Source organism: Cyanistes caeruleus, unplaced genomic scaffold (genome assembly GCF_971803275.1).
Source record: "Cyanistes caeruleus unplaced genomic scaffold, bCyaCae1.hap1.1 HAP1_SCAFFOLD_124, whole genome shotgun sequence".
Lineage (NCBI taxonomy): Eukaryota > Metazoa > Chordata > Aves > Passeriformes > Paridae > Cyanistes > Cyanistes caeruleus.
The window spans coordinates 439,171-567,500 of NW_028255921.1; the positions used below are offsets into that span (position 1 = coordinate 439,171).

Consider the following 128,330-nt stretch of genomic DNA (forward strand, 5'->3'; position numbering starts at 1 on the left):
GATATTGATCTAAAAGACAAGGAGGAAGACATGGTCTTGGGATGAAGACCGATGCCAGCAGCAGAACAGGCAGGTGCTCCCCACAGGCAGAGTGGGGCCCCTGCTGCCAGCCTGGGGCCGGGCTGGGCACTCCCTGCTCAGGGACACGCTAGCCCATGCACTGGATTCTGCTGGCCATCCCTGGCCTGGCCTGGGCTTGCTGTGGGCCACACAAGCCCTGTTCCAGTGCCTGGGCCACAGCCCCCAGCCAGGCTCCCTTCTGGCAGCAGAGTCCCACTGGGCCAGTGTCCCAGCCCGGCAGCACATGGAACACCCTTCCGTGCCTGACTGCACTGACCGTGCTACTTGTTTTTCTTCCAGGACTTAGGGACATCACAGACACAGATGCCACCCTGCTGTACATACGTTTTACAGTTGTTGTGTTCAGGATAGAGGTTTTAGAGTTTGTTTAAGTTGTCTGTAAATACGTTTCATAGAGTTTTGTTAGATCTGTTCTCAGGTAAATAGGTTCTATAGTTTGTTGTTGTTGTTGTTGTTACCAATATTCTTACAGTGTAAATATGTGGTGTAGTTCATTCTTGTTCCTTTTCTTCTACAGATAAACAGTCTTTGATTTTCACACCCCAGTTCTCTTTGCATTTTCTTCGGGCACGTTTGCAAAGCTGTGGCTTGTTTCGGGAACAATGTTTGCAGGACTCTAAAAAGAGTATCAAAACCGCTCTGCCACACTTTCAGCTGCTGCTGCTGCCCCAAAAAGCACTGGCTGTCTTTGCTCACACAATCACAGTTGTGGTGGCATTTCTACCACACCACTGGACAGCGATGTTTTCCCTCTTCTCCTGGAAATACCTACAGCACTTGTGGGTAGCAAGGCAAACATGAGCCTCTTTTAGTGGCCCTTGAAATTGGACATGTGAAATGAGGCACACAAAGCCACAGGCCAGCTGAACCTGGCATCTCTGAATGGGTCTTTACATTCTTCCCAGGAAGATGAATGGCAATCACTATTTTGGCAGGGAGGAAAGTGCATCAGCTAGCAATTTGCTGTAGAAAATGTGCTTTCTGCTCCTCTCACAGCCAAAACTCCTACCCATTTCTTGGAAGTCCTTCTTAGATAAGGACCGTGTTCAACTGAGTGACAGTGAAGCCAAATGGCAATGCCGCAATCAATTGTCCTGTACACAATCTCCTTCATCCACGTGGAAGGTTACTCACGGGCACACAAGAGGACGGAAGAAACCCAAATGCATCATTGGACATAATAAAGTCAGACGTGTTGAGGGATGAAGAAATCTTGCAGAGATATGGAAAGCTGCCCTGAAAACCCAGTTCGGGGAGAGCCTGAGCTCTTTTGTGCTTCTAGGCCTGAAGATGCTCAGCACCTTTCCCAGAGGCTCAGCAGGCAGTAGGATTGTGCCTGAATCTGGCTCTGGAAATGCCAGTGCCTCAACTGAGAGCTGTGGCAGAGTCTTTCAGCAGAGCAAACAGCAGCCTGGAGGGTGGGCAGTGCTGCATCTGGACCACTGCATGCTCATCCTTCACCACAATGCAGAGCTGCCATGGATCACTTTTTCCATTTCTCCTGTTGGATATGTTTTGGAGAAGTTGTTCTAGGTGGCTTTGGATGGTGATCCAAGTAGGAAGCAGCCATTCGCCTGCTGTGATATCCTTACAACTAGTCCTAACTTCTCATTGCCTTTGGTTTGATTGGGGGTGTTTTATCTGTTTGTTTGATTGGTTTCTTTGGGTTGGTTTCTTTGTGTTTTTCTCTCTTTTGCTTGGAGTTTCTTTTCCTTTTTTAGAAATGACTGGTGAAGTTGGCACAAGCAAACTCCAGAAAACGTAAAGCAGGCTTGACTTTCCAGAAATTGCTTTTGGCTGGCTTTAGCTGCATTCCCCAGGATCACGATTGTGATAAATGGGCCAGGAGACCAGCTCCTTTTAAAACAGCCATTATTAAGCAGCACAGCTCTGGGTTGGGGGCCCGGGGGGTTGCGCACACCACCACTGCTTCCACTGGACACCGCAGAAGAGGAGAATCCGTACAGGTCTGTCCGTTGGGCGGAGCTGGGCCTTCCTGCCTCACAGGAGTCCCTGGGAAGACTCCTTCTTTAGGCCTTGTAGTCTAGGCTGTCATCCCTGTCGAGTCTCCTCGAGGGTATGTCAGCCCCTTGAAAGAAGCCAGGGGACTCCTCTGGGTCTTCCTTGTTAGATGGTGCTGGTTCTATTCCTTCCCTTTTGCGTGGCTCGTTGTTTTGGGGTTTTTTCCAGTCTGGGTGCATCCCATAAGTCTCTGGTCTCTCTCGTTTGCATAAAAGTCCGTATGTCATCTTCCTCCTCAGGACGGTACAGCAACTCGGGAAAAGGATACAATGTTGCCATGTGGGAGTCTCGGAGCAGTGGGGGCAGTGCCTGGCTGAACACAGAACAAGAAACACAGGGTACAGCAACTTGGGAGAGGGGGCAGGGCCTGGCTGAACAAGGAATAAAAAAATATGGGGTACAGCAATTTGCGACAGGGGTACAAGGTAAGTGAACCTGGGACAGGGGTACAAGGTAAGTAAGGAGTTTACAAACAGCAACTGTAACATATTATTCTTAACAATATCCCCCCTCTTATATTTTGATCGGGCTCTAGCCCGCATCAACCATTAACTTCTGGCTCTTGGGAATATTTATCTCTTAATTCTCGATATTGCTCATATATTTCCCTGGCAGTTTTGTGCTCTCGATCCTGACTTTGGGTTTCCATTAACATGATCCTGGCCTGCTTCTTGTCTTTTATTTCAGGGATCTGGATGCTTGCTTGTACCTGTGGTAGTCACTGTCTTGATTAGGCAGGGGAGTAAACAGGGTAGGAACAAGAAACTTGCAAATGCACAGACAGCATTGTAGTAATAGATCAAAATGTAAAATTGTGTATGGTGATACGAACAATAAAGGCATCAAGTTGTCATAATAGACTGATGTCTATTAACACTCAGAAGATGGTGTGTAGTGATCAATATATGGTTTTGTTGAAAGATAGTATTATTCCATTATTATGTTACATATACTGTTATTGTCATCATCACTTTGCCCTTGAGCTTGTGATGCTTGAAGGAAGGTTTTGCTGAAGGTCTGCTAACTACGTAATTTTGAAATAGCAAGACTGTGATGTATAGGAACTGCTGTTTCCCACAAAAGAAGTGGGTCTGGGCTATTTCTTTTCACTTAAGACTGTCATTCCTTCTCATCCCCCCATTTTGGGGAGGGATAGCATTTGTGGGGTCCAAGGAATTTCATGAATAGTGTGCTAGCCCATTCTAAGGAATAGGTGACCAGCTGAAGGGACCTAATCTGAATTGGAGTTTCCAGAAAGTATCCTGTGCAGGGCAGTGTGAACTGAAGCCTCTGGCTTGAGAGAAAGCCAAGAATTCACAAAGAGCTGCACTAGAGATAATGTCACTGCAGCTGTTGTGCAGGATCTGTTCCTCAGTAAGAGAGCATTATTTACCTATCTGAAATAGCTTAAAAATGCTCTAATTTTTTTAAAAAAATTCTTCAGTTTATACTATATAAATAATCACCGATTGTGAGATTCAATCTCAAATGTCAAAAAGCTTTCTTACAGTTAGTTAAACTTAATTAATTTTTTCTGGTCCTGGTCTCATCTAGCATACACCTCTCATGTTGTCTTTGAATTTTCTTCAGCATTAGGAACTTAAAAAAGATCAAAAGTATACATAGATTTAGGAACACTGTGTAGCAATATTCTCTTGTGCTGAGCTGAATCTTATTTTTTGTCTGGGCCAGGAGTTCTGTGCAAATTGATTTAAAAGGCCTAGTTGTAGGATGTGGATTGTAGGATGATGCTGAGCTGGCAGTGCTCTTGCTGTGAAAAAGGCAGATGGGATGCCGATGCATCAGGTATTACAAATGCAGATAAAAAAGTATTGATGTCACTGCAAACACTGCTACTCTGAAACAGAGAAAAAGATGTGATTCAAATCTTCTGTATTGAAAAAGATTAATTGAAACTGTACTGGAAGCAGAGACATGTTGCCTCTAAAATGGCAGAAGAGAATGACCGGATGTTTGTCTCAAGTAGCTGTGGAATGGATGATGTGATTCTAATTTCTAGGGAAAAAAATTGATGAAAAAAATTAGATAAGCCTAAATAAAATAGTGGCTTAAGATAAAATGTACACAGGTCATTGATAAAATTTGGTTTAGAGTCTAAAAGGTGTTCCTGAGTGTTACAGCCAGTAGATTCTGGGATAAAAGGAGTGTTCAGTGGAGGAAGGAATCAGACTGGATTTGGTAGCTTTGCGATAGGTCTGTGGTGGAGATTCGGGGCTGTTGGACCCCAAGGAGCTTTCGGAGTGTATTTTTAAGCAGTTAGTGCCCTCTAGTGAGAGTCTTAGGTAATAATCTTGGTCCTGGTTTTGTAGTATGTTAACAACTCTTAACAGTACTTTGGTGTGTTACCGAAATGAAAGAAGCTTTGGTATTAAAAATGCAGGAGGATGAGTGTATGAAGAAAGATCCTATGAATGCAAGTCATCAAGTGGTTTGTATTGGGAGGGATCTTTAAAGGTTTATTATAAGTGTAACCACCTTCTCATGTGGATTGTGTCCTAAAATCTTAGGTACTTCTTTAGACGATCACTCAAGTTTTTGCAGTTCAGTGTAAAGCAGAAGATGTCAGCAAACTTGTGATTTCAGTCTTGACAACTGAAGAAGCACTGCATTACATACCTGTGGAACCAAGTGGCAGGATTAGAAGTAACAAACTCGTGGCAAAGTAGATGTTTCTGTTTTGAAATAAGCACATCATCTAAAAGCATAAATCAAGATAAAAATCGCTGCTTTCTTGGAAGTCAAAAAGTTACAGCTACTATTTTTTAAATATTTTCTTTCTAAAGGTTACAAAACCCCACTGGAAAAAAATCCTGGAGATGATAAAACAGATGAAGAGATGGAGGGGACACATTCAGAGGATGAAATGTTTGCTCAGAGAGGCCTTCGCAGAACTCAGAGTATGAAGTCTGTGAAAACTATTAAAGGCTGTAAAGAAGCAAGTATAATCCTGGTTAATTGAGTTTGTTCTTTCAGTGTATATTGGCATTATTCATAGTGCAGAAATTTATTTTTATTTTTAATATTGGAGAAGTTGTCAACAGTAACTGGGTTCCAGAATGCTAAATGGGGAAGAAAGCATGTGACAACAATATCTAAGTTTGGAGCTTTTGTAGTTTGATGTGTTTAGGGGAAATATATGTATGAAATTAATGAAGCAAGGAGCAAGGGAGAGGAGACGAAACAGACTCTGTATATGAAATGCTAATTTTGGCACCACCAAGCCTAATTTCAAGAAGTGTTCACCTTGAAAAGGGTATGAATAACAATAATATTATCTGTGTGTTGTGCACACTTAAACATCTGCTGTTTAATAGATAAAGAATATTCAGAATTTTTTAGTTGCCGTAGACAAACAGCCTGACTCTTTGTGATCTACAAAGAGAAGATCCTAGTTAGCATCCTAGTGCATGCATTACAAAATTTAAAGATACTCCAGTATAAATCTCTGTGAAGTCTCATTAAAGTTTTTGGGTCATTCCAGGAAAACAATTGATACTTACTCTTCTTGCCCAATTCTGTTGAAACTTTATCTTATTCAGTCATAGGTAGATTCTCTTAGTGAAACCGGGTGTCCAAAGCACATTGGAAGACATTTGCTAAATAGGATTAGTGGGGAGCTGAATTATATTTCCATTTCATGTGACTTAGTACTTCATTATAATTTTGTTTTTCCCCTCAGATACGATACGGATCACTAAAATACAGAGTAAAGAAGAGACCCGTTGTATATTTTAAGTGTACTGCCCAATTCCTGCAAGAGAAACTGCTGTAATATAGTAACTTGAATTCAAGTGTTAAAGATCTGTGTACAATGCCTAGAATGAGTCTGTATGAACAGATATGGTAGGACTTGGTTTTGTGAGCCCAAGTGATCAGATAAAGTATTACTCTGTTTTTCTATAATTGTGTCATGTTTAGATTTAAATCTGGACAAGATACAGCATGGATTTCAGCACTCCTTAAATAGGAGCAAAATGAGTAATAGGAAATACTCCTTTGCCAGATGTATTGAACAGATTGAAATAATTGCAAATCAAATTGAATTAAGAGAAGCTGTAAGTATGTAGAGCTTGTGAAAATTGAACCATCGTGTCCCCAAGTTTACACTGAAAGATAAATATACTTGAAACATTTTTCTGAACTACAATTCCTGAAAAGGCCTTTGTGTAATTTTTAAATGTACAGTTTAAAGGACAGTGGGTGATGGTGGGAAAGGAAAAGGAAAGATGAGGTAGGTAAGATACATCCTTAACTTCATCATTTTGTGTCATATTGCCAAGCTTCGCAAACTGGGGTACATACAGCACTTTATGCAAAACTGTATAGTTTTGCACACTTAATGATTTACAACTGCACGTCATTTTAGTGACTTGCTACATAGGCTAGAGTTACATTTTGAATGCCAGCAATTCTTGTATTTCATGATATTTTTAAAATTCATCTTGATTCCTTAAGTACACTTAGGATGCTGTAGATATCTGCAACTAATGATATTATCAGGTGCCTTTCTATGTATTACTGGGCTGTGTAGGATTTGTGGTTTTGGGGCTTTGTTTTTTTTTTTTTTTGTTTGTGGGTTCTTTTGTTCGTGTCTGTCTTCCTCCATCTAAAGAGATATAACATGATTTAAGACAGATTTTGGTTAAAATTGTGGTCAGTAGAACTTGTAGCAATTCCAGTGATGCACCTCAGGGATCGAAGGAGACTCGCCTCTTGCGCTCACCTTCTCCGAACTGCGGAGTCGCGGCTTCTGCCTTTCTTGCTCTTAATGCAAGGGGAAAGCTTTTGCACTGTGTCTAGTGAGGAGAACGAGTGACAGGACAGCACATGTTTGTGCAGTATACCCCTGCCACTGATATAAGCACGAATTTGCAGCACCCTATGCCACCCATGGTGTGACAGGTTTCTGTGCTGCGCAGGACATTTCTCTGCATCTGGGAGTAAAAGGGAAAGTGTAACTATTGTCGCAGAGAGCAGCAACAGCAGTAGGGAGCAGCAGAAGGAAGTAGTGATCTTACTTCTTCCACACGACAACCAGCTACTAATCAGCAAACGTGCGAGTGGCAGCTGCTTTCCACTTGCAGTCTGAAAGTCTCGCGCACCAGATGCCTTTTAAACACCTTCCTTATTCGCCTGCCTGCAGCGTTCGCGCTTTCCACCGCCCGCGCGCTGACCGGCACTCTCTCTCCGACACACATGGTACGATGGCCGATTGCCAAGAACTCCGGAAAGCAGCTTCTGCCGAAGGAGACTCGCCTCTTGCGGTTACTTTCTCCGAACTGCGGAGTCCCGGCTTCTGCCTTTCTTGCTCTTAATGCAAGAGGAAAGCTTTTGCACTGTGTCTAGCGAGGAGAACGTGTGACAGGACAGCACATGTTTGTGCAGCTTACCCCTGCCACTTACACAAGCACGGATTTGCAACACCCTATGCCACCCATAGTGTGACAGCTCTCTGTGCTGCGCAGGGCATTTCTCTGCATCTGTAAGTAAAACGGAAAGCGAATTTTTGTCGCAGAGAGCAGCAACAGCAGTAGGGAGCAGCAGAAGGAAGTAGTGATCTTACATCTTCCACAAGACAACTAGCGACTAATTAGCAAGCGGGCGACTGGCAGTTACATTCCACTTGCAGTCTGAAAGTTTCGCGCGCCAGATGCCTGTTAAACATGTTTCTTATTCGCTTGCCTGCACCACTCGCGCTTTCCACCGCCCGCGCGCTGACCGGCACCGTCCCACAGACACACATGGTACTTTGGCCGGTTACCAAGAGTCCTGAAAAGCGGCTTCTGCCGAAGGATGCTCGCCTCTTGCGCTCACCTTCTCCGAACTGCTGAGTCGCGGCTTCTGCCTTTCCTGCCCTTAATGCAAGCGGAAAGCTTTTGCACAGCTTCTGGCGAAGAGAACGTGTGATAGGACAGCACATGTTTGTGCAGCTTACCCCTGCCACTGACGCAACACGGATTTGCAGCACCCTATGCCACTCATGGTGTGACAGCTTTCTGTGCTGCGCAGGGCATTTCTCTGCATCTGGGAGTAAAAGGGAAAGTGCAACTATTCTCGCAAAGAGCAGCAACAGCAGTAGGGAGCAGCAGAAGGAAGTCGAGGCTGTACTTCTTCCACACGACAACTTAGCGACTACTCAGCAAGCGTGCAAGTGGCAACTACGTTCCACTTGCAGTCTGAAAGTTTCGTGTGCCAGATGCTTGATAATCACCTTCCTTATTCGCCTGCCGGCAGCGCTCGCGCTTTCCACAGCCCGCGCGCTGACCGGCACTCTCTCTCAGACACACATGGTACGATGGCCGGTTGCCAAGAGCTCCGGAAAGCAGCTTCTGCCGAAGGATGCTCGCCTCTTGCGGTTACCTTCTCCGAACTGCGGAGTCCCGGCTTCTGCCTTTCTTGCTCTTAATGCAAGCGGAAAGCTTTTGCACTGTGTCTAGCGAGGAGAACGTGTGACGGGATAGCACATGTTTGTGCAGTATACCCCTGCCACTTACACAAGCACGGATTTGCAACACCCTATGCCACCCATGGTGTGACAGCTTTCTGTGCTGCGCAGGGCATTTCTCTGCATCTGTAAAAAAAACGGAAAGCGAATTGTTATCGCAGAGAGCAGCAACAGCAGTAGGGAGCGGCAGAAGGAAGTAGTGATCTTACCTCTTCCACAAGACAACTAGCGACTAATTAGGAAGCGGGCGACTGGCAGTTACATTCCACTTGCAGTCTGAAAGTTTCGCGCGCCAGATGCCTGTTAAACATGTTTCTTATTCGCTTGCCTGCACCACTCGCGCTTTCCACCGCCCGCGCGCTGACCGGCACCGTCCCACAGACACACATGGTACTTTGGCCGCTTGCCAACAGTCCTGAAAAGCGACTTCTGCCGAAGGATGCTCGCCTCTTGCGCTCACCTTCTCCGAACTGCAGAGTCGCGGCTTCTGCCTTTCTTGCTCTTAATGCAAGCGGAAAGCTTTTGCACAGCTTCTGGCGAAGAGAACGTGTGACAGGACAGCACATGTTTGTGCAGCTTACCCCTGCCACTGACGCAACACGGATTTGCAGCACCCTATGCCACTCATGGTGTGACAGCTTTCTGTGCTGCGCAGGGCATTTCTCTGCATCTGGGAGTAAAAGGGAAAGTGCAACTATTCTCGCAGAGAGCAGCAACAGCAGTAGGGAGCAGCAGAAGGAAGTCGAGGCAGTACTTCTTCCACACGACAACTTAGCGGCTACTCAGTAAGTGTGCGAGTGGCAACTACGTTCCACTTGCAGTCTGAAAGTTTCGTGTGCCGGATGCCTGATAATCACCTTCCTAATTCGTCGGACGGCAGAGCTCGCGCTTTCCACCGCCTGCGCGCTGACCGGCACTCACCCTCAGACACACATGGTACGTTGGCCGGTTGCCAAGAACTCCGGAAAGCAGCTTCTGCCGAAGGAGACTCGCCTCTTGCGCTCACCTTCTCCGAACTGCGGAGTCCCGGCTTCTGCCTTTCTTGCTCTCCATGCAAGTGGAAAGCTTTTGCACAGGGTTTGTCGAGGAGAACGTGTGACAAGACAGCACATGTTTGTGCAGTATACCCCTGCCACTGATGCAAGCACGAATTTGCAGCACCCTATGCCACCCAGGGTGTGACTGGTTTCTGTGCTGCGCAGGACATTTCTCTGCATCTGGGAGTAAAAATGAAAGTACAACTATTGTCGCAGAGAGCAGCAACAGCAGTAGGGAGCAGCAGAAGGAAGTAATGATCTTACTTCTTCCACACGACAACTAGCTACTAATCAGCAAACGTCCGAGTGGCAGCTGCTTTTCACTTGCAGTCTGAAAGTCTCGCACAGCAGATGCTTTTTAAACACCTTCCTTATTCGCCTGCCCGCAGCGCTCGCGCTTTCCACCGCCCGCGCGCTGACCGGCACTCTCTCTCAGACACACATGGTACTTTGGCCAGTTGCAAAGAACTCCGGAAAGCAGCTTCTGCTGAAGGAGGCTCGCCTCTTGCGGTTATCTTCTGCGATCTGCCGAGTCCCGGCTTCTGCCTTTCTTGCTCTTAATGCAAGGGGAAAGCTTCTGCACTGTTTCTAGCGAGGAGAACGTGTGACAGGACAGCACATATTTGTGTAGCTTACGCCTGCCACTGACGCAACACGGATTTGCATCACCCTATGCCACTCATGGTGTGACAGGTTTCTGTGCTGCGCAGGGCGTTTCTCTGCGTCTGGGAGTAAAAGGAAAAGCGCAATGGTTCTCGTAGAGAGCAGCAACAGCAGTAGGAAGTAGCAGAAGGAAGTCGTGGCCGTACTTCTTCCACACGACAACTTAGCGACTACTCAGCAAGTGTGCGAGTGGCAGCTACGATCCACTTGCAGTTTGAAAGTCTCGCGCGCCAGATGCCTGTTAAATATGTTTCTTATTCGCCTGCCCGCCGCGCTCGCGCTTTCCATAGCCCGCGCCCTGACCGGCACTCTCCCTCAGACACACACGGTACGTTGGCCGGTTGAAAGAGCTTGGCCTGGCCTGGGCTTGCTGTGGGCCACACAAGCCCTGTTCCAGTGCCTGGGCCACAACCCCCAGCCAGGCTCCCTTCTGGCAGCAGAGTCCCACTGGGCCAGTGTCCCAGCCCGGCAGCACATGGAACACCCTTCCGTGCCTGACTGCACTGACCGTGCTACTTGTTTTTCTTCCAGGACTTAGGGACATCACAGACACAGATGCCACCCTGCTGTACATACGTTTTACAGTTGTTGTGTTCAGGATAGAAGTTTTAGAGTTTGTTTAAGTTGCCTGTAAATACGTTTCATAGAGTTTTGTTAGAGCTGTTCTCAGGTATATAGATTCTATAGTTTGTTGTTGTTGTTGTTGTTACCAATATTCTTACAGTGTAAATATGTGGTGTAGTTCATTCTTGTTCCTTTTCTTCTACAGATAAACAGTCTTTGATTTTCACACCCCAGTTCTCTTTGCATTTTCTTCGGGCACATTTGCAAAGCTGTGGCTTGTTTCGGGAACAATGTTTGCAGGACTCTAAAAAGAGTATCACAACCGCTCTGCCACACTCTCAGCTGCTGCTGCTGCCCCAAAAAGCACTGGCTGGCTTTGCTCACACAATCACAGTTGTGGTGGCATTTCTACCACACCACAGGACAGCGATGTTTTCCCTCTTCTCCTGGAAATACCTACAGCACTTGTGGGTAGCAAGGCAAACATGAGCCTCTTTTAGTGGCCCTTGAAATTGGACATGTGAAATGAGGCACACAAAGCCACAGGCCAGCTGAACCTGGCATCTCTGAATGGGTCTTTACATTCTTCCCAGGAAGATGAATGGCAATCACTATTTTGGCAGGGAGGAAAGTGCATCAGCTAGCAATTTGCTGTAGAAAATGTGCTTTCTGCTCCTCTCACAGCCAAAACTCCTACCCATTTCTTGGAAGTCCTTCTTAGATAAGGACCGTGTTCAACTGAGTGACAGTGAAGCCAAATGGCAATGCCACAATCAATTGTCCTGTACACAATCTCCTTCATCCACGTGGAAGGTTACTCACGGGCACACAAGAGGACGGAAGAAACCCAAATGCATCGTTGGACATCATATAGTCAGACGTGTTGAGGGATGAAGAAATCTTGCAGAGATATGGAAAGCTGCCCTGAAAACCCAGTTCGGGGAGAACCTGAGCTCTTTTGTGCTTCTAGGCCTGAAGATGCTCAGCAGCTTTCCCAGATGCTCAGCAGGCAGTAGGATTGTGCCTGAATCTGGCTCTGGAAATGCCAGTGCCTCAACTGAGAGCTGTGGCAATGATTTCCATTGCATGGAGAGGGGCCACAGTCCTGCAAGAGTCTTTCAGCAGAGCAAACAGCAGCCTGGAGGGTGGGCAATCTGGACCACTGCATGCTCATCCTTCACCACAATGCAGAGCTGCCATGGATCACTTTTTCCATTTCTCCTGTTGGATATGTTTTAGAGAAGTTGTTCTAGGTGGCTTTGGATGGTGATCCAAGTAGGAAGCAGCCATTCGCCTGCTGTGATATCCTTACAACTAGTCCTAACGTCTCATTGCCTTTGGTTTGATTGGGGGTGTTTTATCTGTTTGTTTGATTGGTTTCTTTGGGTTGGTTTCTTTGTGTTTTTCTCTCTTTTGCTTGGAGTTTCTTTTCCTTTTTTAGAAATGACTGGTGAAGTTGGCACAAGCAAACTCCAGAAAACGTAAAGCAGGCTTGACTTTCCAGAAATTGCTTTTGGCTGGCTTTAGCTGCATTCCCCAGGATCACGATCAGCAGTAGATATTTGCAGGTTTTGCTCTGCATCCTCAGCCTGCCCAGATGTTGTTCAGTGTTTCAGCAGTGGAGAAGACGATGGATATTTTGCTAAACCTCCTTTCAAACAACAAAACTTGGGTTAGCACGACAGAAAAGAAGAAAAGAAAATCTTCGCCAGTTAGAACAGAGCCAGAGTCCCACCATTTCCCCCTCCACTTCTCTTTCTTTTCTACATTTAGAGGTAAAGCTTCCATCTCCAAAAGCTTCCATCTCTCACTTCCTGATGTAGCCATTTGCTACCCTTTAGCCTTGACTGCCACGCATCGGACTGCTGTCCGTGTGGGGCTGGGGATGCTCAGCCTGGAAAGAGAAGGGGGCTGGCGAGGCCTCCCTGCAGCTCTAGGAAAGATGGGCGCAGACAGGAGAAGCCTTTCAACTGCAGGAGTGAGCTTGAAGTTGGATCTAATGAAGCTGCTCTTTTCCACTCCGGCTGCTGGGCCACTGGCCCAGGCTGTGCACAGAGGCTGGGGATGCTCCATCCTTGGCAACATCCAAGGCCAGCTGGGAGCGGGGCTCTGAGCAACCTATTCTGAGCGAAGATTGCTCCGCTTGGAACAAGATGGTCTTTAGGGTCCCTTCCAAGCCCAAGCACCCAGGGATTCCATCATTCATTCTACGGTCTCCGTTGTCCACTTCAGCCTGGGCCTGAACTCCTGGCGGTGATGTCACAGTGCACGCTCCAGCTAGAACTTCCAGCATCCAGCAACGGCCACAACACAACCCTTGGCTCCTTGTGCCAGCACGCTCTTCATTCACCCTGCTCCAAGCCTACCCCTGTCACCTTGTTGCCACCTGCTCCCTGATTCCCCCAGCAGTCCCCAAAGCTCCCCATCGCTTGGATTTTGCTCTCCATCCCTGCAGGATGTCTGCATTTGTTCCAAAAGAGCTATGGTACTATTCCACGGAGGCGGACACCCCGCAGCTGCCTGGCTGGGTTGGAGCTCTGTGGGACAGGCTGGGAAATTTTGCTACCTCTGCAGGCTGACACAGACCGAGAGGAGGAGACGGACGTCGATACACAGACTGATAGAGAAGAAGCCATGGAAGTGGACGGAGAGGATACTGGAGAGGAAGAGATGGATGTGGATATGTACGAGACAGAGGAAGAGATGGAGGTGGAAACGAAAGATTATGTTGAAGAGATGGATATTGATCTAAAAGACAAGGAGGAAGACATGGTCTTGGGATGAAGACCGATGCCAGCAGCAGAACAGGCAGGTGCTCCCCACAGGCAGAGTGGGGCCCCTGCTGCCAGCCTGGGGCCGGGCTGGGCACTTCCTGCTCAGGGACACGCTAGCCCATGCACTGGATTCTGCTGGCCATCCCTGGCCTGGCCTGGGCTTGCTGTGGGCCACACAAGCCCTGTTCCAGTGCCTGGGCCACAGCCCCCAGCCAGGCTCCCTTCTGGCAGCAGAGTCCCACTGGGCCAGTGTCCCAGCCCGGCAGCACATGGAACACCCTTCCGTGGTGCCTGACTGCACTGACCGTGCTACTTGTTTTTCTTCCAGGACTTAGGGACATCACAGACACAGATGCCACCCTGCTGTACATACGTTTTACAGTTGTTGTGTTCAGGATAGAGGTTTTAGGGTTTGTTTAAGTTGTCTGTAAATACGTTTCATAGAGTTTTGTTAGATCTCTTCTCAGGTAAATAGGTTCTATAGTTTGTTGTTGTTGTTGTGGTTGTTGTTGTTGTTGTTGTTACCAATATTCTTACAGTGTAAATATGTGGTGTAGTTCATTCTTGTTCCTTTTCTTCTACAGATAAACAGTCTTTGATTTTCACACCCCAGTTCTCTTTGCATTTTCTTCGGGCACATTTGCAAAGCTGTGGGTTGTTTCGGGAACAATGTTTGCAGGACTCTAAAAAGAGTATCAAAACCGCTCTGCCACACTCTCAGCTGCTGCTGCTGCCCCAAAAAGCACTGGCTGGCTTTGCTCACACAATCACAGTTGTGGTGGCATTTCTACCACACCACAGGACAGCGATGTTTTCCCTCTTCTCCTGGAAATACCTACAGCACTTGTGGGTAGCAAGGCAAACATGAGCCTCTTTTAGTGGCCCTTGAAATTGGACATGTGAAATGAGGCACACAAAGCCACAGGCCAGCTGAACCTGGCATCTCTGAATGGGTCTTTACATTCTTCCCAGGAAGATGAATGGCAATCACTATTTTGGCAGGGAGGAAAGTGCATCAGCTAGCAATTTGCTGTAGAAAATGTGCTTTCTGCTCCTCTCACAGCCAAAACTCCTAGCCATTTCTTGGAAGTCCTTCTTAGATAAGGACCGTGTTCAACTGAGTGACAGTGAAGCCAAATGGCAATGCCGCAATCAATTGTCCTGTACACAATCTCCTTCATCCACGTGGAAGGTTACTCACGGGCACACAAGAGGACGGAAGAAACCCAAATACATCGTTGGACATCATAAAGTCAGACGTGTTGAGGGATGAAGAAATCTTGCAGAGATATGGAAAGCTGCCCTGAAAACCCAGTTCGGGGAGAGCCTGAGCTCTTTTGTGCTTCTAGGCCTGAAGATGCTCAGCAGCTTTCCCAGATGCTCAGCAGGCAGTAGGATTGTGCCTGAATCTGGCTCTGGAAATGCCAGTGCCTCAACTGAGAGCTGTGGCAATGATTTCCATTGCATGGAGAGGGGCCACAGTCCTGCAAGAGTCTTTCAGCAGAGCAAACAGCAGCCTGGAGGGTGGGCAATCTGGACCACTGCATGCTCATCCTTCACCACAATGCAGAGCTGCCATGGATCACTTTTTCCATTTCTCCTGTTGGATATGTTTTGGAGAAATTGTTCTAGGTGGCTTTGGATGGTGATCCAAGTAGGAAGCAGCCATTCGCCTGCTGTGATATCCTTACAACTAGTCCTAACTTCTCATTGCCTTTGGTTTGATTGGGGGTGTTTTATCTGTTTGTTTGATTGGTTTCTTTGGGTTGGTTTCTTTGTGTTTTTCTCTCTTTTGCTTGGAGTTTCTTTTCCTTTTTTAGAAATGACTGGTGAAGTTGGCACAAGCAAACTCCAGAAAACGTAAAGCAGGCTTGACTTTCCAGAAATTGCTTTTGGCTGGCTTTAGCTGCATTCCCCAGGATCACGATCAGCAGTAGATATTTGCAGGTTTTGCTCTGCATCCTCAGCCTGCCCAGGTGTTGTTCAGTGTTTCAGCAGTGGAGAAGACGATGGATATTTTGCTAAACCTCCTTTCAAACAACAAAACTTGGGTTAGCACGACAGAAAAGAAGAAAAGAAAATCTTCGCCAGTTAGAACAGAGCCAGAGTCCCACCATTTCCCCCTCCACTTTTCTTTCTTTTCTACATTTAGAGGTAAAGCTTCCATCTCCAAAAGCTTCCATCTCTCACTTCCTGATGTAGCCATTTGCTACCCTTTAGCCTTGACTGCCACGCATCGGACTGCTGTCCGTGTGGGGCTGGGGATGCTCAGCCTGGAAAGAGAAGGGGGCTGGCGAGGCCTCCCTGCAGCTCTAGGAAAGATGGGCACAGACAGGAGAAGCTTTTCGAATGCAGGAGTGAGCTTGAAGTTGGATCTAATGAAGCTGCTCTTTTCCACTCAGGCTGCTGGGCCACTGGCCCAGGCTGTGCACAGAGGCTGGGGATGCTCCATCCTTGGCAACATCCAAGGCCAGCTGGGAGCGGGGCTCTGAGCAACCTATTCTAGGGGAAGATCGCTCCGCTTGGAACAAGATGGTCTTTAGGGTCCCTTCCAAGCCCAAGCACCCAGGGATTCCATCATTCATTCGACGGTCTCCGTTGTCCACTTCAGCCTGGGCCTGAACTCCTGGCGGTGATGTCACAGTGCACGCTCCAGCTAGAACTTCCAGCATCCAGCAACGGCCACAACACAACCCTTGGCTCCTTGTGCCAGCACGCTCTTCATTCACCCTGCTCCAAGCCTACCCCTGTCACCTTGTTGCCACCTGCTCCCTGATTCCCCCAGCAGTCCCCAAAGCTCCCCATTGCTTGGATTTTGCTCTCCATCCCTGCAGGATGTCTGCATTTGTTCCAAAAGAGGTATGGTACTATTCCACGGAGGCGGACACCCCGCAGCTGCCTGGCTGGGCTGGAGCTCTGTGGGACAGGGTGGGAAATTTTGCTACCTCTGCAGGCTGGCACAGACGGAGAGGAGGAGACGGACGTCGATACACAGACTGATAGAGAAGAAGCCATGGAAGTGGACGGAGAGGATACTGGAGAGGAAGACATTGATGTGGATATGTACGAGACAGAGGAAGAGATGGAGGTGGAAACGAAAGATTATATTGAAGAGATGGATATTGATCTAAAAGACAAGGAGGAAGACATGGTCTTGGGATGAAGACCGATGCCAGCAGCAGAACAGGCAGGTGCTCCCCACAGGCAGAGTGGGGCCCCTGCTGCCAGCCTGGGGCCGGGCTGGGCACTTCCTGCTCAGGGACACGCTAGCCCATGCACTGCATTCTGCTGGCCATCCCTGGCCTGGCCTGGGCTTGCTGTGGGCCACACAAGCCCTGTTCCAATGCCTGGGCCACAGCCCCCAGCCAGGCTCCCTTCTGGCAGCAGAGTCCCACTGGGCCAGTGTCCCAGCCCGGCAGCACATGGAACACCCTTCCGTGCCTGACTGCACTGACCGTGCTACTTGTTTTTCTTGCAGGACTTAGGGACATCACAGACACAGATGCCACCCTGCTGTACATACGTTTTACAGTTGTTGTGTTCAGGATAGAGGTTTTAGAGTTTGTTTAAGTTGTCTGTAAATACGTTTCATAGAGTTTTGTTAGATCTCTTCTCAGGTAAATAGGTTCTATAGTTTGTTGTTGTTGTTGTGGTTATTGTTGTTGTTGTTGTTACCAATATTCTTACAGTGTAAATATGTGGTGTAGTTCATTCTTGTTCCTTTTCTTCTACAGATAAACAGTCTTTGATTTTCACACCCCAGTTCTCTTTGCATTTTCTTCGGTCACGTTTGCAAAGCTGTGGCTTGTTTCGGGAACAATGTTTGCAGGACTCTAAAAAGAGTATCACAACCGCTCTGCCACACTCTCAGCTGCTGCTGCTGCCCCAAAAAGCACTGGCTGGCTTTGCTCACACAATCACAGTTGTGGTGGCATTTCTACCACACCACAGGACAGCGATGTTTTCCCTCTTCTCCTGGAAATACCTACAGCACTTGTGGGTAGCAAGGCAAACATGAGCCTCTTTTAGTGGCCCTTGAAATTGGACATGTGAAATGAGGCACACAAAGCCACAGGCCAGCTGAACCTGGCAAGACTGAATGGGTCTTTACATTCTTCCCAGGAAGATGAATGGCAATCACTATTTTGGCAGGGAGGAAAGTGCATCAGCTAGCAATTTGCTGTAGAAAATGTGCTTTCTGCTCCTCTCACAGCCAAAACTCCTACCCATTTCTTGGAAGTCCTTCTTAGATAAGGACCGTGTTCAACTGAGTGACAGTGAAGCCAAATGGCAATGCCGCAATCAATTGTCCTGTACACAATCTCCTTCATCCACGTGGAAGGTTACTCACGGGCACACAAGAGGACGGAAGAAACCCAAATGCATCATTGGACATCATAAAGTCAGACGTGTTGAGGGATGAAGAAATCTTGCAGAGTTATGGAAAGCTGCCCTGAAAACCCAGTTCGGGGAGAGCCTGAGCTCTTTTGTGCTTCTAGGCCTGAAGATGCTTAGCACCTTTCCCAGATGCTCAGCAGGCAGTAGGATTGTGCCTGAATCTGGCTCTGGAAATGCCAGTGCCTCAACTGAGAGCTGTGGCAATGATTTCCATTGCATGGAGAGGGGCCACAGTCCTGCAAGAGTCTTTCAGCAGAGCAAACAGCAGCCTGGAGGGTGGGCAATCTGGACCACTGCATGCTCATCCTTCACCACAATGCAGAGCTGCCATGGATCACTTTTTCCATTTGTCCTGTTGGATATGTTTTGGAGAAGTTGTTCTAGGTGGCTTTGGATGGTGATCCAAGTAGGAAGCAGCCATTCGCCTGCTGTGATATCCTTACAACTAGTCCTAACTTCTCATTGCCTTTGGTTTGATTGGGGGTGTTTTATCTGTTTGTTTGATTGGTTTCTTTGGGTTGGTTTCTTTGTGTTTTTCTCTCTTTTGCTTGGAGTTTCTTTTCCTTTTTTAGAAATGACTGGTGAAGTTGGCACATCCAAACTCCAGAAAACGTAAAGCAGGCTTGACTTTCTAGAAATTGCTTTTGGCTGGCTTTAGCTGCATTCCCCAGGATCACGATCAGCAGTAGATATTTGCAGGTTTTGCTCTGCATCCTCAGCCTGCCCAGGTGTTGTTCAGTGTTTCAGCAGTGAAGAAGACGATGGATATTTTGCTAAACCTCCTTTCAAACAACAAAACTTGGGTTAGCACGACAGAAAAGAAGAAAAGAAAATCTTCGCCAGTTAGAACAGAGCCAGAGTCCCACCATTTCCCCCTCCACTTCTCTTTCTTTTCTACATTTAGAGGTAAAGCTTCCATCTCCAAAAGCTTCCATCTCTCACTTCCTGATGTAGCCATTTGCTACCCTTTAGCCTTGACTGCCACGCATTGGACTGCTGTCCGTGTGGGGCTGGGGATGCTCAGCCTGGAAAGAGAAGGGGGCTGGCGAGGCCTCCCTGCAGCTCTAGGAAAGATGGGCACAGAGAGGAGAAGCTTTTCGAATGCAGGAGTGAGCTTGAAGTTGGATCTAATGAAGCTGCTCTTTTCCACTCCGGCTGCTGGGGCACTGGCCCAGGCTGTGCACAAAGGCTGGGGATGCTCCATCCTTGGCAACATCCAAGGCCAGCTAGGAGCGGGGCTATGAGCAACCTATTCTAGGGGAAGATTGCTCCGCTTGGAACAAGATGGTCTTTAGGGTCCCTTCCAAGCCCAAGCACCCAGGGATTCCATCATTCATTCTACGGTCTCCGTTGTCCACTTCAGCCTGGGCCTGAACTCCTGGCGGTGATGTCACAGTGCACGCTCCAGCTAGAACTTCCAGCATCCAGCAACGGCCACAACACAACCCTTGGCTCCTTGTGCCAGCACGCTCTTCATTCACCCTGCTCCAAGCCTACCCCTGTCACCTTGTTGCCACCTGCTCCCTGATTCCCCCAGCAGTCCCCAAAGCTCCCCATCGCTTGGATTTTGCTCTCCATCCCTGCAGGATGTCTGCATTTGTTCCAAAAGAGGTATGGGACTATTCCACGGAGGCGGACACCCCGCAGCTGCCTGGCTGGGCTGGAGCTCTGTGGGACAGGGTGGGAAATTTTGCTACCTCTGCAGGCTGGCACAGACGGAGAGGAGGAGACAGACGTCGATACACAGACTGATAGAGAAGAAGCCATGGAAGTGGACGGAGAGGATAGTGGAGAGGAAGAGATGGATGTGGATATGTACGAGACAGAGGAAGAGATGGAGGTGGAAACGAAAGATTATGTTGAAGAGATGGATATTGATCTAAAAGACAAGGAGGAAGACATGGTCTTGGGATGAAGACCGATGCCAGCAGCAGAACAGGCAGGTGCTCCCCACAGGCAGAGTGGGGCCCCTGCTGCCAGCCTGGGGCCGGGCTGGGCACTTCCTGCTCAGGGACACGCTAGCCCATGCACTGGATTCTGCTGGCCATCCCTGGCCTGGCCTGGGCTTGCTGTGGGCCACACAAGCCCTGTTCCAGTGCCTGGGCCACAGCCCCCAGCCAGGCTCCCTTCTGGCAGCAGAGTCCCACTGGGCCAGTGTCCCAGCCCGGCAGCACATGGAACACCCTTCCGTGCCTGACTGCACTGACCGTGCTACTTGTTTTTCTTCAAGGACTTAGGGACATCACAGACACAGATGCCACCCTGCTGTACATACGTTTTACAGTTGTTGTGTTCAGGATAGAGGTTTTAGAGTTTGTTTAAGTTGTCTGTAAATACGTTTCATAGAGTTTTGTTAGAGCTGTTCTCAGGTAAATAGGTTCTATAGTTTGTTGTTGTTGTTGTTGTTGTTGTTACCAATATTCTTACAGTGTAAATATGTGGTGTAGTTCATTCTTGTTCCTTTTCTTCTACAGATAAACAGTCTTTGATTTTCACACCCCAGTTCTCTTTGCATTTTCTTCGGGCACATTTGCAAAGCTGTGGGTTGTTTCGGGAACAATGTTTGCAGGACTCTAAAAAGAGTATCACAACTGCTCTGCCACACTCTCAGCTGCTGCTGCTGCCCCAAAAAGCACTGGCTGGCTTTGCTCACACAATCACAGTTGTGGTGGCATTTCTACCACACCACAGGACAGCGATGTTTTCCCTCTTCTCCTGGAAATACCTACAGCACTTGTGGGTAGCAAGGCAAACATGAGCCTCTTTTAGTGGCCCTTGAAATTGGACATGTGAAATGAGGCACACAAAGCCACAGGCCAGCTGAACCTGGCATCTCTGAATGGGTCTTTACATTCTTCCCAGGAAGATGAATGGCAATCACTATTTTGGCAGGGAGGAAAGTGCATCAGCTAGCAATTTGCTGTAGAAAATGTGCTTTCTGCTCCTCTCACAGCCAAAACTCCTAGCCATTTCTTGGAAGTCCTTCTTAGATAAGGACCGTGTTCAACTGAGTGACAGTGAAGCCAAATGGCAATGCCGCAATCAATTGTCCTGTACACAATCTCCTTCATCCACGTGGAAGGTTACTCACGGGCACACAAGAGGACGGAAGAAACCCAAATGCATCGTTGGACATCATAAAGTCAGACGTGTTGAGGGATGAAGAAATCTTGCAGAGATATGGAAAGCTGCCCTGAAAACCCAGTTCGGGGAGAGCCTGAGCTCTTTTGTGCTTCTAGGCCTGAAGATGCTCAGCACCTTTCCCAGATGCTCAGCAGGCAGTAGGATTGTGCCTGAATCTGGCTCTGGAAATGCCAGTGCCTCAACTGAGAGCTGTGGCAATGATTTCCATTGCATGGAGAGGGGCCACAGTCCTGCAAGAGTCTTTCAGCAGAGCAAACAGCAGCCTGGAGGGTGGGCAATCTGGACCACTGCATGCTCATCCTTCACCACAATGCAGAGCTGCCATGGATCACTTTTTCCATTTCTCCTGTTGGATATGTTTTGGAGAAGTTGTTCTAGGTGGCTTTGGATGGTGATCCAAGTAGGAAGCAGCCATTCGCCTGCTGTGATATCCTTACAACTAGTCCTAACTTCTCATTGCCTTTGGTTTGATTGGGGGTGTTTTATCTGTTTGTTTGATTGGTTTCTTTGGGTTGGTTTCTTTGTGTTTTTCTCTCTTTTGCTTGGAGTTTCTTTTCCTTTTTTAGAAATGACTGGTGAAGTTGGCACAACCAAACTCCAGAAAACGTAAAGCAGGCTTGACTTTCCAGAAATTGCTTTTGGCTGGCTTTAGCTGCATTCCCCAGGATCACGATCAGCAGTAGATATTTGCAGGTTTTGCTCTGCATCCTCAGCCTGCCCAGGTGTTGTTCAGTGTTTCAGCAGTGGAGAAGACGATGGATATTTTGCTAAACCTCCTTTCAAACAACAAAACTTGGGTTAGCACGACAGAAAAGAAGAAAAGAAAATCTTCGCCAGTTAGAACAGAGCCAGAGTCCCACCATTTCCCCCTCCACTTTTCTTTCTTTTCTACATTTAGAGGTAAAGCTTCCATCTCCAAAAGCTTCCATCTCTCACTTCCTGATGTAGCCATTTGCTACCCTTTAGCCTTGACTGCCACGCATCGGACTGCTGTCCGTGTGGGGCTGGGGATGCTCAGCCTGGAAAGAGAAGGGGGCTGGCGAGGCCTCCCTGCAGCTCTAGGAAAGATGGGCACAGACAGGAGAAGCTTTTCGAATGCAGGAGTGAGCTTGAAGTTGGATCTAATGAAGCTGCTCTTTTCCACTCAGGCTGCTGGGCCACTGGCCCAGGCTGTGCACAGAGGCTGGGGATGCTCCATCCTTGGCAACATCCAAGGCCAGCTGGGAGCGGGGCTCTGAGCAACCTATTCTAGGGGAAGATCGCTCCGCTTGGAACAAGATGGTCTTTAGGGTCCCTTCCAAGCCCAAGCACCCAGGGATTCCATCATTCATTCGACGGTCTCCGTTGTCCACTTCAGCCTGGGCCTGAACTCCTGGCGGTGATGTCACAGTGCACGCTCCAGCTAGAACTTCCAGCATCCAGCAACGGCCACAACACAACCCTTGGCTCCTTGTGCCAGCACGCTCTTCATTCACCCTGCTCCAAGCCTACCCCTGTCACCTTGTTGCCACCTGCTCCCTGATTCCCCCAGCAGTCCCCAAAGCTCCCCATTGCTTGGATTTTGCTCTCCATCCCTGCAGGATGTCTGCATTTGTTCCAAAAGAGCTATGGTACTATTCCACGGAGGCGGACACCCCGCAGCTGCCTGGCTGGGCTGGAGCTCTGTGGGACAGGGTGGGAAATTTTGCTACCTCTGCAGGCTGGCACAGACCGAGAGGAGGAGACGGACGTCGATACACAGACTGATAGAGAAGAAGCCATGGAAGTGGACGGAGAGGATACTGGAGAGGAAGACATTGATGTGGATATGTACGAGACAGAGGAAGAGATGGAGGTGGAAACGAAAGATTATATTGAAGAGATGGATATTGATCTAAAAGACAAGGAGGAAGACATGGTCTTGGGATGAAGACCGATGCCAGCAGCAGAACAGGCAGGTGCTCCCCACAGGCAGAGTGGGGCCCCTGCTGCCAGCCTGGGGCCGGGCTGGGCACTTCCTGCTCAGGGACACGCTAGCCCATGCACTGCATTCTGCTGGCCATCCCTGGCCTGGCCTGGGCTTGCTGTGGGCCACACAAGCCCTGTTCCAATGCCTGGGCCACAGCCCCCAGCCAGGCTCCCTTCTGGCAGCAGAGTCCCACTGGGCCAGTGTCCCAGCCCGGCAGCACATGGAACACCCTTCCGTGCCTGACTGCACTGACCGTGCTACTTGTTTTTCTTCCAGGACTTAGGGACATCACAGACACAGATGCCACCCTGCTGTACATACGTTTTACAGTTGTTGTGTTCAGGATAGAGGTTTTAGAGTTTGTTTAAGTTGTCTGTAAATACGTTTCATAGAGTTTTGTTAGATCTCTTCTCAGGTAAATAGGTTCTATAGTTTGTTGTTGTTGTTGTGGTTATTGTTGTTGTTGTTGTTACCAATATTCTTACAGTGTAAATATGTGGTGTAGTTCATTCTTGTTCCTTTTCTTCTACAGATAAACAGTCTTTGATTTTCACACCCCAGTTCTCTTTGCATTTTCTTCGGGCACGTTTGCAAAGCTGTGGCTTGTTTCGGGAACAATGTTTGCAGGACTCTAAAAAGAGTATCACAACCGCTCTGCCACACTCTCAGCTGCTGCTGCTGCCCCAAAAAGCACTGGCTGGCTTTGCTCACACAATCACAGTTGTGGTGGCATTTCTACCACACCACAGGACAGCGATGTTTTCCCTCTTCTCCTGGAAATACCTACAGCACTTGTGGGTAGCAAGGCAAACATGAGCCTCTTTTAGTGGCCCTTGAAATTGGACATGTGAAATGAGGCACACAAAGCCACAGGCCAGCTGAACCTGGCATCTCTGAATGGGTCTTTACATTCTTCCCAGGAAGATGAATGGCAATCACTATTTTGGCAGGGAGGAAAGTGCATCAGCTAGCAATTTGCTGTAGAAAATGTGCTTTCTGCTCCTCTCACAGCCAAAACTCCTACCCATTTCTTGGAAGTCCTTCTTAGATAAGGACCGTGTTCAACTGAGTGACAGTGAAGCCAAATGGCAATGCCGCAATCAATTGTCCTGTACACAATCTCCTTCATCCACGTGGAAGGTTACTCACGGGCACACAAGAGGACGGAAGAAACCCAAATGCATCATTGGACATCATAAAGTCAGACGTGTTGAGGGATGAAGAAATCTTGCAGAGTTATGGAAAGCTGCCCTGAAAACCCAGTTCGGGGAGAGCCTGAGCTCTTTTGTGCTTCTAGGCCTGAAGATGCTTAGCACCTTTCCCAGATGCTCAGCAGGCAGTAGGATTGTGCCTGAATCTGGCTCTGGAAATGCCAGTGCCTCAACTGAGAGCTGTGGCAATGATTTCCATTGCATGGAGAGGGGCCACAGTCCTGCAAGAGTCTTTCAGCAGAGCAAACAGCAGCCTGGAGGGTGGGCAATCTGGACCACTGCATGCTCATCCTTCACCACAATGCAGAGCTGCCATGGATCACTTTTTCCATTTGTCCTGTTGGATATGTTTTGGAGAAGTTGTTCTAGGTGGCTTTGGATGGTGATCCAAGTAGGAAGCAGCCATTCGCCTGCTGTGATATCCTTACAACTAGTCCTAACTTCTCATTGCCTTTGGTTTGATTGGGGGTGTTTTATCTGTTTGTTTGATTGGTTTCTTTGGGTTGGTTTCTTTGTGTTTTTCTCTCTTTTGCTTGGAGTTTCTTTTCCTTTTTTAGAAATGACTGGTGAAGTTGGCACATCCAAACTCCAGAAAACGTAAAGCAGGCTTGACTTTCTAGAAATTGTTTTTGGCTGGCTTTAGCTGCATTCCCCAGGATCACGATCAGCAGTAGATATTTGCAGGTTTTGCTCTGCATCCTCAGCCTGCCCAGGTGTTGTTCAGTGTTTCAGCAGTGGAGAAGACGATGGATATTTTGCTAAACCTCCTTTCAAACAACAAAACTTGGGTTATCACGACAGAAAAGAAGAAAAGAAAATCTTCGCCAGTTAGAACAGAGCCAGAGTCCCACCATTTCCCCCTCCACTTCTCTTTCTTTTCTACATTTAGAGGTAAAGCTTCCATCTCCAAAAGCTTCCATCTCTCACTTCCTGATGTAGCCATTTGCTACCCTTTAGCCTTGACTGCCACGCATTGGACTGCTGTCCGTGTGGGGCTGGGGATGCTCAGCCTGGAAAGAGAAGGGGGCTGGCGAGGCCTCCCTGCAGCTCTAGGAAAGATGGGCACAGAGAGGAGAAGCTTTTCGAATGCAGGAGTGAGCTTGAAGTTGGATCTAATGAAGCTGCTCTTTTCCACTCCGGCTGCTGGGGCACTGGCCCAGGCTGTGCACAAAGGCTGGGGATGCTCCATCCTTGGCAACATCCAAGGCCAGCTAGGAGCGGGGCTCTGAGCAACCTATTCTAGGGGAAGATTGCTCCGCTTGGAACAAGATGGTCTTTAGGGTCCCTTCCAAGCCCAAGCACCCAGGGATTCCATCATTCATTCTACGGTCTCCGTTGTCCACTTCAGCCTGGGCCTGAACTCCTGGCGGTGATGTCACAGTGCACGCTCCAGCTAGAACTTCCAGCATCCAGCAACGGCCACAACACAACCCTTGGCTCCTTGTGCCAGCACGCTCTTCATTCACCCTGCTCCAAGCCTACCCCTGTCACCTTGTTGCCACCTGCTCCCTGATTCCCCCAGCAGTCCCCAAAGCTCCCCATCGCTTGGATTTTGCTCTCCATCCCTGCAGGATGTCTGCATTTGTTCCAAAAGAGGTATGGGACTATTCCACGGAGGCGGACACCCCGCAGCTGCCTGGCTGGGCTGGAGCTCTGTGGGACAGGCTGGGAAATTTTGCTACCTCTGCAGGCTGGCACAGACGGAGAGGAGGAGACAGACGTCGATACACAGACTGATAGAGAAGAAGCCATGGAAGTGGACGGAGAGGATAGTGGAGAGGAAGAGATGGATGTGGATATGTACGAGACAGAGGAAGAGATGGAGGTGGAAACGAAAGATTATGTTGAAGAGATGGATATTGATCTAAAAGACAAGGAGGAAGACATGGTCTTGGGATGAAGACCGATGCCAGCAGCAGAACAGGCAGGTGCTCCCCACAGGCAGAGTGGGGCCCCTGCTGCCAGCCTGGGGCCGGGCTGGGCACTTCCTGCTCAGGGACACGCTAGCCCATGCACTGGATTCTGCTGGCCATCCCTGGCCTGGCCTGGGCTTGCTGTGGGCCACACAAGCCCTGTTCCAGTGCCTGGGCCACAGCCCCCAGCCAGGCTCCCTTCTGGCAGCAGAGTCCCACTGGGCCAGTGTCCCAGCCCGGCAGCACATGGAACACCCTTCCGTGCCTGACTGCACTGACCGTCCTACTTGTTTTTCTTCAAGGACTTAGGGACATCACAGACACAGATGCCACCCTGCTGTACATACGTTTTACAGTTGTTGTGTTCAGGATAGAGGTTTTAGAGTTTGTTTAAGTTGTCTGTAAATACGTTTCATAGAGTTTTGTTAGAGCTGTTCTCAGGTAAATAGGTTCTATAGTTTGTTGTTGTTGTTGTTGTTGTTACCAATATTCTTACAGTGTAAATATGTGGTGTAGTTCATTCTTGTTCCTTTTCTTCTACAGATAAACAGTCTTTGATTTTCACACCCCAGTTCTCTTTGCATTTTCTTCGGGCACATTTGCAAAGCTGTGGCTTGTTTCGGGAACAATGTTTGCAGGACTCTAAAAAGAGTATCACAACCGCTCTGCCACACTCTCAGCTGCTGCTGCTGCCCCAAAAAGCACTGGCTGGCTTTGCTCACACAATCACAGTTGTGGTGGCATTTCTACCACACCACAGGACAGCGATGTTTTCCCTCTTCTCCTGGAAATACCTACAGCACTTGTGGGTAGCAGGGCAAACATGAGCCTCTTTTAGTGGCCCTTGAAATTGGACATGTGAAATGAGGCACACAAAGCCACAGGCCAGCTGAACCTGGCAAGACTGAATGGGTCTTTACATTCTTCCCAGGAAGATGAATGGCAATCACTATTTTGGCAGGGAGGAAAGTGCATCAGCTAGCAATTTGCTGTAGAAAATGTGCTTTCTGCTCCTCTCACAGCCAAAACTCCTACCCATTTCTTGGAAGTCCTTCTTAGATAAGGACCGTGTTCAACTGAGTGACAGTGAAGCCAAATGGCAATGCCGCAATCAATTGTCCTGTACACAATCTCCTTCATCCATGTGGAAGGTTACTCACGGGCACACAAGAGGACGGAAGAAACCCAAATGCATCGTTGGACATAATAAAGTCAGACGTGTTGAGGGATGAAGAAATCTTGCAGAGATATGGAAAGCTGCCCTGAAAACCCAGTTCGGGGAGAGCCTGAGCTCTTTTGTGCTTCTAGGCCTGAAGATGCTCAGCAGCTTTCCCAGAGGCTCAGCAGGCAGTAGGATTGTGCCTGAATCTGGCTCTGGAAATGCCAGTGCCTCAACTGAGAGCTGTGGCAATGATTTCCATTGCATGGAGAGGGGCCACAGTCCTGCAAGAGTCTTTCAGCAGAGCAAACAGCAGCCTGGAGGGTGGGCAATCTGGACCACTGCATGCTCATCCTTCACCACAATGCAGAGCTGCCATGGATCACTTTTTCCATTTGTCCTGTTGGATATGTTTTGGAGAAGTTGTTCTAGGTGGCTTTGGATGGTGATCCAAGTAGGAAGCAGCCATTCGCCTGCTGTGATATCCTTACAACTAGTCCTAACTTCTCATTGCCTTTGGTTTGATTGGGGGTGTTTTATCTGTTTGTTTGATTGGTTTCTTTGGGTTGGTTTCTTTGTGTTTTTCTCTCTTTTGCTTGGAGTTTCTTTTCCTTTTTTAGAAATGACTGGTGAAGTTGGCACAAGCAAACTCCAGAAAACGTAAAGCAGGCTTGACTTTCCAGAAATTGCTTTTGGCTGGCTTTAGCTGCATTCCCCAGGATCACGATCAGCAGTAGATATTTGCAGGTTTTGCTCTGCATCCTCAGCCTGCCCAGGTGTTGTTCAGTGTTTCAGCAGTGGAGAAGACGATGGATATTTTGCTAAACCTCCTTTCAAACAACAAAACTTGGGTTAGCACGACAGAAAAGAAGAAAAGAAAATCTTCGCCAGTTAGAACAGAGCCAGAGTCCCACCATTTCCCCCTCCACTTCTCTTTCTTTTCTACATTTAGAGGTAAAGCTTCCATCTCCAAAAGCTTCCATCTCTCACTTCCTGATGTAGCCATTTGCTACCCTTTAGCCTTGACTGCCACGCATCGGACTGCTGTCCGTGTGGGGCTGGGGATGCTCAGCCTGGAAAGAGAAGGGGGCTGGCGAGGCCTCCCTGCAGCTCTAGGAAAGATGGGCACAGACAGGAGAAGCCTTTCAACTGCAGGAGTGAGCTTGAAGTTGGATCTAATGAAGCTGCTCTTTTCCACTCAGGCTGCTGGGCCACTGGCCCAGGCTGTGCACAGAGGCTGGGGATGCTCCATCCTTGGCAACATCCAAGGCCAGCTGGGAGCGGGGCTCTGAGCAACCTATTCTAGGGGAAGATCGCTCCGCTTGGAACAAGATGGTCTTTAGGGTCCCTTCCAAGCCCAAGCACCCAGGGATTCCATCATTCATTCGACGGTCTCCGTTGTCCACTTCAGCCTGGGCCTGAACTCCTGGCGGTGATGTCACAGTGCACGCTCCAGCTAGAACTTCCAGCATCCAGCAACGGCCACAACACAACCCTTGGCTCCTTGTGCCAGCACGCTCTTCATTCACCCTGCTCCAAGCCTACCCCTGTCACCTTGTTGCCACCTGCTCCCTGATTCCCCCAGCAGTCCCCAAAGCTCCCCATCGCTTGGATTTTGCTCTCCATCCCTGCAGGATGTCTGCATTTGTTCCAAAAGAGCTATGGTACTATTCCACGGAGGCGGACACCCCGCAGCTGCCTGGCTGGGCTGGAGCTCTGTGGGACAGGCTGGGAAATTTTGCTACCTCTGCAGGCTGGCACAGACGGAGAGGAGGAGACGGACGTCGATACACAGACTGATAGAGAAGAAGCCATGGAAGTGGACGGAGAGGATACTGGAGAGGAAGAGATGGATGTGGATATGTACGAGACAGAGGAAGAGATGGAGGTGGAAACGAAAGATTATATTGAAGAGATGGATATTGATCTAAAAGACAAGGAGGAAGACATGGTCTTGGGATGAAGACCGATGCCAGCAGCAGAACAGGCAGGTGCTCCCCACAGGCAGAGTGGGGCCCCTGCTGCCAGCCTGGGGCCGGGCTGGGCACTTCCTGCTCAGGGACACGCTAGCCCATGCACTGGATTCTGCTGGCCATCCCTGGCCTGGCCTGGGCTTGCTGTGGGCCACACAAGCCCTGTTCCAGTGCCTGGGCCACAGCCCCCAGCCAGGCTCCCTTCTGGCAGCAGAGTCCCACTGGGCCAGTGTCCCAGCCCGGCAGCACATGGAACACCCTTCCGTGCCTGACTGCACTGACCGTGCTACTTGTTTTTCTTCCAGGACTTAGGGACATCACAGACACAGATGCCACCCTGCTGTACATACGTTTTACAGTTGTTGTGTTCAGGATAGAGGTTTTAGAGTTTGTTTAAGTTGTCTGTAAATACGTTTCATAGAGTTTTGTTAGATCTCTTCTCAGGTAAATAGGTTCTATAGTTTGTTGTTGTTGTTGTGGTTGTTGTTGTTACCAATATTCTTACAGTGTAAATATGTGGTGTAGTTCATTCTTGTTCCTTTTCTTCTACAGATAAACAGTCTTTGATTTTCACACCCCAGTTCTCTTTGCATTTTCTTCGGGCACATTTGCAAAGCTGTGGCTTGTTTCGGGAACAATGTTTGCAGGACTCTAAAAAGAGTATCACAACCGCTCTGCCACACTCTCAGCTGCTGCTGCTGCCCCAAAAAGCACTGGCTGGCTTTGCTCACACAATCACAGTTGTGGTGGCATTTCTACCACACCACAGGACAGCGATGTTTTCCCTCTTCTCCTGGAAATACCTACAGCACTTGTGGGTAGCAAGGCAAACATGAGCCTCTTTTAGTGGCCCTTGAAATTGGACATGTGAAATGAGGCACACAAAGCCACAGGCCAGCTGAACCTGGCATCTCTGAATGGGTCTTTACATTCTTCCCAGGAAGATGAATGGCAATCACTATTTTGGCAGGGAGGAAAGTGCATCAGCTAGCAATTTGCTGTAGAAAATGTGCTTTCTGCTCCTCTCACAGCCAAAACTCCTACCCATTTCTTGGAAGTCCTTCTTAGATAAGGACCGTGTTCAACTGAGTGACAGTGAAGCCAAATGGCAATGCCGCAATCAATTGTCCTGTACACAATCTCCTTCATCCACGTGGAAGGTTACCCACGGGCACACAAGAGGACGGAAGAAACCCAAATGCATCGTTAGACATCATAAAGTCAGACGTGTTGAGGGATGAAGAAATCTTGCAGAGATATGGAAAGCTGCCCTGAAAACCCAGTTCGGGGAGAGCCTGAGCTCTTTTGTGCTTCTAGGCCTGAAGATGCTTAGCACCTTTCCCAGATGCTCAGCAGGCAGTAGGATTGTGCCTGAATCTGGCTCTGGAAATGCCAGTGCCTCAACTGAGAGCTGTGGCAAGGATTTCCATTGCATGGAGAGGGGCCACAAGAGTCCTGCAAGAGTCTTTCAGCAGAGCAAACAGCAGCCTGGAGGGTGGGCAATGCTGCATCTGGACCACTGCATGCTCATCCTTCACCACAATGCAGAGCTGCCATGGATCACTTTTTCCATTTGTCCTGTTGGATATGTTTTGGAGAAGTTGTTCTAGGTGGCTTTGGATGGTGATCCAAGTAGGAAGCAGCCATTCGCCTGCTGTGATATCCTTACAACTAGTCCTAACTTCTCATTGCCTTTGGTTTGATTGGGGGTGTTTTATCTGTTTGTTTGATTGGTTTCTTTGGGTTGGTTTCTTTGTGTTTTTCTCTGTTTTGCTTGGAGTTTCTTTTCCTTTTTTAGAAATGACTGGTGAAGTTGGCACAAGCAAACTCCAGAAAACGTAAAGCAGGCTTGACTTTCCAGAAATTGCTTTTGGCTGGCTTTAGCTGCATTCCCCAGGATCACGATCAGCAGTAGATATTTGCAGGTTTTGCTCTGCATCCTCAGCCTGCCCAGGTGTTGTTCAGTGTTTCAGCAGTGGAGAAGACGATGGATATTTTGCTAAACCTCCTTTCAAACAACAAAACTTGGGTTAGCACGACAGAAAAGAAGAAAAGAAAATCTTCGCCAGTTAGAACAGAGCCAGAGTCCCACCATTTCCCCCTCCACTTCTCTTTCTTTTCTACATTTAGAGGTAAAGCTTCCATCTCCAAAAGCTTCCATCTCTCACTTCCTGATGTAGCCATTTGCTACCCTTTAGCCTTGACTGCCACGCATCGGACTGCTGTCCGTGTGGGGCTGGGGATGCTCAGCCTGGAAAGAGAAGGGGGCTGGCGAGGCCTCCCTGCAGCTCTAGGAAAGATGGGCACAGGGAGGAGAAGCCTTTCAACTGCAGGAGTGAGCTTGAAGTTGGATCTAATGAAGCTGCTCTTTTCCACTCCGGCTGCTGGGCCACTGGCCCAGGCTGTGCACAGAGGCTGGGGATGCTCCATCCTTGGCAACATCCAAGGCCAGCTGGGAGCGGGGCTCTGAGCAACCTATTCTAGGGGAAGATCGCTCCGCTTGGAACAAGATGGTCTTTAGGGTCCCTTCCAAGCCCAAGCACCCAGGGATTCCATCATTCATTCGACGGTCTCCGTTGTCCACTTCAGCCTGGGCCTGAACTCCTGGCGGTGATGTCACAGTGCACGCTCCAGCTAGAACTTCCAGCATCCAGCAACGGCCACAACACAACCCTTGGCTCCTTGTGCCAGCACGCTCTTCATTCACCCTGCTCCAAGCCTACCCCTGTCACCTTGTTGCCACCTGCTCCCTGATTCCCCCAGCAGTCCCCAAAGCTCCCCATCGCTTGGATTTTGCTCTCCATCCCTGCAGGATGTCTGCATTTGTTCCAAAAGAGCTATGGTACTATTCCACGGAGGCGGACACCCCGCAGCTGCCTGGCTGGGCTGGAGCTCTGTGGGACAGGCTGGGAAATTTTGCTACCTCTGCAGGCTGACACAGACCGAGAGGAGGAGACGGACGTCGATACACAGACTGATAGAGAAGAAGCCATGGAAGTGGACGGAGAGGATAGTGGAGAGGAAGAGATGGATGTGGATATGTACGAGACAGAGGAAGAGATGGAGGTGGAAACGAAAGATTATGTTGAAGAGATGGATATTGATCTAAAAGACAAGGAGGAAGACATGGTCTTGGGATGAAGACCGATGCCAGCAGCAGAACAGGCAGGTGCTCCCCACAGGCAGAGTGGGGCCCCTGCTGCCAGCCTGGGGCCGGGCTGGGCACTTCCTGCTCAGGGACACGCTAGCCCATGCACTGGATTCTGCTGGCCATCCCTGGCCTGGCCTGGGCTTGCTGTGGGCCACACAAGCCCTGTTCCAGTGCCTGGGCCACAGCCCCCAGCCAGGCTCCCTTCTGGCAGCAGAGTCCCACTGGGCCAGTGTCCCAGCCCGGCAGCACATGGAACACCCTTCCGTGGTGCCTGACTGCACTGACCGTGCTACTTGTTTTTCTTCCAGGACTTAGGGACATCACAGACACAGATGCCACCCTGCTGTACATACGTTTTACAGTTGTTGTGTTCAGGATAGAGGTTTTAGGGTTTGTTTAAGTTGTCTGTAAATACGTTTCATAGAGTTTTGTTAGATCTCTTCTCAGGTAAATAGGTTCTATAGTTTGTTGTTGTTGTTGTGGTTGTTGTTGTTGTTGTTGTTACCAATATTCTTACAGTGTAAATATGTGGTGTAGTTCATTCTTGTTCCTTTTCTTCTACAGATAAACAGTCTTTGATTTTCACACCCCAGTTCTCTTTGCATTTTCTTCGGGCACATTTGCAAAGCTGTGGGTTGTTTCGGGAACAATGTTTGCAGGACTCTAAAAAGAGTATCACAACCGCTCTGCCACACTCTCAGCTGCTGCTGCTGCCCCAAAAAGCACTGGCTGGCTTTGCTCACACAATCACAGTTGTGGTGGCATTTCTACCACACCACAGGACAGCGATGTTTTCCCTCTTCTCCTGGAAATACCTACAGCACTTGTGGGTAGCAAGGCAAACATGAGCCTCTTTTAGTGGCCCTTGAAATTGGACATGTGAAATGAGGCACACAAAGCCACAGGCCAGCTGAACCTGGCATCTCTGAATGGGTCTTTACATTCTTCCCAGGAAGATGAATGGCAATCACTATTTTGGCAGGGAGGAAAGTGCATCAGCTAGCAATTTGCTGTAGAAAATGTGCTTTCTGCTCCTCTCACAGCCAAAACTCCTACCCATTTCTTGGAAGTCCTTCTTAGATAAGGACCGTGTTCAACTGAGTGACAGTGAAGCCAAATGGCAATGCCGCAATCAATTGTCCTGTACACAATCTCCTTCATCCACGTGGAAGGTTACCCACGGGCATACAAGAGGACGGAAGAAACCCAAATGCATCGTTGGACATCATAAAGTCAGACGTGTTGAGGGATGAAGAAATCTTGCAGAGATATGGAAAGCTGCCCTGAAAACCCAGTTCGGGGAGAGCCTGAGCTCTTTTGTGCTTCTAGGCCTGAAGATGCTTAGCACCTTTCCCAGATGCTCAGCAGGCAGTAGGATTGTGCCTGAATCTGGCTCTGGAAATGCCAGTGCCTCAACTGAGAGCTGTGGCAATGATTTCCATTGCATGGAGAGGGGCCACAGTCCTGCAAGAGTCTTTCAGCAGAGCAAACAGCAGCCTGGAGGGTGGGCAATCTGGACCACTGCATGCTCATCCTTCACCACAATGCAGAGCTGCCATGGATCACTTTTTCCATTTGTCCTGTTGGATATGTTTTGGAGAAGTTGTTCTAGGTGGCTTTGGATGGTGATCCAAGTAGGAAGCAGCCATTCGCCTGCTGTGATATCCTTACAACTAGTCCTAACTTCTCATTGCCTTTGGTTTGATTGGGGGTGTTTTATCTGTTTGTTTGATTGGTTTCTTTGGGTTGGTTTCTTTGTGTTTTTCTCTCTTTTGCTTGGAGTTTCTTTTCCTTTTTTAGAAATGACTGGTGAAGTTGGCACAAGCAAACTCCAGAAAACGTAAAGCAGGCTTGACTTTCCAGAAATTGCTTTTGGCTGGCTTTAGCTGCATTCCCCAGGATCACGATCAGCAGTAGATATTTGCAGGTTTTGCTCTGCATCCTCAGCCTGCCCAGGTGTTGTTCAGTGTTTCAGCAGTGGAGAAGACGATGGATATTTTGCTAAACCTCCTTTCAAACAACAAAACTTGGGTTAGCACGACAGAAAAGAAGAAAAGAAAATCTTCGCCAGTTAGAACAGAGCCAGAGTCCCACCATTTCCCCCTCCACTTCTCTTTCTTTTCTACATTTAGAGGTAAAGCTTCCATCTCCAAAAGCTTCCATCTCTCACTTCCTGATGTAGCCATTTGCTACCCTTTAGCCTTGACTGCCACGCATTGGACTGCTGTCCGTGTGGGGCTGGGGATGCTCAGCCTGGAAAGAGAAGGGGGCTGGCGAGGCCTCCCTGCAGCTCTAGGAAAGATGGGCACAGAGAGGAGAAGCTTTTCGAATGCAGGAGTGAGCTTGAAGTTGGATCTAATGAAGCTGCTCTTTTCCACTCAGGCTGCTGGGGCACTGGCCCAGGCTGTGCACAGAGGCTGGGGATGCTCCATCCTTGGCAACATCCAAGGCCAGCTAGGAGCGGGGCTCTGAGCAACCTATTCTAGGGGAAGATTGCTCCGCTTGGAACAAGATGGTCTTTAGGGTCCCTTCCAAGCCCAAGCACCCAGGGATTCCATCATTCATTCTACGGTCTCCGTTGTCCACTTCAGCCTGGGCCTGAACTCCTGGCGGTGATGTCACAGTGCACGCTCCAGCTAGAACTTCCAGCATCCAGCAACGGCCACAACACAACCCTTGGCTCCTTGTGCCAGCACGCTCTTCATTCACCCTGCTCCAAGCCTACCCCTGTCACCTTGTTGCCACCTGCTCCCTGATTCCCCCAGCAGTCCCCAAAGCTCCCCATCGCTTGGATTTTGCTCTCCATCCCTGCAGGATGTCTGCATTTGTTCCAAAAGAGCTATGGTACTATTCCACGGAGGCGGACACCCCGCAGCTGCCTGGCTGGGCTGGAGCTCTGTGGGACAGGCTGGGAAATTTTGCTACCTCTGCAGGCTGACACAGACCGAGAGGAGGAGACGGACGTCGATACACAGACTGATAGAGAAGAAGCCATGGAAGTGGACGGAGAGGATAGTGGAGAGGAAGAGATGGATGTGGATATGTACGAGACAGAGGAAGAGATGGAGGTGGAAACGAAAGATTATGTTGAAGAGATGGATATTGATCTAAAAGACAAGGAGGAAGACATGGTCTTGGGATGAAGACCGATGCCAGCAGCAGAACAGGCAGGTGCTCCCCACAGGCAGAGTGGGGCCCCTGCTGCCAGCCTGGGGCCGGGCTGGGCACTTCCTGCTCAGGGACACGCTAGCCCATGCACTGGATTCTGCTGGCCATCCCTGGCCTGGCCTGGGCTTGCTGTGGGCCACACAAGCCCTGTTCCAGTGCCTGGGCCACAGCCCCCAGCCAGGCTCCCTTCTGGCAGCAGAGTCCCACTGGGCCAGTGTCCCAGCCCGGCAGCACATGGAACACCCTTCCGTGCCTGACTGCACTGACCGTGCTACTTGTTTTTCTTCAAGGACTTAGGGACATCACAGACACAGATGCCACCCTGCTGTACATACGTTTTACAGTTGTTGTGTTCAGGATAGAGGTTTTAGAGTTTGTTTAAGTTGTCTGTAAATACGTTTCATAGAGTTTTGTTAGAGCTGTTCTCAGGTAAATAGGTTCTATAGTTTGTTGTTGTTGTTGTGGTTGTTGTTGTTGTTGTTGTTACCAATATTCTTACAGTGTAAATATGTGGTGTAGTTCATTCTTGTTCCTTTTCTTCTACAGATAAACAGTCTTTGATTTTCACACCCCAGTTCTCTTTGCATTTTCTTCGGGCACATTTGCAAAGCTGTGGGTTGTTTCGGGAACAATGTTTGCAGGACTCTAAAAAGAGTATCACAACCGCTCTGCCACACTCTCAGCTGCTGCTGCTGCCCCAAAAAGCACTGGCTGGCTTTGCTCACACAATCACAGTTGTGGTGGCATTTCTACCACACCACAGGACAGCGATGTTTTCCCTCTTCTCCTGGAAATACCTACAGCACTTGTGGGTAGCAAGGCAAACATGAGCCTCTTTTAGTGGCCCTTGAAATTGGACATGTGAAATGAGGCACACAAAGCCACAGGCCAGCTGAACCTGGCAAGACTGAATGGGTCTTTACATTCTTCCCAGGAAGATGAATGGCAATCACTATTTTGGCAGGGAGGAAAGTGCATCAGCTAGCAATTTGCTGTAGAAAATGTGCTTTCTGCTCCTCTCACAGCCAAAACTCCTACCCATTTCTTGGAAGTCCTTCTTAGATAAGGACCGTGTTCAACTGAGTGACAGTGAAGCCAAATGGCAATGCCGCAATCAATTGTCCTGTACACAATCTCCTTCATCCATGTGGAAGGTTACTCACGGGCACACAAGAGGACGGAAGAAACCCAAATGCATCGTTGGACATAATAAAGTCAGACGTGTTGAGGGATGAAGAAATCTTGCAGAGATATGGAAAGCTGCCCTGAAAACCCAGTTCGGGGAGAGCCTGAGCTCTTTTGTGCTTCTAGGCCTGAAGATGCTCAGCAGCTTTCCCAGAGGCTCAGCAGGCAGTAGGATTGTGCCTGAATCTGGCTCTGGAAATGCCAGTGCCTCAACTGAGAGCTGTGGCAATGATTTCCATTGCATGGAGAGGGGCCACAGTCCTGCAAGAGTCTTTCAGCAGAGCAAACAGCAGCCTGGAGGGTGGGCAATCTGGACCACTGCATGCTCATCCTTCACCACAATGCAGAGCTGCCATGGATCACTTTTTCCATTTGTCCTGTTGGATATGTTTTGGAGAAGTTGTTCTAGGTGGCTTTGGATGGTGATCCAAGTAGGAAGCAGCCATTCGCCTGCTGTGATATCCTTACAACTAGTCCTAACTTCTCATTGCCTTTGGTTTGATTGGGGGTGTTTTATCTGTTTGTTTGATTGGTTTCTTTGGGTTGGTTTCTTTGTGTTTTTCTCTCTTTTGCTTGGAGTTTCTTTTCCTTTTTTAGAAATGACTGGTGAAGTTGGCACAAGCAAACTCCAGAAAACGTAAAGCAGGCTTGACTTTCCAGAAATTGCTTTTGGCTGGCTTTAGCTGCATTCCCCAGGATCACGATCAGCAGTAGATATTTGCAGGTTTTGCTCTGCATCCTCAGCCTGCCCAGGTGTTGTTCAGTGTTTCAGCAGTGGAGAAGACGATGGATATTTTGCTAAACCTCCTTTCAAACAACAAAACTTGGGTTAGCACGACAGAAAAGAAGAAAAGAAAATCTTCGCCAGTTAGAACAGAGCCAGAGTCCCACCATTTCCCCCTCCACTTCTCTTTCTTTTCTACATTTAGAGGTAAAGCTTCCATCTCCAAAAGCTTCCATCTCTCACTTCCTGATGTAGCCATTTGCTACCCTTTAGCCTTGACTGCCACGCATCGGACTGCTGTCCGTGTGGGGCTGGGGATGCTCAGCCTGGAAAGAGAAGGGGGCTGGCGAGGCCTCCCTGCAGCTCTAGGAAAGATGGGCACAGACAGGAGAAGCCTTTCAACTGCAGGAGTGAGCTTGAAGTTGGATCTAATGAAGCTGCTCTTTTCCACTCAGGCTGCTGGGCCACTGGCCCAGGCTGTGCACAGAGGCTGGGGATGCTCCATCCTTGGCAACATCCAAGGCCAGCTGGGAGCGGGGCTCTGAGCAACCTATTCTAGGGGAAGATCGCTCCGCTTGGAACAAGATGGTCTTTAGGGTCCCTTCCAAGCCCAAGCACCCAGGGATTCCATCATTCATTCGACGGTCTCCGTTGTCCACTTCAGCCTGGGCCTGAACTCCTGGCGGTGATGTCACAGTGCACGCTCCAGCTAGAACTTCCAGCATCCAGCAACGGCCACAACACAACCCTTGGCTCCTTGTGCCAGCACGCTCTTCATTCACCCTGCTCCAAGCCTACCCCTGTCACCTTGTTGCCACCTGCTCCCTGATTCCCCCAGCAGTCCCCAAAGCTCCCCATCGCTTGGATTTTGCTCTCCATCCCTGCAGGATGTCTGCATTTGTTCCAAAAGAGCTATGGTACTATTCCACGGAGGCGGACACCCCGCAGCTGCCTGGCTGGGCTGGAGCTCTGTGGGACAGGCTGGGAAATTTTGCTACCTCTGCAGGCTGGCACAGACGGAGAGGAGGAGACGGACGTCGATACACAGACTGATAGAGAAGAAGCCATGGAAGTGGACGGAGAGGATACTGGAGAGGAAGAGATGGATGTGGATATGTACGAGACAGAGGAAGAGATGGAGGTGGAAACGAAAGATTATATTGAAGAGATGGATATTGATCTAAAAGACAAGGAGGAAGACATGGTCTTGGGATGAAGACCGATGCCAGCAGCAGAACAGGCAGGTGCTCCCCACAGGCAGAGTGGGGCCCCTGCTGCCAGCCTGGGGCCGGGCTGGGCACTTCCTGCTCAGGGACACGCTAGCCCATGCACTGGATTCTGCTGGCCATCCCTGGCCTGGCCTGGGCTTGCTGTGGGCCACACAAGCCCTGTTCCAGTGCCTGGGCCACAGCCCCCAGCCAGGCTCCCTTCTGGCAGCAGAGTCCCACTGGGCCAGTGTCCCAGCCCGGCAGCACATGGAACACCCTTCCGTGCCTGACTGCACTGACCGTGCTACTTGTTTTTCTTCCAGGACTTAGGGACATCACAGACACAGATGCCACCCTGCTGTACATACGTTTTACAGTTGTTGTGTTCAGGATAGAGGTTTTAGAGTTTGTTTAAGTTGTCTGTAAATACGTTTCATAGAGTTTTGTTAGATCTCTTCTCAGGTAAATAGGTTCTATAGTTTGTTGTTGTTGTTGTGGTTGTTGTTGTTACCAATATTCTTACAGTGTAAATATGTGGTGTAGTTCATTCTTGTTCCTTTTCTTCTACAGATAAACAGTCTTTGATTTTCACACCCCAGTTCTCTTTGCATTTTCTTCGGGCACATTTGCAAAGCTGTGGCTTGTTTCGGGAACAATGTTTGCAGGACTCTAAAAAGAGTATCACAACCGCTCTGCCACACTCTCAGCTGCTGCTGCTGCCCCAAAAAGCACTGGCTGGCTTTGCTCACACAATCACAGTTGTGGTGGCATTTCTACCACACCACAGGACAGCGATGTTTTCCCTCTTCTCCTGGAAATACCTACAGCACTTGTGGGTAGCAAGGCAAACATGAGCCTCTTTTAGTGGCCCTTGAAATTGGACATGTGAAATGAGGCACACAAAGCCACAGGCCAGCTGAACCTGGCATCTCTGAATGGGTCTTTACATTCTTCCCAGGAAGATGAATGGCAATCACTATTTTGGCAGGGAGGAAAGTGCATCAGCTAGCAATTTGCTGTAGAAAATGTGCTTTCTGCTCCTCTCACAGCCAAAACTCCTACCCATTTCTTGGAAGTCCTTCTTAGATAAGGACCGTGTTCAACTGAGTGACAGTGAAGCCAAATGGCAATGCCGCAATCAATTGTCCTGTACACAATCTCCTTCATCCACGTGGAAGGTTACCCACGGGCACACAAGAGGACGGAAGAAACCCAAATGCATCGTTAGACATCATAAAGTCAGACGTGTTGAGGGATGAAGAAATCTTGCAGAGATATGGAAAGCTGCCCTGAAAACCCAGTTCGGGGAGAGCCTGAGCTCTTTTGTGCTTCTAGGCCTGAAGATGCTTAGCACCTTTCCCAGATGCTCAGCAGGCAGTAGGATTGTGCCTGAATCTGGCTCTGGAAATGCCAGTGCCTCAACTGAGAGCTGTGGCAAGGATTTCCATTGCATGGAGAGGGGCCACAAGAGTCCTGCAAGAGTCTTTCAGCAGAGCAAACAGCAGCCTGGAGGGTGGGCAATGCTGCATCTGGACCACTGCATGCTCATCCTTCACCACAATGCAGAGCTGCCATGGATCACTTTTTCCATTTGTCCTGTTGGATATGTTTTGGAGAAGTTGTTCTAGGTGGCTTTGGATGGTGATCCAAGTAGGAAGCAGCCATTCGCCTGCTGTGATATCCTTACAACTAGTCCTAACTTCTCATTGCCTTTGGTTTGATTGGGGGTGTTTTATCTGTTTGTTTGATTGGTTTCTTTGGGTTGGTTTCTTTGTGTTTTTCTCTGTTTTGCTTGGAGTTTCTTTTCCTTTTTTAGAAATGACTGGTGAAGTTGGCACAAGCAAACTCCAGAAAACGTAAAGCAGGCTTGACTTTCCAGAAATTGCTTTTGGCTGGCTTTAGCTGCATTCCCCAGGATCACGATCAGCAGTAGATATTTGCAGGTTTTGCTCTGCATCCTCAGCCTGCCCAGGTGTTGTTCAGTGTTTCAGCAGTGGAGAAGACGATGGATATTTTGCTAAACCTCCTTTCAAACAACAAAACTTGGGTTAGCACGACAGAAAAGAAGAAAAGAAAATCTTCGCCAGTTAGAACAGAGCCAGAGTCCCACCATTTCCCCCTCCACTTCTCTTTCTTTTCTACATTTAGAGGTAAAGCTTCCATCTCCAAAAGCTTCCATCTCTCACTTCCTGATGTAGCCATTTGCTACCCTTTAGCCTTGACTGCCACGCATCGGACTGCTGTCCGTGTGGGGCTGGGGATGCTCAGCCTGGAAAGAGAAGGGGGCTGGCGAGGCCTCCCTGCAGCTCTAGGAAAGATGGGCACAGGGAGGAGAAGCCTTTCAACTGCAGGAGTGAGCTTGAAGTTGGATCTAATGAAGCTGCTCTTTTCCACTCCGGCTGCTGGGCCACTGGCCCAGGCTGTGCACAGAGGCTGGGGATGCTCCATCCTTGGCAACATCCAAGGCCAGCTGGGAGCGGGGCTCTGAGCAACCTATTCTAGGGGAAGATCGCTCCGCTTGGAACAAGATGGTCTTTAGGGTCCCTTCCAAGCCCAAGCACCCAGGGATTCCATCATTCATTCGACGGTCTCCGTTGTCCACTTCAGCCTGGGCCTGAACTCCTGGCGGTGATGTCACAGTGCACGCTCCAGCTAGAACTTCCAGCATCCAGCAACGGCCACAACACAACCCTTGGCTCCTTGTGCCAGCACGCTCTTCATTCACCCTGCTCCAAGCCTACCCCTGTCACCTTGTTGCCACCTGCTCCCTGATTCCCCCAGCAGTCCCCAAAGCTCCCCATCGCTTGGATTTTGCTCTCCATCCCTGCAGGATGTCTGCATTTGTTCCAAAAGAGCTATGGTACTATTCCACGGAGGCGGACACCCCGCAGCTGCCTGGCTGGGCTGGAGCTCTGTGGGACAGGCTGGGAAATTTTGCTACCTCTGCAGGCTGACACAGACCGAGAGGAGGAGACGGACGTCGATACACAGACTGATAGAGAAGAAGCCATGGAAGTGGACGGAGAGGATAGTGGAGAGGAAGAGATGGATGTGGATATGTACGAGACAGAGGAAGAGATGGAGGTGGAAACGAAAGATTATGTTGAAGAGATGGATATTGATCTAAAAGACAAGGAGGAAGACATGGTCTTGGGATGAAGACCGATGCCAGCAGCAGAACAGGCAGGTGCTCCCCACAGGCAGAGTGGGGCCCCTGCTGCCAGCCTGGGGCCGGGCTGGGCACTTCCTGCTCAGGGACACGCTAGCCCATGCACTGGATTCTGCTGGCCATCCCTGGCCTGGCCTGGGCTTGCTGTGGGCCACACAAGCCCTGTTCCAGTGCCTGGGCCACAGCCCCCAGCCAGGCTCCCTTCTGGCAGCAGAGTCCCACTGGGCCAGTGTCCCAGCCCGGCAGCACATGGAACACCCTTCCGTGGTGCCTGACTGCACTGACCGTGCTACTTGTTTTTCTTCCAGGACTTAGGGACATCACAGACACAGATGCCACCCTGCTGTACATACGTTTTACAGTTGTTGTGTTCAGGATAGAGGTTTTAGGGTTTGTTTAAGTTGTCTGTAAATACGTTTCATAGAGTTTTGTTAGATCTCTTCTCAGGTAAATAGGTTCTATAGTTTGTTGTTGTTGTTGTGGTTGTTGTTGTTGTTGTTGTTACCAATATTCTTACAGTGTAAATATGTGGTGTAGTTCATTCTTGTTCCTTTTCTTCTACAGATAAACAGTCTTTGATTTTCACACCCCAGTTCTCTTTGCATTTTCTTCGGGCACATTTGCAAAGCTGTGGGTTGTTTCGGGAACAATGTTTGCAGGACTCTAAAAAGAGTATCACAACCGCTCTGCCACACTCTCAGCTGCTGCTGCTGCCCCAAAAAGCACTGGCTGGCTTTGCTCACACAATCACAGTTGTGGTGGCATTTCTACCACACCACAGGACAGCGATGTTTTCCCTCTTCTCCTGGAAATACCTACAGCACTTGTGGGTAGCAAGGCAAACATGAGCCTCTTTTAGTGGCCCTTGAAATTGGACATGTGAAATGAGGCACACAAAGCCACAGGCCAGCTGAACCTGGCATCTCTGAATGGGTCTTTACATTCTTCCCAGGAAGATGAATGGCAATCACTATTTTGGCAGGGAGGAAAGTGCATCAGCTAGCAATTTGCTGTAGAAAATGTGCTTTCTGCTCCTCTCACAGCCAAAACTCCTACCCATTTCTTGGAAGTCCTTCTTAGATAAGGACCGTGTTCAACTGAGTGACAGTGAAGCCAAATGGCAATGCCGCAATCAATTGTCCTGTACACAATCTCCTTCATCCACGTGGAAGGTTACCCACGGGCATACAAGAGGACGGAAGAAACCCAAATGCATCGTTGGACATCATAAAGTCAGACGTGTTGAGGGATGAAGAAATCTTGCAGAGATATGGAAAGCTGCCCTGAAAACCCAGTTCGGGGAGAGCCTGAGCTCTTTTGTGCTTCTAGGCCTGAAGATGCTTAGCACCTTTCCCAGATGCTCAGCAGGCAGTAGGATTGTGCCTGAATCTGGCTCTGGAAATGCCAGTGCCTCAACTGAGAGCTGTGGCAATGATTTCCATTGCATGGAGAGGGGCCACAGTCCTGCAAGAGTCTTTCAGCAGAGCAAACAGCAGCCTGGAGGGTGGGCAATCTGGACCACTGCATGCTCATCCTTCACCACAATGCAGAGCTGCCATGGATCACTTTTTCCATTTGTCCTGTTGGATATGTTTTGGAGAAGTTGTTCTAGGTGGCTTTGGATGGTGATCCAAGTAGGAAGCAGCCATTCGCCTGCTGTGATATCCTTACAACTAGTCCTAACTTCTCATTGCCTTTGGTTTGATTGGGGGTGTTTTATCTGTTTGTTTGATTGGTTTCTTTGGGTTGGTTTCTTTGTGTTTTTCTCTCTTTTGCTTGGAGTTTCTTTTCCTTTTTTAGAAATGACTGGTGAAGTTGGCACAAGCAAACTCCAGAAAACGTAAAGCAGGCTTGACTTTCCAGAAATTGCTTTTGGCTGGCTTTAGCTGCATTCCCCAGGATCACGATCAGCAGTAGATATTTGCAGGTTTTGCTCTGCATCCTCAGCCTGCCCAGGTGTTGTTCAGTGTTTCAGCAGTGGAGAAGACGATGGATATTTTGCTAAACCTCCTTTCAAACAACAAAACTTGGGTTAGCACGACAGAAAAGAAGAAAAGAAAATCTTCGCCAGTTAGAACAGAGCCAGAGTCCCACCATTTCCCCCTCCACTTCTCTTTCTTTTCTACATTTAGAGGTAAAGCTTCCATCTCCAAAAGCTTCCATCTCTCACTTCCTGATGTAGCCATTTGCTACCCTTTAGCCTTGACTGCCACGCATCGGACTGCTGTCCGTGTGGGGCTGGGGATGCTCAGCCTGGAAAGAGAAGGGGGCTGGCGAGGCCTCCCTGCAGCTCTAGGAAAGATGGGCACAGGGAGGAGAAGCCTTTCAACTGCAGGAGTGAGCTTGAAGTTGGATCTAATGAAGCTGCTCTTTTCCACTCCGGCTGCTGGGCCACTGGCCCAGGCTGTGCACAGAGGCTGGGGATGCTCCATCCTTGGCAACATCCAAGGCCAGCTGGGAGCGGGGCTCTGAGCAACCTATTCTAGGGGAAGATCGCTCCGCTTGGAACAAGATGGTCTTTAGGGTCCCTTCCAAGCCCAAGCACCCAGGGATTCCATCATTCATTCGACGGTCTCCGTTGTCCACTTCAGCCTGGGCCTGAACTCCTGGCGGTGATGTCACAGTGCACGCTCCAGCTAGAACTTCCAGCATCCAGCAACGGCCACAACACAACCCTTGGCTCCTTGTGCCAGCACGCTCTTCATTCACCCTGCTCCAAGCCTACCCCTGTCACCTTGTTGCCACCTGCTCCCTGATTCCCCCAGCAGTCCCCAAAGCTCCCCATCGCTTGGATTTTGCTCTCCATCCCTGCAGGATGTCTGCATTTGTTCCAAAAGAGCTATGGTACTATTCCACGGAGGCGGACACCCCGCAGCTGCCTGGCTGGGCTGGAGCTCTGTGGGACAGGCTGGGAAATTTTGCTACCTCTGCAGGCTGACACAGACCGAGAGGAGGAGACGGACGTCGATACACAGACTGATAGAGAAGAAGCCATGGAAGTGGACGGAGAGGATAGTGGAGAGGAAGAGATGGATGTGGATATGTACGAGACAGAGGAAGAGATGGAGGTGGAAACGAAAGATTATGTTGAAGAGATGGATATTGATCTAAAAGACAAGGAGGAAGACATGGTCTTGGGATGAAGACCGATGCCAGCAGCAGAACAGGCAGGTGCTCCCCACAGGCAGAGTGGGGCCCCTGCTGCCAGCCTGGGGCCGGGCTGGGCACTTCCTGCTCAGGGACACGCTAGCCCATGCACTGGATTCTGCTGGCCATCCCTGGCCTGGCCTGGGCTTGCTGTGGGCCACACAAGCCCTGTTCCAGTGCCTGGGCCACAGCCCCCAGCCAGGCTCCCTTCTGGCAGCAGAGTCCCACTGGGCCAGTGTCCCAGCCCGGCAGCACATGGAACACCCTTCCGTGCCTGACTGCACTGACCGTGCTACTTGTTTTTCTTCAAGGACTTAGGGACATCACAGACACAGATGCCACCCTGCTGTACATACGTTTTACAGTTGTTGTGTTCAGGATAGAGGTTTTAGAGTTTGTTTAAGTTGTCTGTAAATACGTTTCATAGAGTTTTGTTAGAGCTGTTCTCAGGTAAATAGGTTCTATAGTTTGTTGTTGTTGTTGTGGTTGTTGTTGTTGTTGTTGTTACCAATATTCTTACAGTGTAAATATGTGGTGTAGTTCATTCTTGTTCCTTTTCTTCTACAGATAAACAGTCTTTGATTTTCACACCCCAGTTCTCTTTGCATTTTCTTCGGGCACATTTGCAAAGCTGTGGGTTGTTTCGGGAACAATGTTTGCAGGACTCTAAAAAGAGTATCACAACCGCTCTGCCACACTCTCAGCTGCTGCTGCTGCCCCAAAAAGCACTGGCTGGCTTTGCTCACACAATCACAGTTGTGGTGGCATTTCTACCACACCACAGGACAGCGATGTTTTCCCTCTTCTCCTGGAAATACCTACAGCACTTGTGGGTAGCAAGGCAAACATGAGCCTCTTTTAGTGGCCCTTGAAATTGGACATGTGAAATGAGGCACACAAAGCCACAGGCCAGCTGAACCTGGCATCTCTGAATGGGTCTTTACATTCTTCCCAGGAAGATGAATGGCAATCACTATTTTGGCAGGGAGGAAAGTGCATCAGCTAGCAATTTGCTGTAGAAAATGTGCTTTCTGCTCCTCTCACAGCCAAAACTCCTACCCATTTCTTGGAAGTCCTTCTTAGATAAGGACCGTGTTCAACTGAGTGACAGTGAAGCCAAATGGCAATGCCGCAATCAATTGTCCTGTACACAATCTCCTTCATCCACGTGGAAGGTTACCCACGGGCATACAAGAGGACGGAAGAAACCCAAATGCATCGTTGGACATCATAAAGTCAGACGTGTTGAGGGATGAAGAAATCTTGCAGAGATATGGAAAGCTGCCCTGAAAACCCAGTTCGGGGAGAGCCTGAGCTCTTTTGTGCTTCTAGGCCTGAAGATGCTTAGCACCTTTCCCAGATGCTCAGCAGGCAGTAGGATTGTGCCTGAATCTGGCTCTGGAAATGCCAGTGCCTCAACTGAGAGCTGTGGCAATGATTTCCATTGCATGGAGAGGGGCCACAGTCCTGCAAGAGTCTTTCAGCAGAGCAAACAGCAGCCTGGAGGGTGGGCAATCTGGACCACTGCATGCTCATCCTTCACCACAATGCAGAGCTGCCATGGATCACTTTTTCCATTTGTCCTGTTGGATATGTTTTGGAGAAGTTGTTCTAGGTGGCTTTGGATGGTGATCCAAGTAGGAAGCAGCCATTCGCCTGCTGTGATATCCTTACAACTAGTCCTAACTTCTCATTGCCTTTGGTTTGATTGGGGGTGTTTTATCTGTTTGTTTGATTGGTTTCTTTGGGTTGGTTTCTTTGTGTTTTTCTCTCTTTTGCTTGGAGTTTCTTTTCCTTTTTTAGAAATGACTGGTGAAGTTGGCACAAGCAAACTCCAGAAAACGTAAAGCAGGCTTGACTTTCCAGAAATTGCTTTTGGCTGGCTTTAGCTGCATTCCCCAGGATCACGATCAGCAGTAGATATTTGCAGGTTTTGCTCTGCATCCTCAGCCTGCCCAGGTGTTGTTCAGTGTTTCAGCAGTGGAGAAGACGATGGATATTTTGCTAAACCTCCTTTCAAACAACAAAACTTGGGTTAGCACGACAGAAAAGAAGAAAAGAAAATCTTCGCCAGTTAGAACAGAGCCAGAGTCCCACCATTTCCCCCTCCACTTCTCTTTCTTTTCTACATTTAGAGGTAAAGCTTCCATCTCCAAAAGCTTCCATCTCTCACTTCCTGATGTAGCCATTTGCTACCCTTTAGCCTTGACTGCCACGCATTGGACTGCTGTCCGTGTGGGGCTGGGGATGCTCAGCCTGGAAAGAGAAGGGGGCTGGCGAGGCCTCCCTGCAGCTCTAGGAAAGATGGGCACAGAGAGGAGAAGCTTTTCGAATGCAGGAGTGAGCTTGAAGTTGGATCTAATGAAGCTGCTCTTTTCCACTCAGGCTGCTGGGGCACTGGCCCAGGCTGTGCACAGAGGCTGGGGATGCTCCATCCTTGGCAACATCCAAGGCCAGCTGGGAGCGGGGCTCTGAGCAACCTATTCTAGGGGAAGATTGCTCCGCTTGGAACAAGATGGTCTTTAGGGTCCCTTCCAAGCCCAAGCACCCAGGGATTCCATCATTCATTCTACGGTCTCCGTTGTCCACTTCAGCCTGGGCCTGAACTCCTGGCGGTGATGTCACAGTGCACGCTCCAGCTAGAACTTCCAGCATCCAGCAACGGCCACAACACAACCCTTGGCTCCTTGTGCCAGCACGCTCTTCATTCACCCTGCTCCAAGCCTACCCCTGTCACCTTGTTGCCACCTGCTCCCTGATTCCCCCAGCAGTCCCCAAAGCTCCCCATCGCTTGGATTTTGCTCTCCATCCCTGCAGGATGTCTGCATTTGTTCCAAAAGAGCTATGGTACTATTCCACGGAGGCGGACACCCCGCAGCTGCCTGGCTGGGCTGGAGCTCTGTGGGACAGGCTGGGAAATTTCGCTACCTCTGCAGGCTGGCACAGATGGAGAGGAGGAGACGGACGTCGATACACAGACTGATAGAGAAGAAGCCATGGAAGTGGACGGAGAGGATAGTGGAGAGGAAGAGATGGATGTGGATATGTACGAGACAGAGGAAGAGATGGAGGTGGAAACGAAAGATTATGTTGAAGAGATGGATATTGATCTAAAAGACAAGGAGGAAGACATGGTCTTGGGATGAAGACCGATGCCAGCAGCAGAACAGGCAGGTGCTCCCCACAGGCAGAGTGGGGCCCCTGCTGCCAGCCTGGGGCCGGGCTGGGCACTTCCTGCTCAGGGACACGCTAGCCCATGCACTGGATTCTGCTGGCCATCCCTGGCCTGGCCTGGGCTTGCTGTGGGCCACACAAGCCCTGTTCCAGTGCCTGGGCCACAGCCCCCAGCCAGGCTCCCTTCTGGCAGCAGAGTCCCACTGGGCCAGTGTCCCAGCCCGGCAGCACATGGAACACCCTTCCGTGCCTGACTGCACTGACCGTGCTACTTGTTTTTCTTCAAGGACTTAGGGACATCACAGACACAGATGCCACCCTGCTGTACATACGTTTTACAGTTGTTGTGTTCAGGATAGAGGTTTTAGAGTTTGTTTAAGTTGTCTGTAAATACGTTTCATAGAGTTTTGTTAGAGCTGTTCTCAGGTAAATAGGTTCTATAGTTTGTTGTTGTTGTTGTGGTTGTTGTTGTTGTTGTTGTTACCAATATTCTTACAGTGTAAATATGTGGTGTAGTTCATTCTTGTTCCTTTTCTTCTACAGATAAACAGTCTTTGATTTTCACACCCCAGTTCTCTTTGCATTTTCTTCGGGCACATTTGCAAAGCTGTGGCTTGTTTCGGGAACAATGTTTGCAGGACTCTAAAAAGAGTATCACAACCGCTCTGCCACACTCTCAGCTGCTGCTGCTGCCCCAAAAAGCACTGGCTGGCTTTGCTCACACAATCACAGTTGTGGTGGCATTTCTACCACACCACAGGACAGCGATGTTTTCCCTCTTCTCCTGGAAATACCTACAGCACTTGTGGGTAGCAAGGCAAACATGAGCCTCTTTTAGTGGCCCTTGAAATTGGACATGTGAAATGAGGTACACAAAGCCACAGGCCAGCTGAACCTGGCATCTCTGAATGGGTCTTTACATTCTTCCCAGGAAGATGAATGGCAATCACTATTTTGGCAGGGAGGAAAGTGCATCAGCTAGCAATTTGCTGTAGAAAATGTGCTTTCTGCTCCTCTCACAGCCAAAACTCCTACCCATTTCTTGGAAGTCCTTCTTAGATAAGGACCGTGTTCAACTGAGTGACAGTGAAGCCAAATGGCAATGCCGCAATCAATTGTCCTGTACACAATCTCCTTCATCCACGTGGAAGGTTACTCACAGGCACACAAGAGGACGGAAGAAACCCAAATGCATCATTGGACATCATAAAGTCAGACGTGTTGAGGGATGAAGAAATCTTGCAGAGTTATGGAAAGCTGCCCTGAAAACCCAGTTCGGGGAGAGCCTGAGCTCTTTTGTGCTTCTAGGCCTGAAGATGCTTAGCACCTTTCCCAGATGCTCAGCAGGCAGTAGGATTGTGCCTGAATCTGGCTCTGGAAATGCCAGTGCCTCAACTGAGAGCTGTGGCAATGATTTCCATTGCATGGAGAGGGGCCACAGTCCTGCAAGAGTCTTTCAGCAGAGCAAACAGCAGCCTGGAGGGTGGGCAATCTGGACCACTGCATGCTCATCCTTCACCACAATGCAGAGCTGCCATGGATCACTTTTTCCATTTGTCCTGTTGGATATGTTTTGGAGAAGTTGTTCTAGGTGGCTTTGGATGGTGATCCAAGTAGGAAGCAGCCATTCGCCTGCTGTGATATCCTTACAACTAGTCCTAACTTCTCATTGCCTTTGGTTTGATTGGGGGTGTTTTATCTGTTTGTTTGATTGGTTTCTTTGGGTTGGTTTCTTTGTGTTTTTCTCTCTTTTGCTTGGAGTTTCTTTTCCTTTTTTAGAAATGACTGGTGAAGTTGGCACAAGCAAACTCCAGAAAACGTAAAGCAGGCTTGACTTTCCAGAAATTGCTTTTGGCTGGCTTTAGCTGCATTCCCCAGGATCACGATCAGCAGTAGATATTTGCAGGTTTTGCTCTGAATCCTCAGCCTGCCCAGGTGTTGTTCAGTGTTTCAGCAGTGGAGAAGACGATGGATATTTTGCTAAACCTCCTTTCAAACAACAAAACTTGGGTTAGCACGACAGAAAAGAAGAAAAGAAAATCTTCGCCAGTTAGAACAGAGCCAGAGTCCCACCATTTCCCCCTCCACTTTTCTTTCTTTTCTACATTTAGAGGTAAAGCTTCCATCTCCAAAAGCTTCCATCTCTCACTTCCTGATGTAGCCATTTGCTACCCTTTAGCCTTGACTGCCACGCATTGGACTGCTGTCCGTGTGGGGCTGGGGATGCTCAGCCTGGAAAGAGAAGGGGGCTGGCGAGGCCTCCCTGCAGCTCTAGGAAAGATGGGCACAGAGAGGAGAAGCTTTTCGAATGCAGGAGTGAGCTTGAAGTTGGATCTAATGAAGCTGCTCTTTTCCACTCAGGCTGCTGGGGCACTGGCCCAGGCTGTGCACAGAGGCTGGGGATGCTCCATCCTTGGCAACATCCAAGGCCAGCTGGGAGCGGGGCTCTGAGCAACCTATTCTAGGGGAAGATTGCTCCGCTTGGAACAAGATGGTCTTTAGGGTCCCTTCCAAGCCCAAGCACCCAGGGATTCCATCATTCATTCTACGGTCTCCGTTGTCCACTTCAGCCTGGGCCTGAACTCCTGGCGGTGATGTCACAGTGCACGCTCCAGCTAGAACTTCCAGCATCCAGCAACGGCCACAACACAACCCTTGGCTCCTTGTGCCAGCACGCTCTTCATTCACCCTGCTCCAAGCCTACCCCTGTCACCTTGTTGCCACCTGCTCCCTGATTCCCCCAGCAGTCCCCAAAGCTCCCCATCGCTTGGATTTTGCTCTCCATCCCTGCAGGATGTCTGCATTTGTTCCAAAAGAGCTATGGTACTATTCCACGGAGGCGGACACCCCGCAGCTGCCTGGCTGGGCTGGAGCTCTGTGGGACAGGCTGGGAAATTTCGCTACCTCTGCAGGCTGGCACAGATGGAGAGGAGGAGACGGACGTCGATACACAGACTGATAGAGAAGAAGCCATGGAAGTGGACGGAGAGGATAGTGGAGAGGAAGAGATGGATGTGGATATGTACGAGACAGAGGAAGAGATGGAGGTGGAAACGAAAGATTATATTGAAGAGATGGATATTGATCTAAAAGACAAGGAGGAAGACATGGTCTTGGGATGAAGACCGATACCAGCAGCAGAACAGGCAGGTGCTCCCCACAGGCAGAGTGGGGCCCCTGCTGCCAGCCTGGGGCCGGGCTGGGCACTTCCTGCTCAGGGACACGCTAGCCCATGCACTGGATTCTGCTGGCCATCCCTGGCCTGGCCTGGGCTTGCTGTGGGCCACACAAGCCCTGTTCCAGTGCCTGGGCCACAGCCCCCAGCCAGGCTCCCTTCTGGCAGCAGAGTCCCACTGGGCCAGTGTCCCAGCCCGGCAGCACTTGGAACACCCTTCCGTGCCTGACTGCACTGACCGTGCTACTTGTTTTTCTTCCAGGACTTAGGGACATCACAGACACAGATGCCACCCTGCTGTACATACGTTTTACAGTTGTTGTGTTCAGGATAGAGGTTTTAGAGTTTGTTTAAGTTGTCTGTAAATACGTTTCATAGAGTTTTGTTAGATCTCTTCTCAGGTAAATAGGTTCTATAGTTTGTTGTTGTTGTTGTTACCAATATTCTTACAGTGTAAATATGTGGTGTAGTTCATTCTTGTTCCTTTTCTTCTACAGATAAACAGTCTTTGATTTTCACACCCCAGTTCTCTTTGCATTTTCTTCGGGCATGTTTGCAAAGCTGTGGCTTGTTTCGGGAACAATGTTTGCAGGACTCTAAAAAGAGTATCAAAACCGCTCTGCCACACTTTCAGCTGCTGCTGCTGCCCCAAAAAGCACTGGCTGGCTTTGCTCACACAATCACAGTTGTGGTGGCATTTCTACCACACCACAGGACAGCGATGTTTTCCCTCTTCTCCTGGAAATACCTACAGCACTTGTGGGTAGCAGGGCAAACATGAGCCTCTTTTAGTGGCCCTTGAAATTGGACATGTGAAATGAGGCACACAAAGCCACAGGCCAGCTGAACCTGGCATCTCTGAATGGGTCTTTACATTCTTCCCAGGAAGATGAATGGCAATCACTATTTTGGCAGGGAGGAAAGTGCATCAGCTAGCAATTTGCTGTAGAAAATGTGCTTTCTGCTCCTCTCACAGCCAAAACTCCTACCCATTTCTTGGAAGTCCTTCTTAGATAAGGACCGTGTTCAACTGAGTGACAGTGAAGCCAAATGGCAATGCCGCAATCAATTGTCCTGTACACAATCTCCTTCATCGACGTGGAAGGTTACTCACGGGCACACAAGAGGACGGAAGAAACCCAAATGCATCGTTGGACATAATAAAGTCAGACGTGTTGAGGGATGAAGAAATCTTGCAGAGATATGGAAAGCTGCCCTGAAAACCCAGTTCGGGGAGAGCCTGAGCTCTTTTGTGCTTCTAGGCCTGAAGATGCTCAGCACCTTTCCCAGAGGCTCAGCAGGCAGTAGGATTGTGCCTGAATCTGGCTCTGGAAATGCCAGTGCCTCAACTGAGAGCTGTGGCAATGATTTCCATTGCATGGAGAGGGGCCACAGTCCTGCAAGAGTCTTTCAGCAGAGCAAACAGCAGCCTGGAGGGTGGGCAATCTGGACCACTGCATGCTCATCCTTCACCACAATGCAGAGCTGCCATGGATCACTTTTTCCATTTGTCCTGTTGGATATGTTTTGGAGAAGTTGTTCTAGGTGGCTTTGGATGGTGATCCAAGTAGGAAGCAGCCATTCGCCTGCTGTGATATCCTTACAACTAGTCCTAACTTCTCATTGCCTTTGGTTTGATTGGGGGTGTTTTATCTGTTTGTTTGATTGGTTTCTTTGGGTTGGTTTCTTTGTGTTTTTCTCTCTTTTGCTTGGAGTTTCTTTTCCTTTTTTAGAAATGACTGGTGAAGTTGGCACAAGCAAACTCCAGAAAACGTAAAGCAGGCTTGACTTTCCAGAAATTGCTTTTGGCTGGCTTTAGCTGCATTCCCCAGGATCACGATCAGCAGTAGATATTTGCAGGTTTTGCTCTGCATCCTCAGCCTGCCCAGGTGTTGTTCAGTGTTTCAGCAGTGGAGAAGACGATGGATATTTTGCTAAACCTCCTTTCAAACAACAAAACTTGGGTTAGCACGACAGAAAAGAAGAAAAGAAAATCTTCGCCAGTTAGAACAGAGCCAGAGTCCCACCATTTCCTCCTCCACTTCTCTTTCTTTTCTACATTTAGAGGTAAAGCTTCCATCTCCAAAAGCTTCCATCTCTCACTTCCTGATGTAGCCATTTGCTACCCTTTAGCCTTGACTGCCACGCATCGGACTGCTGTCCGTGTGGGGCTGGGGATGCTCAGCCTGGAAAGAGAAGGGGGCTGGCGAGGCCTCCCTGCAGCTCTAGGAAAGATGGGCACAGGGAGGAGAAGCCTTTCAACTGCAGGAGTGAGCTTGAAGTTGGATCTAATGAAGCTGCTCTTTTCCACTCCGGCTGCTGGGCCACTGGCCCAGGCTGTGCACAGAGGCTGGGGATGCTCCATCCTTGGCAACATCCAAGGCCAGCTGGGAGCGGGGCTCTGAGCAACCTATTCTAGGGGAAGATCGCTCCGCTTGGAACAAGATGGTCTTTAGGGTCCCTTCCAAGCCCAAGCACCCAGGGATTCCATCATTCATTCGACGGTCTCCGTTGTCCACTTCAGCCTGGGCCTGAACTCCTGGCGGTGATGTCACAGTGCACGCTCCAGCTAGAACTTCCAGCATCCAGCAACGGCCACAACACAACCCTTGGCTCCTTGTGCCAGCACGCTCTTCATTCACCCTGCTCCAAGCCTACCCCTGTCACCTTGTTGCCACCTGCTCCCTGATTCCCCCAGCAGTCCCCAAAGCTCCCCATCGCTTGGATTTTGCTCTCCATCCCTGCAGGATGTCTGCATTTGTTCCAAAAGAGCTATGGTACTATTCCACGGAGGCGGACACCCCGCAGCTGCCTGGCTGGGCTGGAGCTCTGTGGGACAGGCTGGGAAATTTTGCTACCTCTGCAGGCTGGCACAGACGGAGAGGAGGAGACGGACGTCGATACACAGACTGATAGAGAAGAAGCCATGGAAGTGGACGGAGAGGATACTGGAGAGGAAGAGATGGATGTGGATATGTACGAGACAGAGGAAGAGATGGAGGTGGAAACGAAAGATTATATTGAAGAGATGGATATTGATCTAAAAGACAAGGAGGAAGACATGGTCTTGGGATGAAGACCGATGCCAGCAGCAGAACAGGCAGGTGCTCCCCACAGGCAGAGTGGGGCCCCTGCTGCCAGCCTGGGGCCGGGCTGGGCACTTCCTGCTCAGGGACACGCTAGCCCATGCACTGGATTCTGCTGGCCATCCCTGGCCTGGCCTGGGCTTGCTGTGGGCCACACAAGCCCTGTTCCAGTGCCTGGGCCACAGCCCCCAGCCAGGCTCCCTTCTGGCAGCAGAGTCCCACTGGGCCAGTGTCCCAGCCCGGCAGCACATGGAACACCCTTCCGTGCCTGACTGCACTGACCGTGCTACTTGTTTTTCTTCCAGGACTTAGGGACATCACAGACACAGATGCCACCCTGCTGTACATACGTTTTACAGTTGTTGTGTTCAGGATAGAGGTTTTAGAGTTTGTTTAAGTTGTCTGTAAATACGTTTCATAGAGTTTTGTTAGATCTCTTCTCAGGTAAATAGGTTCTATAGTTTGTTGTTGTTGTTGTGGTTGTTGTTGTTACCAATATTCTTACAGTGTAAATATGTGGTGTAGTTCATTCTTGTTCCTTTTCTTCTACAGATAAACAGTCTTTGATTTTCACACCCCAGTTCTCTTTGCATTTTCTTCGGGCACATTTGCAAAGCTGTGGCTTGTTTCGGGAACAATGTTTGCAGGACTCTAAAAAGAGTATCACAACTGCTCTGCCACACTCTCAGCTGCTGCTGCTGCCCCAAAAAGCACTGGCTGGCTTTGCTCACACAATCACAGTTGTGGTGGCATTTCTACCACACCACAGGACAGCGATGTTTTCCCTCTTCTCCTGGAAATACCTACAGCACTTGTGGGTAGCAAAGCAAACATGAGCCTCTTTTAGTGGCCCTTGAAATTGGACATGTGAAATGAGGCACACAAAGCCACAGGCCAGCTGAACCTGGCATCTCTGAATGGGTCTTTACATTCTTCCCAGGAAGATGAATGGCAATCACTATTTTGGCAGGGAGGAAAGTGCATCAGCTAGCAATTTGCTGTAGAAAATGTGCTTTCTGCTCCTCTCACAGCCAAAACTCCTACCCATTTCTTGGAAGTCCTTCTTAGATAAGGACCGTGTTCAACTGAGTGACAGTGAAGCCAAATGGCAATGCCGCAATCAATTGTCCTGTACACAATCTCCTTCATCCACGTGGAAGGTTACCCACGGGCACACAAGAGGACGGAAGAAACCCAAATGCATCGTTAGACATCATAAAGTCAGACGTGTTGAGGGATGAAGAAATCTTGCAGAGATATGGAAAGCTGCCCTGAAAACCCAGTTCGGGGAGAGCCTGAGCTCTTTTGTGCTTCTAGGCCTGAAGATGCTCAGCACCTTTCCCAGATGCTCAGCAGGCAGTAGGATTGTGCCTGAATCTGGCTCTGGAAATGCCAGTGCCTCAACTGAGAGCTGTGGCAAGGATTTCCATTGCATGGAGAGGGGCCACAAGAGTCCTGCAAGAGTCTTTCAGCAGAGCAAACAGCAGCCTGGAGGGTGGGCAATGCTGCATCTGGACCACTGCATGCTCATCCTTCACCACAATGCAGAGCTGCCATGGATCACTTTTTCCATTTGTCCTGTTGGATATGTTTTGGAGAAGTTGTTCTAGGTGGCTTTGGATGGTGATCCAAGTAGGAAGCAGCCATTCGCCTGCTGTGATATCCTTACAACTAGTCCTAACTTCTCATTGCCTTTGGTTTGATTGGGGGTGTTTTATCTGTTTGTTTGATTGGTTTCTTTGGGTTGGTTTCTTTGTGTTTTTCTCTCTTTTGCTTGGAGTTTCTTTTCCTTTTTTAGAAATGACTGGTGAAGTTGGCACAAGCAAACTCCAGAAAACGTAAAGCAGGCTTGACTTTCCAGAAATTGCTTTTGGCTGGCTTTAGCTGCATTCCCCAGGATCACGATCAGCAGTAGATATTTGCAGGTTTTGCTCTGCATCCTCAGCCTGCCCAGGTGTTGTTCAGTGTTTCAGCAGTGGAGAAGACGATGGATATTTTGCTAAACCTCCTTTCAAACAACAAAACTTGGGTTAGCACGACAGAAAAGAAGAAAAGAAAATCTTCGCCAGTTAGAACAGAGCCAGAGTCCCACCATTTCCCCCTCCACTTCTCTTTCTTTTCTACATTTAGAGGTAAAGCTTCCATCTCCAAAAGCTTCCATCTCTCACTTCCTGATGTAGCCATTTGCTACCCTTTAGCCTTGACTGCCACGCATCGGACTGCTGTCCGTGTGGGGCTGGGGATGCTCAGCCTGGAAAGAGAAGGGGGCTGGCGAGGCCTCCCTGCAGCTCTAGGAAAGATGGGCACAGGGAGGAGAAGCCTTTCAACTGCAGGAGTGAGCTTGAAGTTGGATCTAATGAAGCTGCTCTTTTCCACTCCGGCTGCTGGGCCACTGGCCCAGGCTGTGCACAGAGGCTGGGGATGCTCCATCCTTGGCAACATCCAAGGCCAGCTGGGAGCGGGGCTCTGAGCAACCTATTCTAGGGGAAGATCGCTCCGCTTGGAACAAGATGGTCTTTAGGGTCCCTTCCAAGCCCAAGCACCCAGGGATTCCATCATTCATTCTACGGTCTCCGTTGTCCACTTCAGCCTGGGCCTGAACTCCTGGCGGTGATGTCACAGTGCACGCTCCAGCTAGAACTTCCAGCATCCAGCAACGGCCACAACACAACCCTTGGCTCCTTGTGCCAGCACGCTCTTCATTCACCCTGCTCCAAGCCTACCCCTGTCACCTTGTTGCCACCTGCTCCCTGATTCCCCCAGCAGTCCCCAAAGCTCCCCATCGCTTGGATTTTGCTCTCCATCCCTGCAGGATGTCTGCATTTGTTCCAAAAGAGCTATGGTACTATTCCACGGAGGCGGACACCCCGCAGCTGCCTGGCTGGGCTGCAGCTCTGTGGGACAGGCTGGGAAATTTTGCTACCTCTGCAGGCTGGCACAGACGGAGAGGAGGAGACGGACGTCGATACACAGACTGATAGAGAAGAAGCCATGGAAGTGGACGGAGAGGATACTGGAGAGGAAGAGATGGATGTGGATATGTACGAGACAGAGGAAGAGATGGAGGTGGAAACGAAAGATTATGTTGAAGAGATGGATATTGATCTAAAAGACAAGGAGGAAGACATGGTCTTGGGATGAAGACCGATGCCAGCAGCAGAACAGGCAGGTGCTCCCCACAGGCAGAGTGGGGCCCCTGCTGCCAGCCTGGGGCCGGGCTGGGCACTTCCTGCTCAGGGACACGCTAGCCCATGCACTGGATTCTGCTGGCCATCCCTGGCCTGGCCTGGGCTTGCTGTGGGCCACACAAGCCCTGTTCCAGTGCCTGGGCCACAGCCCCCAGCCAGGCTCCCTTCTGGCAGCAGAGTCCCACTGGGCCAGTGTCCCAGCCCGGCAGCACATGGAACACCCTTCCGTGCCTGACTGCACTGACCGTGCTACTTGTTTTTCTTCCAGGACTTAGGGACATCACAGACACAGATGCCACCCTGCTGTACATACGTTTTACAGTTGTTGTGTTCAGGATAGAGGTTTTAGAGTTTGTTTAAGTTGTCTGTAAATACGTTTCATAGAGTTTTGTTAGATCTCTTCTCAGGTAAATAGGTTCTATAGTTTGTTGTTGTTGTTGTGGTTGTTGTTGTTGTTGTTGTTACCAATATTCTTACAGTGTAAATATGTGGTGTAGTTCATTCTTGTTCCTTTTCTTCTACAGATAAACAGTCTTTGATTTTCACACTCCAGTTCTCTTTGCATTTTCTTCGGGCACATTTGCAAAGCTGTGGGTTGTTTCGGGAACAATGTTTGCAGGACTCTAAAAAGAGTATCACAACCGCTCTGCCACACTCTCAGCTGCTGCTGCTGCCCCAAAAAGCACTGGCTGGCTTTGCTCACACAATCACAGTTGTGGTGGCATTTCTACCACACCACAGGACAGCGATGTTTTCCCTCTTCTCCTGGAAATACCTACAGCACTTGTGGGTAGCAAGGCAAACATGAGCCTCTTTTAGTGGCCCTTGAAATTGGACATGTGAAATGAGGCACACAAAGCCACAGGCCAGCTGAACCTGGCATCTCTGAATGGGTCTTTACATTCTTCCCAGGAAGATGAATGGCAATCACTATTTTGGCAGGGAGGAAAGTGCATCAGCTAGCAATTTGCTGTAGAAAATGTGCTTTCTGCTCCTCTCACAGCCAAAACTCCTACCCATTTCTTGGAAGTCCTTCTTAGATAAGGACCGTGTTCAACTGAGTGACAGTGAAGCCAAATGGCAATGCCGCAATCAATTGTCCTGTACACAATCTCCTTCATCCACGTGGAAGGTTACCCACGGGCACACAAGAGGACGGAAGAAACCCAAATGCATCGTTGGACATAATAAAGTCAGACGTGTTGAGGGATGAAGAAATCTTGCAGAGATATGGAAAGCTGCCCTGAAAACCCAGTTCGGGGAGAGCCTGAGCTCTTTTGTGCTTCTAGGCCTGAAGATGCTCAGCACCTTTCCCAGATGCTCAGCAGGCAGTAGGATTGTGCCTGAATCTGGCTCTGGAAATGCCAGTGCCTCAACTGAGAGCTGTGGCAATGATTTCCATTGCATGGAGAGGGGCCACAGTCCTGCAAGAGTCTTTCAGCAGAGCAAACAGCAGCCTGGAGGGTGGGCAATCTGGACCACTGCATGCTCATCCTTCACCACAATGCAGAGCTGCCATGGATCACTTTTTCCATTTGTCCTGTTGGATATGTTTTGGAGAAGTTGTTCTAGGTGGCTTTGGATGGTGATCCAAGTAGGAAGCAGCCATTCGCCTGCTGTGATATCCTTACAACTAGTCCTAACTTCTCATTGCCTTTGGTTTGATTGGGGGTGTTTTATCTGTTTGTTTGATTGGTTTCTTTGGGTTGGTTTCTTTGTGTTTTTCTCTCTTTTGCTTGGAGTTTCTTTTCCTTTTTTAGAAATGACTGGTGAAGTTGGCACAAGCAAACTCCAGAAAACGTAAAGCAGGCTTGACTTTCCAGAAATTGCTTTTGGCTGGCTTTAGCTGCATTCCCCAGGATCACGATCAGCAGTAGATATTTGCAGGTTTTGCTCTGCATCCTCAGCCTGCCCAGGTGTTGTTCAGTGTTTCAGCAGTGGAGAAGACGATGGATATTTTGCTAAACCTCCTTTCAAACAACAAAACTTGGGTTAGCACGACAGAAAAGAAGAAAAGAAAATCTTCGCCAGTTAGAACAGAGCCAGAGTCCCACCATTTCCCCCTCCACTTCTCTTTCTTTTCTACATTTAGAGGTAAAGCTTCCATCTCCAAAAGCTTCCATCTCTCACTTCCTGATGTAGCCATTTGCTACCCTTTAGCCTTGACTGCCACGCATCGGACTGCTGTCCGTGTGGGGCTGGGGATGCTCAGCCTGGAAAGAGAAGGGGGCTGGCGAGGCCTCCCTGCAGCTCTAGGAAAGATGGGCACAGGGAGGAGAAGCCTTTCAACTGCAGGAGTGAGCTTGAAGTTGGATCTAATGAAGCTGCTCTTTTCCACTCCGGCTGCTGGGCCACTGGCCCAGGCTGTGCACAGAGGCTGGGGATGCTCCATCCTTGGCAACATCCAAGGCCAGCTGGGAGCGGGGCTCTGAGCAACCTATTCTAGGGGAAGATCGCTCCGCTTGGAACAAGATGGTCTTTAGGGTCCCTTCCAAGCCCAAGCACCCAGGGATTCCATCATTCATTCGACGGTCTCCGTTGTCCACTTCAGCCTGGGCCTGAACTCCTGGCGGTGATGTCACAGTGCACGCTCCAGCTAGAACTTCCAGCATCCAGCAACGGCCACAACACAACCCTTGGCTCCTTGTGCCAGCACGCTCTTCATTCACCCTGCTCCAAGCCTACCCCTGTCACCTTGTTGCCACCTGCTCCCTGATTCCCCCAGCAGTCCCCAAAGCTCCCCATCGCTTGGATTTTGCTCTCCATCCCTGCAGGATGTCTGCATTTGTTCCAAAAGAGCTATGGTACTATTCCACGGAGGCGGACACCCCGCAGCTGCCTGGCTGGGCTGGAGCTCTGTGGGACAGGCTGGGAAATTTTGCTACCTCTGCAGGCTGGCACAGACGGAGAGGAGGAGACGGACGTCGATACACAGACTGATAGAGAAGAAGCCATGGAAGTGGACGGAGAGGATACTGGAGAGGAAGAGATGGATGTGGATATGTACGAGACAGAGGAAGAGATGGAGGTGGAAACGAAAGATTATATTGAAGAGATGGATATTGATCTAAAAGACAAGGAGGAAGACATGGTCTTGGGATGAAGACCGATGCCAGCAGCAGAACAGGCAGGTGCTCCCCACAGGCAGAGTGGGGCCCCTGCTGCCAGCCTGGGGCCGGGCTGGGCACTTCCTGCTCAGGGACACGCTAGCCCATGCACTGGATTCTGCTGGCCATCCCTGGCCTGGCCTGGGCTTGCTGTGGGCCACACAAGCCCTGTTCCAGTGCCTGGGCCACAGCCCCCAGCCAGGCTCCCTTCTGGCAGCAGAGTCCCACTGGGCCAGTGTCCCAGCCCGGCAGCACATGGAACACCCTTCCGTGCCTGACTGCACTGACCGTGCTACTTGTTTTTCTTCCAGGACTTAGGGACATCACAGACACAGATGCCACCCTGCTGTACATACGTTTTACAGTTGTTGTGTTCAGGATAGAGGTTTTAGAGTTTGTTTAAGTTGTCTGTAAATACGTTTCATAGAGTTTTGTTAGATCTCTTCTCAGGTAAATAGGTTCTATAGTTTGTTGTTGTTGTTGTGGTTGTTGTTGTTACCAATATTCTTACAGTGTAAATATGTGGTGTAGTTCATTCTTGTTCCTTTTCTTCTACAGATAAACAGTCTTTGATTTTCACACCCCAGTTCTCTTTGCATTTTCTTCGGGCACATTTGCAAAGCTGTGGCTTGTTTCGGGAACAATGTTTGCAGGACTCTAAAAAGAGTATCACAACTGCTCTGCCACACTCTCAGCTGCTGCTGCTGCCCCAAAAAGCACTGGCTGGCTTTGCTCACACAATCACAGTTGTGGTGGCATTTCTACCACACCACAGGACAGCGATGTTTTCCCTCTTCTCCTGGAAATACCTACAGCACTTGTGGGTAGCAAGGCAAACATGAGCCTCTTTTAGTGGCCCTTGAAATTGGACATGTGAAATGAGGCACACAAAGCCACAGGCCAGCTGAACCTGGCATCTCTGAATGGGTCTTTACATTCTTCCCAGGAAGATGAATGGCAATCACTATTTTGGCAGGGAGGAAAGTGCATCAGCTAGCAATTTGCTGTAGAAAATGTGCTTTCTGCTCCTCTCACAGCCAAAACTCCTACCCATTTCTTGGAAGTCCTTCTTAGATAAGGACCGTGTTCAACTGAGTGACAGTGAAGCCAAATGGCAATGCCGCAATCAATTGTCCTGTACACAATCTCCTTCATCCACGTGGAAGGTTACCCACGGGCACACAAGAGGACGGAAGAAACCCAAATGCATCGTTAGACATCATAAAGTCAGACGTGTTGAGGGATGAAGAAATCTTGCAGAGATATGGAAAGCTGCCCTGAAAACCCAGTTCGGGGAGAGCCTGAGCTCTTTTGTGCTTCTAGGCCTGAAGATGCTCAGCACCTTTCCCAGATGCTCAGCAGGCAGTAGGATTGTGCCTGAATCTGGCTCTGGAAATGCCAGTGCCTCAACTGAGAGCTGTGGCAAGGATTTCCATTGCATGGAGAGGGGCCACAAGAGTCCTGCAAGAGTCTTTCAGCAGAGCAAACAGCAGCCTGGAGGGTGGGCAATGCTGCATCTGGACCACTGCATGCTCATCCTTCACCACAATGCAGAGCTGCCATGGATCACTTTTTCCATTTGTCCTGTTGGATATGTTTTGGAGAAGTTGTTCTAGGTGGCTTTGGATGGTGATCCAAGTAGGAAGCAGCCATTCGCCTGCTGTGATATCCTTACAACTAGTCCTAACTTCTCATTGCCTTTGGTTTGATTGGGGGTGTTTTATCTGTTTGTTTGATTGGTTTCTTTGGGTTGGTTTCTTTGTGTTTTTCTCTGTTTTGCTTGGAGTTTCTTTTCCTTTTTTAGAAATGACTGGTGAAGTTGGCACAAGCAAACTCCAGAAAACGTAAAGCAGGCTTGACTTTCCAGAAATTGCTTTTGGCTGGCTTTAGCTGCATTCCCCAGGATCACGATCAGCAGTAGATATTTGCAGGTTTTGCTCTGCATCCTCAGCCTGCCCAGGTGTTGTTCAGTGTTTCAGCAGTGGAGAAGACGATGGATATTTTGCTAAACCTCCTTTCAAACAACAAAACTTGGGTTAGCACGACAGAAAAGAAGAAAAGAAAATCTTCGCCAGTTAGAACAGAGCCAGAGTCCCACCATTTCCCCCTCCACTTCTCTTTCTTTTCTACATTTAGAGGTAAAGCTTCCATCTCCAAAAGCTTCCATCTCTCACTTCCTGATGTAGCCATTTGCTACCCTTTAGCCTTGACTGCCACGCATCGGACTGCTGTCCGTGTGGGGCTGGGGATGCTCAGCCTGGAAAGAGAAGGGGGCTGGCGAGGCCTCCCTGCAGCTCTAGGAAAGATGGGCACAGGGAGGAGAAGCCTTTCAACTGCAGGAGTGAGCTTGAAGTTGGATCTAATGAAGCTGCTCTTTTCCACTCCGGCTGCTGGGCCACTGGCCCAGGCTGTGCACAGAGGCTGGGGATGCTCCATCCTTGGCAACATCCAAGGCCAGCTGGGAGCGGGGCTCTGAGCAACCTATTCTAGGGGAAGATCGCTCCGCTTGGAACAAGATGGTCTTTAGGGTCCCTTCCAAGCCCAAGCACCCAGGGATTCCATCATTCATTCGACGGTCTCCGTTGTCCACTTCAGCCTGGGCCTGAACTCCTGGCGGTGATGTCACAGTGCACGCTCCAGCTAGAACTTCCAGCATCCAGCAACGGCCACAACACAACCCTTGGCTCCTTGTGCCAGCACGCTCTTCATTCACCCTGCTCCAAGCCTACCCCTGTCACCTTGTTGCCACCTGCTCCCTGATTCCCCCAGCAGTCCCCAAAGCTCCCCATCGCTTGGATTTTGCTCTCCATCCCTGCAGGATGTCTGCATTTGTTCCAAAAGAGCTATGGTACTATTCCACGGAGGCGGACACCCCGCAGCTGCCTGGCTGGGCTGGAGCTCTGTGGGACAGGCTGGGAAATTTTGCTACCTCTGCAGGCTGGCACAGACGGAGAGGAGGAGACGGACGTCGATACACAGACTGATAGAGAAGAAGCCATGGAAGTGGACGGAGAGGATACTGGAGAGGAAGAGATGGATGTGGATATGTACGAGACAGAGGAAGAGATGGAGGTGGAAACGAAAGATTATATTGAAGAGATGGATATTGATCTAAAAGACAAGGAGGAAGACATGGTCTTGGGATGAAGACCGATGCCAGCAGCAGAACAGGCAGGTGCTCCCCACAGGCAGAGTGGGGCCCCTGCTGCCAGCCTGGGGCCGGGCTGGGCACTTCCTGCTCAGGGACACGCTAGCCCATGCACTGGATTCTGCTGGCCATCCCTGGCCTGGCCTGGGCTTGCTGTGGGCCACACAAGCCCTGTTCCAGTGCCTGGGCCACAGCCCCCAGCCAGGCTCCCTTCTGGCAGCAGAGTCCCACTGGGCCAGTGTCCCAGCCCGGCAGCACATGGAACACCCTTCCGTGCCTGACTGCACTGACCGTGCTACTTGTTTTTCTTCCAGGACTTAGGGACATCACAGACACAGATGCCACCCTGCTGTACATACGTTTTACAGTTGTTGTGTTCAGGATAGAGGTTTTAGAGTTTGTTTAAGTTGTCTGTAAATACGTTTCATAGAGTTTTGTTAGATCTCTTCTCAGGTAAATAGGTTCTATAGTTTGTTGTTGTTGTTGTGGTTGTTGTTGTTACCAATATTCTTACAGTGTAAATATGTGGTGTAGTTCATTCTTGTTCCTTTTCTTCTACAGATAAACAGTCTTTGATTTTCACACCCCAGTTCTCTTTGCATTTTCTTCGGGCACATTTGCAAAGCTGTGGCTTGTTTCGGGAACAATGTTTGCAGGACTCTAAAAAGAGTATCACAACTGCTCTGCCACACTCTCAGCTGCTGCTGCTGCCCCAAAAAGCACTGGCTGGCTTTGCTCACACAATCACAGTTGTGGTGGCATTTCTACCACACCACAGGACAGCGATGTTTTCCCTCTTCTCCTGGAAATACCTACAGCACTTGTGGGTAGCAAGGCAAACATGAGCCTCTTTTAGTGGCCCTTGAAATTGGACATGTGAAATGAGGCACACAAAGCCACAGGCCAGCTGAACCTGGCATCTCTGAATGGGTCTTTACATTCTTCCCAGGAAGATGAATGGCAATCACTATTTTGGCAGGGAGGAAAGTGCATCAGCTAGCAATTTGCTGTAGAAAATGTGCTTTCTGCTCCTCTCACAGCCAAAACTCCTACCCATTTCTTGGAAGTCCTTCTTAGATAAGGACCGTGTTCAACTGAGTGACAGTGAAGCCAAATGGCAATGCCGCAATCAATTGTCCTGTACACAATCTCCTTCATCCACGTGGAAGGTTACCCACGGGCACACAAGAGGACGGAAGAAACCCAAATGCATCGTTAGACATCATAAAGTCAGACGTGTTGAGGGATGAAGAAATCTTGCAGAGATATGGAAAGCTGCCCTGAAAACCCAGTTCGGGGAGAGCCTGAGCTCTTTTGTGCTTCTAGGCCTGAAGATGCTCAGCACCTTTCCCAGATGCTCAGCAGGCAGTAGGATTGTGCCTGAATCTGGCTCTGGAAATGCCAGTGCCTCAACTGAGAGCTGTGGCAAGGATTTCCATTGCATGGAGAGGGGCCACAAGAGTCCTGCAAGAGTCTTTCAGCAGAGCAAACAGCAGCCTGGAGGGTGGGCAATGCTGCATCTGGACCACTGCATGCTCATCCTTCACCACAATGCAGAGCTGCCATGGATCACTTTTTCCATTTGTCCTGTTGGATATGTTTTGGAGAAGTTGTTCTAGGTGGCTTTGGATGGTGATCCAAGTAGGAAGCAGCCATTCGCCTGCTGTGATATCCTTACAACTAGTCCTAACTTCTCATTGCCTTTGGTTTGATTGGGGGTGTTTTATCTGTTTGTTTGATTGGTTTCTTTGGGTTGGTTTCTTTGTGTTTTTCTCTGTTTTGCTTGGAGTTTCTTTTCCTTTTTTAGAAATGACTGGTGAAGTTGGCACAAGCAAACTCCAGAAAACGTAAAGCAGGCTTGACTTTCCAGAAATTGCTTTTGGCTGGCTTTAGCTGCATTCCCCAGGATCACGATCAGCAGTAGATATTTGCAGGTTTTGCTCTGCATCCTCAGCCTGCCCAGGTGTTGTTCAGTGTTTCAGCAGTGGAGAAGACGATGGATATTTTGCTAAACCTCCTTTCAAACAACAAAACTTGGGTTAGCACGACAGAAAAGAAGAAAAGAAAATCTTCGCCAGTTAGAACAGAGCCAGAGTCCCACCATTTCCCCCTCCACTTCTCTTTCTTTTCTACATTTAGAGGTAAAGCTTCCATCTCCAAAAGCTTCCATCTCTCACTTCCTGATGTAGCCATTTGCTACCCTTTAGCCTTGACTGCCACGCATCGGACTGCTGTCCGTGTGGGGCTGGGGATGCTCAGCCTGGAAAGAGAAGGGGGCTGGCGAGGCCTCCCTGCAGCTCTAGGAAAGATGGACACAGGGAGGAGAAGCCTTTCAACTGCAGGAGTGAGCTTGAAGTTGGATCTAATGAAGCTGCTCTTTTCCACTCCGGCTGCTGGGCCACTGGCCCAGGCTGTGCACAGAGGCTGGGGATGCTCCATCCTTGGCAACATCCAAGGCCAGCTGGGAGCGGGGCTCTGAGCAACCTATTCTAGGGGAAGATCGCTCCGTTTGGAACAAGATGGTCTTTAGGGTCCCTTCCAAGCCCAAGCACCCAGGGATTCCATCATTCATTCTACGGTCTCCGTTGTCCACTTCAGCCTGGGCCTGAACTCCTGGCGGTGATGTCACAGTGCACGCTCCAGCTAGAACTTCCAGCATCCAGCAACGGCCACAACACAACCCTTGGCTCCTTGTGCCAGCACGCTCTTCATTCACCCTGCTCCAAGCCTACCCCTGTCACCTTGTTGCCACCTGCTCCCTGATTCCCCCAGCAGTCCCCAAAGCTCCCCATCGCTTGGATTTTGCTCTCCATCCCTGCAGGATGTCTGCATTTGTTCCAAAAGAGCTATGGTACTATTCCACGGAGGCGGACACCCCGCAGCTGCCTGGCTGGGCTGCAGCTCTGTGGGACAGGCTGGGAAATTTTGCTACCTCTGCAGGCTGGCACAGACGGAGAGGAGGAGACGGACGTCGATACACAGACTGATAGAGAAGAAGCCATGGAAGTGGACGGAGAGGATAGTGGAGAGGAAGAGATGGATGTGGATATGTACGAGACAGAGGAAGAGATGGAGGTGGAAACGAAAGATTATGTTGAAGAGATGGATATTGATCTAAAAGACAAGGAGGAAGACATGGTCTTGGGATGAAGACCGATGCCAGCAGCAGAACAGGCAGGTGCTCCCCACAGGCAGAGTGGGGCCCCTGCTGCCAGCCTGGGGCCGGGCTGGGCACTTCCTGCTCAGGGACACGCTAGCCCATGCACTGGATTCTGCTGGCCATCCCTGGCCTGGCCTGGGCTTGCTGTGGGCCACACAAGCCCTGTTCCAGTGCCTGGGCCACAGCCCCCAGCCAGGCTCCCTTCTGGTAGCAGAGTCCCACTGGGCCAGTGTCCCAGCCCGGCAGCACATGGAACACCCTTCCGTGCCTGACTGCACTGACCCTGCTACTTGTTTTTCTTCCAGGACTTAGGGACATCACAGACACAGATGCCACCCTGCTGTACATACGTTTTACAGTTGTTGTGTTCAGGATAGAGGTTTTAGAGTTTGTTTAAGTTGTCTGTAAATACGTTTCATAGAGTTTTGTTAGATCTCTTCTCAGGTAAATAGGTTCTATAGTTTGTTGTTGTTGTTGTGGTTGTTGTTGTTGTTGTTGTTACCAATATTCTTACAGTGTAAATATGTGGTGTAGTTCATTCTTGTTCCTTTTCTTCTACAGATAAACAGTCTTTGATTTTCACACTCCAGTTCTCTTTGCATTTTCTTCGGGCACATTTGCAAAGCTGTGGGTTGTTTCGGGAACAATGTTTGCAGGACTCTAAAAAGAGTATCACAACCGCTCTGCCACACTCTCAGCTGCTGCTGCTGCCCCAAAAAGCACTGGCTGGCTTTGCTCACACAATCACAGTTGTGGTGGCATTTCTACCACACCACAGGACAGCGATGTTTTCCCTCTTCTCCTGGAAATACCTACAGCACTTGTGGGTAGCAAGGCAAACATGAGCCTCTTTTAGTGGCCCTTGAAATTGGACATGTGAAATGAGGCACACAAAGCCACAGGCCAGCTGAACCTGGCATCTCTGAATGGGTCTTTACATTCTTCCCAGGAAGATGAATGGCAATCACTATTTTGGCAGGGAGGAAAGTGCATCAGCTAGCAATTTGCTGTAGAAAATGTGCTTTCTGCTCCTCTCACAGCCAAAACTCCTACCCATTTCTTGGAAGTCCTTCTTAGATAAGGACCGTGTTCAACTGAGTGACAGTGAAGCCAAATGGCAATGCCGCAATCAATTGTCCTGTACACAATCTCCTTCATCCACGTGGAAGGTTACCCACGGGCACACAAGAGGACGGAAGAAACCCAAATGCATCGTTGGACATAATAAAGTCAGACGTGTTGAGGGATGAAGAAATCTTGCAGAGATATGGAAAGCTGCCCTGAAAACCCAGTTCGGGGAGAGCCTGAGCTCTTTTGTGCTTCTAGGCCTGAAGATGCTCAGCAGCTTTCCCAGATGCTCAGCAGGCAGTAGGATTGTGCCTGAATCTGGCTCTGGAAATGCCAGTGCCTCAACTGAGAGCTGTGGCAAGGATTTCCATTGCATGGAGAGGGGCCACAAGAGTCCTGCAAGAGTCTTTCAGCAGAGCAAACAGCAGCCTGGAGGGTGGGCAATGCTGCATCTGGACCACTGCATGCTCATCCTTCACCACAATGCAGAGCTGCCATGGATCACTTTTTCCATTTCTCCTGTTGGATATGTTTTGGAGAAGTTGTTCTAGGTGGCTTTGGATGGTGATCCAAGTAGGAAGCAGCCATTCGCCTGCTGTGATATCCTTACAACTAGTCCTAACTTCTCATTGCCTTTGGTTTGATTGGGGGTGTTTTATCTGTTTGTTTGATTGGTTTCTTTGGGTTGGTTTCTTTGTGTTTTTCTCTCTTTTGCTTGGAGTTTCTTTTCCTTTTTTAGAAATGACTGGTGAAGTTGGCACAAGCAAACTCCAGAAAACGTAAAGCAGGCTTGACTTTCCAGAAATTGCTTTTGGCTGGCTTTAGCTGCATTCCCCAGGATCACGATCAGCAGTAGATATTTGCAGGTTTTGCTCTGCATCCTCAGCCTGCCCAGGTGTTGTTCAGTGTTTCAGCAGTGGAGAAGACGATGGATATTTTGCTAAACCTCCTTTCAAACAACAAAACTTGGGTTAGCACGACAGAAAAGAAGAAAAGAAAATCTTCGCCAGTTAGAACAGAGCCAGAGTCCCACCATTTCCCCCTCCACTTCTCTTTCTTTTCTACATTTAGAGGTAAAGCTTCCATCTCCAAAAGCTTCCATCTCTCACTTCCTGATGTAGCCATTTGCTACCCTTTAGCCTTGACTGCCACGCATCGGACTGCTGTCCGTGTGGGGCTGGGGATGCTCAGCCTGGAAAGAGAAGGGGGCTGGCGAGGCCTCCCTGCAGCTCTAGGAAAGATGGGCACAGGGAGGAGAAGCCTTTCAACTGCAGGAGTGAGCTTGAAGTTGGATCTAATGAAGCTGCTCTTTTCCACTCCGGCTGCTGGGCCACTGGCCCAGGCTGTGCACAGAGGCTGGGGATGCTCCATCCTTGGCAACATCCAAGGCCAGCTGGGAGCGGGGCTCTGAGCAACCTATTCTAGGGGAAGATCGCTCCGCTTGGAACAAGATGGTCTTTAGGGTCCCTTCCAAGCCCAAGCACCCAGGGATTCCATCATTCATTCTACGGTCTCCGTTGTCCACTTCAGCCTGGGCCTGAACTCCTGGCGGTGATGTCACAGTGCACGCTCCAGCTAGAACTTCCAGCATCCAGCAACGGCCACAACACAACCCTTGGCTCCTTGTGCCAGCACGCTCTTCATTCACCCTGCTCCAAGCCTACCCCTGTCACCTTGTTGCCACCTGCTCCCTGATTCCCCCAGCAGTCCCCAAAGCTCCCCATCGCTTGGATTTTGCTCTCCATCCCTGCAGGATGTCTGCATTTGTTCCAAAAGAGCTATGGTACTATTCCACGGAGGCGGACACCCCGCAGCTGCCTGGCTGGGCTGGAGCTCTGTGGGACAGGCTGGGAAATTTTGCTACCTCTGCAGGCTGACACAGACCGAGAGGAGGAGACGGACGTCGATACACAGACTGATAGAGAAGAAGCCATGGAAGTGGACGGAGAGGATAGTGGAGAGGAAGAGATGGATGTGGATATGTACGAGACAGAGGAAGAGATGGAGGTGGAAACGAAAGATTATGTTGAAGAGATGGATATTGATCTAAAAGACAAGGAGGAAGACATGGTCTTGGGATGAAGACCGATGCCAGCAGCAGAACAGGCAGGTGCTCCCCACAGGCAGAGTGGGGCCCCTGCTGCCAGCCTGGGGCCGGGCTGGGCACTTCCTGCTCAGGGACACGCTAGCCCATGCACTGCATTCTGCTGGCCATCCCTGGCCTGGCCTGGGCTTGCTGTGGGCCACACAAGCCCTGTTCCAGTGCCTGGGCCACAGCCCCCAGCCAGGCTCCCTTCTGGCAGCAGAGTCCCACTGGGCCAGTGTCCCAGCCCGGCAGCACATGGAACACCCTTCCATGCCTGACTGCACTGACCGTGCTACTTGTTTTTCTTCCAGGACTTAGGGACATCACAGACACAGATGCCACCCTGCTGTACATACGTTTTACAGTTGTTGTGTTCAGGATAGAGGTTTTAGGGTTTGTTTAAGTTGTCTGTAAATACGTTTCATAGAGTTTTGTTAGATCTCTTCTCAGGTAAATAGGTTCTATAGTTTGTTGTTGTTGTTGTGGTTGTTGTTGTTGTTGTTGTTACCAATATTCTTACAGTGTAAATATGTGGTGTAGTTCATTCTTGTTCCTTTTCTTCTACAGATAAACAGTCTTTGATTTTCACACCCCAGTTCTCTTTGCATTTTCTTCGGGCACATTTGCAAAGCTGTGGGTTGTTTCGGGAACAATGTTTGCAGGACTCTAAAAAGAGTATCACAACCGCTCTGCCACACTCTCAGCTGCTGCTGCTGCCCCAAAAAGCACTGGCTGGCTTTGCTCACACAATCACAGTTGTGGTGGCATTTCTACCACACCACAGGACAGCGATGTTTTCCCTCTTCTCCTGGAAATACCTACAGCACTTGTGGGTAGCAAGGCAAACATGAGCCTCTTTTAGTGGCCCTTGAAATTGGACATGTGAAATGAGGCACACAAAGCCACAGGCCAGCTGAACCTGGCATCTCTGAATGGGTCTTTACATTCTTCCCAGGAAGATGAATGGCAATCACTATTTTGGCAGGGAGGAAAGTGCATCAGCTAGCAATTTGCTGTAGAAAATGTGCTTTCTGCTCCTCTCACAGCCAAAACTCCTACCCATTTCTTGGAAGTCCTTCTTAGATAAGGACCGTGTTCAACTGAGTGACAGTGAAGCCAAATGGCAATGCCGCAATCAATTGTCCTGTACACAATCTCCTTCATCCACGTGGAAGGTTACCCACGGGCATACAAGAGGACGGAAGAAACCCAAATGCATCGTTGGACATCATAAAGTCAGACGTGTTGAGGGATGAAGAAATCTTGCAGAGATATGGAAAGCTGCCCTGAAAACCCAGTTCGGGGAGAGCCTGAGCTCTTTTGTGCTTCTAGGCCTGAAGATGCTCAGCACCTTTCCCAGATGCTCAGCAGGCAGTAGGATTCTGCCTGAATCTGGCTCTGGAAATGCCAGTGCCTCAACTGAGAGCTGTGGCAAGGATTTCCATTGCATGGAGAGGGGCCACAAGAGTCCTGCAAGAGTCTTTCAGCAGAGCAAACAGCAGCCTGGAGGGTGGGCAATGCTGCATCTGGACCACTGCATGCTCATCCTTCACCACAATGCAGAGCTGCCATGGATCACTTTTTCCATTTGTCCTGTTGGATATGTTTTGGAGAAGTTGTTCTAGGTGGCTTTGGATGGTGATCCAAGTAGGAAGCAGCCATTCGCCTGCTGTGATATCCTTACAACTAGTCCTAACTTCTCATTGCCTTTGGTTTGATTGGGGGTGTTTTATCTGTTTGTTTGATTGGTTTCTTTGGGTTGGTTTCTTTGTGTTTTTCTCTGTTTTGCTTGGAGTTTCTTTTCCTTTTTTAGAAATGACTGGTGAAGTTGGCACAAGCAAACTCCAGAAAACGTAAAGCAGGCTTGACTTTCCAGAAATTGCTTTTGGCTGGCTTTAGCTGCATTCCCCAGGATCACGATCAGCAGTAGATATTTGCAGGTTTTGCTCTGCATCCTCAGCCTGCCCAGGTGTTGTTCAGTGTTTCAGCAGTGGAGAAGACGATGGATATTTTGCTAAACCTCCTTTCAAACAACAAAACTTGGGTTAGCACGACAGAAAAGAAGAAAAGAAAATCTTCGCCAGTTAGAACAGAGCCAGAGTCCCACCATTTCCCCCTCCACTTCTCTTTCTTTTCTACATTTAGAGGTAAAGCTTCCATCTCCAAAAGCTTCCATCTCTCACTTCCTGATGTAGCCATTTGCTACCCTTTAGCCTTGACTGCCACGCATCGGACTGCTGTCCGTGTGGGGCTGGGGATGCTCAGCCTGGAAAGAGAAGGGGGCTGGCGAGGCCTCCCTGCAGCTCTAGGAAAGATGGGCACAGGGAGGAGAAGCCTTTCAACTGCAGGAGTGAGCTTGAAGTTGGATCTAATGAAGCTGCTCTTTTCCACTCCGGCTGCTGGGCCACTGGCCCAGGCTGTGCACAGAGGCTGGGAATGCTCCATCCTTGGCAACATCCAAGGCCAGCTGGGAGCGGGGCTCTGAGCAACCTATTCTAGGGGAAGATCGCTCCGCTTGGAACAAGATGGTCTTTAGGGTCCCTTCCAAGCCCAAGCACCCAGGGATTCCATCATTCATTCTACGGTCTCCGTTGTCCACTTCAGCCTGGGCCTGAACTCCTGGCGGTGATGTCACAGTGCACGCTCCAGCTAGAACTTCCAGCATCCAGCAACGGCCACAACACAACCCTTGGCTCCTTGTGCCAGCACGCTCTTCATTCACCCTGCTCCAAGCCTACCCCTGTCACCTTGTTGCCACCTGCTCCCTGATTCCCCCAGCAGTCCCCAAAGCTCCCCATCGCTTGGATTTTGCTCTCCATCCCTGCAGGATGTCTGCATTTGTTCCAAAAGAGCTATGGTACTATTCCACGGAGGCGGACACCCCGCAGCTGCCTGGCTGGGCTGGAGCTCTGTGGGACAGGCTGGGAAATTTTGCTACCTCTGCAGGCTGACACAGACCGAGAGGAGGAGACGGACGTCGATACACAGACTGATAGAGAAGAAGCCATGGAAGTGGACGGAGAGGATAGTGGAGAGGAAGAGATGGATGTGGATATGTACGAGACAGAGGAAGAGATGGAGGTGGAAACGAAAGATTATGTTGAAGAGATGGATATTGATCTAAAAGACAAGGAGGAAGACATGGTCTTGGGATGAAGACCGATGCCAGCAGCAGAACAGGCAGGTGCTCCCCACAGGCAGAGTGGGGCCCCTGCTGCCAGCCTGGGGCCGGGCTGGGCACTTCCTGCTCAGGGACACGCTAGCCCATGCACTGCATTCTGCTGGCCATCCCTGGCCTGGCCTGGGCTTGCTGTGGGCCACACAAGCCCTGTTCCAGTGCCTGGGCCACAGCCCCCAGCCAGGCTCCCTTCTGGCAGCAGAGTCCCACTGGGCCAGTGTCCCAGCCCGGCAGCACATGGAACACCCTTCCGTGCCTGACTGCACTGACCGTGCTACTTGTTTTTCTTCAAGGACTTAGGGACATCACAGACACAGATGCCACCCTGCTGTACATACGTTTTACAGTTGTTGTGTTCAGGATAGAGGTTTTAGAGTTTGTTTAAGTTGTCTGTAAATACGTTTCATAGAGTTTTGTTAGAGCTGTTCTCAGGTAAATAGGTTCTATAGTTTGTTGTTGTTGTTGTTGTTGTTGTTGTTACCAATATTCTTACAGTGTAAATATGTGGTGTAGTTCATTCTTGTTCCTTTTCTTCTACAGATAAACAGTCTTTGATTTTCACACCCCAGTTCTCTTTGCATTTTCTTCGGGCACATTTGCAAAGCTGTGGCTTGTTTCGGGAACAATGTTTGCAGGACTCTAAAAAGAGTATCACAACCGCTCTACCACACTCTCAGCTGCTGCTGCTGCCCCAAAAAGCACTGGCTGGCTTTGCTCACACAATCACAGTTGTGGTGGCATTTCTACCACACCACAGGACAGCGATGTTTTCCCTCTTCTCCTGGAAATACCTACAGCACTTGTGGGTAGCAAGGCAAACATGAGCCTCTTTTAGTGGCCCTTGAAATTGGACATGTGAAATGAGGCACACAAAGCCACAGGCCAGCTGAACCTGGCATCTCTGAATGGGTCTTTACATTCTTCCCAGGAAGATGAATGGCAATCACTATTTTGGCAGGGAGGAAAGTGCATCAGCTAGCAATTTGCTGTAGAAAATGTGCTTTCTGCTCCTCTCACAGCCAAAACTCCTACCCATTTCTTGGAAGTCCTTCTTAGATAAGGACCGTGTTCAACTGAGTGACAGTGAAGCCAAATGGCAATGCCGCAATCAATTGTCCTGTACACAATCTCCTTCATCCACGTGGAAGGTTACCCACGGGCACACAAGAGGACGGAAGAAACCCAAATGCATCGTTGGACATAATAAAGTCAGACGTGTTGAGGGCTGAAGAAATCTTGCAGAGATATGGAAAGCTGCCCTGAAAACCCAGTTCGGGGAGAGCCTGAGCTCTTTTGTGCTTCTAGGCCTGAAGATGCTCAGCACCTTTCCCAGATGCTCAGCAGGCAGTAGGATTGTGCCTGAATCTGGCTCTGGAAATGCCAGTGCCTCAACTGAGAGCTGTGGCAAGGATTTCCATTGCATGGAGAGGGGCCACAAGAGTCCTGCAAGAGTCTTTCAGCAGAGCAAACAGCAGCCTGGAGGGTGGGCAATGCTGCATCTGGACCACTGCATGCTCATCCTTCACCACAATGCAGAGCTGCCATGGATCACTTTTTCCATTTCTCCTGTTGGATATGTTTTGGAGAAGTTGTTCTAGGTGGCTTTGGATGGTGATCCAAGTAGGAAGCAGCCATTCGCCTGCTGTGATATCCTTACAACTAGTCCTAACTTCTCATTGCCTTTGGTTTGATTGGGGGTGTTTTATCTGTTTGTTTGATTGGTTTCTTTGGGTTGGTTTCTTTGTGTTTTTCTCTCTTTTGCTTGGAGTTTCTTTTCCTTTTTTAGAAATGACTGGTGAAGTTGGCACAAGCAAACTCCAGAAAACGTAAAGCAGGCTTGACTTTCCAGAAATTGCTTTTGGCTGGCTTTAGCTGCATTCCCCAGGATCACGATCAGCAGTAGATATTTGCAGGTTTTGCTCTGCATCCTCAGCCTGCCCAGGTGTTGTTCAGTGTTTCAGCAGTGGAGAAGACGATGGATATTTTGCTAAACCTCCTTTCAAACAACAAAACTTGGGTTAGCACGACAGAAAAGAAGAAAAGAAAATCTTCGCCAGTTAGAACAGAGCCAGAGTCCCACCATTTCCCCCTCCACTTCTCTTTCTTTTCTACATTTAGAGGTAAAGCTTCCATCTCCAAAAGCTTCCATCTCTCACTTCCTGATGTAGCCATTTGCTACCCTTTAGCCTTGACTGCCACGCATCGGACTGCTGTCCGTGTGGGGCTGGGGATGCTCAGCCTGGAAAGAGAAGGGGGCTGGCGAGGCCTCCCTGCAGCTCTAGGAAAGATGGGCACAGGGAGGAGAAGCCTTTCAACTGCAGGAGTGAGCTTGAAGTTGGATCTAATGAAGCTGCTCTTTTCCACTCCGGCTGCTGGGCCACTGGCCCAGGCTGTGCACAGAGGCTGGGAATGCTCCATCCTTGGCAACATCCAAGGCCAGCTGGGAGCGGGGCTCTGAGCAACCTATTCTAGGGGAAGATCGCTCCGCTTGGAACAAGATGGTCTTTAGGGTCCCTTCCAAGCCCAAGCACCCAGGGATTCCATCATTCATTCTACGGTCTCCGTTGTCCACTTCAGCCTGGGCCTGAACTCCTGGCGGTGATGTCACAGTGCACGCTCCAGCTAGAACTTCCAGCATCCAGCAACGGCCACAACACAACCCTTGGCTCCTTGTGCCAGCACGCTCTTCATTCACCCTGCTCCAAGCCTACCCCTGTCACCTTGTTGCCACCTGCTCCCTGATTCCCCCAGCAGTCCCCAAAGCTCCCCATCGCTTGGATTTTGCTCTCCATCCCTGCAGGATGTCTGCATTTGTTCCAAAAGAGCTATGGTACTATTCCACGGAGGCGGACACCCCGCAGCTGCCTGGCTGGGCTGGAGCTCTGTGGGACAGGCTGGGAAATTTTGCTACCTCTGCAGGCTGACACAGACCGAGAGGAGGAGACGGACGTCGATACACAGACTGATAGAGAAGAAGCCATGGAAGTGGACGGAGAGGATAGTGGAGAGGAAGAGATGGATGTGGATATGTACGAGACAGAGGAAGAGATGGAGGTGGAAACGAAAGATTATGTTGAAGAGATGGATATTGATCTAAAAGACAAGGAGGAAGACATGGTCTTGGGATGAAGACCGATGCCAGCAGCAGAACAGGCAGGTGCTCCCCACAGGCAGAGTGGGGCCCCTGCTGCCAGCCTGGGGCCGGGCTGGGCACTTCCTGCTCAGGGACACGCTAGCCCATGCACTGGATTCTGCTGGCCATCCCTGGCCTGGCCTGGGCTTGCTGTAGGCCACACAAGCCCTGTTCCAGTGCCTGGGCCACAGCCCCCAGCCAGGCTCCCTTCTGGCAGCAGAGTCCCACTGGGCCAGTGTCCCAGCCCGGCAGCACATGGAACACCCTTCCGTGGTGCCTGACTGCACTGACCGTGCTACTTGTTTTTCTTCCAGGACTTAGGGACATCACAGACACAGATGCCACCCTGCTGTACATACGTTTTACAGTTGTTGTGTTCAGGATAGAGGTTTTAGAGTTTGTTTAAGTTGTCTGTAAATACGTTTCATAGAGTTTTGTTAGATCTCTTCTCAGGTAAATAGGTTCTATAGTTTGTTGTTGTTGTTGTTGTTGTTGTTGTTACCAATATTCTTACAGTGTAAATATGTGGTGTAGTTCATTCTTGTTCCTTTTCTTCTACAGATAAACAGTCTTTGATTTTCACACCCCAGTTCTCTTTGCATTTTCTTCGGGCACATTTGCAAAGCTGTGGGTTGTTTCGGGAACAATGTTTGCAGGACTCTAAAAAGAGTATCACAACCGCTCTGCCACACTCTCAGCTGCTGCTGCTGCCCCAAAAAGCACTGGCTGGCTTTGCTCACACAATCACAGTTGTGGTGGCATTTCTACCACACCACAGGACAGCGATGTTTTCCCTCTTCTCCTGGAAATACCTACAGCACTTGTGGGTAGCAAGGCAAACATGAGCCTCTTTTAGTGGCCCTTGAAATTGGACATGTGAAATGAGGCACACAAAGCCACAGGCCAGCTGAACCTGGCATCTCTGAATGGGTCTTTACATTCTTCCCAGGAAGATGAATGGCAATCACTATTTTGGCAGGGAGGAAAGTGCATCAGCTAGCAATTTGCTGTAGAAAATGTGCTTTCTGCTCCTCTCACAGCCAAAACTCCTACCCATTTCTTGGAAGTCCTTCTTAGATAAGGACCGTGTTCAACTGAGTGACAGTGAAGCCAAATGGCAATGCCGCAATCAATTGTCCTGTACACAATCTCCTTCATCCACGTGGAAGGTTACCCACGGGCACACAAGAGGACGGAAGAAACCCAAATGCATCGTTGGACATAATAAAGTCAGACGTGTTGAGGGATGAAGAAATCTTGCAGAGATATGGAAAGCTGCCCTGAAAACCCAGTTCGGGGAGAGCCTGAGCTCTTTTGTGCTTCTAGGCCTGAAGATGCTCAGCACCTTTCCCAGATGCTCAGCAGGCAGTAGGATTGTGCCTGAATCTGGCTCTGGAAATGCCAGTGCCTCAACTGAGAGCTGTGGCAAGGATTTCCATTGCATGGAGAGGGGCCACAAGAGTCCTGCAAGAGTCTTTCAGCAGAGCAAACAGCAGCCTGGAGGGTGGGCAATGCTGCATCTGGACCACTGCATGCTCATCCTTCACCACAATGCAGAGCTGCCATGGATCACTTTTTCCATTTGTCCTGTTGGATATGTTTTGGAGAAGTTGTTCTAGGTGGCTTTGGATGGTGATCCAAGTAGGAAGCAGCCATTCGCCTGCTGTGATATCCTTACAACTAGTCCTAACTTCTCATTGCCTTTGGTTTGATTGGGGGTGTTTTATCTGTTTGTTTGATTGGTTTCTTTGGGTTGGTTTCTTTGTGTTTTTCTCTCTTTTGCTTGGAGTTTCTTTTCCTTTTTTAGAAATGACTGGTGAAGTTGGCACAAGCAAACTCCAGAAAACGTAAAGCAGGCTTGACTTTCCAGAAATTGCTTTTGGCTGGCTTTAGCTGCATTCCCCAGGATCACGATCAGCAGTAGATATTTGCAGGTTTTGCTCTGCATCCTCAGCCTGCCCAGGTGTTGTTCAGTGTTTCAGCAGTGGAGAAGACGATGGATATTTTGCTAAACCTCCTTTCAAACAACAAAACTTGGGTTAGCACGACAGAAAAGAAGAAAAGAAAATCTTCGCCAGTTAGAACAGAGCCAGAGTCCCACCATTTCCCCCTCCACTTCTCTTTCTTTTCTACATTTAGAGGTAAAGCTTCCATCTCCAAAAGCTTCCATCTCTCACTTCCTGATGTAGCCATTTGCTACCCTTTAGCCTTGACTGCCACGCATCGGACTGCTGTCCGTGTGGGGCTGGGGATGCTCAGCCTGGAAAGAGAAGGGGGCTGGCGAGGCCTCCCTGCAGCTCTAGGAAAGATGGGCACAGGGAGGAGAAGCCTTTCAACTGCAGGAGTGAGCTTGAAGTTGGATCTAATGAAGCTGCTCTTTTCCACTCAGGCTGCTGGGCCACTGGCCCAGGCTGTGCACAGAGGCTGGGAATGCTCCATCCTTGGCAACATCCAAGGCCAGCTGGGAGCGGGGCTCTGAGCAACCTATTCTAGGGGAAGATCGCTCCGCTTGGAACAAGATGGTCTTTAGGGTCCCTTCCAAGCCCAAGCACCCAGGGATTCCATCATTCATTCTACGGTCTCCGTTGTCCACTTCAGCCTGGGCCTGAACTCCTGGCGGTGATGTCACAGTGCACGCTCCAGCTAGAACTTCCAGCATCCAGCAACGGCCACAACACAACCCTTGGCTCCTTGTGCCAGCACGCTCTTCATTCACCCTGCTCCAAGCCTACCCCTGTCACCTTGTTGCCACCTGCTCCCTGATTCCCCCAGCAGTCCCCAAAGCTCCCCATCGCTTGGATTTTGCTCTCCATCCCTGCAGGATGTCTGCATTTGTTCCAAAAGAGCTATGGTACTATTCCACGGAGGCGGACACCCCGCAGCTGCCTGGCTGGGCTGGAGCTCTGTGGGACAGGCTGGGAAATTTTGCTACCTCTGCAGGCTGGCACAGACGGAGAGGAGGAGACGGACGTCGATACACAGACTGATAGAGAAGAAGCCATGGAAGTGGACGGAGAGGATAGTGGAGAGGAAGAGATGGATGTGGATATGTACGAGACAGAGGAAGAGATGGAGGTGGAAACGAAAGATTATGTTGAAGAGATGGATATTGATCTAAAAGACAAGGAGGAAGACATGGTCTTGGGATGAAGACCGATGCCAGCAGCAGAACAGGCAGGTGCTCCCCACAGGCAGAGTGGGGCCCCTGCTGCCAGCCTGGGGCCGGGCTGGGCACTTCCTGCTCAGGGACACGCTAGCCCATGCACTGGATTCTGCTGGCCATCCCTGGCCTGGCCTGGGCTTGCTGTGGGCCACACAAGCCCTGTTCCAGTGCCTGGGCCACAGCCCCCAGCCAGGCTCCCTTCTGGCAGCAGAGTCCCACTGGGCCAGTGTCCCAGCCCGGCAGCACTTGGAACACCCTTCCGTGCCTGACTGCACTGACCGTGCTACTTGTTTTTCTTCCAGGACTTAGGGACATCACAGACACAGATGCCACTCTGCTGTACATACGTTTTACAGTTGTTGTGTTCAGGATAGAGGTTTTAGAGTTTGTTTAAGTTGTCTGTAAATACGTTTCATAGAGTTTTGTTAGATCTCTTCTCAGGTAAATAGGTTCTATAGTTTGTTGTTGTTGTTGTGGTTGTTGTTGTTGTTGTTACCAATATTCTTACAGTGTAAATATGTGGTGTAGTTCATTCTTGTTCCTTTTCTTCTACAGATAAACAGTCTTTGATTTTCACACCCCAGTTCTCTTTGCATTTTCTTCGGGCACATTTGCAAAGCTGTGGGTTGTTTCGGGAACAATGTTTGCAGGACTCTAAAAAGAGTATCACAACCGCTCTGCCACACTCTCAGCTGCTGCTGCTGCCCCAAAAAGCACTGGCTGGCTTTGCTCACACAATCACAGTTGTGGTGGCATTTCTACCACACCACAGGACAGCGATGTTTTCCCTCTTCTCCTGGAAATACCTACAGCACTTGTGGGTAGCAAGGCAAACATGAGCCTCTTTTAGTGGCCCTTGAAATTGGACATGTGAAATGAGGCACACAAAGCCACAGGCCAGCTGAACCTGGCATCTCTGAATGGGTCTTTACATTCTTCCCAGGAAGATGAATGGCAATCACTATTTTGGCAGGGAGGAAAGTGCATCAGCTAGCAATTTGCTGTAGAAAATGTGCTTTCTGCTCCTCTCACAGCCAAAACTCCTACCCATTTCTTGGAAGTCCTTCTTAGATAAGGACCGTGTTCAACTGAGTGACAGTGAAGCCAAATGGCAATGCCGCAATCAATTGTCCTGTACACAATCTCCTTCATCCACGTGGAAGGTTACTCACGGGCACACAAGAGGACGGAAGAAACCCAAATGCATCGTTGGACATCATAAAGTCAGACGTGTTGAGGGATGAAGAAATCTTGCAGAGATATGGAAAGCTGCCCTGAAAACCCAGTTCGGGGAGAGCCTGAGCTCTTTTGTGCTTCTAGGCCTGAAGATGCTCAGCACCTTTCCCAGATGCTCAGCAGGCAGTAGGATTGTGCCTGAATCTGGCTCTGGAAATGCCAGTGCCTCAACTGAGAGCTGTGGCAAGGATTTCCATTGCATGGAGAGGGGCCACAAGAGTCCTGCAAGAGTCTTTCAGCAGAGCAAACAGCAGCCTGGAGGGTGGGCAATGCTGCATCTGGACCACTGCATGCTCATCCTTCACCACAATGCAGAGCTGCCATGGATCACTTTTTCCATTTCTCCTGTTGGATATGTTTTGGAGAAGTTGTTCTAGGTGGCTTTGGATGGTGATCCAAGTAGGAAGCAGCCATTCGCCTGCTGTGATATCCTTACAACTAGTCCTAACTTCTCATTGCCTTTGGTTTGATTGGGGGTGTTTTATCTGTTTGTTTGATTGGTTTCTTTGGGTTGGTTTCTTTGTGTTTTTCTCTCTTTTGCTTGGAGTTTCTTTTCCTTTTTTAGAAATGACTGGTGAAGTTGGCACAAGCAAACTCCAGAAAACGTAAAGCAGGCTTGACTTTCCAGAAATTGCTTTTGGCTGGCTTTAGCTGCATTCCCCAGGATCACGATCAGCAGTAGATATTTGCAGGTTTTGCTCTGCATCCTCAGCCTGCCCAGGTGTTGTTCAGTGTTTCAGCAGTGGAGAAGACGATGGATATTTTGCTAAACCTCCTTTCAAACAACAAAACTTGGGTTAGCACGACAGAAAAGAAGAAAAGAAAATCTTCGCCAGTTAGAACAGAGCCAGAGTCCCACCATTTCCCCCTCCACTTCTCTTTCTTTTCTACATTTAGAGGTAAAGCTTCCATCTCCAAAAGCTTCCATCTCTCACTTCCTGATGTAGCCATTTGCTACCCTTTAGCCTTGACTGCCACGCATCGGACTGCTGTCCGTGTGGGGCTGGGGATGCTCAGCCTGGAAAGAGAAGGGGGCTGGCGAGGCCTCCCTGCAGCTCTAGGAAAGATGGGCACAGGGAGGAGAAGCCTTTCAACTGCAGGAGTGAGCTTGAAGTTGGATCTAATGAAGCTGCTCTTTTCCACTCCGGCTGCTGGGCCACTGGCCCAGGCTGTGCACAGAGGCTGGGAATGCTCCATCCTTGGCAACATCCAAGGCCAGCTGGGAGCGGGGCTCTGAGCAACCTATTCTAGGGGAAGATCGCTCCGCTTGGAACAAGATGGTCTTTAGGGTCCCTTCCAAGCCCAAGCACCCAGGGATTCCATCATTCATTCTACGGTCTCCGTTGTCCACTTCAGCCTGGGCCTGAACTCCTGGCGGTGATGTCACAGTGCACGCTCCAGCTAGAACTTCCAGCATCCAGCAACGGCCACAACACAACCCTTGGCTCCTTGTGCCAGCACGCTCTTCATTCACCCTGCTCCAAGCCTACCCCTGTCACCTTGTTGCCACCTGCTCCCTGATTCCCCCAGCAGTCCCCAAAGCTCCCCATCGCTTGGATTTTGCTCTCCATCCCTGCAGGATGTCTGCATTTGTTCCAAAAGAGCTATGGTACTATTCCACGGAGGCGGACACCCCGCAGCTGCCTGGCTGGGCTGGAGCTCTGTGGGACAGGCTGGGAAATTTTGCTACCTCTGCAGGCTGACACAGACCGAGAGGAGGAGACGGACGTCGATACACAGACTGATAGAGAAGAAGCCATGGAAGTGGACGGAGAGGATAGTGGAGAGGAAGAGATGGATGTGGATATGTACGAGACAGAGGAAGAGATGGAGGTGGAAACGAAAGATTATGTTGAAGAGATGGATATTGATCTAAAAGACAAGGAGGAAGACATGGTCTTGGGATGAAGACCGATGCCAGCAGCAGAACAGGCAGGTGCTCCCCACAGGCAGAGTGGGGCCCCTGCTGCCAGCCTGGGGCCGGGCTGGGCACTTCCTGCTCAGGGACACGCTAGCCCATGCACTGGATTCTGCTGGCCATCCCTGGCCTGGCCTGGGCTTGCTGTGGGCCACACAAGCCCTGTTCCAGTGCCTGGGCCACAGCCCCCAGCCAGGCTCCCTTCTGGCAGCAGAGTCCCACTGGGCCAGTGTCCCAGCCCGGCAGCACATGGAACACCCTTCCGTGGTGCCTGACTGCACTGACCGTGCTACTTGTTTTTCTTCCAGGACTTAGGGACATCACAGACACAGATGCCACCCTGCTGTACATACGTTTTACAGTTGTTGTGTTCAGGATAGAGGTTTTAGAGTTTGTTTAAGTTGTCTGTAAATACGTTTCATAGAGTTTTGTTAGATCTCTTCTCAGGTAAATAGGTTCTATAGTTTGTTGTTGTTGTTGTGGTTGTTGTTGTTGTTGTTGTTACCAATATTCTTACAGTGTAAATATGTGGTGTAGTTCATTCTTGTTCCTTTTCTTCTACAGATAAACAGTCTTTGATTTTCACACCCCAGTTCTCTTTGCATTTTCTTCGGGCACATTTGCAAAGCTGTGGGTTGTTTCGGGAACAATGTTTGCAGGACTCTAAAAAGAGTATCACAACCGCTCTGCCACACTCTCAGCTGCTGCTGCTGCCCCAAAAAGCACTGGCTGGCTTTGCTCACACAATCACAGTTGTGGTGGCATTTCTACCACACCACAGGACAGCGATGTTTTCCCTCTTCTCCTGGAAATACCTACAGCACTTGTGGGTAGCAAGGCAAACATGAGCCTCTTTTAGTGGCCCTTGAAATTGGACATGTGAAATGAGGCACACAAAGCCACAGGCCAGCTGAACCTGGCATCTCTGAATGGGTCTTTACATTCTTCCCAGGAAGATGAATGGCAATCACTATTTTGGCAGGGAGGAAAGTGCATCAGCTAGCAATTTGCTGTAGAAAATGTGCTTTCTGCTCCTCTCACAGCCAAAACTCCTACCCATTTCTTGGAAGTCCTTCTTAGATAAGGACCGTGTTCAACTGAGTGACAGTGAAGCCAAATGGCAATGCCGCAATCAATTGTCCTGTACACAATCTCCTTCATCCACGTGGAAGGTTACCCACGGGCACACAAGAGGACGGAAGAAACCCAAATGCATCGTTGGACATAATAAAGTCAGACGTGTTGAGGGATGAAGAAATCTTGCAGAGATATGGAAAGCTGCCCTGAAAACCCAGTTCGGGGAGAGCCTGAGCTCTTTTGTGCTTCTAGGCCTGAAGATGCTCAGCACCTTTCCCAGATGCTCAGCAGGCAGTAGGATTGTGCCTGAATCTGGCTCTGGAAATGCCAGTGCCTCAACTGAGAGCTGTGGCAAGGATTTCCATTGCATGGAGAGGGGCCACAAGAGTCCTGCAAGAGTCTTTCAGCAGAGCAAACAGCAGCCTGGAGGGTGGGCAATGCTGCATCTGGACCACTGCATGCTCATCCTTCACCACAATGCAGAGCTGCCATGGATCACTTTTTCCATTTCTCCTGTTGGATATGTTTTGGAGAAGTTGTTCTAGGTGGCTTTGGATGGTGATCCAAGTAGGAAGCAGCCATTCGCCTGCTGTGATATCCTTACAACTAGTCCTAACTTCTCATTGCCTTTGGTTTGATTGGGGGTGTTTTATCTGTTTGTTTGATTGGTTTCTTTGGGTTGGTTTCTTTGTGTTTTTCTCTCTTTTGCTTGGAGTTTCTTTTCCTTTTTTAGAAATGACTGGTGAAGTTGGCACAAGCAAACTCCAGAAAACGTAAAGCAGGCTTGACTTTCCAGAAATTGCTTTTGGCTGGCTTTAGCTGCATTCCCCAGGATCACGATCAGCAGTAGATATTTGCAGGTTTTGCTCTGCATCCTCAGCCTGCCCAGGTGTTGTTCAGTGTTTCAGCAGTGGAGAAGACGATGGATATTTTGCTAAACCTCCTTTCAAACAACAAAACTTGGGTTAGCACGACAGAAAAGAAGAAAAGAAAATCTTCGCCAGTTAGAACAGAGCCAGAGTCCCACCATTTCCCCCTCCACTTCTCTTTCTTTTCTACATTTAGAGGTAAAGCTTCCATCTCCAAAAGCTTCCATCTCTCACTTCCTGATGTAGCCATTTGCTACCCTTTAGCCTTGACTGCCACGCATCGGACTGCTGTCCGTGTGGGGCTGGGGATGCTCAGCCTGGAAAGAGAAGGGGGCTGGCGAGGCCTCCCTGCAGCTCTAGGAAAGATGGGCACAGGGAGGAGAAGCCTTTCAACTGCAGGAGTGAGCTTGAAGTTGGATCTAATGAAGCTGCTCTTTTCCACTCCGGCTGCTGGGCCACTGGCCCAGGCTGTGCACAGAGGCTGGGGATGCTCCATCCTTGGCAACATCCAAGGCCAGCTGGGAGCGGGGCTCTGAGCAACCTATTCTAGGGGAAGATCGCTCCGCTTGGAACAAGATGGTCTTTAGGGTCCCTTCCAAGCCCAAGCACCCAGGGATTCCATCATTCATTCTACGGTCTCCGTTGTCCACTTCAGCCTGGGCCTGAACTCCTGGCGGTGATGTCACAGTGCACGCTCCAGCTAGAACTTCCAGCATCCAGCAACGGCCACAACACAACCCTTGGCTCCTTGTGCCAGCACGCTCTTCATTCACCCTGCTCCAAGCCTACCCCTGTCACCTTGTTGCCACCTGCTCCCTGATTCCCCCAGCAGTCCCCAAAGCTCCCCATCGCTTGGATTTTGCTCTCCATCCCTGCAGGATGTCTGCATTTGTTCCAAAAGAGCTATGGTACTATTCCACGGAGGCGGACACCCCGCAGCTGCCTGGCTGGGCTGGAGCTCTGTGGGACAGGCTGGGAAATTTTGCTACCTCTGCAGGCTGACACAGACCGAGAGGAGGAGACGGACGTCGATACACAGACTGATAGAGAAGAAGCCATGGAAGTGGACGGAGAGGATAGTGGAGAGGAAGAGATGGATGTGGATATGTACGAGACAGAGGAAGAGATGGAGGTGGAAACGAAAGATTATGTTGAAGAGATGGATATTGATCTAAAAGACAAGGAGGAAGACATGGTCTTGGGATGAAGACCGATGCCAGCAGCAGAACAGGCAGGTGCTCCCCACAGGCAGAGTGGGGCCCCTGCTGCCAGCCTGGGGCCGGGCTGGGCACTTCCTGCTCAGGGACACGCTAGCCCATGCACTGGATTCTGCTGGCCATCCCTGGCCTGGCCTGGGCTTGCTGTGGGCCACACAAGCCCTGTTCCAGTGCCTGGGCCACAGCCCCCAGCCAGGCTCCCTTCTGGCAGCAGAGTCCCACTGGGCCAGTGTCCCAGCCCGGCAGCACTTGGAACACCCTTCCGTGCCTGACTGCACTGACCGTGCTACTTGTTTTTCTTCCAGGACTTAGGGACATCACAGACACAGATGCCACTCTGCTGTACATACGTTTTACAGTTGTTGTGTTCAGGATAGAGGTTTTAGAGTTTGTTTAAGTTGTCTGTAAATACGTTTCATAGAGTTTTGTTAGATCTCTTCTCAGGTAAATAGGTTCTATAGTTTGTTGTTATTGTTGTGGTTGTTGTTGTTGTTGTTACCAATATTCTTACAGTGTAAATATGTGGTGTAGTTCATTCTTGTTCCTTTTCTTCTACAGATAAACAGTCTTTGATTTTCACACCCCAGTTCTCTTTGCATTTTCTTCGGGCACATTTGCAAAGCTGTGGGTTGTTTCGGGAACAATGTTTGCAGGACTCTAAAAAGAGTATCACAACCGCTCTGCCACACTCTCAGCTGCTGCTGCTGCCCCAAAAAGCACTGGCTGGCTTTGCTCACACAATCACAGTTGTGGTGGCATTTCTACCACACCACAGGACAGCGATGTTTTCCCTCTTCTCCTGGAAATACCTACAGCACTTGTGGGTAGCAAGGCAAACATGAGCCTCTTTTAGTGGCCCTTGAAATTGGACATGTGAAATGAGGCACACAAAGCCACAGGCCAGCTGAACCTGGCATCTCTGAATGGGTCTTTACATTCTTCCCAGGAAGATGAATGGCAATCACTATTTTGGCAGGGAGGAAAGTGCATCAGCTAGCAATTTGCTGTAGAAAATGTGCTTTCTGCTCCTCTCACAGCCAAAACTCCTACCCATTTCTTGGAAGTCCTTCTTAGATAAGGACCGTGTTCAACTGAGTGACAGTGAAGCCAAATGGCAATGCCGCAATCAATTGTCCTGTACACAATCTCCTTCATCCACGTGGAAGGTTACTCACGGGCACACAAGAGGACGGAAGAAACCCAAATGCATCGTTGGACATCATAAAGTCAGACGTGTTGAGGGATGAAGAAATCTTGCAGAGATATGGAAAGCTGCCCTGAAAACCCAGTTCGGGGAGAGCCTGAGCTCTTTTGTGCTTCTAGGCCTGAAGATGCTCAGCACCTTTCCCAGATGCTCAGCAGGCAGTAGGATTGTGCCTGAATCTGGCTCTGGAAATGCCAGTGCCTCAACTGAGAGCTGTGGCAAGGATTTCCATTGCATGGAGAGGGGCCACAAGAGTCCTGCAAGAGTCTTTCAGCAGAGCAAACAGCAGCCTGGAGGGTGGGCAATGCTGCATCTGGACCACTGCATGCTCATCCTTCACCACAATGCAGAGCTGCCATGGATCACTTTTTCCATTTGTCCTGTTGGATATGTTTTGGAGAAGTTGTTCTAGGTGGCTTTGGATGGTGATCCAAGTAGGAAGCAGCCATTCGCCTGCTGTGATATCCTTACAACTAGTCCTAACTTCTCATTGCCTTTGGTTTGATTGGGGGTGTTTTATCTGTTTGTTTGATTGGTTTCTTTGGGTTGGTTTCTTTGTGTTTTTCTCTCTTTTGCTTGGAGTTTCTTTTCCTTTTTTAGAAATGACTGGTGAAGTTGGCACAAGCAAACTCCAGAAAACGTAAAGCAGGCTTGACTTTCCAGAAATTGCTTTTGGCTGGCTTTAGCTGCATTCCCCAGGATCACGATCAGCAGTAGATATTTGCAGGTTTTGCTCTGCATCCTCAGCCTGCCCAGGTGTTGTTCAGTGTTTCAGCAGTGGAGAAGACGATGGATATTTTGCTAAACCTCCTTTCAAACAACAAAACTTGGGTTAGCACGACAGAAAAGAAGAAAAGAAAATCTTCGCCAGTTAGAACAGAGCCAGAGTCCCACCATTTCCCCCTCCACTTCTCTTTCTTTTCTACATTTAGAGGTAAAGCTTCCATCTCCAAAAGCTTCCATCTCTCACTTCCTGATGTAGCCATTTGCTACCCTTTAGCCTTGACTGCCACGCATCGGACTGCTGTCCGTGTGGGGCTGGGGATGCTCAGCCTGGAAAGAGAAGGGGGCTGGCGAGGCCTCCCTGCAGCTCTAGGAAAGATGGGCACAGGGAGGAGAAGCCTTTCAACTGCAGGAGTGAGCTTGAAGTTGGATCTAATGAAGCTGCTCTTTTCCACTCCGGCTGCTGGGCCACTGGCCCAGGCTGTGCACAGAGGCTGGGGATGCTCCATCCTTGGCAACATCCAAGGCCAGCTGGGAGCGGGGCTCTGAGCAACCTATTCTAGGGGAAGATCGCTCCGCTTGGAACAAGATGGTCTTTAGGGTCCCTTCCAAGCCCAAGCACCCAGGGATTCCATCATTCATTCTACGGTCTCCGTTGTCCACTTCAGCCTGGGCCTGAACTCCTGGCGGTGATGTCACAGTGCACGCTCCAGCTAGAACTTCCAGCATCCAGCAACGGCCACAACACAACCCTTGGCTCCTTGTGCCAGCACGCTCTTCATTCACCCTGCTCCAAGCCTACCCCTGTCACCTTGTTGCCACCTGCTCCCTGATTCCCCCAGCAGTCCCCAAAGCTCCCCATCGCTTGGATTTTGCTCTCCATCCCTGCAGGATGTCTGCATTTGTTCCAAAAGAGCTATGGTACTATTCCACGGAGGCGGACACCCCGCAGCTGCCTGGCTGGGCTGGAGCTCTGTGGGACAGGCTGGGAAATTTTGCTACCTCTGCAGGCTGGCACAGACGGAGAGGAGGAGACGGACGTCGATACACAGACTGATAGAGAAGAAGCCATGGAAGTGGACGGAGAGGATAGTGGAGAGGAAGAGATGGATGTGGATATGTACGAGACAGAGGAAGAGATGGAGGTGGAAACGAAAGATTATGTTGAAGAGATGGATATTGATCTAAAAGACAAGGAGGAAGACATGGTCTTGGGATGAAGACCGATGCCAGCAGCAGAACAGGCAGGTGCTCCCCACAGGCAGAGTGGGGCCCCTGCTGCCAGCCTGGGGCCGGGCTGGGCACTTCCTGCTCAGGGACACGCTAGCCCATGCACTGCATTCTGCTGGCCATCCCTGGCCTGGCCTGGGCTTGCTGTGGGCCACACAAGCCCTGTTCCAGTGCCTGGGCCACAGCCCCCAGCCAGGCTCCCTTCTGGCAGCAGAGTCCCACTGGGCCAGTGTCCCAGCCCGGCAGCACATGGAACACCCTTCCGTGGTGCCTGACTGCACTGACCGTGCTACTTGTTTTTCTTCCAGGACTTAGGGACATCACAGACACAGATGCCACCCTGCTGTACATACGTTTTACAGTTGTTGTGTTCAGGATAGAGGTTTTAGGGTTTGTTTAAGTTGTCTGTAAATACGTTTCATAGAGTTTTGTTAGATCTCTTCTCAGGTAAATAGGTTCTATAGTTTGTTGTTGTTGTTGTGGTTGTTGTTGTTGTTGTTGTTACCAATATTCTTACAGTGTAAATATGTGGTGTAGTTCATTCTTGTTCCTTTTCTTCTACAGATAAACAGTCTTTGATTTTCACACCCCAGTTCTCTTTGCATTTTCTTCGGGCACATTTGCAAAGCTGTGGGTTGTTTCGGGAACAATGTTTGCAGGACTCTAAAAAGAGTATCACAACCGCTCTGCCACACTCTCAGCTGCTGCTGCTGCCCCAAAAAGCACTGGCTGGCTTTGCTCACACAATCACAGTTGTGGTGGCATTTCTACCACACCACAGGACAGCGATGTTTTCCCTCTTCTCCTGGAAATACCTACAGCACTTGTGGGTAGCAAGGCAAACATGAGCCTCTTTTAGTGGCCCTTGAAATTGGACATGTGAAATGAGGCACACAAAGCCACAGGCCAGCTGAACCTGGCATCTCTGAATGGGTCTTTACATTCTTCCCAGGAAGATGAATGGCAATCACTATTTTGGCAGGGAGGAAAGTGCATCAGCTAGCAATTTGCTGTAGAAAATGTGCTTTCTGCTCCTCTCACAGCCAAAACTCCTACCCATTTCTTGGAAGTCCTTCTTAGATAAGGACCGTGTTCAACTGAGTGACAGTGAAGCCAAATGGCAATGCCGCAATCAATTGTCCTGTACACAATCTCCTTCATCCACGTGGAAGGTTACCCACGGGCACACAAGAGGACGGAAGAAACCCAAATGCATCGTTGGACATAATAAAGTCAGACGTGTTGAGGGATGAAGAAATCTTGCAGAGATATGGAAAGCTGCCCTGAAAACCCAGTTCGGGGAGAGCCTGAGCTCTTTTGTGCTTCTAGGCCTGAAGATGCTCAGCACCTTTCCCAGATGCTCAGCAGGCAGTAGGATTGTGCCTGAATCTGGCTCTGGAAATGCCAGTGCCTCAACTGAGAGCTGTGGCAAGGATTTCCATTGCATGGAGAGGGGCCACAAGAGTCCTGCAAGAGTCTTTCAGCAGAGCAAACAGCAGCCTGGAGGGTGGGCAATGCTGCATCTGGACCACTGCATGCTCATCCTTCACCACAATGCAGAGCTGCCATGGATCACTTTTTCCATTTCTCCTGTTGGATATGTTTTGGAGAAGTTGTTCTAGGTGGCTTTGGATGGTGATCCAAGTAGGAAGCAGCCATTCGCCTGCTGTGATATCCTTACAACTAGTCCTAACTTCTCATTGCCTTTGGTTTGATTGGGGGTGTTTTATCTGTTTGTTTGATTGGTTTCTTTGGGTTGGTTTCTTTGTGTTTTTCTCTCTTTTGCTTGGAGTTTCTTTTCCTTTTTTAGAAATGACTGGTGAAGTTGGCACAAGCAAACTCCAGAAAACGTAAAGCAGGCTTGACTTTCCAGAAATTGCTTTTGGCTGGCTTTAGCTGCATTCCCCAGGATCACGATCAGCAGTAGATATTTGCAGGTTTTGCTCTGCATCCTCAGCCTGCCCAGGTGTTGTTCAGTGTTTCAGCAGTGGAGAAGACGATGGATATTTTGCTAAACCTCCTTTCAAACAACAAAACTTGGGTTAGCACGACAGAAAAGAAGAAAAGAAAATCTTCGCCAGTTAGAACAGAGCCAGAGTCCCACCATTTCCCCCTCCACTTCTCTTTCTTTTCTACATTTAGAGGTAAAGCTTCCATCTCCAAAAGCTTCCATCTCTCACTTCCTGATGTAGCCATTTGCTACCCTTTAGCCTTGACTGCCACGCATCGGACTGCTGTCCGTGTGGGGCTGGGGATGCTCAGCCTGGAAAGAGAAGGGGGCTGGCGAGGCCTCCCTGCAGCTCTAGGAAAGATGGGCACAGGGAGGAGAAGCCTTTCAACTGCAGGAGTGAGCTTGAAGTTGGATCTAATGAAGCTGCTCTTTTCCACTCCGGCTGCTGGGCCACTGGCCCAGGCTGTGCACAGAGGCTGGGGATGCTCCATCCTTGGCAACATCCAAGGCCAGCTGGGAGCGGGGCTCTGAGCAACCTATTCTAGGGGAAGATCGCTCCGCTTGGAACAAGATGGTCTTTAGGGTCCCTTCCAAGCCCAAGCACCCAGGGATTCCATCATTCATTCGACGGTCTCCGTTGTCCACTTCAGCCTGGGCCTGAACTCCTGATGTCACAGTGCACGCTCCAGCTAGAACTTCCAGCATCCAGCAACGGCCACAACACAACCCTTGGCTCCTTGTGCCAGCACGCTCTTCATTCACCCTGCTCCAAGCCTACCCCTGTCACCTTGTTGCCACCTGCTCCCTGATTCCCCCAGCAGTCCCCAAAGCTCCCCATCGCTTGGATTTTGCTCTCCATCCCTGCAGGATGTCTGCATTTGTTCCAAAAGAGCTATGGTACTATTCCACGGAGGCGGACACCCCGCAGCTGCCTGGCTGGGCTGGAGCTCTGTGGGACAGGCTGGGAAATTTTGCTACCTCTGCAGGCTGGCACAGACGGAGAGGCGGAGACGGACGTCGATACACAGACTGATAGAGAAGAAGCCATGGAAGTGGACGGAGAGGATAGTGGAGAGGAAGAGATGGATGTGGATATGTACGAGACAGAGGAAGAGATGGAGGTGGAAACGAAAGATTATGTTGAAGAGATGGATATTGATCTAAAAGACAAGGAGGAAGACATGGTCTTGGGATGAAGACCGATGCCAGCAGCAGAACAGGCAGGTGCTCCCCACAGGCAGAGTGGGGCCCCTGCTGCCAGCCTGGGGCCGGGCTGGGCACTTCCTGCTCAGGGACACGCTAGCCCATGCACTGGATTCTGCTGGCCATCCCTGGCCTGGCCTGGGCTTGCTGTGGGCCACACAAGCCCTGTTCCAGTGCCTGGGCCACAGCCCCCAGCCAGGCTCCCTTCTGGCAGCAGAGTCCCACTGGGCCAGTGTCCCAGCCCGGCAGCACATGGAACACCCTTCCGTGCCTGACTGCACTGACCGTGCTACTTGTTTTTCTTCCAGGACTTAGGGACATCACAGACACAGATGCCACTCTGCTGTACATACGTTTTACAGTTGTTGTGTTCAGGATAGAGGTTTTAGAGTTTGTTTAAGTTGTCTGTAAATACGTTTCATAGAGTTTTGTTAGATCTCTTCTCAGGTAAATAGGTTCTATAGTTTGTTGTTGTTGTTGTGGTTGTTGTTGTTGTTGTTACCAATATTCTTACAGTGTAAATATGTGGTGTAGTTCATTCTTGTTCCTTTTCTTCTACAGATAAACAGTCTTTGATTTTCACACCCCAGTTCTCTTTGCATTTTCTTCGGGCACATTTGCAAAGCTGTGGGTTGTTTCGGGAACAATGTTTGCAGGACTCTAAAAAGAGTATCACAACCGCTCTGCCACACTCTCAGCTGCTGCTGCTGCCCCAAAAAGCACTGGCTGGCTTTGCTCACACAATCACAGTTGTGGTGGCATTTCTACCACACCACAGGACAGCGATGTTTTCCCTCTTCTCCTGGAAATACCTACAGCACTTGTGGGTAGCAAGGCAAACATGAGCCTCTTTTAGTGGCCCTTGAAATTGGACATGTGAAATGAGGCACACAAAGCCACAGGCCAGCTGAACCTGGCATCTCTGAATGGGTCTTTACATTCTTCCCAGGAAGATGAATGGCAATCACTATTTTGGCAGGGAGGAAAGTGCATCAGCTAGCAATTTGCTGTAGAAAATGTGCTTTCTGCTCCTCTCACAGCCAAAACTCCTACCCATTTCTTGGAAGTCCTTCTTAGATAAGGACCGTGTTCAACTGAGTGACAGTGAAGCCAAATGGCAATGCCACAATCAATTGTCCTGTACACAATCTCCTTCATCCACGTGGAAGGTTACCCACGGGCACACAAGAGGACGGAAGAAACCCAAATGCATCGTTGGACATCATAAAGTCAGACGTGTTGAGGGATGAAGAAATCTTGCAGAGATATGGAAAGCTGCCCTGAAAACCCAGTTCGGGGAGAGCCTGAGCTCTTTTGTGCTTCTAGGCCTGAAGATGCTCAGCACCTTTCCCAGATGCTCAGCAGGCAGTAGGATTGTGCCTGAATCTGGCTCTGGAAATGCCAGTGCCTCAACTGAGAGCTGTGGCAAGGATTTCCATTGCATGGAGAGGGGCCACAAGAGTCCTGCAAGAGTCTTTCAGCAGAGCAAACAGCAGCCTGGAGGGTGGGCAATGCTGCATCTGGACCACTGCATGCTCATCCTTCACCACAATGCAGAGCTGCCATGGATCACTTTTTCCATTTCTCCTGTTGGATATGTTTTGGAGAAGTTGTTCTAGGTGGCTTTGGATGGTGATCCAAGTAGGAAGCAGCCATTCGCCTGCTGTGATATCCTTACAACTAGTCCTAACTTCTCATTGCCTTTGGTTTGATTGGGGGTGTTTTATCTGTTTGTTTGATTGGTTTCTTTGGGTTGGTTTCTTTGTGTTTTTCTCTCTTTTGCTTGGAGTTTCTTTTCCTTTTTTAGAAATGACTGGTGAAGTTGGCACAAGCAAACTCCAGAAAACGTAAAGCAGGCTTGACTTTCCAGAAATTGCTTTTGGCTGGCTTTAGCTGCATTCCCCAGGATCACGATCAGCAGTAGATATTTGCAGGTTTTGCTCTGCATCCTCAGCCTGCCCAGGTGTTGTTCAGTGTTTCAGCAGTGGAGAAGACGATGGATATTTTGCTAAACCTCCTTTCAAACAACAAAACTTGGGTTAGCACGACAGAAAAGAAGAAAAGAAAATCTTCGCCAGTTAGAACAGAGCCAGAGTCCCACCATTTCCCCCTCCACTTCTCTTTCTTTTCTACATTTAGAGGTAAAGCTTCCATCTCCAAAAGCTTCCATCTCTCACTTCCTGATGTAGCCATTTGCTACCCTTTAGCCTTGACTGCCACGCATCGGACTGCTGTCCGTGTGGGGCTGGGGATGCTCAGCCTGGAAAGAGAAGGGGGCTGGCGAGGCCTCCCTGCAGCTCTAGGAAAGATGGGCACAGGGAGGAGAAGCCTTTCAACTGCAGGAGTGAGCTTGAAGTTGGATCTAATGAAGCTGCTCTTTTCCACTCCGGCTGCTGGGCCACTGGCCCAGGCTGTGCACAGAGGCTGGGGATGCTCCATCCTTGGCAACATCCAAGGCCAGCTGGGAGCGGGGCTCTGAGCAACCTATTCTAGGGGAAGATCGCTCCGCTTGGAACAAGATGGTCTTTAGGGTCCCTTCCAAGCCCAAGCACCCAGGGATTCCATCATTCATTCTACGGTCTCCGTTGTCCACTTCAGCCTGGGCCTGAACTCCTGGCGGTGATGTCACAGTGCACGCTCCAGCTAGAACTTCCAGCATCCAGCAACGGCCACAACACAACCCTTGGCTCCTTGTGCCAGCACGCTCTTCATTCACCCTGCTCCAAGCCTACCCCTGTCACCTTGTTGCCACCTGCTCCCTGATTCCCCCAGCAGTCCCCAAAGCTCCCCATCGCTTGGATTTTGCTCTCCATCCCTGCAGGATGTCTGCATTTGTTCCAAAAGAGCTATGGTACTATTCCACGGAGGCGGACACCCCGCAGCTGCCTGGCTGGGCTGGAGCTCTGTGGGACAGGCTGGGAAATTTTGCTACCTCTGCAGGCTGGCACAGACCGAGAGGAGGAGACGGACGTCGATACACAGACTGATAGAGAAGAAGCCATGGAAGTGGACGGAGAGGATAGTGGAGAGGAAGAGATGGATGTGGATATGTACGAGACAGAGGAAGAGATGGAGGTGGAAACGAAAGATTATGTTGAAGAGATGGATATTGATCTAAAAGACAAGGAGGAAGACATGGTCTTGGGATGAAGACCGATGCCAGCAGCAGAACAGGCAGGTGCTCCCCACAGGCAGAGTGGGGCCCCTGCTGCCAGCCTGGGGCCGGGCTGGGCACTTCCTGCTCAGGGACACGCTAGCCCATGCACTGGATTCTGCTGGCCATCCCTGGCCTGGCCTGGGCTTGCTGTGGGCCACACAAGCCCTGTTCCAGTGCCTGGGCCACAGCCCCCAGCCAGGCTCCCTTCTGGCAGCAGAGTCCCACTGGGCCAGTGTCCCAGCCCGGCAGCACATGGAACACCCTTCCGTGGTGCCTGACTGCACTGACCGTGCTACTTGTTTTTCTTCCAGGACTTAGGGACATCACAGACACAGATGCCACCCTGCTGTACATACGTTTTACAGTTGTTGTGTTCAGGATAGAGGTTTTAGAGTTTGTTTAAGTTGTCTGTAAATACGTTTCATAGAGTTTTGTTAGATCTCTTCTCAGGTAAATAGGTTCTATAGTTTGTTGTTGTTGTTGTGGTTGTTGTTGTTGTTGTTGTTACCAATATTCTTACAGTGTAAATATGTGGTGTAGTTCATTCTTGTTCCTTTTCTTCTACAGATAAACAGTCTTTGATTTTCACACCCCAGTTCTCTTTGCATTTTCTTCGGGCACATTTGCAAAGCTGTGGGTTGTTTCGGGAACAATGTTTGCAGGACTCTAAAAAGAGTATCACAACCGCTCTGCCACACTCTCAGCTGCTGCTGCTGCCCCAAAAAGCACTGGCTGGCTTTGCTCACACAATCACAGTTGTGGTGGCATTTCTACCACACCACAGGACAGCGATGTTTTCCCTCTTCTCCTGGAAATACCTACAGCACTTGTGGGTAGCAAGGCAAACATGAGCCTCTTTTAGTGGCCCTTGAAATTGGACATGTGAAATGAGGCACACAAAGCCACAGGCCAGCTGAACCTGGCATCTCTGAATGGGTCTTTACATTCTTCCCAGGAAGATGAATGGCAATCACTATTTTGGCAGGGAGGAAAGTGCATCAGCTAGCAATTTGCTGTAGAAAATGTGCTTTCTGCTCCTCTCACAGCCAAAACTCCTACCCATTTCTTGGAAGTCCTTCTTAGATAAGGACCGTGTTCAACTGAGTGACAGTGAAGCCAAATGGCAATGCCGCAATCAATTGTCCTGTACACAATCTCCTTCATCCACGTGGAAGGTTACCCACGGGCACACAAGAGGACGGAAGAAACCCAAATGCATCGTTGGACATAATAAAGTCAGACGTGTTGAGGGATGAAGAAATCTTGCAGAGATATGGAAAGCTGCCCTGAAAACCCAGTTCGGGGAGAGCCTGAGCTCTTTTGTGCTTCTAGGCCTGAAGATGCTCAGCACCTTTCCCAGATGCTCAGCAGGCAGTAGGATTGTGCCTGAATCTGGCTCTGGAAATGCCAGTGCCTCAACTGAGAGCTGTGGCAAGGATTTCCATTGCATGGAGAGGGGCCACAAGAGTCCTGCAAGAGTCTTTCAGCAGAGCAAACAGCAGCCTGGAGGGTGGGCAATGCTGCATCTGGACCACTGCATGCTCATCCTTCACCACAATGCAGAGCTGCCATGGATCACTTTTTCCATTTCTCCTGTTGGATATGTTTTGGAGAAGTTGTTCTAGGTGGCTTTGGATGGTGATCCAAGTAGGAAGCAGCCATTCGCCTGCTGTGATATCCTTACAACTAGTCCTAACTTCTCATTGCCTTTGGTTTGATTGGGGGTGTTTTATCTGTTTGTTTGATTGGTTTCTTTGGGTTGGTTTCTTTGTGTTTTTCTCTCTTTTGCTTGGAGTTTCTTTTCCTTTTTTAGAAATGACTGGTGAAGTTGGCACAACCAAACTCCAGAAAACGTAAAGCAGGCTTGACTTTCCAGAAATTGCTTTTGGCTGGCTTTAGCTGCATTCCCCAGGATCACGATCAGCAGTAGATATTTGCAGGTTTTGCTCTGCATCCTCAGCCTGCCCAGGTGTTGTTCAGTGTTTCAGCAGTGGAGAAGACGATGGATATTTTGCTAAACCTCCTTTCAAACAACAAAACTTGGGTTAGCACGACAGAAAAGAAGAAAAGAAAATCTTCGCCAGTTAGAACAGAGCCAGAGTCCCACCATTTCCCCCTCCACTTCTCTTTCTTTTCTACATTTAGAGGTAAAGCTTCCATCTCCAAAAGCTTCCATCTCTCACTTCCTGATGTAGCCATTTGCTACCCTTTAGCCTTGACTGCCACGCATCGGACTGCTGTCCGTGTGGGGCTGGGGATGCTCAGCCTGGAAAGAGAAGGGGGCTGGCGAGGCCTCCCTGCAGCTCTAGGAAAGATGGGCACAGGGAGGAGAAGCCTTTCAACTGCAGGAGTGAGCTTGAAGTTGGATCTAATGAAGCTGCTCTTTTCCACTCCGGCTGCTGGGCCACTGGCCCAGGCTGTGCACAGAGGCTGGGGATGCTCCATCCTTGGCAACATCCAAGGCCAGCTGGGAGCGGGGCTCTGAGCAACCTATTCTAGGGGAAGATCGCTCCGCTTGGAACAAGATGGTCTTTAGGGTCCCTTCCAAGCCCAAGCACCCAGGGATTCCATCATTCATTCGACGGTCTCCGTTGTCCACTTCAGCCTGGGCCTGAACTCCTGATGTCACAGTGCACGCTCCAGCTAGAACTTCCAGCATCCAGCAACGGCCACAACACAACCCTTGGCTCCTTGTGCCAGCACGCTCTTCATTCACCCTGCTCCAAGCCTACCCCTGTCACCTTGTTGCCACCTGCTCCCTGATTCCCCCAGCAGTCCCCAAAGCTCCCCATCGCTTGGATTTTGCTCTCCATCCCTGCAGGATGTCTGCATTTGTTCCAAAAGAGCTATGGTACTATTCCACGGAGGCGGACACCCCGCAGCTGCCTGGCTGGGCTGGAGCTCTGTGGGACAGGCTGGGAAATTTTGCTACCTCTGCAGGCTGGCACAGACGGAGAGGCGGAGACGGACGTCGATACACAGACTGATAGAGAAGAAGCCATGGAAGTGGACGGAGAGGATAGTGGAGAGGAAGAGATGGATGTGGATATGTACGAGACAGAGGAAGAGATGGAGGTGGAAACGAAAGATTATGTTGAAGAGATGGATATTGATCTAAAAGACAAGGAGGAAGACATGGTCTTGGGATGAAGACCGATGCCAGCAGCAGAACAGGCAGGTGCTCCCCACAGGCAGAGTGGGGCCCCTGCTGCCAGCCTGGGGCCGGGCTGGGCACTTCCTGCTCAGGGACACGCTAGCCCATGCACTGGATTCTGCTGGCCATCCCTGGCCTGGCCTGGGCTTGCTGTGGGCCACACAAGCCCTGTTCCAGTGCCTGGGCCACAGCCCCCAGCCAGGCTCCCTTCTGGCAGCAGAGTCCCACTGGGCCAGTGTCCCAGCCCGGCAGCACATGGAACACCCTTCCGTGCCTGACTGCACTGACCGTGCTACTTGTTTTTCTTCCAGGACTTAGGGACATCACAGACACAGATGCCACCCTGCTGTACATACGTTTTACAGTTGTTGTGTTCAGGATAGAGGTTTTAGAGTTTGTTTAAGTTGTCTGTAAATACGTTTCATAGAGTTTTGTTAGATCTCTTCTCAGGTAAATAGGTTCTATAGTTTGTTGTTGTTGTTGTGGTTGTTGTTGTTGTTGTTACCAATATTCTTACAGTGTAAATATGTGGTGTAGTTCATTCTTGTTCCTTTTCTTCTACAGATAAACAGTCTTTGATTTTCACACCCCAGTTCTCTTTGCATTTTCTTCGGGCACATTTGCAAAGCTGTGGGTTGTTTCGGGAACAATGTTTGCAGGACTCTAAAAAGAGTATCACAACCGCTCTGCCACACTCTCAGCTGCTGCTGCTGCCCCAAAAAGCACTGGCTGGCTTTGCTCACACAATCACAGTTGTGGTGGCATTTCTACCACACCACAGGACAGCGATGTTTTCCCTCTTCTCCTGGAAATACCTACAGCACTTGTGGGTAGCAAGGCAAACATGAGCCTCTTTTAGTGGCCCTTGAAATTGGACATGTGAAATGAGGCACACAAAGCCACAGGCCAGCTGAACCTGGCATCTCTGAATGGGTCTTTACATTCTTCCCAGGAAGATGAATGGCAATCACTATTTTGGCAGGGAGGAAAGTGCATCAGCTAGCAATTTGCTGTAGAAAATGTGCTTTCTGCTCCTCTCACAGCCAAAACTCCTACCCATTTCTTGGAAGTCCTTCTTAGATAAGGACCGTGTTCAACTGAGTGACAGTGAAGCCAAATGGCAATGCCACAATCAATTGTCCTGTACACAATCTCCTTCATCCACGTGGAAGGTTACCCACGGGCACACAAGAGGACGGAAGAAACCCAAATGCATCGTTGGACATCATAAAGTCAGACGTGTTGAGGGATGAAGAAATCTTGCAGAGATATGGAAAGCTGCCCTGAAAACCCAGTTCGGGGAGAGCCTGAGCTCTTTTGTGCTTCTAGGCCTGAAGATGCTCAGCACCTTTCCCAGATGCTCAGCAGGCAGTAGGATTGTGCCTGAATCTGGCTCTGGAAATGCCAGTGCCTCAACTGAGAGCTGTGGCAAGGATTTCCATTGCATGGAGAGGGGCCACAAGAGTCCTGCAAGAGTCTTTCAGCAGAGCAAACAGCAGCCTGGAGGGTGGGCAATGCTGCATCTGGACCACTGCATGCTCATCCTTCACCACAATGCAGAGCTGCCATGGATCACTTTTTCCATTTCTCCTGTTGGATATGTTTTGGAGAAGTTGTTCTAGGTGGCTTTGGATGGTGATCCAAGTAGGAAGCAGCCATTCGCCTGCTGTGATATCCTTACAACTAGTCCTAACTTCTCATTGCCTTTGGTTTGATTGGGGGTGTTTTATCTGTTTGTTTGATTGGTTTCTTTGGGTTGGTTTCTTTGTGTTTTTCTCTCTTTTGCTTGGAGTTTCTTTTCCTTTTTTAGAAATGACTGGTGAAGTTGGCACAAGCAAACTCCAGAAAACGTAAAGCAGGCTTGACTTTCCAGAAATTGCTTTTGGCTGGCTTTAGCTGCATTCCCCAGGATCACGATCAGCAGTAGATATTTGCAGGTTTTGCTCTGCATCCTCAGCCTGCCCAGGTGTTGTTCAGTGTTTCAGCAGTGGAGAAGACGATGGATATTTTGCTAAACCTCCTTTCAAACAACAAAACTTGGGTTAGCACGACAGAAAAGAAGAAAAGAAAATCTTCGCCAGTTAGAACAGAGCCAGAGTCCCACCATTTCCCCCTCCACTTCTCTTTCTTTTCTACATTTAGAGGTAAAGCTTCCATCTCCAAAAGCTTCCATCTCTCACTTCCTGATGTAGCCATTTGCTACCCTTTAGCCTTGACTGCCACGCATCGGACTGCTGTCCGTGTGGGGCTGGGGATGCTCAGCCTGGAAAGAGAAGGGGGCTGGCGAGGCCTCCCTGCAGCTCTAGGAAAGATGGGCACAGGGAGGAGAAGCCTTTCAACTGCAGGAGTGAGCTTGAAGTTGGATCTAATGAAGCTGCTCTTTTCCACTCCGGCTGCTGGGCCACTGGCCCAGGCTGTGCACAGAGGCTGGGGATGCTCCATCCTTGGCAACATCCAAGGCCAGCTGGGAGCGGGGCTCTGAGCAACCTATTCTAGGGGAAGATCGCTCCGCTTGGAACAAGATGGTCTTTAGGGTCCCTTCCAAGCCCAAGCACCCAGGGATTCCATCATTCATTCTACGGTCTCCGTTGTCCACTTCAGCCTGGGCCTGAACTCCTGGCGGTGATGTCACAGTGCACGCTCCAGCTAGAACTTCCAGCATCCAGCAACGGCCACAACACAACCCTTGGCTCCTTGTGCCAGCACGCTCTTCATTCACCCTGCTCCAAGCCTACCCCTGTCACCTTGTTGCCACCTGCTCCCTGATTCCCCCAGCAGTCCCCAAAGCTCCCCATCGCTTGGATTTTGCTCTCCATCCCTGCAGGATGTCTGCATTTGTTCCAAAAGAGCTATGGTACTATTCCACGGAGGCGGACACCCCGCAGCTGCCTGGCTGGGCTGGAGCTCTGTGGGACAGGCTGGGAAATTTTGCTACCTCTGCAGGCTGGCACAGACGGAGAGGAGACGGACGTCGATACACAGACTGATAGAGAAGAAGCCATGGAAGTGGACGGAGAGGATAGTGGAGAGGAAGAGATGGATGTGGATATGTACGAGACAGAGGAAGAGATGGAGGTGGAAACGAAAGATTATGTTGAAGAGATGGATATTGATCTAAAAGACAAGGAGGAAGACATGGTCTTGGGATGAAGACCGATGCCAGCAGCAGAACAGGCAGGTGCTCCCCACAGGCAGAGTGGGGCCCCTGCTGCCAGCCTGGGGCCGGGCTGGGCACTTCCTGCTCAGGGACACGCTAGCCCATGCACTGGATTCTGCTGGCCATCCCTGGCCTGGCCTGGGCTTGCTGTGGGCCACACAAGCCCTGTTCCAGTGCCTGGGCCACAGCCCCCAGCCAGGCTCCCTTCTGGCAGCAGAGTCCCACTGGGCCAGTGTCCCAGCCCGGCAGCACATGGAACACCCTTCCGTGGTGCCTGACTGCACTGACCGTGCTACTTGTTTTTCTTCCAGGACTTAGGGACATCACAGACACAGATGCCACCCTGCTGTACATACGTTTTACAGTTGTTGTGTTCAGGATAGAGGTTTTAGAGTTTGTTTAAGTTGTCTGTAAATACGTTTCATAGAGTTTTGTTAGATCTCTTCTCAGGTAAATAGGTTCTATAGTTTGTTGTTGTTGTTGTGGTTGTTGTTGTTGTTGTTACCAATATTCTTACAGTGTAAATATGTGGTGTAGTTCATTCTTGTTCCTTTTCTTCTACAGATAAACAGTCTTTGATTTTCACACCCCAGTTCTCTTTGCATTTTCTTCGGGCACATTTGCAAAGCTGTGGGTTGTTTCGGGAACAATGTTTGCAGGACTCTAAAAAGAGTATCACAACCGCTCTGCCACACTCTCAGCTGCTGCTGCTGCCCCAAAAAGCACTGGCTGGCTTTGCTCACACAATCACAGTTGTGGTGGCATTTCTACCACACCACAGGACAGCGATGTTTTCCCTCTTCTCCTGGAAATACCTACAGCACTTGTGGGTAGCAAGGCAAACATGAGCCTCTTTTAGTGGCCCTTGAAATTGGACATGTGAAATGAGGCACACAAAGCCACAGGCCAGCTGAACCTGGCATCTCTGAATGGGTCTTTACATTCTTCCCAGGAAGATGAATGGCAATCACTATTTTGGCAGGGAGGAAAGTGCATCAGCTAGCAATTTGCTGTAGAAAATGTGCTTTCTGCTCCTCTCACAGCCAAAACTCCTACCCATTTCTTGGAAGTCCTTCTTAGATAAGGACCGTGTTCAACTGAGTGACAGTGAAGCCAAATGGCAATGCCGCAATCAATTGTCCTGTACACAATCTCCTTCATCCACGTGGAAGGTTACTCACGGGCACACAAGAGGACGGAAGAAACCCAAATGCATCGTTGGACATCATAAAGTCAGACGTGTTGAGGGATGAAGAAATCTTGCAGAGATATGGAAAGCTGCCCTGAAAACCCAGTTCGGGGAGAGCCTGAGCTCTTTTGTGCTTCTAGGCCTGAAGATGCTCAGCACCTTTCCCAGAGGCTCAGCAGGCAGTAGGATTGTGCCTGAATCTGGCTCTGGAAATGCCAGTGCCTCAACTGAGAGCTGTGGCAAGGATTTCCATTGCATGGAGAGGGGCCACAAGAGTCCTGCAAGAGTCTTTCAGCAGAGCAAACAGCAGCCTGGAGGGTGGGCAATGCTGCATCTGGACCACTGCATGCTCATCCTTCACCACAATGCAGAGCTGCCATGGATCACTTTTTCCATTTCTCCTGTTGGATATGTTTTGGAGAAGTTGTTCTAGGTGGCTTTGGATGGTGATCCAAGTAGGAAGCAGCCATTCGCCTGCTGTGATATCCTTACAACTAGTCCTAACTTCTCATTGCCTTTGGTTTGATTGGGGGTGTTTTATCTGTTTGTTTGATTGGTTTCTTTGGGTTGGTTTCTTTGTGTTTTTCTCTCTTTTGCTTGGAGTTTCTTTTCCTTTTTTAGAAATGACTGGTGAAGTTGGCACAAGCAAACTCCAGAAAACGTAAAGCAGGCTTGACTTTCCAGAAATTGCTTTTGGCTGGCTTTAGCTGCATTCCCCAGGATCACGATCAGCAGTAGATATTTGCAGGTTTTGCTCTGCATCCTCAGCCTGCCCAGGTGTTGTTCAGTGTTTCAGCAGTGGAGAAGACGATGGATATTTTGCTAAACCTCCTTTCAAACAACAAAACTTGGGTTAGCACGACAGAAAAGAAGAAAAGAAAATCTTCGCCAGTTAGAACAGAGCCAGAGTCCCACCATTTCCCCCTCCACTTCTCTTTCTTTTCTACATTTAGAGGTAAAGCTTCCATCTCCAAAAGCTTCCATCTCTCACTTCCTGATGTAGCCATTTGCTACCCTTTAGCCTTGACTGCCACGCATCGGACTGCTGTCCGTGTGGGGCTGGGGATGCTCAGCCTGGAAAGAGAAGGGGGCTGGCGAGGCCTCCCTGCAGCTCTAGGAAAGATGGGCACAGGGAGGAGAAGCCTTTCAACTGCAGGAGTGAGCTTGAAGTTGGATCTAATGAAGCTGCTCTTTTCCACTCCGGCTGCTGGGCCACTGGCCCAGGCTGTGCACAGAGGCTGGGGATGCTCCATCCTTGGCAACATCCAAGGCCAGCTGGGAGCGGGGCTCTGAGCAACCTATTCTAGGGGAAGATCGCTCCGCTTGGAACAAGATGGTCTTTAGGGTCCCTTCCAAGCCCAAGCACCCAGGGATTCCATCATTCATTCTACGGTCTCCGTTGTCCACTTCAGCCTGGGCCTGAACTCCTGGCGGTGATGTCACAGTGCACGCTCCAGCTAGAACTTCCAGCATCCAGCAACGGCCACAACACAACCCTTGGCTCCTTGTGCCAGCACGCTCTTCATTCACCCTGCTCCAAGCCTACCCCTGTCACCTTGTTGCCACCTGCTCCCTGATTCCCCCAGCAGTCCCCAAAGCTCCCCATCGCTTGGATTTTGCTCTCCATCCCTGCAGGATGTCTGCATTTGTTCCAAAAGAGCTATGGTACTATTCCACGGAGGCGGACACCCCGCAGCTGCCTGGCTGGGCTGGAGCTCTGTGGGACAGGGTGGGAAATTTTGCTACCTCTGCAGGCTGACACAGACCGAGAGGAGGAGACGGACGTCGATACACAGACTGATAGAGAAGAAGCCATGGAAGTGGACGGAGAGGATAGTGGAGAGGAAGAGATGGATGTGGATATGTACGAGACAGAGGAAGAGATGGAGGTGGAAACGAAAGATTATGTTGAAGAGATGGATATTGATCTAAAAGACAAGGAGGAAGACATGGTCTTGGGATGAAGACCGATGCCAGCAGCAGAACAGGCAGGTGCTCCCCACAGGCAGAGTGGGGCCCCTGCTGCCAGCCTGGGGCCGGGCTGGGCACTTCCTGCTCAGGGACACGCTAGCCCATGCACTGCATTCTGCTGGCCATCCCTGGCCTGGCCTGGGCTTGCTGTGGGCCACACAAGCCCTGTTCCAGTGCCTGGGCCACAGCCCCCAGCCAGGCTCCCTTCTGGCAGCAGAGTCCCACTGGGCCAGTGTCCCAGCCCGGCAGCACATGGAACACCCTTCCGTGGTGCCTGACTGCACTGACCATGCTACTTGTTTTTCTTCCAGGACTTAGGGACATCACAGACACAGATGCCACCCTGCTGTACATACGTTTTACAGTTGTTGTGTTCAGGATAGAGGTTTTAGAGTTTGTTTAAGTTGTCTGTAAATACGTTTCATAGAGTTTTGTTAGATCTCTTCTCAGGTAAATAGGTTCTATAGTTTGTTGTTGTTGTTGTTGTTGTTGTTGTTGTTGTTGTTACCAATATTCTTACAGTGTAAATATGTGGTGTAGTTCATTCTTGTTCCTTTTCTTCTACAGATAAACAGTCTTTGATTTTCACACCCCAGTTCTCTTTGCATTTTCTTCGGGCACATTTGCAAAGCTGTGGGTTGTTTCGGGAACAATGTTTGCAGGACTCTAAAAAGAGTATCACAACCGCTCTGCCACACTCTCAGCTGCTGCTGCTGCCCCAAAAAGCACTGGCTGGCTTTGCTCACACAATCACAGTTGTGGTGGCATTTCTACCACACCACAGGACAGCGATGTTTTCCCTCTTCTCCTGGAAATACCTACAGCACTTGTGGGTAGCAAGGCAAACATGAGCCTCTTTTAGTGGCCCTTGAAATTGGACATGTGAAATGAGGCACACAAAGCCACAGGCCAGCTGAACCTGGCATCTCTGAATGGGTCTTTACATTCTTCCCAGGAAGATGAATGGCAATCACTATTTTGGCAGGGAGGAAAGTGCATCAGCTAGCAATTTGCTGTAGAAAATGTGCTTTCTGCTCCTCTCACAGCCAAAACTCCTACCCATTTCTTGGAAGTCCTTCTTAGATAAGGACCGTGTTCAACTGAGTGACAGTGAAGCCAAATGGCAATGCCGCAATCAATTGTCCTGTACACAATCTCCTTCATCCACGTGGAAGGTTACTCACGGGCACACAAGAGGACGGAAGAAACCCAAATGCATCGTTGGACATCATAAAGTCAGACGTGTTGAGGGATGAAGAAATCTTGCAGAGATATGGAAAGCTGCCCTGAAAACCCAGTTCGGGGAGAGCCTGAGCTCTTTTGTGCTTCTAGGCCTGAAGATGCTCAGCACCTTTCCCAGATGCTCAGCAGGCAGTAGGATTGTGCCTGAATCTGGCTCTGGAAATGCCAGTGCCTCAACTGAGAGCTGTGGCAAGGATTTCCATTGCATGGAGAGGGGCCACAAGAGTCCTGCAAGAGTCTTTCAGCAGAGCAAACAGCAGCCTGGAGGGTGGGCAATGCTGCATCTGGACCACTGCATGCTCATCCTTCACCACAATGCAGAGCTGCCATGGATCACTTTTTCCATTTCTCCTGTTGGATATGTTTTGGAGAAGTTGTTCTAGGTGGCTTTGGATGGTGATCCAAGTAGGAAGCAGCCATTCGCCTGCTGTGATATCCTTACAACTAGTCCTAACTTCTCATTGCCTTTGGTTTGATTGGGGGTGTTTTATCTGTTTGTTTGATTGGTTTCTTTGGGTTGGTTTCTTTGTGTTTTTCTCTCTTTTGCTTGGAGTTTCTTTTCCTTTTTTAGAAATGACTGGTGAAGTTGGCACAACCAAACTCCAGAAAACGTAAAGCAGGCTTGACTTTCCAGAAATTGCTTTTGGCTGGCTTTAGCTGCATTCCCCAGGATCACGATCAGCAGTAGATATTTGCAGGTTTTGCTCTGCATCCTCAGCCTGCCCAGGTGTTGTTCAGTGTTTCAGCAGTGGAGAAGACGATGGATATTTTGCTAAACCTCCTTTCAAACAACAAAACTTGGGTTAGCACGACAGAAAAGAAGAAAAGAAAATCTTCGCCAGTTAGAACAGAGCCAGAGTCCCACCATTTCCCCCTCCACTTCTCTTTCTTTTCTACATTTAGAGGTAAAGCTTCCATCTCCAAAAGCTTCCATCTCTCACTTCCTGATGTAGCCATTTGCTACCCTTTAGCCTTGACTGCCACGCATCGGACTGCTGTCCGTGTGGGGCTGGGGATGCTCAGCCTGGAAAGAGAAGGGGGCTGGCGAGGCCTCCCTGCAGCTCTAGGAAAGATGGGCACAGGGAGGAGAAGCCTTTCAACTGCAGGAGTGAGCTTGAAGTTGGATCTAATGAAGCTGCTCTTTTCCACTCCGGCTGCTGGGCCACTGGCCCAGGCTGTGCACAGAGGCTGGGGATGCTCCATCCTTGGCAACATCCAAGGCCAGCTGGGAGCGGGGCTCTGAGCAACCTATTCTAGGGGAAGATCGCTCCGCTTGGAACAAGATGGTCTTTAGGGTCCCTTCCAAGCCCAAGCACCCAGGGATTCCATCATTCATTCTACGGTCTCCGTTGTCCACTTCAGCCTGGGCCTGAACTCCTGGCGGTGATGTCACAGTGCACGCTCCAGCTAGAACTTCCAGCATCCAGCAACGGCCACAACACAACCCTTGGCTCCTTGTGCCAGCACGCTCTTCATTCACCCTGCTCCAAGCCTACCCCTGTCACCTTGTTGCCACCTGCTCCCTGATTCCCCCAGCAGTCCCCAAAGCTCCCCATCGCTTGGATTTTGCTCTCCATCCCTGCAGGATGTCTGCATTTGTTCCAAAAGAGCTATGGTACTATTCCACGGAGGCGGACACCCCGCAGCTGCCTGGCTGGGCTGGAGCTCTGTGGGACAGGCTGGGAAATTTTGCTACCTCTGCAGGCTGACACAGACCGAGAGGAGGAGACGGACGTCGATACACAGACTGATAGAGAAGAAGCCATGGAAGTGGACGGAGAGGATAGTGGAGAGGAAGAGATTGATGTGGATATGTACGAGACAGAGGAAGAGATGGAGGTGGAAACGAAAGATTATGTTGAAGAGATGGATATTGATCTAAAAGACAAGGAGGAAGACATGGTCTTGGGATGAAGACCGATGCCAGCAGCAGAACAGGCAGGTGCTCCCCACAGGCAGAGTGGGGCCCCTGCTGCCAGCCTGGGGCCGGGCTGGGCACTTCCTGCTCAGGGACACGCTAGCCCATGCACTGCATTCTGCTGGCCATCCCTGGCCTGGCCTGGGCTTGCTGTGGGCCACACAAGCCCTGTTCCAGTGCCTGGGCCACAGCCCCCAGCCAGGCTCCCTTCTGGCAGCAGAGTCCCACTGGGCCAGTGTCCCAGCCCGGCAGCACATGGAACACCCTTCCGTGGTGCCTGACTGCACTGACCGTGCTACTTGTTTTTCTTCCAGGACTTAGGGACATCACAGACACAGATGCCACCCTGCTGTACATACGTTTTACAGTTGTTGTGTTCAGGATAGAGGTTTTAGAGTTTGTTTAAGTTGTCTGTAAATACGTTTCATAGAGTTTTGTTAGATCTCTTCTCAGGTAAATAGGTTCTATAGTTTGTTGTTGTTGTTGTGGTTGTTGTTGTTGTTGTTGTTACCAATATTCTTACAGTGTAAATATGTGGTGTAGTTCATTCTTGTTCCTTTTCTTCTACAGATAAACAGTCTTTGATTTTCACACCCCAGTTCTCTTTGCATTTTCTTCGGGCACATTTGCAAAGCTGTGGGTTGTTTCGGGAACAATGTTTGCAGGACTCTAAAAAGAGTATCACAACCGCTCTGCCACACTCTCAGCTGCTGCTGCTGCCCCAAAAAGCACTGGCTGGCTTTGCTCACACAATCACAGTTGTGGTGGCATTTCTACCACACCACAGGACAGCGATGTTTTCCCTCTTCTCCTGGAAATACCTACAGCACTTGTGGGTAGCAAGGCAAACATGAGCCTCTTTTAGTGGCCCTTGAAATTGGACATGTGAAATGAGGCACACAAAGCCACAGGCCAGCTGAACCTGGCATCTCTGAATGGGTCTTTACATTCTTCCCAGGAAGATGAATGGCAATCACTATTTTGGCAGGGAGGAAAGTGCATCAGCTAGCAATTTGCTGTAGAAAATGTGCTTTCTGCTCCTCTCACAGCCAAAACTCCTAGCCATTTCTTGGAAGTCCTTCTTAGATAAGGACCGTGTTCAACTGAGTGACAGTGAAGCCAAATGGCAATGCCGCAATCAATTGTCCTGTACACAATCTCCTTCATCCACGTGGAAGGTTACCCACGGGCACACAAGAGGACGGAAGAAACCCAAATGCATCGTTGGACATCATAAAGTCAGACGTGTTGAGGGATGAAGAAATCTTGCAGAGATATGGAAAGCTGCCCTGAAAACCCAGTTCGGGGAGAGCCTGAGCTCTTTTGTGCTTCTAGGCCTGAAGATGCTCAGCAGCTTTCCCAGATGCTCAGCAGGCAGTAGGATTGTGCCTGAATCTGGCTCTGGAAATGCCAGTGCCTCAACTGAGAGCTGTGGCAAGGATTTCCATTGCATGGAGAGGGGCCACAAGAGTCCTGCAAGAGTCTTTCAGCAGAGCAAACAGCAGCCTGGAGGGTGGGCAATGCTGCATCTGGACCACTGCATGCTCATCCTTCACCACAATGCAGAGCTGCCATGGATCACTTTTTCCATTTCTCCTGTTGGATATGTTTTGGAGAAGTTGTTCTAGGTGGCTTTGGATGGTGATCCAAGTAGGAAGCAGCCATTCGCCTGCTGTGATATCCTTACAACTAGTCCTAACTTCTCATTGCCTTTGGTTTGATTGGGGGTGTTTTATCTGTTTGTTTGATTGGTTTCTTTGGGTTGGTTTCTTTGTGTTTTTCTCTCTTTTGCTTGGAGTTTCTTTTCCTTTTTTAGAAATGACTGGTGAAGTTGGCACAAGCAAACTCCAGAAAACGTAAAGCAGGCTTGACTTTCCAGAAATTGCTTTTGGCTGGCTTTAGCTGCATTCCCCAGGATCACGATCAGCAGTAGATATTTGCAGGTTTTGCTCTGCATCCTCAGCCTGCCCAGGTGTTGTTCAGTGTTTCAGCAGTGGAGAAGACGATGGATATTTTGCTAAACCTCCTTTCAAACAACAAAACTTGGGTTAGCACGACAGAAAAGAAGAAAAGAAAATCTTCGCCAGTTAGAACAGAGCCAGAGTCCCACCATTTCCCCCTCCACTTCTCTTTCTTTTCTACATTTAGAGGTAAAGCTTCCATCTCCAAAAGCTTCCATCTCTCACTTCCTGATGTAGCCATTTGCTACCCTTTAGCCTTGACTGCCACGCATCGGACTGCTGTCCGTGTGGGGCTGGGGATGCTCAGCCTGGAAAGAGAAGGGGGCTGGCGAGGCCTCCCTGCAGCTCTAGGAAAGATGGGCACAGGGAGGAGAAGCCTTTCAACTGCAGGAGTGAGCTTGAAGTTGGATCTAATGAAGCTGCTCTTTTCCACTCCGGCTGCTGGGCCACTGGCCCAGGCTGTGCACAGAGGCTGGGGATGCTCCATCCTTGGCAACATCCAAGGCCAGCTGGGAGCGGGGCTCTGAGCAACCTATTCTAGGGGAAGATCGCTCCGCTTGGAACAAGATGGTCTTTAGGGTCCCTTCCAAGCCCAAGCACCCAGGGATTCCATCATTCATTCTACGGTCTCCGTTGTCCACTTCAGCCTGGGCCTGAACTCCTGGCGGTGATGTCACAGTGCACGCTCCAGCTAGAACTTCCAGCATCCAGCAACGGCCACAACACAACCCTTGGCTCCTTGTGCCAGCACGCTCTTCATTCACCCTGCTCCAAGCCTACCCCTGTCACCTTGTTGCCACCTGCTCCCTGATTCCTCCAGCAGTCCCCAAAGCTCCCCATCGCTTGGATTTTGCTCTCCATCCCTGCAGGATGTCTGCATTTGTTCCAAAAGAGCTATGGTACTATTCCACGGAGGCGGACACCCCGCAGCTGCCTGGCTGGGCTGGAGCTCTGTGGGACAGGCTGGGAAATTTTGCTACCTCTGCAGGCTGGCACAGACGGAGAGGAGGAGACGGACGTCGATACACAGACTGATAGAGAAGAAGCCATGGAAGTGGACGGAGAGGATAGTGGAGAGGAAGAGATGGATGTGGATATGTACGAGACAGAGGAAGAGATGGAGGTGGAAACGAAAGATTATATTGAAGAGATGGATATTGATCTAAAAGACAAGGAGGAAGACATGGTCTTGGGATGAAGACCGATGCCAGCAGCAGAACAGGCAGGTGCTCCCCACAGGCAGAGTGGGGCCCCTGCTGCCAGCCTGGGGCCGGGCTGGGCACTTCCTGCTCAGGGACACGCTAGCCCATGCACTGGATTCTGCTGGCCATCCCTGGCCTGGCCTGGGCTTGCTGTGGGCCACACAAGCCCTGTTCCAGTGCCTGGGCCACAGCCCCCAGCCAGGCTCCCTTCTGGCAGCAGAGTCCCACTGGGCCAGTGTCCCAGCCCGGCAGCACATGGAACACCCTTCCGTGGTGCCTGACTGCACTGACCGTGCTACTTGTTTTTCTTCCAGGACTTAGGGACATCACAGACACAGATGCCACCCTGCTGTACATACGTTTTACAGTTGTTGTGTTCAGGATAGAGGTTTTAGAGTTTGTTTAAGTTGTCTGTAAATACGTTTCATAGAGTTTTGTTAGATCTCTTCTCAGGTAAATAGGTTCTATAGTTTGTTGTTGTTGTTGTGGTTGTTGTTGTTGTTGTTGTTACCAATATTCTTACAGTGTAAATATGTGGTGTAGTTCATTCTTGTTCCTTTTCTTCTACAGATAAACAGTCTTTGATTTTCACACCCCAGTTCTCTTTGCATTTTCTTCGGGCACATTTGCAAAGCTGTGGGTTGTTTCGGGAACAATGTTTGCAGGACTCTAAAAAGAGTATCACAACCGCTCTGCCACACTCTCAGCTGCTGCTGCTGCCCCAAAAAGCACTGGCTGGCTTTGCTCACACAATCACAGTTGTGGTGGCATTTCTACCACACCACAGGACAGCGATGTTTTCCCTCTTCTCCTGGAAATACCTACAGCACTTGTGGGTAGCAAGGCAAACATGAGCCTCTTTTAGTGGCCCTTGAAATTGGACATGTGAAATGAGGCACACAAAGCCACAGGCCAGCTGAACCTGGCATCTCTGAATGGGTCTTTACATTCTTCCCAGGAAGATGAATGGCAATCACTATTTTGGCAGGGAGGAAAGTGCATCAGCTAGCAATTTGCTGTAGAAAATGTGCTTTCTGCTCCTCTCACAGCCAAAACTCCTAGCCATTTCTTGGAAGTCCTTCTTAGATAAGGACCGTGTTCAACTGAGTGACAGTGAAGCCAAATGGCAATGCCGCAATCAATTGTCCTGTACACAATCTCCTTCATCCACGTGGAAGGTTACCCACGGGCACACAAGAGGACGGAAGAAACCCAAATGCATCGTTGGACATCATAAAGTCAGACGTGTTGAGGGATGAAGAAATCTTGCAGAGATATGGAAAGCTGCCCTGAAAACCCAGTTCGGGGAGAGCCTGAGCTCTTTTGTGCTTCTAGGCCTGAAGATGCTCAGCACCTTTCCCAGATGCTCAGCAGGCAGTAGGATTGTGCCTGAATCTGGCTCTGGAAATGCCAGTGCCTCAACTGAGAGCTGTGGCAAGGATTTCCATTGCATGGAGAGGGGCCACAAGAGTCCTGCAAGAGTCTTTCAGCAGAGCAAACAGCAGCCTGGAGGGTGGGCAATGCTGCATCTGGACCACTGCATGCTCATCCTTCACCACAATGCAGAGCTGCCATGGATCACTTTTTCCATTTCTGCTGTTGGATATGTTTTGGAGAAGTTGTTCTAGGTGGCTTTGGATGGTGATCCAAGTAGGAAGCAGCCATTCGCCTGCTGTGATATCCTTACAACTAGTCCTAACTTCTCATTGCCTTTGGTTTGATTGGGGGTGTTTTATCTGTTTGTTTGATTGGTTTCTTTGGGTTGGTTTCTTTGTGTTTTTCTCTCTTTTGCTTGGAGTTTCTTTTCCTTTTTTAGAAATGACTGGTGAAGTTGGCACAAGCAAACTCCAGAAAACGTAAAGCAGGCTTGACTTTCCAGAAATTGCTTTTGGCTGGCTTTAGCTGCATTCCCCAGGATCACGATCAGCAGTAGATATTTGCAGGTTTTGCTCTGCATCCTCAGCCTGCCCAGGTGTTGTTCAGTGTTTCAGCAGTGGAGAAGACGATGGATATTTTGCTAAACCTCCTTTCAAACAACAAAACTTGGGTTAGCACGACAGAAAAGAAGAAAAGAAAATCTTCGCCAGTTAGAACAGAGCCAGAGTCCCACCATTTCCCCCTCCACTTCTCTTTCTTTTCTACATTTAGAGGTAAAGCTTCCATCTCCAAAAGCTTCCATCTCTCACTTCCTGATGTAGCCATTTGCTACCCTTTAGCCTTGACTGCCACGCATCGGACTGCTGTCCGTGTGGGGCTGGGGATGCTCAGCCTGGAAAGAGAAGGGGGCTGGCGAGGCCTCCCTGCAGCTCTAGGAAAGATGGGCACAGGGAGGAGAAGCCTTTCAACTGCAGGAGTGAGCTTGAAGTTGGATCTAATGAAGCTGCTCTTTTCCACTCAGGCTGCTGGGCCACTGGCCCAGGCTGTGCACAGAGGCTGGGGATGCTCCATCCTTGGCAACATCCAAGGCCAGCTGGGAGCGGGGCTCTGAGCAACCTATTCTAGGGGAAGATCGCTCCGCTTGGAACAAGATGGTCTTTAGGGTCCCTTCCAAGCCCAAGCACCCAGGGATTCCATCATTCATTCTACGGTCTCCGTTGTCCACTTCAGCCTGGGCCTGAACTCCTGGCGGTGATGTCACAGTGCACGCTCCAGCTAGAACTTCCAGCATCCAGCAACGGCCACAACACAACCCTTGGCTCCTTGTGCCAGCACGCTCTTCATTCACCCTGCTCCAAGCCTACCCCTGTCACCTTGTTGCCACCTGCTCCCTGATTCCCCCAGCAGTCCCCAAAGCTCCCCATCGCTTGGATTTTGCTCTCCATCCCTGCAGGATGTCTGCATTTGTTCCAAAAGAGCTATGGTACTATTCCACGGAGGCGGACACCCCGCAGCTGCCTGGCTGGGCTGGAGCTCTGTGGGACAGGCTGGGAAATTTTGCTACCTCTGCAGGCTGGCACAGACGGAGAGGAGGAGACGGACGTCGATACACAGACTGATAGAGAAGAAGCCATGGAAGTGGACGGAGAGGATAGTGGAGAGGAAGAGATGGATGTGGATATGTACGAGACAGAGGAAGAGATGGAGGTGGAAACGAAAGATTATGTTGAAGAGATGGATATTGATCTAAAAGACAAGGAGGAAGACATGGTCTTGGGATGAAGACCGATGCCAGCAGCAGAACAGGCAGGTGCTCCCCACAGGCAGAGTGGGGCCCCTGCTGCCAGCCTGGGGCCGGGCTGGGCACTTCCTGCTCAGGGACATGCTAGCCCATGCACTGGATTCTGCTGGCCATCCCTGGCCTGGCCTGGGCTTGCTGTGGGCCACACAAGCCCTGTTCCAGTGCCTGGGCCACAGCCCCCAGCCAGGCTCCCTTCTGGCAGCAGAGTCCCACTGGGCCATTGTCCCAGCCCGGCAGCACATGGAACACCCTTCCGTGCCTGACTGCACTGACCGTGCTACTTGTTTTTCTTCCAGGACTTAGGGACATCACAGACACAGATGCCACCCTGCTGTACATACGTTTTACAGTTGTTGTGTTCAGGATAGAGGTTTTAGAGTTTGTTTAAGTTGTCTGTAAATACGTTTCATAGAGTTTTGTTAGAGCTGTTCTCAGGTAAATAGGTTCTATAGTTTGTTGTTGTTGTTGTTGTTGTTGTTACCAATATTCTTACAGTGTAAATATGTGGTGTAGTTCATTCTTGTTCCTTTTCTTCTACAGGTAAACAGTGTTTGATTTTCACACCCCAGTTCTCTTTGCATTTTCTTCGGGCACATTTGCAAAGCTGTGGGTTGTTTCGGGAACAATGTTTGCAGGACTCTAAAAAGAGTATCAAAACCGCTCTGCCACACTCTCAGCTGCTGCTGCTGCCCCAAAAAGCACTGGCTGGCTTTGCTCACACAATCACAGTTGTGGTGGCATTTCTACCACACCACTGGACAGCGATGTTTTCCCTCTTCTCCTGGAAATACCTACAGCACTTGTGGGTAGCAAGGCAAACATGAGCCTCTTTTAGTGGCCCTTGAAATTGGACATGTGAAATGAGGCACACAAAGCCACAGGCCAGCTGAACCTGGCATCTCTGAATGGGTCTTTACATTCTTCCCAGGAAGATGAATGGCAATCACTATTTTGGCAGGGAGGAAAGTGCATCAGCTAGCAATTTGCTGTAGAAAATGTGCTTTCTGCTCCTCTCACAGCCAAAACTCCTACCCATTTCTTGGAAGTCCTTCTTAGATAAGGACCGTGTTCAACTGAGTGACAGTGAAGCCAAATGGCAATGCCGCAATCAATTGTCCTGTACACAATCTCCTTCATCCACGTGGAAGGTTACCCACGGGCACACAAGAGGACGGAAGAAACCCAAATGCATCGTTGGACATCATAAAGTCAGACGTGTTGAGGGATGAAGAAATCTTGCAGAGATATGGAAAGCTGCCCTGAAAACCCAGTTCGGGGAGAGCCTGAGCTCTTTTGTGCTTCTAGGCCTGAAGATGCTCAGCACCTTTCCCAGATGCTCAGCAGGCAGTAGGATTGTGCCTGAATCTGGCTCTGGAAATGCCAGTGCCTCAACTGAGAGCTGTGGCAAGGATTTCCATTGCATGGAGAGGGGCCACAAGAGTCCTGCAAGAGTCTTTCAGCAGAGCAAACAGCAGCCTGGAGGGTGGGCAATGCTGCATCTGGACCACTGCATGCTCATCCTTCACCACAATGCAGAGCTGCCATGGATCACTTTTTCCATTTCTCCTGTTGGATATGTTTTGGAGAAGTTGTTCTAGGTGGCTTTGGATGGTGATCCAAGTAGGAAGCAGCCATTCGCCTGCTGTGATATCCTTACAACTAGTCCTAACTTCTCATTGCCTTTGGTTTGATTGGGGGTGTTTTATCTGTTTGATTGGTTTCTTTGGGTTGGTTTCTTTGTGTTTTTCTCTCTTTTGCTTGGAGTTTCTTTTCTTTTTTTAGATATGACTGGTGAAGTTGGCACAACCAAACTCCAGAAAACGTAAAGCAGGCTTGACTTTCCAGAAATTGCTTTTGGCTGGCTTTAGCTGCATTCCCCAGGATCACGATTGTGATAAATGGGCCAGGAGGCCATCTCCTTTTAAAAAGGCCATTATTAAGCAGCACAGCTCTGGGGTGGGGGCCCGAGGGGTTGCGCACACCGCCACTGCTTCCACTGGATTCTCCTCCGCAGAAGAGGAGAATCCGTACAGCTCTGTCAGTGGGGCAGAGCTGGGCCTTCCTCCCTCACGGGAGTCCCCGGGAAGACTCCTTCTTTAGGCCTTGTAGTCTAGGCTGTCATCCCTGTCGAGTCTCCTCGAGGGTCTGTCAGCCCCTTGAAAGAAGCCAGGGGACTCCTCTGGGTCTTCCTTGTTAGATGGTGCTGGTTCTATTCCTTCCCTTTTGCGTGGCTCGTTGTTTTGGGGTTTTTTCCAGTCTGGGTGCATCCCATAAGTCTCTGGTCTCTCTCGTTTGCATAAAAGTCCGTATGTCATCTTCCTCCTCAGGACGGTACAGCAACTTGGGAAAAGGATACAATGTTGCCATGTGGGAGTCTCGGAGCAGTGGGGGCAGTGCCTGGCTGAACACAGAACAAGAAACACAGGGTACAGCAACTTGGGAGAGGGAGCAGGGCCTGGCTGAACAAGGAATAAAAAAATATGGGGTACAGCAATTTGCGACAGGGGTACAAGGTAAGTAAACCTGGGACAGGGGTACAAGGTAAGTAAGGAGTTTACAAACAGCAACTGTAACATATTATTCTTAACAATATCCCCCCTCTTATATTTTGATCGGGCTCTAGCCCGCATCAACCATTAACTTCTGGCTCTTGGGAATATTTATCTCTTAATTCTCGATATTGCTCATATATTTCCCTGGCAGTTTTGTGCTCTCGATCTTGACTTTGGGTTTCCATTAACATGATCCTGGCCTGCTTCTTGTCTTTTATTTCAGGGATCTGGATGCTTGCTTGTACTGTGGTAGACACTGTCTTGATTAGGTAGGGGAGTAAACAGGGTAGGAACAAGAAACTTGCAAATGCACAGACAGCATTGTAGTAATAGATCAAAATGTAAAATTGTGTATGGTGATACGAATAATAAAGGCATCAAGTTGTCATAATAGACTTATGTCTATTAATGCTCAGAAGATGGTGTGTGGTGATCAATATATGGTTTTGTTGAAAGATAGTATTATTTCATTATTATGTTACATATACTGTTATTGTCATCATCACTTTGCCCTTGAGCTTGTGATGCTTGAAGGAAGGTTTTGCTGAAGGTCTGCTAACTACGTAATTTTGAAATAGCAAGACTGTGATGTATAGGAACTGCTGTTTCCTACAAAAGAAGTGGGTCTGGGCTATTTATTTTCACTTAAGACTGTCATTCCTTCTCATCCCCCCATTTTGGGGAGGGATAGCATTTGTGGGGTCCAAGGAATTTCATGAATAGTGTGCTAGCCCATTCTAAGGAATAGGTGACCAGCTGAAGGGACCTAATCTGAATTGGAGTTTCCAGAAAGTATCCTGTGCAGGGCAGTGTGAACTGAAGCCTCTGGCTGGAGAGAAAGCCAAGAATTCACAAAGAGCTGCACTAGAGATAATGTCACTGCAGCTGTTGTGCAGGATCTGTTCCTCAGTAAGAGAGCATTATTTACCTATCTGAAATAGCTTTAAAATGCTCTAATTTTTTTAAAAAAATTCTTCAGTTTATACTATATAAATAATCACCGATTGTGAGATTCAATCTCAAATGTCAAAAAGCTTTCTTACAGTTAGTTAAACTTAATTTATTTTTTCTGGTCCTGGTCTCATCTAGCATACACCTCTCATGTTTTCTTTGAATTTTCTTCAGCATTAGGAACTTAAAAAAGATCAAAAGTATACATAGATTTAGGAACACTGTGTAGCAATATTCTCTTGTGATGAGCTGGATCTTATTTTTTGTCTGGGCCAGGAGTTCTGTGCAAATTGATTTAAAAGGCCTAGTTGTAGGATGTGGATTGTAGGATGATGCTGAGCTGGCAGTGCTCTTGCTCTGAAAAAGGCAGATGGGATGCCGATGCATCAGGCATTACAAATGCAGATAAAAAAGTATTGGTGTCACTGCAAACACTGCTACTCTGAAACAGAGTAAGAGATGTGATTCAAATCTTCTGTATTGAAAAAGATTAATTGAAACTGTACTGGAAGCAGAGACATGTTGCCTCTAAAATGGCAGAAGAGAATGACCGGATGTTTGTCTCAAGTAGCTGTGGAATGGATGATGTGATTCTAATTTCTAGGGAAAAAAATTGATGAAAAAAATTAGATAAGCCTAAATAAAATAGTGGCTTAAGATAAAATGTACACAGGTCATTGATAAAATTTGGTTTAGAGTCTAAAAGGTGTTCCTGAGTGTTACAGCCAGTAGATTCTGGGATAAAAGGAGTGTTCAGTGGAGGAAGGAATCAGACTGGATTTGGTAGCTTTGCGATAGGTCTGTGGTGGAGATTCGGGGCTGTTGGACCCCAAGGAGCTTTCGGAGTGTATTTTTAAGCAGTTAGTGCCCTCTAGTGAGAGTCTTAGGTAATAATCTTGGTCCTGGTTTTGTAGTATGTTAACAACTCTTAACAGTACTTTGGTGTGTTACCGAAATGAAAGTAGCTTTGGTATTAAAAATGCAGGAGGATGAGTGTATGAAGAAAGATCCTATGAATGCAAGTCATCAAGTGGTTTGTATTGGGAGGGATCTTTAAAGGTTTATTATAAGTGTAACCACCTTCTCATGTGGATTGTGTCCTAAAATCTTAGGTACTGCTTTAGACGATCACTCAAGTTTTTGCAGTTCAGTGTAAAGCAGAAGATGTCAGCAAACTTGTGATTTCAGTCTTGACAACTGAAGAAGCACTGCATTACATACCTGTGGAACCAAGTGGCAGGATTAGAAGTACCAAACTCGTGGCAAAGGAGATGTTTCTGTTTTAAAATAAGCACATCATCTAAAAGCATAAATCAAGATAAAAATCGCTGCTTTCTTAGAAGTCAAAAAGTTACAGCTACTATTTTTTAAATATTTTTTTTCTAAAGGTTACAAAACCCCACTGGAAAAAAATCCTGGAGATGATAAAACAGATGAAGAGATGGAGGGGACACATTCAAAGGATGAAATGTTTGCTCAGAGAGGCCTTCGCAGAACTCAGAGTATGAAGTCTGTGAAAACTATTAAAGGCCGTAAAGAAGCAAGTATAATCCTGGTTAATTGAGTTTGTTCTTTCAGTGTATATTGGCATTATTCATAGTGCAGAAATTTATTTTTATTTTTAATATTGGAGAATTTGTCAACAGTAACTGGGTTCCAGAATGCTAAATGGGAAAGAAAGCATGTGACAACAATATCTAAGTTTGGAGCTTTTGTAGTTTGATGTGTTTAGGGGAAATATATGTATGAAATTAATGAAGCAAGGAGCAAGGGAGAGGAGACGAAACAGACTCTGTATTTGAAATGCTAATTTTGGCACCACCAAGCCTAATTTCAGGAAGTGTTCGCCTTGAAAAGGGTATGAATAACAATAATAGTATCTGTGTGTTGTGCACACTTAAACATCTGCTGCTTAATACATAAAGAATATTCAGAATTTTTTAGTTGCCATAGACAAACAGCCTGACTCTTTGTGATCTACAAAGAGAAGATCCTAGTTAGCATCCTAGTGCATGCATCACAAAATTTAAAGATGCTCTAGTATAAATCTCTGTGAAGTCTCATAAAAGTTTTTGGGTCATTCCAGGAAAACAATTGATACTTACTCTTCTTGCCCAATTCTGTTGAAACTTTATTTTATTCAGTCATAGGTAGATTCTCTTAGTGAAACCGGGTGTCCAAAGCACATTGGAAAGCATTTGCTAAATAGGATTAGTGGGGAGCTGAATTATATTTCCATTTCATGTGACTTAGTACTTCATTATAATTTTGTTTTTCCCCTCAGATACGATACGGATCACTAAAATACAGAGTAAAGAAGAGACCCGTTGTATACTTTTAAGTGTACTGCACAATTCCTGCAAGAGAAACTGCTGTACTATAGTAACTTGAATTCAAGTGTTAAAGATCTGTGTACAATGCCTAGAATGAGTCTGTATGAACAGATATGGTAGGACTTGGTTTTGTGAGCCCAAGTGATCAGATAAAGTATTACTCTGTTTTTCTATAATTGTGTCATGTTTAGATTTAAATCTGGACAAGTTACAGCATGGATTGCAGCACTCCTTAAATAGGAGTAAAATGAGTAATAGGAAATACTCCTTTGCCAGAAGTATTGAACAGATTGAAATAATTGCAAATCAAATTGAATCAAGAGAAGCTGTAAGTATGTAGAGCTTGTGAAAATTGAACCATAGTATCCCTAAGTTTACACTGAAAGATAAATATACTTGAAACATTTTTCTGAACTACAATTCCTGAAAAGGTCTTTGTGTAATTTTTAAATGTACAGTTTAAAGGACAGTGGGTGATGGAGGGAAAGGAAAAGGATAGATGAGGTAGGTAAGATACATCCTTAACTTCATCATTTTGTGTCATATTGTCAAGCTTAGCAAACTGGGGTACATACAGCACTTTATGCAAAACTGTATAGTTTTGCACACTTAATGATTTACAACTGCACGTCATTTTAGTGACTTGCTACATAGGCTAGAGTTACATTTTGAATGCCAGCAATTCTTGTATTTCATGATATTTTTAAAATTCATCTTGATTCCTTAAGTACACTTAGGATGCTGTAGATATCAGCTACTAATGATATTATCAGGTGCCTTTCTATGTATTACTGGGCTGTGTAGGATTTGTGGTTTTGGGGGTTTGTTTTTTTTTTGTTTGTGGGTTGTTTTGTTCGTGTCTCCATCTAAAGAGATATAACATGATTTAAGACAGATTTTTGTTAAAATTGTGGTCAGTAAAACTTGTAGCAATTCCAGTGATGCACCTCAGGGATCGAAGGAGACTCGCCTCTTGCGGTTACTTTCTCCGAACTGCGGAGTCCCGGCTTCTGCCTTTCTTGCTCTCAATGCAAGCGGAAAGCTTTTGCACTGTGTCTAGCGAGGAGAACGAGTGACAGGACAGCACATGTTTGTGCAGTATACCCCTGCCACTGATGTAAGCCCGAATTTGCAGCACCCTATGCCACCCATGGTGTGACAGGCTTCTGTGCTGCTCAGGACATTTCTCTGCAGCTTGGAGTAAAAGGGAATGTTCAACTATTGTCGCAGAGAGCAGCAACAGCAGTAGGGAGCAGCAGAAGGAAGTAGTGATCTTACTTCTTCCACACGACAACTAGCTACTAATCAGCAAGCGTGTGAGTGGCAGACGCTTTACACTTGCAGTCTGAAAGTCTTGCGCACCAGATGCCTTTTAAACACCTTCCTTATTCGCATGCCCACAGAGCTCTCGCTTTCCACCGCCCGCGCGCTGACCGGCACTCTCTCTCAGACACACATGGTATTTCGACCGGTTGCCAAGAACTCCGGAAAGCAGCTTCTGCCGAAGTAGGCTCGCCTCTTGCGGTTACCCTCTCCGAACTCCGGAATCGAGGCTTCTGCCTTTCTTGCTCTTAGAGCAAGCGGAAAGCTTCTGCACTGTGTCTAGCGAGGAGAACGTGTGACAGGACAGAACATGTTTGTGCAGTATACCCCTGCCACTGATGTAAGCCCGAATTTGCAACACCCTATGCCACTCATGGTGTGACAGGTTTCTGTGCTGGGCAGGGCATTTCTCTGCATCTGGAAGTAAAGGGAAAGAGCAATTGTTGTCGCAGAGAGCAGCAACAGCAGTAGGGAGCAGCAGAAGGAAGTAGTGATCTTACTTCTTCCACACGACAACTAGCTACTAATCAGCAAGCGTGCGAGTGGCAGACGCTTTCCACTTGCAGTCTGAAAGTCTCGCGCACCAGATGCCTTTTAAACACCTTCCTAATTCGCCTTCCCGCAGCGCTCTCGCTTTCCACCGCCCGCGCGCTGACCGGCACTCTCTCTCAGACACACATGGTATTTCGGCCGGTTGTCAAGAACTCCGGAAAGCAGCTTCTGCCGAAGGAGGCTCGCCTCTTGCGGTTACCCTCTCCGAACTCCGGAATCGAGGCTTCTGCCTTTCTTGCACTTAATGCAAGCGGAAAGCTTCTCCACTGTGTCTAGAGAGGAGAACGTGTGACAGGACAGCACATGTTTGTGCAGTATACCCCTGCCACTGATGTAAGCCCGAATTTGCAACACCCTATGCCACTCATGGTGTGACAAGTTTCTGTGCTGCGCAGGGCATTTCTCTGCACCTGGAAGTAAAGGGAAAGAGCAATTGTTGTCGCAGAGAGCAGCAACAGCAGTAGGGAGCAGCAGAAGGAAGTAGTGATCTTACTTCTTCCACACGACAACTAGCTACTAATCAGCAAGCGTGCAAGTGGCAGACGCTTTACACTTGCAGTCTGAAAGTCTCGCGCACCAGATGCCTTTTAAACACCTTCCTTATTCGCCTGTCCGCAGCGCTCTCGCTTTCCACCGCCCGCGCGCTGACCGGCACTCTCTCTCAGACACACATGGTATTTCGGCCGGTTGCCAAGAACTCCGGAAAGCAGCTTCTGCCGAAGGAGGCTCGCCTCTTGCGGTTACCCTCTCCGAACTCCGGAATCGAGGCTTCTGCCTTTCTTGCTCTTAGAGCAAGCGGAAAGCTTCTGCACTGTGTCTAGCGAGGAGAACGTGTGACAGGACAGCACATGTTTGTGCAGTATACCCCTGCCACTGATGTAAGCCCGAATTTGCAACACCCTATTCCACTCATGGTGTGACAGGTTTCTGTGCTGCGCAGGGCATTTCTCTGCATCTGGAAGTAAAGGGAAATAGCAATTGTTGTCGCAGAGAGCAGCAACAGCAGTAGGGAGCAGCAGAAGGAAGTAGTGATCTTACTTCTTCCACACGACAACTAGCTACTAATCAGCAAGCGTGCGAGTGGCAGACGCTTTCCACTTGCAGTCTGAAAGTCTCGCGCACCAGATGCCTTTTAAACACCTTCCTTATTCGCCTGTCCGCAGCGCTCTCGCTTTCCACCGCCCGCGCGCTGACCGGCACTCTCTCTCAGACACACATGGTATTTCGGCCGGTTGCGAGGAACTCCGGAAAGCAGCTTCTGCCGAAGTAGGCTCGCCTCTTGCGGTTACCCTCTCCGAACTCCGGAATCGAGGCTTCTGCCTTTCTTGCTCTTAATGCAAGCGGAAAGATTCTGCACTGTGTCTAGCGAGGAGAACGTGTGACAGGACAGAACATGTTTGTGCAGTATACCCCTGCCACTGATGTAAGCCCGAATTGGCAACACCCTATGCCACTCATGGTGTGACAGGTTTCTGTGCTGCGCAGGGCATGTCTCTGCATCTGGAAGTAAAGGGAAAGAGCAATTGTTGTCGCAGAGAGCAGCAACAGCAGTAGGGAGCAGCAGAAGGAAGTAGTGATCTTACTTCTTCCACACGACAACTAGCTACTAATCAGCAAGCGTGCGAGTGGAAGACGCTTTCCACTTGCAGTCTGAAAGTCTCGCGCACCAGATGCCTTTTAAACACCTTCCTTATTCGCCTGCCCGCAGCGCTCTCGCTTTCCACCGCCCGCGCGCTGACCGGCACTCTCTCTCAGACACACATGGTATTTCGGCCGGTTGTCAAGAACTCCGGAAAGCAGCTTCTGCCGAAGGAGGCTCGCCTCTTGCGGTTACCCTCTCCGAACTCCGGAATCGAGGCTTCTGCCTTTCTTGCTCTTAATGCAAGCGGAAAGCTTCTGCACTGTGTCTAGCGAGGAGAACGTGTGACAGGACAGCACATGTTTGTGCAGTATACCCCTGCCACTGATGTAAGCCCGAATTGGCAACACCCTATGCCACTCATGGTGTGACAGGTTTCTGTGCTGGGCAGGGCATTTCTCTGCATCTGGAAGTAAAGGGAAAGAGCAATTGTTGTCGCAGAGAGCAGCAACAGCAGTAGGGAGCAGCAGAAGGAAGTAGTGATCTTACTTCTTCCACACGACAACTAGCTACTAATCAGCAAGCGTGCGAGTGGAAGACGCTTTCCACTTGCAGTCTGAAAGTCTCGCGCACCAGATGCCTTTTAAACACCTTCCTTATTCGCCTGCCCGCAGCGCTCTCGCTTTCCACCGCCCGCGCGCTGACCGGCACTCTCTCTCAGACACACATGGTATTTCGGCCGGTTGCCAAGAACTCCGGAAAGCAGCTTCTGCCGAAGGAGGCTCGCCTCTTGCGGTTACCCTCTCCGAACTCCGGAATCGAGGCTTCTGCCTTTCTTGCACTTAATGCAAGCGGAAAGCTTCTGCACTGTGTCTAGCGAGGAGAACGTGTGACAGGACAGCACATGTTTGTGCAGTATACCCCTGCCACTGATGTAAGCCCGAATTTGCAACACCCTATTCCACTCATGGTGTGACAGGTTTCTGTGCTGCGCAGGGCATTTCTCTGCATCTGGAAGTAAAGGGAAATAGCAATTGTTGTCGCAGAGAGCAGCAACAGCAGTAGGGAGCAGCAGAAGGAAGTAGTGATCTTACTTCTTCCACACGACAACTAGCTACTAATCAGCAAGCGTGCGAGTGGAAGACGCTTTCCACTTGCAGTCTGAAAGTCTCGCGCACCAAATGCCTTTTAAACACCTTCCTTATTCGCCTGTCCGCAGCGCTCTCGCTTTCCACCGCCCGCGCGCTGACCGGCACTCTCTCTCAGACACACATGGTATTTCGGCCGGTTGCCAAGAACTCCGGAAAGCAGCTTCTGCCGAAGCAGGCTCGCCTCTTGCGGTTACCCTCTCCGAACTCCGGAATCGAGGCTTCTGCCTTTCTTGCTCTTAATGCAAGCGGAAAGCTTCTGCACTGTGTCTAGCGAGGAGAACGTGTGACAGTACAGCACATGTTTGTGCAGTATACCCCTGCCACTGATGTAAGCCCGAATTTGCAACACCCTATGCCACTCATGGTGTGACAGGTTTCTGTGCTGCGCAGGGCATGTCTCTGCATCTGGAAGTAAAGGGAAAGAGCAATTGTTGTCGCAGAGAGCAGCAACAGCAGTAGGGAGCAGCAGAAGGAAGTAGTGATCTTACTTCTTCCACACGACAACTAGCTACTAATCAGCAAGCGTGCGAGTGGAAGACGCTTTCCACTTGCAGTCTGAAAGTCTCGCGCACCAAATGCCTTTTAAACACCTTCCTTATTCGCCTGCCCGCAGCGCTCTCGCTTTCCACCGCCCGCGCGCTGACCGGCACTCTCTCTCAGACACACATGGTATTTCGGCCGGTTGCCAAGAACTCCGGAAAGCAGCTTCTGCCGAAGGAGGCTCGCCTCTTGCGGTTACCCTCTCCGAACTCCGGAATCGAGGCTTCTGCCTTTCTTGCACTTAATGCAAGCGGAAAGCTTCTGCACTGTGTCTAGCGAGGAGAACGTGTGACAGGACAGCACATGTTTGTGCAGTATACCCCTGCCACTGATGTAAGCCCGAATTTGCAACACCCTATGCCACTCATGGTGTGACAGGTTTCTGTGCTGCGCAGGGCATGTCTCTGCATCTGGAAGTAAAGGGAAAGAGCAATTGTTGTCGCAGAGAGCAGCAACAGCAGTAGGGAGCAGCAGAAGGAAGTAGTGATCTTACTTCTTCCACACGACAACTAGCTACTAATCAGCAAGCGTGCGAGTGGCAGACGCTTTCCACTTGCAGTCTGAAAGTCTCGCGCACCAGATGCCTTTTAAACACCTTCCTTATTCGCCTGCCCGCAGCGCTCTCGCTTTCCACCGCCCGCGCGCTGACCGGCACTCTTTCTCAGACACACATGGTATTTCGGCCGGTTGCCAAGAACTCCGGAAAGCAGCTTCTGCCGAAGGAGGCTCGCCTCTTGCGGTTACCCTCTCCGAACTCCGGAATCGAGGCTTCTGCCTTTCTTGCTCTTAATGCAAGCGGAAAGCTTCTGCACTGTGTCTAGCGAGGAGAACGTGTGACAGGACAGAACATGTTTGTGCAGTATACCCCTGCCACTGATGTAAGCCCGAATTGGCAACACCCTATGCCACTCATGGTGTGACAGGTTTCTGTGCTGGGCAGGGCATTTCTTTGCATCTGGAAGTAAAGGGAAAGAGCAATTGTTGTCGCAGAGAGCAGCAACAGCAGTAGGGAGCAGTAGAAGGAAGTAGTGATCTTACTTCTTCCACACGACAACTAGCTACTAATCAGCAAGCGTGCGAGTGGCAGACGCTTTCCACTTGCAGTCTGAAAGTCTCGCGCACCAGATGCCTTTTAATCACCTTCCTTATTCGCCTGCCCGCAGCGCTCGCGCTTTCCACCGCCCGCGCACTGACCGGCACTCTCTCTCAGACACACATGGTATTTCGGCCGGTTGCCAAGAACTCCGGAAAGCAGCTTCTGCCGAAGGAGGCTCGCCTCTTGCGGTTACCCTCTCCGAACTCCGGAATCGAGGCTTCTGCCTTTCTTGCTCTTAATGCAAGCGGAAAGCTTTTGCACTGCGTCTGGCGAGGAGAACGTGTGACAGTACAGCACATGTTTGTGCAGCTTACCCGTGCCACTGACAGAAGTACGAATTTGCATCACCCTATCCCACTCATGGTGTGACCGGTTTCTGTGCTGGGCAGGGCATTTCTCTGCATCTGGGAGTAAAAGGGATAGCGCAATTTTTGTCGCAGAGAGCAGCAACAGTAGTAGGGAGCAGCAGAAGGAAGTAGTGATCTTACCTCGTCCACAGGACAACTAGCGGCTAATTAGCAAGCGTGCGAGTGGCAGTAACATTCCACTTGCAGACTGAAAGTTTCGCGTGCCAGATGCCTATTAAACATGTTTCTTATTAGCTTGCCACAGCGCTCGCGCTTTCCACCGCCCGCGTGCCGACCGGCACTCTTCCACATACACACACGGTTCTTAGGCCGGTTGACAAGTCCTCTGGAGGGCACCTTCTGCGAAAGGAGGCTCGCCTCCTTCGGTTATCTTTTCCAGACTCCGGAATCGCAGCTTTTGCCTTTCCTGTTCTTAATGCAAGCGGAACAGTTTGCACTGCGTCTGGCGAGGAGAATCTGTGACAAGACAGCACATGTTTGTACAGCCCACCCACAGGCCAACAGAACCTGGCATCTCTGAATGGGTCTTTACATTCTTCCCAGGAAGATGAATGGCAATCACTATTTTGGCAGGGAGGAAAGTGCATCAGCTAGCAATTTGCTGTAGAAAATGTGCTTTCTGCTCCTCTCACAGCCAAAACTCCTACCCATTTCTTGGAAGTCCTTCTTAGATAAGGACCGTGTTCAACTGAGTGACAGTGAAGCCAAATGGCAATGCCGCAATCAATTGTCCTGTACACAATCTCCTTCATCCACGTGGAAGGTTACTCACGGGCACACAAGAGGACGGAAGAAACCCAAATGCATCGTTGGACATCATAAAGTCAGACGTGTTGAGGGATGAAGAAATCTTGCAGAGATACGGAAAGCTGCCCTGAAAACCCAGTTCGGGGAGAGCCTGAGCTCTTTTGTGCTTCTAGGCCTGAAGATGCTCAGCAGCTTTCCCAGATGCTCAGCAGGCACTAGGATTGTGCCTGAATCTGGTTCTGGAAATGCCAGTGCCTCAACTGAGAGCTGTAGCAATGATTTCCATTGCATGGAGAGGGGCCACAGTCCTGCAAGAGTCTTTCAGCAGAGCAAACAGCAGCCTGGAGGGTGGGAAATCTGGACCACTGCATGCTCATCCTTCACCACAATGCAGAGCTGCCATGGATCACTTTTTCCATTTCTTCTGTTGGATACGTTTTGGAGAAGTTGTTCTAGGTGGCTTTGGATGGTGATCCAAGTAGGAAGCAGCCATTCGCCTGCTGTGATATCCTTACAACTAGTCCTAACTTCTCATTGCCTTTGGTTTGATTGGGGGTGTTTTATCTGTTTGTTTGATTGGTTTCTTTGGGTTGGTTTCTTTGTGTTTTTC

At 49.5% G+C, this 128,330-nt stretch overlaps 4 long non-coding RNA genes across 4 annotated transcripts; all 4 read left to right on the plus strand.

Annotated features, from left to right (window-relative positions):
* Window positions 1–28,864: 28,864 nt before the first annotated feature.
* Window positions 28,865–33,091, plus strand: LOC147646107 (uncharacterized). Its single transcript, XR_015281961.1, has 5 exons — window positions 28,865–29,044; window positions 29,134–29,367; window positions 29,659–32,195; window positions 32,285–32,518; window positions 32,813–33,091. It is a non-coding gene; the product is annotated as an uncharacterized LOC147646107 (long non-coding RNA).
* Window positions 33,092–61,582: 28,491 nt separating this feature from the next.
* LOC147646108 (uncharacterized) lies at window positions 61,583–69,211 on the plus strand. The gene is made up of 4 exons (XR_015281964.1): window positions 61,583–63,683; window positions 63,773–64,006; window positions 64,298–67,157; window positions 67,449–69,211. It is a non-coding gene; the product is annotated as an uncharacterized LOC147646108 (long non-coding RNA).
* Window positions 69,212–78,045: 8,834 nt separating this feature from the next.
* On the plus strand, window positions 78,046–86,667 carry LOC147646109 (uncharacterized). The gene is made up of 7 exons (XR_015281962.1): window positions 78,046–79,459; window positions 79,549–79,782; window positions 80,074–82,616; window positions 82,706–82,939; window positions 83,234–85,779; window positions 85,869–86,102; window positions 86,394–86,667. It is a non-coding gene; the product is annotated as an uncharacterized LOC147646109 (long non-coding RNA).
* Window positions 86,668–91,913: 5,246 nt separating this feature from the next.
* LOC147646110 (uncharacterized) lies at window positions 91,914–102,454 on the plus strand. The gene is made up of 7 exons (XR_015281963.1): window positions 91,914–92,093; window positions 92,183–92,416; window positions 92,708–95,250; window positions 95,340–95,573; window positions 95,868–98,407; window positions 98,497–98,730; window positions 99,022–102,454. It is a non-coding gene; the product is annotated as an uncharacterized LOC147646110 (long non-coding RNA).
* The last annotated feature ends 25,876 nt before the right edge of the window (window positions 102,455–128,330 follow it).